Raw genomic sequence first — 135021 nt, forward strand, 5'->3', positions numbered from 1 at the left:
TTCCCCCTCCTTCCCAGACTTTATCTGAAGGATGCGTGCACACTTTAGAAACACCCGGCTACACTCACCTGTCAGCCATTCCCCATCTGACACTTAAGTGCCGACCGCATTCAGCACTTTCTCACCTGTCATGCTCAGGGACGACTCTGTCAGACAATCCTTACAACCCCCTTACCTCAGCCCCTTTGAAGTACTCTGGAGGGGCGTTACAACGTTCGACATTATGATAAAAGATCGCCTGAAAACTGTTTTCTATACAGGCTCAAGCCTGCCTTCGTAGACTCTGACACCCCTCTGCCGTCCCAGTCGGACTGCAGAAGCACACGTTCTTTTGACGAACCCAGTAACGAGTCCGTTCAACCTATGGTTGGATTTTCTCCATCCAACGAGTCACCACCACAGTTAGCGGGTTCCTCAGGCATGTCATCATAATTCCCATTCACAGGTTTTGCAGACATTTCAGGTACTAGAGACATGGACGCCCCATCCTTCGTTTTGCGCTGCAACATACCACCTGACCTTGTCAACAACATGTCGATTATGGTGTTAGATAATCGTGTGATTGTACTGCTCACCGACAGCACAGACCTGACTCTCACCGAGGAACTCAACGTCAAGATAGTGCACAGCTTGTCCCTCCCACAAGAGTGCGACCCATCATGTGTTGGAGCTTTCATTTCTTCGGATGGCTCAGTATGCATTCGGGGAAGGCACGCTCATATGCCACCTCCTCTCCCATACTGCTACTCCGGAGTTGGCCAATGCATCATTCCCCTCCACTAGTTTTCGGATTACAAGTTGGACCCACACACACACACTTCCATACTTCGTATTTCCTTTTCACCCACGTTTCTGCATGTTTCTAAAGTATTTGTGCGTGGTTTCACGCATTTTTGCGTATTTTTACGTATTTGTGCGTAATTTTACATATCTGTGCCTATTTTTGAGTATCTGTACGTGTTTCTGCGTGTCTTTGCGTATTTTTTTACACATCTTTATGCGTCTTCTCGCTTATCCAGATCCTCTCACAACCATCAACACCTATTTTGCCCATTTCTATGTCATTCCCAATTCCTTTGCACTACAAAGGATCCTTTCTCCACCTTTCTGCAGCAACTCAGAAAAGTATCCCTTTCCCTGGCTAAAACACAGTCCCACATCCTGTTTCTCAAATGCTGCCTGAACCATGGAATCCTTCCAAACGACCTAACTATAAAGATTCCTTTCTCTGGATTCCACCCCACCTTTCACAATGACCTATACGTTCTCAGTTTGCGCCAATTCCTGGCCTTCAAAAACCTGGTACTGCAAAAACATAGCTCCGTGGCAAAGGTATCCCAGAAGCACCTCTGCTCCCTCCGCAAGATACTATTATTCTGCAATCCCTACTCCATACATCACAACTCTGAAATGGAATCCCTTGCTCTCAAGCACCTGGAGTAGCATTCAAGACAATACCCCTATAAATTATCCAATCTGCTGACATCCTACTGCCACCTCAGGGCACCACTATCCAACCCCTACCATACCCACACTGTACCTCTTCATCCAAACCTCAAAGCAGCTAAACGCTGCCTAGCTGAACTTTTCAACTCGACACATCCCCAAAACTAACTAGCAATCCTCCACCAAATTCAAAGCCAAAACATTCCTATAACACTATTGTTAACTTTTCCACCAAAACCCTCAGCTCCACAGAAGTTTCAGTCCTATCCAAAGGCCTCACTTTAGCCCACACCCAAATTTAACCATGCTGGACTTGTCAAAGACCTTCTCCCATTCTCCTGAGCCCTGTAATGGAAGCATTTATTTGCCGCCAATCACTCCAACAAAAGTCACCTTAATTCCAACATTCTTCCAGTTTGTACCACTAGCCAAGGATGACGTCTACCGATGTTAAAGTAACGTCTGGCATGCCACAGGGGAGTGTTATGGGACCATTGCTTTTCACAATATATATGAATGACTTAGTAGATAGTGTCAGAAGTTCCATGCGGCTTTTCGTTGATGATGCTGTAGTATACAGAGAAGTTGCAGCATTAGAAAATTGTAGCGAAATGCAGGAAGATCTGCAGGGGATAGGCACTTGGTGCAGGGAGTGGCAACTGACCCTTAACATAGACAAATGTAATGTATTGCGAATACATAGAAAGAAGGATCCTTTATTGTATGATTATATGATAGCGGAACAAACACTGGTAGCAGTTACTTCTGTAAAATATCTGGGATTTTGCGTGCAGAACGATTTGAAGTGGAATAATCATATAAAATTAATTGTTGGTAAGGCTGGTACCAGGTTGAGATTCATTGGGAGAGTCCTTAGAAAATGTAGTCCATCAACAAAGGAGGTGGCTTACAAAACACTCATTCGACCTATACTTGAGTATTCCTCATCAGTGTGGGATCCGTACCAGATCGGGTTGACGGAGGAGATAGAGAAGATCCAAAGAAGAGTGACGCGTTTCGTCACAGGGTTATTTGGTAACTGTGATAGCGTTACGGATATGTTTAGCAAACTCAAGTGGCAGACTCTGCAAGAGAGGCGCTCTGCATCGCGGTGTAGCTTGCTTGCCGGGTTTCGAGAGGGTGCGTTTCTGGATGAGGTATCGAATATATTGCTTCCCCCTACTTATACCTCCCAAGGAGATCACGAATGTAAAATTAGAGAGATTAGAGCATGCACGGAGGCTTTCAGACAGTCGTTCTTCCCGCGAACCATACGCAACTGGAACAGGAAAGGGAGGTAATGACAGTGGCACGTAAAGTGCCCTCCGCCACACACCGTTGGGTGGTTCGCGGAGTATAAATGTAGATATAGATGTATATGTAGATGTAGATGTAGATGATCCTCCACCACCCCTCCCCCTTCCCGCCTAACCACCCACTGGTCACTTTCCAGGGATTCCTTACCTCCAACTGAGCCTCATTATTCTTCCCCAGGTCCCTTCCTCAGAACGCCAACCTTTCAGTAGAAGAGAGAACAGCTGTACACAATCTCAAAACAAATCCTGACCTAATCGTCCTACCTGCAGACAAAGATTCCACCACTGTTATTATGAATCACAGTGATTACCTGGCATAAGGCCTACGCCAATTATCTGACTCCTCTACCTATAAACTCTGCAGAGTAATCCCATCTCTGAAGTCCAAAACAAACTGCAATCCCTGCTAAAAGCCTCAGGCCCTTCCCCGAACACTTCCCCTGAATCCATTTCCCTTCTTACCTCTGACACCATATGCACCCACCTTCTACATGCTCCCCAAAATCCACAAACCCAAAAATCCTGTATGCCTCATTGTGGCTTGTTATTGTGCCCGCACTGAAAGAATTTTGGCATTCATTGACCAACACCACCAACCAATTGCCCATAATCTAGCCTCCCATGTCAAAAACACCAACCAGTTCCCTCACTGTCTCTCCACCATCCCCACCCCTTTGACCCCCTTGATCCCTACTCATCACTGTTGATGTCCCCTCCATATACATCAGCATCCCTCATGCCTATGGTATTACCACTATTGAACACTACCTTTTCCGATGTCCTTCAGACTACAAACCTACTACCTCATTCCTCATACACCTTACTAACTTTATCCTAATCCACAACTACTTCTAATTTGAAGGTAAGGTATATAAACAAATTCACAGCACAGCCCTGGACACCCACATGGCACCCTCCTATGCCAACCTTTTTATCATCCATATAGAGAAGACCTTTGTAGCCACCCACGATGCTGGTCCAGGTTAATTGATGATTTCTTCATGATCTAGACCCAGGCCCAAGACAAACTATCTTTGTTCCTACACCTTCTCTCCCACCCACTTCACATGGTGCTCCTCAGCCCAGCTTACCACCTTCCTAGATGTTGACCTCCTAATCTCTGATGGCTCCATCTGCATCTCTGACCACATTAAAGCCACCAACCATCAACAGCCCCTGCATTTTCACAGCTGTCATCCCTTCCACACCAAAAAAATCCCTTCCATATAGCCTGGCAATCTGGGGATAGTGTATCTCCAGTGGCAAAAACTACCTTGCTCAGTATGCTGACACTATCCTCCAGACCTAGTCCACAAACAGATCTCCTGTGCCATTTCCCCTCACAACCTCAATCCTCCCACCACCCATAAAACCAGCCACAAAGGAGTGTCCTCTTTGTCATCCAGTACCACCCTGGACTAGAACAACTGAACCACATCCTTCACCAGGGCTTTGGTTACCTATCATTGTGAACTGAAATGAGGGACATCCTATCTGAGATATTTCCCACCCCCTCCTAAAGTGGAATTCCATCGCCCACCCTACCTCCACAACATCCTAGTCCATCCCCATGGAACACCCAATCCCAACCCCCTGCCACAAGGATCATATGCCAGTGGAAGACCCAGGTGCAAAACCTACGCAATCCACCCACCCAGCACTTCCTGTTCCAGTCCTGTCACAGGTTTATCCTACCCCATCAGAGATGGGCCACCTGTGAAACCAGCCATGTCATTTACCAGCTCTGCTGCAATCATTGCACAACTTTTTATATTGGTATGACTACCAACCACCTGTCCACCAGGATGAACAGTCACTGGCAAACTGTGGCTAAGAGCAAAGTGGACCACCCTGTGGCACAGAACACTGCTCAACACAACACACTTGATTTCAATGGCTGCTTCACTTCAACCACCAGCTTTTCTGAACAGCACAGATGGGAGCTATCCTTTCTCTACCACATTCTCTGCTCCCGCAATTATCCTGGCCTCAACCTACAGTAACATACTGTCCCCCTCAGCTTCCACCCCCTCTGTCCTATCAAGGCTTCCGCATTCTCATCTCCCACCCTGTTTATTTCCAGCCCTCTGCCAATGCATCTGCCCATTTGCTCCTTTTTTGTTTCTTTTTTCCCCACCTCCCTACCCCACAACCTCCTGACACTGCGCCTGTCAGTAGTTTAGGCCCTACACACTTCACCAGACAGCATTCATCTCTCTCCTCACCTGTACACTACCATCCCTTCCCCTTCCCACCCTCTCCAGACTGCTGCTTGCATCCCACACAATGTTGCATTCTGGCCCAAGAAGCTGGAGTTGGTGGTCATGTGTACATGAGGGTGCTTGCTTGATTGACTGTGTGTGTGTTTGTGTGTGTGTGTGTGTGTGTGTGTGTGTGTGTGTGTGTGTGTGTGTGTGTAGTTTCTAGTTGTTCTAGTTGAACTGATATAATAACCAATAGTATAATATCTGTTTTTGTTCCTTGACATCATGAAAAATACAAATCATATATTAGAGCTAGAATTAAAAGAATCCCAGTAAAAGTACCGCCAAAAATAAACTCTATCATTTAGAATCATTATTTCCTTCATGTGACTAATTGGAAGGAAGGGTTTGAAAAAATGATGCTACTAAGCTGAAAATAACCTATAACCAAGATCAAAGTAAACTTATTCTTAGTAAAACAGAACAAGAAATAAAGATGCAACAAAATTTCACCAACACCAAATACTGGATAAATTCAAAGATAGGAGTGGTCATTAGTATTTCAGAAATAAGGTAAGAAAGTGCAGGAAACAGTTGGATAAATGAGATATTGAAAGAAAATTGAAAGAAAACGAAAAAAGATGAAACAGATAGAACAAAATGCGAAACTGATATGATGAGGAAACTAAAGAAATGTGAACAGGATGTGACTCGGGCAGAAAGAAGAAAAGGAGGTAGGGAATGGGGGGTGAAAGTAGATAACTAAACACACTAAACAGTGACTAAATGTTTATTCTTGATGAAGTACTCATGCTGAAAACTGAGAGGTACTGATACTAGGAGGAAGAATCCTTGTCATACAACTGGTGGAGTTATTTCTAGGTCATGAATATCGTACTGTGAAGAATCTTCATTGAAAGGCTATTATATACTTCTGATATAGGATCTCTGCATTAGTCCACCTCTACTTAATGATGGTTTAACTGACATACTCCAGCACAGAAAGCTGATAAGCCATTACAAGTGTCCTGCACATGAGTTGTATTACAGATATATCTTCCATCTGTAAAATTAATGTTCCAATGAATGTACTGATGTTGCACTGGCAGTCATGCATTTTCTCCCACATTCCATATATCAGTGAGTTAAGTGGAAAAGTGTTTGTAGAAATGTGTATTTTCTTTGTGTGCCAACTTTTTCACCAAAGACACAACTGTGGTAAGAAAACTAAACATAAACACAAGAATATGCATTTATTTCAAATAAAATATAACAAAGCTCTTGGAGTATACATATAATTTTCTCTTGAGATGTTTGTTCCTCAATTGCAGGAATTTTACACATTTTTCATACAGAACTTTTAAGTGTTTACCTGGTCCCTTTGAGTGTTTATTTGGAATACATCAGGTACTCTTCTGTAATTGTGTTCTGGTGATGAGTCGTAGGAATCGTGGAGAGGAATGTGAGTTACATCTTTGGAAGGTTCCAGTGGCCTTTGAGGAACCTGTGGTGAGAAAGAGTTATCAATAGTAAAATCAGCACTAGAACACTAGCAACTTCAATTGACCTTATATTCTTCAGCACAAATAACACCAGCTAAAATAGTTGCATACGCCAGACTTCTGATGAGCATGCTTGAAATTAACATTAATCTAGATCCTTTGGGCTGAGTCTCCTTTATTATGAAGTGAAGGAAAGTTAAGAGAGGAAACAGGATTATAAAGAAAGCAGAAGAGCCAAATAAAAGAGCACCTAATTCGTACTGCTGAATCGTCACAGCAGCCTCCTCAGAATCTGCAGTATATCAACAGAAAACTGACCAAGTCATACAACAGTACCACTACGGATATCCTCATTCAAAAACAATATTTCCCTAATTTCATAATATATTTACGTAAAAAAATGCTATATGTTTTATAAGTTTCAGGAGTTTGCAAATGTATATTTCTGAGAAATTTCTTAAGTTGCGTATATTGCGCGTAACACGTTTCATAGTCAGTCAGAATTTGTAATTTACTCTTACCATAAATAACTAACATATTGTGTCACATTTGTTGTTTCATTTAACAAGGGTCTATTTGGTCTTTTTTTAAATTAATGATTTTGTTGAATTGTTGGTAGCTGCAACCACAAATGTGTTTCAAATAAAAAAGAAAAGTCTACACCAAGTGTTTTTGTTGTTGTAATAGACATCTCAAGTTGTTTGTTAATCAATCAGTTTTATAAGGCCACTGGTAATACTTATAGCATATTAAACCCATAAACTGAAATAAAATCAGCTAACTTAGTTTAGAGATGTTTGTTTACTATTCTGTAAAATACTGCACCAGAATGCAGCCCCATGTGTATGCTGTTCTCAAGCACGAGATGAGTTAGTTGCTGTTTGTGAGCAGCTGGAAGTTGCTCTGATCACTGTCAAGTGAGCTGAAGCTGCTGCAAATGGGTATGTTGGAAGGACACCTGAATGTCATATACCAGAGATACCAAACATACTCCCTAGCTACTCCCTAGTACTATCCTCTTCTGTGAATCCTGTCTCCTCTGTCACTACTCATCCACTTGACTGTGCATGGCATGTCAGAGGTAGGGCTAGGCATCATGTGCAGGGCAGACAGGGGCCAGGGAAAACTCAGATTGTTCTATCAATCCCCCTCACTAACAAGTTTGAGGTACTGTCTGCCACTGAAACTGAAAGTGAGCCAGTGAGACTCACTCCACCTGTTGCGTAATGTGCTGTGTCCAGCATCAAAAGGTGGCAGATGCAAAACAGTAGGGGTCTATTAACTGCCAGCAGTTCAAAAGTATAGTGAATAATGGTACCCCTTAGAGAGATGGCAGAAAGGGATGGGAAGGAACCAAAGAGATAGATTACCACAGAGAGACAACACTGCAACCAGAGTGAAGAAAACTGCACAACCCTCCACGACATTTTCGGAAGTAGGAACAAAGGGGCACAATATGTAACAGTGTGTAAGGATATTATGAAACCTACAGTACAATAATGAATATGTATATTCAAGTAAAGTTAAACACATGATGTTTTTTCTGTGCTGGTGTATAACACAAATGTACAAAACTATTAACAGATATTTTTAAACAATACACACTTGAAATAAATGTACACATAGTTTTATTGATTTTATGCATGAATTTGTATTCTATACTAACATTAGACCTGATTTTGAAAAGGAATTTGGCAGTTGCTATCTTACAAATTTGCACACATAACCATCTCACTTTAGAAACAACTCCAGAATGATAAGTGACTAAAATGAAGAAGCCACAATCGCTTTTTGCTGGCATTCTGCTGAAATCAGAAATCCATTACATCATGTCCCTCATTCCCCTTTGGGAGGATTCATCACATTTTGTTATTTCTGTATTATAATTTTCACATTATGACAGTATGCCATTTTGAGACAACACCACATTGAAAATTAATCACAAACATGTCACGCTAGGTATGATCTGTTATAATTAAATGTCAGTTAAAGACACATCAACTGTAAAAGTGCTTTTGAACTTTTAAGATGAACACAAAAAATAATGTTTGAAATTGTATGTGATCACTGGGCTTGTGTAGTTAGACACATGCAGTTACAAAGTGGAAGTAAATACATTCACAATTGTAACACATTCTGGGACTTTCTTATTCATGTTTCTGATGTATGTTCTGCAATATTCAGTTATATTTATGTATAAGAGCATTCTATGTCAGGAATAAGAGACTTCAGTCTGATTAAAAATCTAAAGATAAAATTGCTGCAAGTGAAACACCCAAAAATGACATTTATATTCTTTCTTGCACAAATATTTGAACTTTTTTTTCTGAATATGTCACAATTTCTGAGGGTGTGGTCAGTCAGGAATTATGAGTACAGCTAAAATTCCTGCAAATGAAATGAGCAGCAAATATGTTGATAGTATTGCTTGTGACAGATATTTAGCTACAATTGAATCTTTAAAACACTTTCATAAATTTGGCCACTGAGGCAAAGATTTCAGTACATAGTGAGTGACAAACTACATGCAAACAATCTCCAATTTCAGCTGAAAGCCAGTTACACACTGTGGTACTTCCTCATTTCAGTCACTCCTTCACAGTGACTTCCAAAAACATGGTGGAAAATAGCACAGCATGGCACTGCAGGGAGCACAAAATAAAGAGCCACAGTCTCTCTATGTATGCTCTACCTGTTTGGAAGGAAACTATGTGCACTCAGACTCATTCAATTTGTTGAAGAGTCTATTCTGGCAGTCATTGAGGGAACTTTGTGCAAACAGCTGCAGACTATGGTGCATGTTGTAACACATGATGCCTGCAGCTGGGCTTTGAGGTCATCTTGCATCATTCCAGCAACTGCCACAGAAGCTTACAATGTGTTGTATTGTCCCCAGAAAAGATCATAGCTCTCTGTTTCTGAGTCAAGTAAGAAGGTTGTGAAGGTTCTGTGACAAACTAGGCTGTGAATTCCCAGAATTGAGCCACAGGATTGACAACTGTACTGGCCCCCAAAATGGGCCAGTCTCTCACTACACATCAGAGGACACTACCCAGGCAGCAGACTGTGCGTGGGGTTCACACACAAAGATCTTTTAGATTAAGTGGCTCTCCATCCATTCCAGGTAATGGTAGCTGTAGAATACTCAAAAGATTTGGTGCAAGTTTCAAAGAAATACACCTCACAGATAAGAGTAATAAAATCACAGGCAAAAATAATAAAGTCCTAGCACTTAACTGGTAAAGTATAGGCAGAAAAATGCCAGTATTTAAGCACCCATAAAAAGCAGTGAAGTGCACATAATACTAGGTACATAAATCTCCTTAAAACCCAAAATTGACAGCAATGAGATTTTTGCAGAAAATTCGAGCAGTTAATGGGAGGATAAGTTAAAGGGAAATAGAGGTGCTGTATTTGTCATAGTGTACAAGAAACTTGAATCTAACAAGGTAGAAATTGAACCTGCAAGCAAGACTGTTTGGGCAAGACTCAGTATCAGTAGAGGTGATAAAATTATAATTGGATCCTTCTACTGACTGCCAGACTCATCACCTGATGTACCCAAAAACTTCAAGAGAGAACCTCGGATCAATAGTATGTAAGTTCCCCAAACGTACTGTAATCATTGAAGAAAATTTTAATCGATTAACAGTCAACTGAATTATTACAGTTTTGTTAAACATTACTAAATACCTTATCTGAAAACTAAATATAACAGATAGTTCAGAACCCCACTCATGATGGAAACATATTTGATCTGATGACACAAATAGACTAAACCTATTTGAGGGTGGTTAAAGTGACAATGAGGTTATTCTAGCAACAATGATTGCCAAAGTACAAAAGGCATCTAAAACAAATAGAAAGACTTACATATTCAATAAACTAGATACAGAGACAGTAGAGTCATATCTCAGTGATAATCTTGAAACTTTCAGCTCAGGAGAGGGGCTTGTAGAGGAACTATGGCTCGGATTTAAAAGAATAGTTTACTATCCACAGGATAGGTATGTACCCAGTGGATCAGTTGATGCTGGGAGGTATCCTCTATTGTATACAGTTACTGTAAAGGAACTTCTAAAGAAACACAGACTTCTCTGTATTAAGTGTATAACAAAGCACAGGGCTATAAGTAGACAGATGCTGAATGAAATACATTTGGTGCTAAGAAGGCAATGCATGAGGCCTTCAGCGTGTGATGTTCGCCTGCTTCATTTCTCATTGTTAGTCCTCGGTGTTGACGTACTGTGTTCCTATACTGGCTGAAAAATAGGGGAGGGGGGGGGGGGAGTGGAAGTTTGACAATGACTACGTAAATGATGTAGCTGACAGTTGGACAGATGCATTTCACAGTTCTTTACTTTCACTGTTCACAACCCCCCACCCCAATATTACACAGTTATATGGCCAGTGCACTATTGTTTAACTTTCAACAAGTCTCATTAATAGTTTGCAGACAAACATCCACATGCTGCTACAATAGTTTACTGTTGACCATCTATGAGCAGTAAAAGCCTAACCACACATTTCAGAGTCTTTCAAATAAACTGAACAGACACTGTCATTGTTTTAACACATGTCTTATTGGTGTAACACTTATTTCACAGTTAAGTTGATGTGTTATATTTAGATTAAAGTTCAGTCTTGATCACGTTATGTCTGTTTTAATGAGTAACCGGTTTCGGTTTTTTCTATAAAACCATCATCAGACCCATTGGCTCCCTTGGGTTGGCAGGAGCTCCACCTGCCAACCCAAGGGAGCCAATGGGTCTGATGATGGTTTTATAGAAAAAACTGAAACCGGTTACTCATTAAAACAGACATAACGTGATCAAGACTGAACTTTAATCTAAATATAACAATTAATTGATCACTGTATTCCAAAAATGTTTACCAAAATTGTGCAAAGTTGATGTGTTGTTTTTGTTCCAACCAACACAGGTTTCTTGCCTGAAACTCTGCTGTGGACTGACTGTCTCAGAACCAAAAATTGGGCACTTATATATCCTCACAATAATAGGCACTGAAACTACACATTGTTTAAAGTTTAATTTACAGAAATTACAATTAAAACATTACTCGTTCAGTTAACCAAATACATCGAAAAATTGCATCTTTTTAACTGTTTCTGCTACTACAAGAGTTAAGCTAAATTACTTGTTTAAATGATAAAAATAACATCTATCATTATTGAAACAATACTTTTGACAAAACTGTTAATCACTTTGGAACTACGTAAGGGCTGCCTTTGCTAACATGTTTTTGAATAGAGCCAAATAGATCCTTTAAGAATACTATTAGTTATTCCTCCAAATGTTTATAATTAGTACAGGATTTATATTTGTTTATATGTCAACAATAGATTTAAGTTACGAAAAATTACTGATTTCACCTTATAACAAAAGATAGTAACTAGGAATAGTCAAAATAAATAAGAAAATCAATTACATACATAAAACTAAGCACAGAATTAGACCTGGTGTTATACTTTTTAAAACCGAGGGCCAACATTTCTCTTTTCTGAAAATGCAGATTATACTCACAAATGTTAATGGTAATTAGTTAAAAGAGAAAAACTTAATTTTAAGGAGGCAGATGGCAAAAAAAAAGAGAGGAAGTAAAAATATCTCAGCTTGCTTTGTCACAAGTGACAACCCTAGTAGAATATTATTGAAGGATATTTTACAAAACCCAAAGAAATTCTTGTTCTACATAAGGACTGTTAATGGCACCAAAGCCAGACACTCATGGACATGACAGGAACTGAAACCAAGGATAGCAAAGAAAAAAGCAAAAATGTTTAATTCCAATTTCAAATCTTCCTTCAAAAAGAAAAACTCAGAAGTAATGACTCAGTTTCATCTTGTACCACTGCAAATATGAGTGAAATAAATATTAGTGTCAGTGGCATTGAGAAACAGTTGAAGTCATTAAAATTGAACAAAACTTCAGGGCATGATGGAATCTCTATCATATTCTGTCCTGAATTAGTGGCTGAGTTAGCACCTCTTTTAAACATAATATACCAAAGATACCTCATACAAAAAACTGTGTCTGAGGGATTGAAGAAAGCACAGATCACACCCATTAACAAGAAGGGTAGTAGAAGTGACCCAAAAAATTACTGTCCAGTATCCTTGATATCCATTTGTTGAGGTCAAATTAATGAGGTACCTTCAACAGAAAGACCATGCCAAACAGCAGAGATCCCTAAACATTGATATGTGAAGCCCAACTTATGAAACCCACAGGAGACAGACATAGCACATGAGGGTCAGCAGATACAGAGAATAAATTTTGTTTGAAATTCTTGGGCGTACATATGGACAACACTACTTCACAATATTTCTTTTCAGTCATGACATTTATGCTTCACAAATCTTCTCAATATTGAACAAATGAAACATACCATCATCATAAAACAAGAATGAAATGTGACTACACTGTGACCTGAAAAATTAGTCTCTAGTGAAAAAGGTTTAAAATACACAAGCACAAAAATCCTCAATGCACTTCCAAGTAACATTAAGTGTCTATGAGGTAATAACGTACTATTTAAAAGTAAAGTAAAGGAGTTCTTGTTTGAAAAACCTTTCTATTGTCTAGAAGAATTCTAAAGCTGAGATAGCTAAGATTATTTACTATGTATTATTGTGTATTCTTGATTCAACATATCTTGCTGCTTCAGTTAGATTAACTGGTGAACTATAAGTCAAGAAGATGGTCATTTTTACTCTGTAAAACTTGTTTCAATAGGATCTGAAAAACACATCTTAACCTCTGTTTGTGAGTGTAATTAGAACTTACTGATTGTGTTACTGTATTATTATTTTCAGTTTGCATTCTTAATCTTTGTTTATTGTCCTGATGGAAATAAATGTAATAATGAATTAAATGTTTTGATTCATTCCACATACAAACATTAGCATGCAAAAATGGATCTATGGAATACATATTGCAATAAATAAATAAATAAATATCCATGGATAGGCCTAGATGCAAGACCTGTCCCATACATCCTCCAGCCACCACCTACTCCAGTCCAGTCACAAGCATTGCCTGTCCCACCAAAGGCAGGGCTACTTGTGAAAGCAGTCATGTGATCTACAAGATAAGCTGCAACCACTGTGCTGCATTCTAAGTGGGCTTGACAACCAATAAGCTGTCTGTCTGCGTGAATGGTCACTGACAACCTGTGGCCAAGAAACAACGGGACCACCCTGTTGCTGAGCACACTGCCCAACATGACAGTCTTCATTTCAGTGACTGCTTCACAGCCTGTGCCATCTGGATCCTTCCCACCAACACCAGCTTTTCTGAATTGCAGAAGTGGGAACTCTCCCTGCAATATATCCTACATTCCCATAACACTCCTCTCCTCAATATTCATTAGTCATTGTTCTTTACCCACCTATTCCCTTCCCTGTTCCCATTCCAGCACTACACAGCCCTCTATTCCACCAAAGCACTAGTCTTTACTTCTGTCTTTTTCTGCTGCCTTCTCCCCATCCTTGTCCACCATCTGTCTGTCTGTCTGTCTTGAACTCAACATTTCCACTCTATGGTGAGTAGCAGTTTATCCTTTTCATAATACTGTCATTACAAATACTAAGGTGTAACAATCTGTAGGAATATGAGACATAATAATCATGTTCAGTGCTAGAATACTAGGGAAATGTGATCATTCCATAAAGGAGATTGTATACAAAACACTCATGCAAGTCTTCCAGAATATTGCTAAAGTATGTTGGACCCACACCAGGTAGGACTAACAAAGGATACTGAATGTACACAGAGAAGGGCAGTACAAGTTGTCCCATGTATGTTTGAACCATGGGAGACTGTCACCAAAATTTTGAAAGAATTCAATTGGCAGGTGTTTGAAGACAGATGCAAACAAACCTGTGGAAACCCACTTAGAAGTTTCCTTTGAGTGATGAATCTAGGAAGACACTACAACCCCCTACATATTGCTCCTGTAGGGGTCATGGAGAAAAGATTCAACTAATTACAGTGAACAAAGAGCCACTTACACAATTATTCTGCCTGGGCTCAATACGTGAGTGGAATAGGAAAAGTCCTAAAATTGGTATAATGGGACATGCCATCTGCCATGCACTTCACAACGGTTTGCAGAATACAGATGCTGATGCAGTAATGGAGTCAATTCAAATCATAGTTTCATAGCCTGATTTAACTTTTTATGTGGTTGCCTTAAATAATTCCTCAGAAGTTCTGGGATCAGTATTTTTTCTTCTATTTCTTTTTTGACTTCTGGGTTTTGTAAGCCATGTTTTGTTGTTTTTTGCAGTAGGATGACTTAAAAACAATTTTGGATGTGACACATGTTGTTCTCCTTTTGATGTTTCCCACATCATAACACATAATCCTATTATTCTGAGTAAACTAACATCATCATCTGTATAGATCTGTTTTGGTTTTTTCCAAGTGGTTCATTTACATAAACCATGTGAAGGCAGATTCAACACTTTTCATCTGCTTATCCTCCCTCAGTTGAAGGCTTTCCTTTTAATACTGAGTAATACTGCAAGGCACTATCTTCATGATTTCTTCTGTATTATGTAGAGTCAGTTTTTTCATTCTAGCAACTGTTCTGACTTAGCATCACTCAAACATTCATTCTAACTAAACTGCGAGTTTCATTCTTTATAAGAGCAGCACTGAAATAATCTGTCTTTATTCATTAAAACTGTGTACTAGAAAGACAAAGACCAAGCTTTGAGTCCTACTGTGGTAGTAAATTCTAATTAGTCAGGAAACTTATGCTTATGAAAAGGGTAGACTGGTACTCACCATACAGCAGAAATGTTAAGTCACAGACAGATTCAACAAAAAGACTGTCAAACAAGTTAGCTTTCAGCCAAAAGACCTTCTTCTGAATTAGACAACATAAACACACACACACAAATACATATCACACACATATGAACACTGTCTCTGGCAGCCAAGGTCAGTGTCAATATTCCAACCTGGATTTTCCATTATTTGAAACTTATGGTTACTAGGATAGATTACGCAGGTGGTTGATGGGAAATGGGAAGGATACACAAAGGAGAAAAAGGTGAAATGGTCGCTCACAAATTTGTTAAAGCTGTGAAACACAGAAACAATTTCTCAAACAGAGGAAATGCAGTCAGTAAAAATTTTTGATTCAGAATTCTTGGCTAGTAATTACATGCAGGAAGAAAAATATTAGTACTGAAAACAGATAAATATAAAAATACACACACTATCTCAAAATACACACACCTTTCCTTTTGTATTTTACACATGTCTATCAGCAGTACTCATATTTCAGCTCCCAAAGATAAGTACTGTACAGAAATCCAGTCTCTACAAAATTTCTAGTTTTCACAAGTGAATTCTTTTCCTTCTCATAAAATTGTAATCATTGTTAGCAAAATTGTCACTGATCTGCAAATGCTGTACACCTCAGTCTGGTAATTGTGATGATGATCACCTGCTTTATCTCTTTGTTGATTGTCCTCAGTTTTGACGTACTGGCTGAAAAAATTGGGGGTGGAAGTGCAACTACTGTACACTGTAAATGATGTATCCGACAGATGCACATCTGCTTTTGATAAGTCTCATTAATAGTTTGCAGGCAAACATCCACATACTGCTACAATAGATTACTGTTGAACATCTACGAGCAGTAAAAAACATAACCACAAAGTTCATAGTTCTTGAAGAATAGAAAGATATGTATGGAGCAGACACTGTCAGTGTTTTAACACACTGCCTATTTGTGTAACACTTATTTGACTGTTAAGTTGATGCATTGTTGTCATTCTAACCAAAACAGGTTCCTTGTCTGAAACTCTGCTGTGAAGTGACTGTCTCGGGATCAAAAATTGGGCCCTTATAAATCCTTGCAATAACAGGTACAGAGGGAATTTAAGTTACAAAACAATTACTGATTTCACCCTATAATGAAAAGATACTAACTAGGAATATTTGAAATAAATTAGAAAATCAGTTACATACATAAAACTAAGCACAAATTTAGATCTGGTGTTATATTCTTTAAAACCTCCCCCCATGAACCATGGATCTTGCCATTGGTGGGGAGGCTTGCGTGCCTCAATGATACAGATAGCCGTACCGTAGGTGCAACCACAACAGAGGGGTATCTGTTGAGAGGCCAAACAAACGTGTGGTTCCTGAAGAGGGGCAGCAGCCTTTTCAGTAGTTGCAGGGGCAACAGTCTGGATGATTGACTGATCTGGCCTTGTAGCACTAACCAAAATGGCCTTGCTATTCTGGTACTGCGAATGGCTGAAAGCAAGGGGAAACAACAGCCGTAATTTTTCCCAAGGGCATGCAGCTTTACTGTATGATTAAATGATGAAGCCGTCTTGGTTAAAATATTCCAGAGGTAAAATAGTCCCCCATTCGGTTCTCCGGGCGGGGACTACTCAAGAGGATGTCATTATCAGGAGAAAGTTCTACGCATCGGAGTGTGGAATGTCAGATCCCTTAATCGGGCAGGTAGGTTAGAAAATTTAAAAAGGGAAATGGATAGGTTAAAGTTAGATATAGTGGGAATTAGTGAAGTTCAGTGGCAGGAGGAACAAGACTTCTGGTCAGGTGAATACAGGGTTATAAATACAAAATCAAATAGGGGTACTGCAGGACTAGGTTTAATAATGAATAAAAAAGTAGGCGTATGGGTAAGCTACTACAAACAGCATAGTGAACGCATTATTGTGGCCAAGATAGACACGAAGCCCACGCCTACTACTGTAGTACAAGTTTATATGCCAACTAGCTCTGCAAATGATGAAGAAATTGATGAAATGTATGATGAGATAAAAGAAATTATTCAGGTAGTGAAGGGATACGAAAATTTAATAGCCATGGGTGACTGTAATTCAGGAGTAGGAAAAGGGAGAGAAGGAAACATAGTAGGTGAATATGGATTGGGGCTAAGAAATGAAAGAGGAAGCTGCCTGGTAGAATTTTGCGCAGAGCATAACTTAATCATAGCTAACACTTGGTATAAGAATCATGAAAGAAGGTTGTGTACATGGACGAACCCTGGAGATACTAAAAGGTATCAGATAGATTATATAATGGTAAGACAGAGATTTAGGAACCAGGTTTTAAACTGTAAGACATTTCCGGGGGCAGATGTGGACTCTGACCACAATCTATTGGTTATGAACTGTAGATTAAAACTGAAGAAACTGCAAAAAGGTGGGAATTTAAGGAGATGGGACCTGGATAAACTGAAAGAAAGAAAGGTTGTACAGAGTTTCAGAGAGAGCATAAGGGAACAATTGACAGGAATGGGGGAAAGAAATACAGTAGAAGAAGAATGGGTAGCTTTGAGGACAAATGTAATGGCTTATCTCACCAGGGGTAAGATAGATAGTGCCTACAGGAAAATTAAAGAGACCTTTGGAGAAAGGAGAACCACTTGCATGAATATCAAGAGCTTTGATGGAAACCCAGTTCTAAGCAAAGAAGGAAAAGCAGAAAAGTGGAAGGAGTATACAGAGGGTCTATACAAGGGTGATGTACTTGAGGACAATAGTATGGAAATGGAAGAGGATGTAGATGAAGATGAAATGGGAGATCTGATACTGTGTGAAGGGTTTGACAGAGCACTGAAAGACCTGAGTCGAAACAAGGCCACTGGAGTAGATAACATTCCATTAGAACTACTGACAGCCTTGGGAGAGCCAGTCCTGACAAAACTCTACCATCTGGTGAGCAAGATGTATGAGACATGCAAAATACCCTCAGACTTCACGAAGAATATAATAATTCTAATCCCAATGAAAGCAGGTGTTGATAGATGTGAAAATTAATGAACTATCAGTTTAATAAGTCACGGCTGCAAAATACTAACACAAATTCTTTACAGATAAATGGAAAAACTGATAGAAGCCGACCTCAGGGAAGATCAGTTTGGATTCCATAGAAATGTTGGAACACGTGAGGCAAAACTGATCTTACGACTTATCTTAGAAGAAAGATTAAGGAAAGACAAACCTATATTTCTAGCATTTGTAGACTTAGAGAAAGCTTTTGACAATGTGGAATACTCTCTTTCAAATTTTGAAGGTGACAGGGGTAAAATACAGGGAGCGAAAGGCTATTTACAATTTGTACAGAAACCAGATGGCAGTTATAAGAGTCAAGGGGTATGAAAGGGAAGCAGTGGTTGGGAAGGGAGTGAGGCAGGGTTGTAGCCTATCCCCAATGTTATTCAATCTGTATATTGAGCAAGCAATAAAGGAAACAAAAGAAAAATTCAGAGTAGGTATTAAAATCCATGGAGAAGAAATAAAAACTTTGAGGTTCGCCGATGACATTGTAATTCTGTCAGAGATAGCAAAGGACTTAGAAGAGGAGCTGAACAGAATGGACAGTATCTTGAAAGGAGGGTATAAGATGAACATCAACAAAAGCAAAATGAGGATAATGGAATGTAGTTGAATTAAGTCTGGTGATGCTGAGGGAATTAGATTAGGAAATGAAACACTTAAAGTAGTGAAGGAGTTTTGCTATTTGGGGAGCAAAATAACTGATGATGGTTGAAGTAGAGAGGATATTAAATGTAGACTGGCAATGGCAAGGAAAGCGTTTCTGAAGAAAAAAAAATTTGTTAACATCAAGTATTTGAATGGAGTGTAGCCTTTTATGGAAGTGAAACATGGACGATAAATGGTTTAGACAAGAAGAGAACAGAAGCTTTAGAAATGTGGTGCTACAGAAGAATGCTGATGGGTAGATCACATAACTAACTAATGAGGAGGTATTGAATAGAATTGGGGAGAAGAGGAGCTTGTGGCACAACTTGACTAGAAGAAGTGATTGGTTGGTAGGACACATTCTGAGACATCGAGGGATCACCAATTTAGTATTGGAGGGCAGCGTTGAGGGTAAAAATCATAGAGGGAGATCAAGAGATGAATACACTAAGCAGATTCAGAAAGATGTAGGCTGCAGTAGGTACTGGGAGATGAAGAAGCTTGCACAGGATAGAGTAGCATGGAGAGCTGCATCAAACCAATCTCAGGACTGAAGACCACAACAACAACAACATTCTTTAAAATGAAGGGCCAACATTTCTCGTTCATGATAATTCAGATTAGACTCATGTATGTTAATGGTAATTAATTCAAAAATGAAAAAATGAATTTTAAGGGGGCAGATGGCAAAACAAGAGGGGAAGTAAAATTATCCCAGCTTGTTCTGTCACATAATATAAACCGTACAATTCTAGCATCATACAACATGCGTAATTGTTCCTAAGGTTAGGTCTCTCTTAAATGACGTGTCATTTGTACTGGGTGTTTAGAAAGAAATATTCTAATACTTTGAGAGGTGTTAGTACTCACTGAAACAATAAAAATAAGTCCAATAAACAAGGGTCCATAAATGTGTACTTTCTGAGATAAACACATTGATCCGTGTGTGGCTCGTGTTCATGCCATTTATTGTTGGTCATCTTCTTTTACGGTACTGCCACCTTGTTTTCTTATTCCATTTACTGGTGTCACTAACTTCTGCCTTACTTGCCTGTGAGTAGCAGGAGCAGCGTTTATCAATAAGGGCACTGTTGTACCATCTCTGGAGCGACCGATAGAATTTCCGGGTCGTCGTGTGTCTGGAACTCAATTGGAAATGAACCAGGAGTGCAGTCGGGCACAGAGCAGCATCAGGGATGGATCAGCAGTGAGGTGCTGACAGACAGTACCTGCCAACCACTTGGGACTCACATGCACTGTCCAATGGAAGGACACTGGAGTGGGAACGACTGTTGGTTGGTCATATGGTTGGTCGTCTCATTGGCTAATGTGTATTTGGTCTTTTGACCATTTCCATGTGTGAGGCAGTTGGTTGGTTGGGGCAGAGCAGCAAGGAAGTCTCCATGGTGCATAGTCAGACCGGAGCCACTGGTGGCGTGCACGGGCAGTTGGAGTTGTGAGGCACTTCTTGCGAGGGTTACGAAATTCGTTGGCCACCAATCCTGAACACTAAAGTTGAGTGCTCACTTAACCTACCATCAAGCCTCAACTGCTATCATATCTCTTCGTTTGACCCTGGTTGTCACTTTCTGGCAGATTCCCACGAGCGACAACGTGTGTGGATTGAAGTCGGCTATAATTGCAGCCGTCTTCCTGTGTGGTGTTTAACTTAATTTAATTCATTCTTTCATTAATGAAGTGTACCAGCAGTATCTTCTGCCTTGTGGCCGTTGACATTCTGGTGAACTGCCCTGGTCATTGATGTAGTTTTTGGCAGTGTATTTTCCTTGTCGTGTTGATGCTGTCCAGTACGGCACGTAGTTCGACAGCTGAGGTGTTGTTGGTCGTATTGGGCATTTATCCTGACTTGGCTGGATTGGGCACCAGTATCCAGAATGTTGTGCTATTGACATCCTGTTGTAATTTTGCTGGTTGGGTGGAATGGAACTGATCTTGTTGGTTGGTTTGTCGGCTGGCTTTCGGTTAGGTTGCCTTCCGATTAAGAGGTTGTCGGTCTGATTGCCTGTCTCTCCTAAACATGCATTAGTGTTATCTTCCCAGGCCGATCCTTGGAACATTCTGAGAACTGCTCCTTGTGTTTTACATAGTGATTTCCTTTTAGTCTTAAGTACTCTGTGTGGCCTTCAGCCGAGTTTCATCCTTTCAAAGTTAAAACTGAAAATTCCTTGTGCCTAGGCCTTAAGCCATAAATTGGTTTCAAGTTGGTATGTTGCCTTCAGCCGCATTTTCAGCCTTTTCAAATCAAAAGTTGAACAATTTTGTCTAGGTCTTAAGCCATAAGAAATATTTTCTAGTTTTTATGTGACCTTCAGCTGAGTTTTCCAGCTTAAGTTAAAAATTAGAAATTTCTTTGTCTGGGCTTTAAGCCATGAGATTGTTTGGTTTTCATATGTGGCCATCACCCAAGAGTTATGTGAAGCATTTTAGGATAAAGCCTTTAGCCTATTTTAGTTTAAATTTAGAAGCTTTTCCCTTTAGGCCTTAAGCCGTAAAATTGTTTTCTGCATGGTGTGTGGCCTTCGGCTGAGTTTTAATCTCTCTTCAATTAAAAATTTAAAATCCTCGTCTTGCCCTTAAGTCATAAGATGGTTATTCTTTAGTATGAGGCCTTCAGCCGAGTTTTACATAAAATATCTTCAGTCTTTTCAAACTGAAAGCTCTTCCTCCTTGGCCTTAAGCCATTAAATTAGTTTGTTGATATGCGGCCTTCAGCCTAGTTTTCAGCCTATTTAGATTAAACACTGAAAATCTTTGTCTCGGCCTTAAGCTGTAACACTGTTCTTGATTAATGTGAGGTCTTCAGCCGAGTTCTATGGGAAAAATTTAAGCTAAGGCTTTCAGCCTGTTTATATTGAAAATAAAAAAAAGAATTTTCTAAAGAAATGAAACCTCCAGAAGAACTCAATTCCTTGTTCAGCCCTTGTGTCTTGGATTTTTGATGTGGCCTTCAGCCAATCTAAATTAAATCAAAGGAGGGCTTTCATTAAAACCTTGAGTGTTTTTGATTCTTGCTTCTGTGATTGTGTGTTTTAAGAAATAAAGTTTATGTGTTGAGTACAACTGACAGTAAATTATTTTGGCCATTTTCCACAGATAGAACCTCATCTGCTCTGTCCCGCTAGTGCAGGGATTTCACAGGTGTTTATAGGAGGAGCTGTGTGATGCTTGGTTATGGATATTAGCACAGTCACTGCATTGGTGCTCCATCACATGTGTCACCAAGGTATTATGTCATCTTTCTCACAGTACTCTACCTACTGTTAAGTGGTCTGTAGTCAGTTGTGTGGTTTGAGTCATGTTGTAAGCTATGTTAGTTTCCATCGTGTTTGTGTGCCTGATTGTAAAGTACTGTCAACCCGGGGTATGTATCACAGTGTTTTACCTTCTTCCAAAAGTGGATTCACTTATGTGTTTACTGTTGTATGTACAAATGGTGTAATACATTTACATTTTTTCTCTTCCACCATTTGTTAGTAATGGAAGCCTACTACTTGACAAGTGAAATGGCGAATATGATATTCTACTTTTGTTTAGCAAGTAGATGTAGCCCACAAGCCCATGTCCTCTATGGTGAAAAATATCCATGGCACAGAGTCCCCTCTGATAAGCTGTTCAGCAGACTTTTCCAGCATCTGAGGAACACAGGTACTTTGCACTTCGGAAGACTGGCAGTGGAGGGCCACACACAGTCCACATGGCTAAAATCGGTGAGCACATTCTACATTTTGTAGAAGAAACCACTGGGACCAGTGCGCAATGATTAGCAGCAGTAGAAGGCATGTCTCACTCTGTTATCTGGGGGTATTTCATGAACAGTGGCTGTATCCATATAATCTACAGTGTGTTCAGACCCTAAGGCCACAGTATCATCATGGCAGAAGGCAGTTCTGTCAATGGCTGTTGCAGAAGTGTGCCGCGGATCCACTGTTAACAATCAAGATTTTATTTTCCAATGAGGCAGGGTTCACAAGAGATGGCATTGTGAATTTCCATAACCAGCATGTATGGGCCGATGTAATTCACCAAGCAGTTCAGGACAGAAGATATCAACACCAATTCTCAATCAACATAGGGACAGGCGTACTTGGCAATAGATTAATAGGGCCATATGTGCTACCACAAAGGTTAACTGGGGTGCATCAACTGGACTTTCTCATTAATCTATTGCCTATCTTACTGGATGGTATACCATTGTGGCAATAAATACAAATGTTCTTCATGCATGATGACACACCAGCACACTTTCACCACAATGTGCACAATCTTCTGACATAGACATTTCAGGACCACTGGATTGTTTGGGGAGGAAGGGGGGGGGGGGGTGTGCACCCACATCTTGGTCTGCTCATTCCCCAGACCTCAACCCCCAAGACATTTCATTATGGGGACACTTCAAGGAACTAACTATGCCTCATCAATCAACAATGGGCTGACACTTCAATGTATGCCAGCAGGTACAACATCAACCAGATATACTTCAAAGGGTACGTCATTCCTTATGCCAGATGGCAGAGGGGTGCACTGTCATGAACATACGCCACGTTGAACATCTCCTGTAAACATGTTTTTCGCAGAAAGTGTGCATTCCCAGACACAGGTTCATTGCACTTATATCACAAAGTTTGAATTCATGGACTCATATTTACTGGACTTATTTTTCTTGTTTTGATGAGTATTACCACCTCTCAAAGTATTCAACACCTTTTTTTTAACACCCTGTATGATACAGGAACAGTAAAGGGTGTAGTATGAATTCCTAGGAGTACACCTGCTAGCGTCTCCTTCCAGTTGGAATATACACTTTCACCTGTTTGTTGTATAACTACCTTCCATTTTCTATGTTTGATATAGAATGAGAACCAGCTTAGAAACTTTTTCCATGGAAACCGTAAGCAGCCATTAAGTGAAAGAGTTATGGTTTACCATTCAGATGCTTAGATATAGTCACAGACATACTGGGCATGCACAGCTTTTTATCAAGGTATTTACTTATTTCAGTGATCAGTTTGTTAATAGACCATTCCTATATCCATAACTATTATTCAGGATAATGTTATGAGTTTTGCTACACCCTTCTACTGTTGTGAAATGAGCACAAAGAATAATTGTGTAAAGAATTTTATGCTAACACCTCTAAATATGCGATAATTGTTGTGGTGTTGCTTGATTAGTTTTCCTAGTTATGAGACACATACTATACCAGAAGTATTGTTTCATACTAGGAAAAGAATAGATTGATACTCACCATAAAGGTGACCCTCTGAGTTGCAGACAGGCACAAAAAAGACTGTTATAAACTATAGCTTTTGACCAAAGTTTTCTTCAGGAAAGGAAACACATATAGACATTCACACAAGCAAGCACAGCTCATGCAGACATCACTGCTACCACCAGCAGCTCCAACCGGAATGCGACTGTCACATGAATAGCATCAGCATTCTCATCTGACTTCAAACTTTAACCAATGAGAAGGACTCCTTATTACCATGAAAACATCATGTTGTGCATTATGCCAGAGATAGTGAGAAAAGAAGGCCAACAGGTATGGTCCCAGTTGAAATGTAATTATTGTGCATGGAAGAGCTTCATTCCATACAAAAAGCACTCTGTCATCAGGCCACGAGTGGCCTACTGTGACCATCTGACCACTGTGTCATCCTCGGTGGAGGATGCGAATAGGAGGGGCGTGGGGTCAGCACACTGCTCTCCCGGTCGTTATGATGGTATTCTTGACCGAAGCTGCTACTATTCGGTCGAGTAGCTCCTCAATTGGCATCACGAGGCTGAGTGCACCCTGAAAATTGGCAACAGTGCATGGCGGCCCAGATGGTCAGTCATCCAAGTGCCAACCACGCCCGACATTGCTTAACTTTGATGATCTCACGGGAACCGGTGTATCCACTGCGGCAAGGCCATTGCCCCTTCATTCCATATAAGAGAGAATAATGTTTTTGCTTTGTGGTATGTGAGAAACCTCTGCATCCCCTTAGGTAAAACAATGTTTGAAGCACTCAGAACATCTGATCAGTATATTTCCACTGTGACTAATGTGGGCATGATGAAGTGCAGTTATAGAGATTGGCATGTGAACTTGTCTACCAGTAGGTCTAAAGAAACACACAGTCAGCAGTGCCACTGATAGAGACATATTGATCAGTGTCACTAAATGCAACATAATAAATAGTACTTTTTGTAATACATAAATCATGAGTTCCGTTGTCATTTAGATGATCCTATTTCTCAGCTACATGACTGCACCTGTAAAACTAGATGTTGTGGGTTTTCCTGTAGGGGTGCTCACCAAAATTGCAAATGCTATTTAACAGTTATTCTGAAGTGACAGACACCTAATCAAATAACTGTTGCGACTTGCCGATCTTTCAAAGTGCCACCGCGCAATTACGTGCATCCTCTACATGCGGCGCTGTCTGCCAGCCATGCAGCAGCAGCGCCACCTAAGCGGCCAGCCAGCCAGCGGCCGCTAGACTCGGACTCAGTTGTGATTTGACTGTTTAAGTGTACACACGTCTTACTCTGTTTACTTGATCTGTGACTTCCATGTATTGCGTCTTCCTTGAAATATATTTGTTCAACTTGAAGTTATAACAATTGGCGACGAGGTAGTGATCTTTCCTTTCCATCGTTGACCCACATGTTTCCATGGCTTTTTTAAAGCAACTATTGCAAGGTCTCATAGAACAGCAAACGCTTCTCACAAATGTGATTCATGATTTCGTCACGGCATCAAATCGTTGTCTCTACCTCCTTTTCCTCCTTACGACGAGATGGCGGAAGACTGGTCTGATTACGAAAAACGTCTTCGGCAGCGCTTCTTGGCATTTCATGTCATGGACGAACAAACACGTAAGTCTCTGTTCCTTTCATGGATTTCACCTCAAATGTATCAGTTGTTGTCACAATTGGCTCCTTTGAAAGATCCTGCATCTTTGTCCTTTGCTGAAATGTGCTCACTTCTGTACATCTATTTTCAAAAGCAAACACATATGGTAGCCTCTTGTGTTGCCTTTTATCATTGTCAAAAACAACTGAATCAATCCTATCATGCTTGGACTGCTGAACTTCATGGCTTCAGTAGAAAATGTCATTTTTCACAAAGAATCCTACGCTGTTTCCATGGTACGGGATGCTATTATCTGATCGGCACCCAACAGAGAAGTTTGGCAATGTGCCCTTCAGTTGGCAAATCCGACTCTGGATGAAGTCCTATCCACTGCTCAGTCTTTTCAAAGTTCTCGCGCCACTGGAGCACAAATAGAGGCATGGGGCGACGTCAGGGAAATACAACCTCTGTGCGATGTTGACGAAGCATGTGGCATGTCCCCACTGGCCAACATGGCCGCAGTACACTCCCAAGCGCAGCCTCGGCCTAACCGTAAACAAACCTCTAAGAAACTGCAGCGAAACCCACGGCAACTTCCTTCATGTCCACGGTGTTTTAAGAAACATTCACGAGAAGATTGTCCACAATGTTGGGCCGTGTGTCACAAATACAAAAGAAAAGGCCCATGTGTCATCCGTTTGCAAATCCGACCACATACATGATGTTCATGAACATGACACTGATTCTGATTCTGTGTTGTCTGGCGATTGTAATTCTTCCCTTTCAGGGAAGTTATTCCTCACTGTCCAAATACTCAGTCAAGATGTTCGCATGCAGGTGGATACTGGTTCTGCTGCCACTACTATCAATTCTCAGACGTACCTTCAGTTGGGTTCTTCAATCCTGTCACCTGTCACTAGGGAATTACGGACTTACAATAAACAGAAGATTTCTCTCTTGAGACAATTTGATGCTGAGGTATCTTACAAATCTGTCATTCGCACTGTTCCCATATTTGTGGTCAACCACAGTAATGCGGAGAATCTTTTTGGTTTCGCTGCCTTTCACGTTTTTGGGTTCTCCGTAGATGACTCTGTCAATATCGTCTCTGATGCTATTCATTATGCTCAATTGGATTCCTTGTTGACAACATTTTCATCCCTTTTTTCTCCTGGGTTAGGCCGTGCAAACGACTTTGAAGCTCATATCACGCTCAAACCCACTCTCGGCCTAAGTTTTTTCGGGCTCGGTCCATTCCTGTGGCCCTTCGTGATCAGGTCAAACGGGAGCTGGATCATCTCACTGCTTTAGGGGTCTTGCTTCCTGTCACTTCCAGTGAGTGGTCTTCTCCTGTCGTTGTCGTTGCTAAGCCAAATGGTGATATTCATCTCTGTGGCGATTTCAAAGCCACTGTAAATGCTCAATGCCTTATCGACACTTACCCTATGCCTTGACCTGAAGAATTGTTCACTGAACTTGCTGGAGGCCAGCATTTTTCTAAACTTGACCTGTCAGAAGCTTATTATCAACTTCCTCTTGACGCTGCTTCCCGGCAGTTTCTGGTCCTTAACACGCCTTTCGGCCTCTATCAATACCAATGATTGCCATTTGGGGTTGCCAGCACCCCTGCTCTCTTTCAGCAATTCTTGGAACAATTATTGCTCACTGTCCCTGGGTGTATAAATTACCAGGATGACATTGTTGTCACTGGCTCCACCACTGACGAACATCTTCAAAATTTCCACACACTTTTTCATGTCTTACAGACTGCTAGTCTTAAGTGTAATCTTAAGAAATCAAAATTTTTTCAGGCGTCTATCACGTACTTGGGGTTTCAACTCTCTCGGAATGGTATTCGTCAGCTTCAGCAAACTGTTGCTGCGATCGATGCCCTTCCTCGCCCTACATCTGTTAAGGAACTGCAGGCCTTCTTGGGGAAAATAGCATACTATCACAAGTTTTTACCGTCTGCTGCTTCAGTGGCTCAGCCATTGCATCGCCTGTTGCATAAAACGGTGCCTTTTCACTGGTCCGCATCATGCGATGCAGCTTTCCAGAAATTGAAGACTATGCTGAAACAGGCCCTGTGCCTGGCTACTTATCAACCTGGCCAACATCTTGTTCTTGCCACGGACGCCTCTCAAAATGGGGTCAGTGCAGTCCTTGCACACCATTTTTCTGACGGTTCTGAACAACCCATTGCTTATGCCTACAAAATGCTCATGGATGCCCAACAAAGGTATTCTCAATTCAAAAAAGAAGCTTTGCCCATTACTTATGCTCTTCATAAGTTTGGTGTTTTTCTCTATGGATCCAAATTTCATCTTGTCACGGATCAAAAACCACTTGTTTCCTTGTTTCATCCATCAATGTCACTTCTTGACAAGGCTGCACACCGCCTCCAGTGTTGGGCTCTTTACTTGTCTCGTTTCAATTATGAGATCCATTTCTGGCCGACGGCTCAACATGCGAATGCTGATGCACCGTGTCACCTTCCCATGGGTCCTGATCTGGCATTCAATAGGGACGAACTTTTGTGTGTCCACCGGAATGTTGCCAAGCAGCGGGTTGTGGACAGGTTCCCCATCACTGGGGACCGGCTGGCGACTGCTACACGTTCTGACCCTACCCTCTCCCAGGTTTTAAGCTGTATTCAGAAGGGTTGGCCTGATCATCCGTCCACTAAAACTTCTGATCCGTTGTGGAACTACTACACTTTGCGTTACCGCCTCACGGCTAGGGATGGTGTTACTCTCCTTTCCACCAAAAATGCTTCACCACGTGTTGTGGTACCTGCGTCTTTGCGTGTTTCAGTCTTGCGCCTCCTTCACCAAGGGCACTAGGGTGTCTCTCACACAAAATCTCTGGCGTGTCATCATGTGTACTGGCCTGGCATCGACTCTGAAATCGCAAACATGGTCGCTGCCTGCGGCCCTTGCGCATCACAGGCCGCCGCCCCGAAGTCATCTTTGTCACAGTGGCCTTCGCCTGAGAAACCCTGGGAGCGTATTCATGCTGACTTTGTGGGACCTTTTTTAGGTACTTATTGGCTCCTCATTATTGAAGCCTACTCTAACTTTTCTTTCATTGTCCGTTGCATGTCGCCTACCACTGTGGCAACCACCAATGCTCTAGCTCGCATTTTCTCTTTGGAAGGCCTTCCCTCTACTCTTGTTACTGATAATGGTCCGCAATTTGCCTCTTCTAATTTTGCGGATTTTTGTGCCCATCATGGCGTCATGCATATCAGGGCCCCTCCGTTCCATCCACAGTCAAACGGTGAGGCTGAACGACTGGTCCGCACATTTAAGGCTCAGATGAGGAAACTCCTGACTTCTTCTGCTGCTGATGATGTGCTTCTCCAATTTCTGACTTCTTACTGCTTCACCCCCATGGGCGACCACAGCCCGGCTGAGCTCTTACCGTATTTACTCGAATCTAAGCGGTACTTTTTTTCAGTTTTTGTAATCCAAAAAACAGCCTGCGGCTTAGAATCGAGTGCAAAGTAAGCGGAAGTTCTGAAAAATTTGGTAGGTGCCGCCACAACTAACTTGCAGGCACAAAGATAAATACTGGTGCCCCCCAGTTTCAACCACTGCATTTTCATACATTATCCAATGAAGTAAATACAAATTCCGTATTGTTCATCTTTGAGTGTTGCAGCATTTCAATGTACTATGAAAGTCCGACTGGCAAGACTGTTTGGGATGTTTGTTAATATGGCTAACTCTACGGTCTGAATTTTTTCCTACCTGTGAGAAGAGATGGTTGCTAATAGGAACTTTTATAAATTGTGAATCACATGCAGTATTCTCTTCACCATAAGAATAATTCGAATATAAACATTTTGCCATGTATTTGTATCGTGTTTGTTGCTATCTCATTTAAATCCTGTCTGCCAAATAAACTACGAAACTAGAGTGAGACAACAGCAAACGTGGAAAAATATACATATCATGCAATGTTTATATTCGTATTATTCGTATGCCTAATAGTGATACAGTCAGAAATGAAGCACGGCAATTGACTACATTTTTAAATCTAAGATGACTCTGAATTTCTGTGCAGAATGTAATGTACTAAAGAGGCGTTTGCAAAGATTTTCAAACGGAGAAAAATTTTCGCTAAACTCTCTTTCAGAACATCATCTATCATATGCAGTCTATTATTTGGTTCTTGTCAGTCTCTTGCCATTGTTTTGCTAATGAGACAATTCCTCTCTCTTTTTTTTTATTAAAATTGTAAGCGGCGGCGCCGCGCACAAAAGCACGCCATTCCACGAGCGGCGACAGGCCATAAACACTCATTATCAGAATGCGACAAACAATGCATGACACAGTACAATAATGCATTTTCAGTTAAGTGTGACGTAAACACCTATAACAAAGAGAATGGCACTTATCTGATCAAAGAAAAATAAGCAATGAATTCAAACTAGACGAAGCACGTGAAAAAGGAAGTGTACCCATATAAATACAGACAGAGCACCTGACGCATAGCAATGGCTACCTGGTAAAGCTTAACTTCTAATTCTAAGCTTACGACTCGAACCAAACTACTGTAGCTGTATCGTCATTCATTCGACCTAAATTGTGTCTCATATTGTAATGGACCAACTGTGTTTCGATTTGGAGGTGTGGCCTAGAAATTTTCTCTCCCCTTGAATTTCGAGTCTCAAATTTCAGGTGCGGCTTAGATTTGGGAAATTTTTTTTCCTCGATTTCGAGTCTCAGTTTTCGGGTGCGGCTTAGATTCAAGTAAATACGGTACATGGCCGACAGCCCCGCACGCTACTTCATCTTCTGCAGCCTTCCATCTCATGGCCGCGGGCACCTTCGCTTGGCTGGTTCACCGCCGATGATCTTGTATGGGTACAGGGATACGGCAGGTGGCCAAAATGGAGTCCTGGCCACATCTTACGGCACTGTGGACAATGCCTGTATGAAATCCAGAGGGACACGGGCGTTGCGGTACGTCATTTGGACCAGCTTCGGCCTCGTGTACCGGCAATGCCTGTTCTGGACGCCACTACACCACCTTTAGCTCTACCTGACACTCGGGATACTGGACTCTCTCATTTCTCACAATGCAGTCCTCTCACCATCACATTGGTGCCAGCACAAGAACTGACTCCACCAGGAGAGGTGCCCATGCAGGAACCAGATGACCATCATCTGTCGGAGCAACTCTACTCGCCTCCTTCTCCTACGGACATGGACACATCGCCCATGTCTCCTGTTATAACAACCAGACTTGCCGCAACGGGCAGATTGGCGCACGGCGCTGCAGCAAATTCGACCTCCACGTCTCCTGTCATCTCAACCCATTATCATCGGGGATACTTCCATCTGTACGGGAAGCGTCCTCCTTGAGACTTTACGGCCAGTCAAACAACACCTATGGACGTTAGCAATCTACAGGCCACCTCCATCAAGACCTGTGCAAAAACTTCAAAGTGGGGAAAAGTGTTGTGACTTGACAATCTTTCAAAGTGCCGCCATGCAGTTACACGTGTCCTCTACATGTGGTGCTGTCTGCCAGCCATGCAGCAGCAGTGCCACCTAAGCAGCCAGCCAGCCAGCGGCCGTTAGACTCAGACTCAGTTATGATTTGACTGTTCAGGTGTACACACAGTTTACTCTGTTTGCTTGATCTGTGACTTTCATGTATTGCGTCTTCCTTGAAATATATTTGTTCAACTTGAAGTTATAACAATAACACCAGCCAATTAATCCTAGTTGGCACCGAGTATTTCCTTAAATGTTTGACAATGGTTTGGGGGAACCAAGTACATATGTTCTGTCCACCTGTACAGTTTGTTCATCATTTACAAAGTTGATGATTTTAATGCACTTTCTAAACAGTGTACTACCATATCATAGTCCATATAAACCTTTTTAATTATTTTAGTTCATGCAGGCTGATAGTATTGAAGCTTGCATCAAGTGCTCAGTCAGCAATAGACAGAGAGAGATAAAAAAAGTTAAGTGATGTGTTGGGGTCAGTGACTCATTTAAGGACTTTTTAATTGTTAAGATGGTATTATTATTATTTCTTTCCTTTCTCAGATGTTAAGTCTGGTTAAAAATGGAAAGTGACATGGACCTTGATCATGTGTGACTTCCTTTTAACTGTACGGTATATGTTACATTGCATTTAGGAACTTTCTTGTAATTGAACATGTATCAATAATTACAGATTTCTGTAGTTGTATTATACGTTTGGATGTAGCTGTATTGCATTGATGTACTGGTGGATATTGTGTGGTATGACTCCTGTAGTTGATGGTATAATTGGTATAATGTCAACTTTATCCTGAAGTCACATGTCCTTGACTTCCTCAGCCAGTTGGATGTATTTTTCAATTTTTTCTCCTGCTATCTTCTGAATATTTGTTGTATTAGGTATGGATATTTTGATTAGTTGTGTTAATTTCTTCTTTTTATTGGTAAGTATGATGTCAGATCTGTTATGTGGTGTTGTTTTATCTGTTATAATGGTTCTGTTCCAGTACAATTTGTATTCATCATTCTCCAGTACATTTTGTGGTGCATACTTGTATGGGGGAACGTGTTTATTAGTTTATGTTGTATGGCAAGTTGTTGATGTATTATTTTTGCTACATTGTCATGTCTTCTGGTGTATTCTGTACTTGCTAGTATTGTACATCCGCTTGTGATCTGATCTACTGTTTCTATTTGTTGTTTGCAAAGTTTGGATTTATCTGTTGTGGAATTGGGATCTTTAATAATATGCTTCCAGTAATATCTGGTGTTTATTCTTTGATCCTGTATTGCAATCATGAATCCTTCCATCTCACTGTGTATATTGCCTTTTCTTAGCCATGTGTTGGATGTGTCTTGATCGATGTGTGGCTGTGTTAGATGATACAGGTGCTTGCCATGTAGTGTTTTCTTTTTCCAATTTACTTTCTTCGTATCTGTTGATGTTATGTGATCTAAAAGTCTGTAGAAGTGGTTATGAAGTTGCAGTGGTGTAGCCAATGTATTTATATGAGTGATTGCTTTGTGTATTTTGCTAGTTTCTGCTCGTTCTATAAAGAATTTTCTTAAATTGCCTACCTGTCCATAATGTAGGTTTTTTATGTCGATGAATCCCCTTCCTCCTTCCTTCCTGCTTAATGTGAATCTTTCTGTTGCTGAATGTATGTGATGTATTCTATATTTGTGGCATTGTGATCGTGTAAGTGTATTGAGTGCTTCTAGGTCTGTGTTACTCCATTTCACTACTCCAAATGAGTAGGTCAATATTGGTATAGCATAAGTATTTATAGCTTTTGTCTTGTTTCTTGCTGTCAATTCTGTTTTCAGTATTTTTGCTAGTCTTTGTCTATATTTTTCTTTTAGTTCTTCTTTGATATTTGTATTATCTATTCCTATTTTTTGTCTGTATCCTAGATATTTATAGGCATCTGTTTTTTTCCATCACTTCTATGTAGTCGCTGTGGTTATCCAATATGTAATCTTCTTGTTTAGTGTGTTTTCCCTTTGTGGTGTCACCGCCAGACACCACATTTGCTAGGTGGTAGCCTTTAAATCGGCTGCGGTCCGGTAGTATACGTCGGACCCGCGTGTCGCCACTATCAGTGATTGCAGACCGAGCGCCGCCACACGGCAGGTCTAGAGAGACTTCCTAGCACTCGCCCCAGTTGTACAGCCGACTTTGCTAGCGATGGTTCACTGACAAATTACGCTCTCATTTGCCGAGACGATAGTTAGCATAGCCTTCAGCTACGTCATTTGCTACGACCTAGCAAGGCGCCATTATCAATTGCTATTTATCTTGTGATGCATGTACTGTCAGACCGATGTTCACCAATTATGGATTAAAGTTAAGGATTTCAGAAGCAACATACTTTTTGTAATAGACTCAACTCCTTTAACTGTTCCAGACCTCACGCCAGCCTGCGTGAGCTTAAACGCGTGCCTTTCGGCTACCCGTCACAGTGGATTGGCTGTCTTGCCAGTCCACAACACCCTTGACTATGCTATTTTTCTTACATTTGTCTGTTCCAAAAGCCATAATTATATCATTGCTGAATACTTCTGTTATCTTTAGTAATTGGTTGAGTTGTTGATTTGTTGCTGCCAGTAGTTTTAGATCATCCATGTATAGCAAATGTGTGATTTTGTGTTGGTATGTTCCAGTAATATTACATCCATAATTTATCTAAAAATAAAGATGCTGTAACTTACCAAACGAAAGTGTTGGTATGTTGGTTATTGTCTCCTATCAACATACCAACACTTTCGTTTGGTAAGTTACAGCATCTTTATTTTTAGATGTATTTTTCCCACGTGGAATGTTTCCCTCTATTATGTACATCCATAATTTGTATTATTTAGCATGTTGAATAGAGGGTTCAGAACAAGGCAGAACCAGAAAGGACTTAATGAGTCTCCTTGGTATATTCCATGCTTAATCTGTATTGGCTGTGATGTGATATTATTTGAATTTGTTTGAATATTAAGTAATTTGTCATTACTACTGTTTAGGAACTGTATCAATTTAGGATCTCCTTTGTATATTTCCAATATTTGTAGTAACCATGAGTGGGATACACTATCAAAAGCTTTTTGGTAATCAATGTATGCTTAGTGTAGTGACCTTTGTTTAGTTTTAGCTTGATATGTCACCTCTGCATCTATTATCAGTTGCTCTTTACATCCTCATGCTCCTTTGCTGCAGCCTTTTTGTTCTTCATTTATAATTTTGTTCTGTGTTGTATGTGTCATTAATTTCTGTGTAATGACTGAAGTTAATATTTTGTATATTGTTGGTAGGCATGTTATGGGGCGATATTTTGCTGGGTTTCCTGTGTCTGCTTGATCTTTAGGTTTCAGATAAGTTATTCCTTGTGTAAGTGATCAGGGACTGTGTATGGGTCTGCAATGTAACTGTTAAATAATTTAATGATTGAATATAATAGAGGGAAACATTCCACATGGGGAAAATATATCTAAAAACACAGATGATGTGACTTACCGAACGAAAGTGCTGGCAGGTCGATAGACACACAAACAAATACAAACATACACGCAAAATTCAAGCTTTCGCAACAAACTGTTGCCTCATCAGGAAAGAGGGAAGGAGAGGGAAAGACGAAAGGATGTGGGTTTTAAGGGAGAGGGTAAGGAGTCATTCCAATCCCGGGAGCGGAAAGACTTACCTTAGGGGGAAAAAAGGACAGGTATACACTCGCACACACACACACATATCCATCCGCACATACACAGACACAAGCAGACATTTGTAAAGGCAAAGAGTTTGGGTAGAGGTATACCTGTCCTTTTTTCCCCCTAAGGTAAGTCTTTCCGCTCCCGGGATTGGAATGACTCCTTACCCTCTCCCTTAAAACCCACATCCTTTTGTCTTTCCCTCTCCTTCCCTCTTTCCTGATGAGGCAACAGTTTGTTGTGAAAGCTTGAATTTTGTGTGTATGTTTGTGTTTGTTTGTGTGTCTATCGACCTGCCAGCACTTTCGTTCGGTAAGTCACATCATCTGTGTTTTTAGATATATGTTAAATAATTTAGTTAGATGTGAATGTGTTGAGGTGAACTTCTTTAGCCAGAAATTTGCTATTTTATCTTTTCCAGGGGCTTTCCACTTGTGCGTAGAATTAATTGCGCAGGTGACTTCATGTTGCAATATTATCACTTCATGCATTTGTGGTATCATCTTATATGTGTCTGTTTCTGCTTGTATCCACCATGCATGTCTGTTATGTTGTACCGGGTTTGACCATATGTTGCTCCAGAAGTGTTGCATGTCTGTTGTGTTTGGTGGATTGTCTATTTTAATGTTTGTGTTATCTATTGTCTGGTAAAATTTCTTTTGGTTTGTAGTGAATGTTTGGTTTTGTTTCCTTCTATTTTCACTTTTTTGTATCTTCTAAGTCATTTGGCCTATGCTTGTAATTTCTGCTTCTTTTCATCTAATTGCTCTATCGCTTCTTGTTGTGAGATTTTACCTAACCTTTTTCGTTTTTTGTCTGATATTTCATTTCTTATAAATTGTGTTAGTTGTCCAATGTCTTTTCTCAGTTTTTCTATTCTGATCTGTAGCCTGTGTTGCCATGCTTGTTTTGTGGGTTTCTTCTGCATGTTGGTTGGTTCTGATCTCTGCCTAATGCGTATATTTAGTGTAGTGAGTGCTCCTATACAAACCAGTAGTTGTAACACTTCCATAGTTGTATTTTCATTTATTTTGTCGTGTATGATTGTGTTGATAGTTGTTATTGTTATTTCACATGTGGCTCTGCCTTGAATTGTGTATGTTTTACTAGTAGCACGACTGGAGTAGGTGGTTGTGGGGGGATGCATGGGGCAGGTTTTGCAGCGGGGTCGGTTACAGGGGTAGGAACCGCTGGGTACAGAAGGTGGTCTGGGAATATTGTAGGATTTGACAAGGATGTTACGGAGGTTAGAGGGGCGATGAAGGCAACTCTGGGTGATGTGGGAGAATATTGTCAAGAGATGATCTCATTTCAGGGCTTGACTTGAGAAAGTCATATCCCTGGTGGAGGAATTTGTTGATGTATTCGAGGCCAGGATAATATTGGGTGACAAGGGGGATGCTTCTGTGTGGTCTGGGGGTAGGAACATAGTTGTTGGATGGGGAGGAATGTATTGCTCAAGAGATCTGTTTGTGGAGTAGGTCTGTAGGATAGTTGTGGGAGAGGAAAGCACTGGTCACGTTATTGGTGTAATTGTTGAGGGATTCGTCACTGGAGCAGATATGTTTGTCATGAATACCTTGGCTGTAGGGAAGGGATTGTTTGATGTGGAATGGATGGTAGCTATCAAAGCGAAGGTACTGTTGTTTGTTTGTGGGTTTGATGCAGACAGAGGTGTGTATGTGAGCTTCAACAAGATGAAGGTCAACATCCAGGAAGGTGGCTTGGGTTTTGGAGAAGCACCAGATGAAATTCAGATTCGAAAAGGAGTTGAGTTTATGGAGGAAATTAATCAGTGTTTCTTCACCATGAGTCCAGACCACAAAGATGTCATCTACAAACCTATACCAGGCCAGGGGAAGCAACTGTTGGGTCTTCAGGAAAGCCTCCTCCACACGGCCCCTTAGGAGGTTGGCATAGGACGGAGCCATCCTGGTTCCCATGGCCATTCCCCTGATTTGTTTGTAGGTTTGGCTTCCAAAAGTGAAGTAATTATGGGTGAGGATGAAGTTGGTGAGTGTGATAAGGAACGAGGGTTTCGGAAGATCTTCAGGTGGGTGTTGGAAGAGGTAGTGTTCAAGGGCAGAGAGACCATGGGTATGTGGGATGTTTGTGTAAAGGAATGTAGCATCTATGGTGACAAGATAGGTTTCAGGTAGGAGGGGAGTGGGAATGCATTTGAGGTGTTCTAGGAAGTGGTTTGTGTCTTTGATGTAGGATGTGAGTCTACAGGTGATAGGCTGGAGGTGTTGGTCCACCAGAGCTGAGATACATTCTGTTGGGGCTTTGAAGCCTGCCACAATTGGACAGCCAGGATGGTTCTCTTTGTGGATTTTGGGTAATAGGTAGAATGTAGGGGTACATGGGAACCTCCCATTTACTCTTCAGTCTTCTCCTTTTTCCCTCTCCTCTTTAGCCATTCACGCTTCTTTTCATCCTACATAGTTGTGTTTATCTTTATACTACATACCTACTTACTCATGTATGCATCCTCTTTGGTTTGAAGTTGGCACAGTACTTAACATTAGAATATCTTTGGCTTCCCTCTGACAACTATGCCTTCATCCCTGCTACCCTCCCTGTTTACCTTCCCCTGTTGCTTCATAACCTGGGTTGTGAGTAACTGAATCCACTTTCCCTTCTTCCCTTTTTTCCCCCTCTCTCCTCCCTGATGAAGGAACAAAGTTCTGAAAGCTAGGAATGTAAATTTTCTGTTCTGTTTTGTGAATCTATCAGCTGTACTGAGCTGAGGTAAGTACCGGCCAGCCCCTCTATCTCTTTGTTACAATTTTATATAATATAATACAGTTGGATACATGAATAAAAAATCTACTCACCATGTTGTAGTAAAAGAAAATACATGTAGAAGTTAAGGAATGTTGAAGCTTTCAGAATCAGTGGCTCCTTCCCTAGGCAGAAGGGTTGACAGGGAAGGAAGAAAGATAAAGGGAAAAGACCGGTGATGTTAGGAAATGGGGAGAATATGAAAAAGTCATCCAGCACCTCAGGTCAGGGGAGACCTACTGGACAGGCCAATAAGAAAGGAAATTAGCCTTTCCTCCCCATTTTCTAAACTCACCAGTCCTTTTCCTTCATCCCCATTCCTTTCCCTTCAGTCCTTCTGTTAGGAAGAAGGAGCCTCTGACTTAGAAAGCTTAACCATTTTCTTAACTTACGTGTTTTCTACCTCTGCCACTTTCTGAGTACAATTTTTATTTATCCATCCTTTTACATTATAACTTGGAAACTATCAGAAACAGAGTATATTGTTATATTGTAAATCATTTAGCTGCTCTCAAGACTTTTTCCTTTGTTCTTTTTTGTGGATTTGACTTGGTGTGTATCAGAATGATGACAGACCATGGGGAGGTGCAACGTATCATCAGGTATGCAGAATTAAAATCTGTAATAACAGTACTGCAGAATAATCAATACAGCATAGGGGGGCACCACTGGAAAAAAAAGTACACTGAGGTGGTTCAAAAACTTCAGAGACAGGCAGTGTCAAAGACCTTCCTCAAAGTGGACATCCTCCCATATCTCAAGAACTTGTTGACAGAGCACAAGCTGCATTTCTTCATAGCCCCCAGAAGTTAATTCATCATATATCATGCAAATTGCAGGAAGCAATATCAACTGTCCATAAAATGTTACACAAGTGGTTCAACCTTTTTGCTTACAAAGTGAAAATGGCCTAAGCATTGCTGCAAGGTGATTATCCTCTGCAGTATGTGCTTTCAAGTTCCCTGTTGTCTCCATAGATGCTGACTACTTGAGAAAGTGCTTGTTTCAGATGAAGCTATGTTCCACATTTCTGTATGTGTGAATTGGACTTGGGTGTCCAAAATCCCACATAACACACATGAGCATATCCAAAGTAGCCCAAAGCTCAATATTTGATGTGTCCTAATGCACGGTAGGCTGACAGGCCCATTTCCTTCACAGAGGAAACCATAACTGGAAATGTTTACATGGGTATACTCAAGCTGTTTCTGCTAGCATGGATTGAAGAGCTGCAGCTGTCCATCATCTTCCAGCACTATGGTGCATCCCAACATATGAGTCTCAACATCCATACATGGGGGTCAGACAGTAGCAGCCAGCTGAGACACAAGCACCAACAAGGAAGTAACCAATTTTGTTACTTTTACGAATTCCTAACCAGGACTGAATTGTACGGTTTCATCCCTTTGCTTTGGTAGTTAAGTTTCTTGAATTTCTACATGTTAATTTAATATTTAATATACATAGTTTTCACAATTTTGTCTGTGTCAGAAAGTAAAATATTACAAATTCCTAATCAGGAGTGAATTGTTTAGTTTCACCTGAGTGCATTGTTAGTTCAGTTTCTGAAACTCTATGTGTTAATTTAATTTATTAGAAACAGTTCTTATGTTTTCATTAGTGTCTACAGTAGAGTTCCATAGTGCATGCCAATAGTCCTTTGTTTGTCTATGTAGAGCATGGATGGGGCTGTGATTGCTGTGTATAGATGACAGCCAAGTTGGTGACACTTTTCTCTCAACTCCAGGCTGTGATGGCTTTGGTTACACAGCTTGAAGCTGCAGTGGATAGGCATCACTGTTATGGGCCGGCCGTGGGGATCTGACGGATGTCCAGCATATCTGAGTCTGCTGATGAGTCTGCACTGGTGGCCAACCCAGTTACAGCTCCCATTGAGGTTGACCTCTCACTTGTGATTGAGTGTGAGGTTGCCTCAGGGTATGGCAGGCAGCAAAAGGCTTCCCAGGGGACCAAACATAAGTTCTTCCCAGTTAGTCTGACAAAGAGGTTCCAGGTGCTGTCTATGGCAGAAACTGTCCCTCAGCCAAATGCAGTCACTTGTTGTGGAGCCTGTAAGATCCAGGCAATCACAGAGGATGGGAGTATTGGCAGCTGAGAGCTTCAATGTTAGGCTCACTACAGGGCCCCTTAGGGGCACGGCTGCTGAGGATGGCATACCAGGTGGAGTCAGGGTGCAAAAAACTGCAGGTGATGGCTCACATTGGTAACAATGATGTTTGTCACTCTGGACTGGAAGAGATTCTCTCTAGTTTCAAGCAGCTATCAGAAGCGGTAAAGGCTGCAAGTCTTGCTTGCAAGATGAAAGCAGAACTCACCATTTGCAGCATAGTCAATGGGACCAATCATAGACCTCTGGTTTAAAGCCAAGTGGAGTGTCCAAATCAGGGGATCTGATGGTTCTGTGACTGTATAGGCTGCAGATTCCTCGACATAGTTTGGTAAGGTTTTGAGTTCTGCTAAACAGGTCAGGAGTCCGTTACATAGAGGGGTTGGCTACATGAGTTGCAGCGACTGTGTGGCAAGGACTGGGTGGTTTTTTTAGGTTACAGGTTCTTTAATCTTCAGGGGGAAAAATACATAGCACTGCCAAAGGGCCTATAAAATTCATGGCACTACCTACCTTTTGGAACTAATAGTTCTTTCCACATGGAGGAGAGAGGGATAGGTTACATTACCCAACCTATCCTTCTCCTTCTCTATTAGTTCCAAAAGCTAGGATAGTGGTGTGTGTTTTTATGTGAGTGTATCAACAGTATTGATATTGTGCTGCTTGACAACTCCTACTGTGTAGAATAATTTCTGAATGTGAATCAGCGTGATTTCATGTGTGGGTTTTTAGGAGAGAGAGAGAGAGAGAGAGAGAGAGAGAGAGAGAGAGAGAGAGAGAGAGATTAAACACAGTTAAGTGCAAATCATTGCATACATGTACACACACACACACACACACACACACACACACACACACATGTGAGAAATCACATCAATATGTGTCAGAAAGGTAATGCGACTGACTTTTAGCCACCAGAGTTTTTATTTTTTCAAACAAAAATGTCATAACCTTCAAAGTAGTTTACTTTGGTAGCTATACATCATTGGAGTCATTTGTTCCCAATCTTCGTAGCAGAGCTGAAAGGCTTCAACTGGTCCCAAAGAGATCCCAAATGACATTCTCCTAAGACGTTTCTCAATTTCACGCAAAGAGAAAAGTTGCAAGGATTTGGATCAAGTGAGTAGGGGAGCTACAGAGTAACAGGAATGCCTTTTGAGGTAAAACATTTCGTGATGGAGGTGGCCATGTGACATGGGTCATTGTCATGGGACAGCATCCACTTGTCTACATTGTAACTCAATTCACCCTTTTCCTGAGCCTTCCAAGAACATCTGTGTAAAACACTTGGTTGATAGTTTGTCTTGGAGAAACAATTTCACAGGAGCGCAAACACATTCAATGTTTTCAACAGTTTTTGAAACTGCAGGTGTCCCTCACTGAGATTCATCTTCAACAGGTTCTTGGTCTTCAAAAAATTATTTGTGAAAGTGAAAAACTTGTGCTCTTGATAAGGGATGTTCCCCACAGGCCTGTTTTGCTTTTCAAAGATCACACTCATGGATTAACCAAGTTGCTCTAATACCACAACTTCACTGATGGCACACTCAAAAATCACATGATGGCTGTATGGAGCTGAAACTTGGACTGAGAATCTGGAAGGGTTGAACACACTGGTCTACACAAGTAGAACAGCACAGCATTGCTACATTGCTCGCAGTGTTGCCAATCTCATAAGTTTTCTCACAGGCCTCATAATTGCCATATTTTCCACAGAGAAGATGTACTGTAATTACTGTAAAACTGATTCATTCCATATCATAAGAAGAGGTGACAAATATGATCCACATAGAATAGGGATGAAAACTGGGCAGCAGCTCTGTTACACAATGTTATAGTTTTCTTGAGTGAATTCTGCTTTTGATACAGAAGATATTGATTACTGAAAACGTGGGTACTGTAACATATACATTTTGGGAATTATGTAACTAATTTAATTGATGTAGAAAGACAGTGTTTCTTGTATTTATGATAATATTGGCATGTGTGTACACTGAATTATGCTGTGAAGCTTTAGTTTAACAACAAAAAGTCATGCATATAGCTATAGCTATAATTTTAAATTTTAAAAGAGTGACTCTCTCCCTCCCTCCCTCTCCCTCTCTCCCTCTCCCTCTCTCCCTCCTTCCCTCTCCATCACCCTCCCTCTTTCTTTCTGTCTGTTTGTCGGTCTGTCTCTCTCTCTCTCTCTCTCTCTCTCTCATATACAATCTGCAGAAGTCATTTTGAGAATACTTGCTAACTTTGGCTCCTTCTATTAATTACTAAGTAACAAATGCTCATAGTATCACCATACATCAATATACTAATGTTTGTTGTGAGACAATACTAAGGACTTCAAAAGCATTTGTATTTGCCCTATTGATTATAAATAATATGGTTTTATTTCTCATCTTTCTTTAACATATAAGTCAATATGTTCAGAAGCAGGGCACTTATTGTGAGCTGCTCTGTGAACTTGTATTCCACAGTGTGGTAATCTAATAGGATTCCCTGCCACCCAGAACCCTCTATTTGTGCATTATGGCTGCAGTGACATACCTCTACATTTCTGCTGACACAGAACAGCTCAACAGGAACATTGGAAGCTCTCCACTCGCCCACTTGCCCAGGGGGCCTGTTATGTTGTGGCAGTGGTGGCTGTGGTGCTGGCAGTGGAGGAGCCAGTGGAGGAGCTGAAGGTGCATAAGCATGTGGTACAAATGGCAGATCCTCCGCTCGCATCACTGACATTACTCCAACTTGAGTTGTCCGCACATGGTATGGGAACATCTTGTTGGCGTGTGATGGTAGGGTAGTAATCTGAAAACAAAATTTTGTTATTTCAGTAACTTAAGTATTATGTAAAACATTCAGATCAGAAGAATATGAGGGAAAATTTCTAAAACATTTAAATCAATTTGTAGTAGTTATACACTGAGGAGACAGAAGTCACGGGATAATGATATGCACATATACAGATGGCAATTGTATCACTGTCATTAGTATTCAGGTGATTCATTTGAAAAGGTTTCTGAAGTGATTATGACTGCATGACAGGAATTAACAGACTTCAGTGGTAGCTGGAGCCAAATGCACTTGATATTCCATTTCGGGAATTGTTAGGAAATGCAGTATTCAAAGTGTCAAGAGCGTGCTGAGAATTCCAGATTGCAGGCATTAACTCTCACTACTGACAACAGAGACTGAGAGCAGCGGCATTTGTGTAGAGTCGCCTGTCCTAACAGACAAGTGACACTGCATGAAATAACTGCAGAAATCATTGTGTGACATACGATGAATGAGTCCCTGTCATGTTGTGTTCCTCCACTATGCTGGGCAAAAAGAGGTCCGACACTATATTAGGAGGTATCCCATTATTTTTTCACCTCAGTGTAAATGAAACTAGAGTGGCAGTTGTTTAATGTGACCTGTACAAAGATTAACTTGTAAGCATCTGTACTTTCACTGATTATTTGTCGATACATGCATACATATAGGAAATATATATATTTTGGATTGTGAACAACATGACCTTCCTATCTCACCTATAGTTTTTGTTGTTGTGCAGTAAATGTGGGCATAATGCTCTATCTGCACAAAAGAACAGAAACTCCTGAAGTTGCATGCCATGAATATTTTAGTTGCATTATGATATCAGGTATGTTACAGGCAATTTCATGTACCCAATTATAAATAAATTATGTACAGTCTACTATTTACATGAAAACCACACAATATTTCATTAGGAAATTCAGAATCACTCACAAAATGATAGCAGAAAGTGGGGATATGAGTTTACTATTTTTTAAATTGTTGCTTCTGAGACTGTTCATAAAACTTATTGCATGTTTAATAAAATTTGAGAATGTAGCAGTAATTTGATAAAAATGAAACACTGACCAAGAAGAGAACGTGTCCTAAGAGGGCAACAAAGTGTAGAACACCGCAGACAATACTCTCTCGTACCCATTTATCGATGAGACTGTTTGCTGCCAGAATGAATACAGGGCCAGAGACAAACCTATTGGCATAAAATTTGCAGTAAGAGCTGGTAATGTCAATCTATAACATATTTTTTAGCTACCAAAATGTAGTAATTTAACTGGCTTATTTTTGGTCAAATAAGCCTAAAAACACCAACTATAGTGTTCCAACATCACTAATTAAATACAGATCTGATATTATAAAAAGAAGAATCTGAACTGATTAGCTTCATACAAGAATTAACATGAAACACGTAATCATTGTATTGCAATTTACTGTAAAAACATTATCTATCTGTCTTTAATTTTCTACTTACCACAAAGTTCCAATCATATTAAGTGGATAATAGAATGTAACTTTTGCAGGATTATATTTGACTGTGAAAACAATGGAGTAGACAAACATTCCCCAAGCACAAATGCGTAACATGATGAGTCCATACCCTGCAGGGGATTCGTACAAGTACAAGACTTTTCCTGGATCGAAGAACTGAAACAAGCAATTACAAACTGTGAAATATAGTGTAAGATTGGTGGGTACTTAATTAAATTACTTCCTTGACCTTTCATCTGAGAAAATTGATTTTATAAAAAGCAAAAGTCTTCATGAAAGTTCAAGGTTGTGCTTTTTGTCTCAAGCACTGAAAATATTGAAGAAATTATTTTGATTGATATGTTTATCATGTTTTGTTGATCACATTGTAAAGAAGAACCTTTGAGAATGAAGAATGAAATAAGGCTAATACAAAAAGGAAGATGTGGTTGTGAGAAACAAATTCTGTATCAGTTGTGTTTACATTTTATGTTACACCTTTAATAATTCTTACAAAGAGATAGAGGGGCTGGCCAGTACTTACCTCAGCTCAGTACAGCTGATAGATTCACAAAACAGAACAGAAAATTTACATTCCTAGCTTTTGGAACTTTGTTCCTTCATCAGGGAGGAGAGAGGGGAAAAAAGGGAAGAAGGGAAAGTGGATTCAGTTACTCACAATCCAGGTTATGAAGCAACAGGGAAAGGTAAACAGGGAGGGTAGCAAGGATGGAGGCATGGTTGTCAGAGGGAAGCCAAAGATATTCTAATGTTAAGTACTGTGCCAGCTTCAAACCAAAGAGGATGCATACAGAAGTAAAGAGTTATATAGTATAAAGATAAACACAACTATGTAGGATGAAAAGATGTGTGAATGAGAGGGAAAAAGGAGAAGACTGAAGAGTAAATGGGAATGAGGTTGGTTAACGTAGGTTCAGTCCAGGGAGATGGCGGGATGAAAGGATGTGTTGAAGTGCAAGTTCCCATCTCCGCAGTTCCGAGGGACTGGTGTTGGGTGGGAGAAGCTAAATGGCACGTATGTTGTAGCAGGTTCCTAGGTCCCTAGAATTATGCTGGACGGCATGCTCTGCTACTGGGTATTGGACATCTCCTAGGCGGACAGTTCGTCTGTGCCTGTTCATGTGCTCAGCTAGTTTAGTTGTCGTCATACCGATGTACAAGGCTGTGCAGTGCAGGCATGTCAGCTGATAAATGACATGTGTTGTTTCACATGTGGTCCTGCCTTGAATTGTGTATGTTTTACTAGTAGCAGGACTGGAGTAGGTGGTTGTGGGGGGATGCATGGGGCAGGTTTTGCAGCAGGGTCGGTTACAGGGGTAGGAACCGCTGGGTACAGAAGGTGGTCTGGGAATATTGTAGAGTTTGACAAGGATGTTATGGAGGTTAGGGGGGCAACGAAAGGCAACTCTGGGTGGTGTGGGGAGAATATTGTCAAGGGATGATCTCATTTCAGGGCTTGACTTTAGAAAGTCATATCCCTGGCGGAGTAATTTGTTGATGTATTCGAGGCCAGGATAATATTGGGTGACAAGGGGGATGCTTCTATGTGGTCTGGGGGTAGGAACATTGTTGTTGGATGGGGAGGAATGTATTGCTCAGGAGATCTGTTTGTGGACAAGGTCTGCAGGATAGTTGCAGGAGAGGAAAGCACTGGTCACGTAATTGGTGTAATTGTTGAGGGATTCGTCACTGGAGCAGATACATTTGCCATGAATACCTAGGCTGTAGGGAAGGGAGCATTTGATGTGGAATGGATGGCAGCTATCAAAGCGAAGGTACTGTTGTTTGTTTGTGGGTTTGATGTGGACAGAGGTGTGGATGTGAGCTTCAACAAGATGAAGGTCAACATCCAGGAAGGTGGCTTGGGTTTTGGAGAAGCACCAGGTGAAATTCAGATTCGAAAACGAGTTGAGGTTATGGAGGAAATTAAGGAGTGTTTCTTCACCATGAGTCCAGAACACAAAGATGTCATCTATAAACCTACACCAGGCCAAGGGAAGTAGCTGTTGGGTCGTCAGGAAAGCCTCCTCCATGCGGCCTATGTGTCAGAGTGAAATGCAGTTGGCATCCCTGTGCTGTAATGCTGGAAGTTTCATTGTTGTACATATTAAGTGGATAACAGAAAGCACCTTTTGCAGGATTATATTTTACAGTGAAAACAATGGAGTAGACAAACATTCCTCAGGCATAAATGCATAACATGATGAGTCCATACCCTGCAGGGGATTCATACAAGTACAAGACTTTTCCTTGGTCAAAGAATTGAAACAAGCAATTATTATATCCATATAGCAGAGATGCTGAGTTGTGTATCGCAACTCAGCATCTCTCCTACATGGTGAGTAGCAACTTTCCTTCTCAATATTGTTACATTCCATCCTGGATTTTCTGTTGTCTTCTGTTATTTGATTGTTGTATGTCTGTTAGTTATTGTTCAGTGCTGTATTGAGTAGAGCGTTGTGACACATAGTTTGTGAATTTTGAGATGATAGAGTTAGAGGAGCAGAGTGCCCGCATTAAATTTTGCATGAAACTCAAGGAAAGCTTCACAGAGACACATGGTGTAGGAAGCCTATGGTGATGAATACTTAAACCATAGTCAGTGTTATGAATGGTTTGCACTGTTTAAAAACGGACGGACAGAAGACCCTCATTCAGAATGCACTTCGACGTCTACTGACACCACTCGTGTCAGGAACATCAATGAAATTGTGCATGCCAATTGAAGACTGACTTCCGAGAGACTGAAGAAGAGTGTAACATTTCATTTAGATCATGTTATGAAATCTTGACACAGCATCTTGGAATGCATCGTGTTGTCCCCAAGTTCATCCCACAGCTCATGAGTAAAGACCAGAAAGATCTTTTCCTCACAATCTGTGAAGATCTGTAGTATCATGCAAATGAGAACAAGGTGTTCTTTAAGAGAATCATTACTGGTTATGAGACATGGGTCTATGATTATTATGTTGATACTATGGTTCAATCTTCAGAATGAGTTGAGAAAGGTTCTCCAAGACTAAAAAAAGTTCATCCAGTCAGGTCATTTATTTATTTATTTATTTAATTTATTTATTTCTTACTGCGTTGATCCAGCTGTGACAAAGTCAAAAGGATATAGAGTGTGTCAGTAAACAATGAATACAAAGGTAGTAGTAAAGCACTCAATCAGACAAAAGTAATACTTCATGTTTGCTATACACATATGTGGTAAGAGTGACAGATTACACCAAACATTACACATAGAAAATGAAAACAAATTAAACACCGGTGAAAATGACTATAAGTGTTACATGGGTATGGTACCTACATCATCGCTCAAACTTTTAAGCTATGGTGTATCACACTCAAAATATCTGGTCCACAGACCTAGGTGGTTTTATCATTATGGCTAAAATACTCTTCTAAATGGTAAAATGACCTTTCCAGTAGAAATTGCTTCAGATGCTCCTTAGAGGAGGAATGGTTATCAAATTTGCTTTTAATATCTGGAGGGAGAGCATTAAAAACTTCTGCACCAGAGACCCGACACCCATTTACACCATGGTCAGGTTTTTACATTCATTGTGGAAATCATGCTTTCTCCTGGTGTCATATCCATGGTATTCACTATTTCTTTTATGAAACTCAGTATTTTTGCTGATGAACCCCATAAGACAAAATACATACTGGGAAGTGACAGTAACAATTTTTAGTTTCCAGAAAACGTTTCTACAACTGCATCTGGAGTCTACACCACTCATTATTCTTATAACACATTTCTGAGCCAAGAGTATTTTCTTTGTTAGTGTTTGGTTTCCCCAAAATATACCATATGTTATAAGAGAATGGAAATATCCATAGTATGCTACTTTCATTGTGTGTATGTTTCTGCTTTCGGAGAGAATGCGTAGGGCAAAAATCAATGAGCTGAGTCTCTTCTGAAGATTTATTATATGATGAGACCAGTTTACTCTGGAGTCAATTAAAAAGCCTAAAATCTTTGTTGATTCAACTCTTTCTATTGACTCTGTACCACATTTCACAGCTAATTCCTCCTCTGTTTTAGTAGTTGCAGTGAACTGAATATAATTATATAAGAAGTCTTCAAAGGTTGTCAGCCAAGTAGCATCATCGTCTCATAGCAACGTTTCAATAGAATGCGTCTCCATCATCTTCAGGCGAAGTGTCGGGATATCGTCGGTCGCGGGCTTATATCTCTGCTGGACTGCTCTCTGCTTCCCATGGCTGGCCAATCACGCACCCAAAGAATTGCCCAACGCGCCTGGATCGGCCAGTGGTAGGGGGGGACGCGTGCGCAGGTTTCGAGTGCCGGCGTCCGTCTCTGTCTGCTCTGTCCGCGGTCCTTGGTGGAACGGAACGTTCTTCTCTGATTTTCCTGATTGCAGGTTCCCAGGCTGTGCTGAGATGGTAGCCACTGTCGCAGTGGATTAGGTTGTCGTGTAACCATATTTCTATGGACTCTTTGATTACTGAGTCCCAAAATCTGTTTGTACTGCATATTTTCTTTGTGTCTTTGAAATCAAAGGTGTGCTTCTCATCAATACTATGTTCCGCCACAGCAGATTTGTTGGTCTGACCCAAGCGTACATGTCTAATGTGTTCATTGCGGTGCTGTGAGATGTAAAGCTGCATCTGTCCTATATATTGCACCCCACATTCGCATCCGATCTTGTACACATCTTCATCCATTCTCTCTTCTCTCTTCTTGTGGTCAGTCTTCAGAGCTCTCCTTATTTGTGTCTCACTGTATCCATTTTTTCTTGAAGATGAAGACGAAGCAATGGGCTGTGCATTCTTGCCATACGCGGGTCCTCTGACGTCCAAGATCACGAGAATTCTCAAGAAACATAAAGTGAAGACCGTTTTCTGTGCAGCAGGAAAAATCAAAGAACTTCTCGATTCAACCAAGGATACACTAGGTCTGACTGCACCAGGTGTGTACAAGATCAGATACGAATGTGGGATGCAATATATAGGACAGATGCAGCTTTGCATCTCACAGTGCCGCAGTGAACACATTAGGCATGTATGCTTGGGTCAGACCAACAAATCTGCTGTGGTGGAACATAGTATTGACGAGAAGCACACCTTTAATTTTGAGGACACAAAGAAGATATGCAGTACAAATGGATTTTGGGACTCAGTAATGAAAGAGTCCATAGAAATATGGTTACAAGACAACCTAATGAACTGCAACAGTGGCTACCATCTCACCACAGCCTGGGAGCCTGCAATCAGGAACATCAGAGAAGAAGGTTACGTTCCACCATGGGCCATGGACAGAGCAGACAGAGACGGACGCCGGAACTCGAACCCCGCACACGCGTCGCCCCCACCACCAGTCAATCCAGGCACATCAGGCGATTCCGTGGGCATGTGATTGGTCAGCTGCGGGAAGCAGAGAGCGGTCCAGCAGAGATATAAGCCCACAAATGAGGTTGCTACGAGACGACGATGCTACTCGGCTGACAACCCATGAAGACTTCATATATGAAATTCTCTGAGAAAGCCTGCACTTGCATATGAATATAATTAGTCTTATTAAAGTTCAACGAGAGTCAATTGAAGCTAAACCATTTCACTAAATCAGTAAGAATATTCTTAATGGATCCTTGAAGATCTTCACATGTATGACCATTAATCACAATGTTGGTGTCTTCTGCAAAATTGGTATAAAAGCACTGTAACATTGCACATTCAGGTAGGTCATTTATAAATAAGAGGAATAGTAGAGGACCAAGAAGGGATCCTTGGAACACTCCACATTCAATGGTTCTCCATTCAGATGAAACCAGGTCACTATGGTTCTCATCGTTACTATCTAATACTAATTTCTGCTTCCTATCTTTGAGGTTGAGGCCAGGAGGGTCACGGGAACACCTTCGTTAGTCACTGTCCTCACGCATCCAGCCCCCTCTCTGTTCCCATTCCAGTACTACACAACCATCATTTCACTGCCATACCCAGTCTTTTAATTTCTTTTTATTTCTCTCCTTTCTGCTACTTACCCCCTCCCCCCTCCACACCTTCTCTCCTGCCCTCCGTCTAAGCTGCAACACTTCAATGTCCACCACTCCCACCATACTATCCCTCCCCCTCCCCGCCCCAGCCTCCTCCTTATCACCACCCAGTCGTCACTCCCATCATGCGCTGGTGCTGCTGCTCACAGTGTGGTTTCAGTTCTCTGAGAGTGAAGACATTTGTGCAAGTTGCATTTGCGTGTGTGTGTGTGTGTGTGTGTGTGTGTGTGTGTGTGTGTGTGTGTGTGTGTGTGTGTGTGTCTACTGCTGACAAAGGCCTTAATGGCTGAAAGCTATAATTCTGTGAATCTTTTTGTTGTGCCTATCATGACTCAGCATCTCCGCTATAAGCTGAGTAGCAACTTTCCTTCTCTGGCATTGTTAAAAAATCTTTCAGATGTAGTGGGTGTACTACTTTCCGTCTGCTTGCTGTTCCATCTGCAGTCTGCTTGGCTGTTGTGTTTTCTTCTGTTGGTGGAATTTCTTTTGCTTCTTTTTCTTCTGCAGGTGACATTATGCCTAAAAAATTCTTGGTGTGTTTGTTGAGTATGGCTTCTTGGTGACGATCAAGTGCTGAAGTTATTTTTGGAGTTTGCAAAATTTTTGCTTCATTCACCACCGTCCTTATGGGTTTGAACCATTTCATAATTTGAGGCTGTTTTACAATTTGATTGTTCATTTCTGGCCTACTGGGTTTAAACCACTTCATAATTTGCAACTGATTGGGGGCTTTACTGTTTGCTGCTCTCCAAAAAGGTTTATAATATGCCTTAGATTGCTAATTGCCCTGGTTTCTTCATTGTCAGGCAAGATACTAGTAAATATTTTATCAGCAAGAACCTCTTTTCCTGATGCATTTAAATGAAGGCCATGAGCTGTATATAACTTTCGCTCTAAAATGTTTGTGTCTACAACATCAACATTCTGGAAATGAGTACATATTTCAATGAAACTCTTGTTAGCGACACTAATTTTGCGGTTTACACATGATCAACTCAGTAAGTCATGACGCTGTGGGACATTCACAAAGAGAACATTTGTATGAGTTAAATTATTTAGACAATTTCTCAGTCCTGTGATAGCCTTGTATGATTTGTTTCTATAAACTTCATTAGCTCCTCTGAGCAAAACAACAAAGGCATCCTTAGTCAAGTTGGTTACTTCATTAGATTTTGTTAGGTTTGTTAGTTCTCATAATGGGGCCCCAGGCTCACGAATCCAGATGCCATGAAGTATTTTTCCATTAACACTGTGGAAAATCCCCAGGCATGACTATCCCCTAAAACACAGATCTTCTCGCGTTTTACAATTTTCGCACTTGAGGGATCAATTAGCAATGATGTGTTTACTTTATGCACTTCATTCAATTCAAATGTCAAAGCTATGCTGATAGTTTTCTTTGACTTCGAAGGATTAGTTGATCACAAATTCACGTCACAGGGGCAAACAGTTAATCAGTGGCACTATCAGGACATATTGAGATGCCTGGAGAAAATGTGAGAAGGAAACAGCTGGAAAAGTGGCGAGACAATTTTGTGGCTCTCGCATCATGATAATGCAGATGCACATTCATCCCTGTTGGTGAGTGACTATTGCACAAAAAAACAAAATCACTGTGCTGCCTCATCCTCTGTGGACTTTTTTTTTTTACTTCTGAAGTTGGAAACCTCATTGACAGGATGAAGATTTGTAACAACAGACAAGATAAAAGAAAATTTGCAGATGGTGCTTCACATGACCTGGCAAGAGGCGTACTGAGACTGCTTCTGAAAGTGGAAACGGCACTGGGAGTGGTGTATCAACTGTGGAGGAGAGTGTTTCAAAGTAGACCATGCACAACAAGTAAAAGATAAATGCAGAAAAATTTTGTGGACAAAGTTGCAGAATTTTTTGAACACACCTTGTATATGATTAAAGTGACAATTAGCAGAGCATAACAGCTACCTACATACTGTGAGCATAGAAGCCTCTTCACATTGGACATTTCCAACTTTTCATAAAGCCAACAAGTGTTTACAAGTTCTTCAGTATAGATAAAATCATATATTTGAAAAAGGAGAGACTAAAAAGATACACTTTTGAATTTTTAAACATTGTCAGTTTCTTTCTTTGCATCTTCTATTTGCTTTTATAAGAACATTACGCCAAAATACAGAACTCTACTCAGAATCCTAGACAAGGGGCCATGTCTACATGCCAATTACTTCAGTTCCTTATATTCCATTGTGTGTATTAGGTTCATATTTCAATGGGTGCTATAGTGCTAGTTATAGTTGATGAGGAATTTGTCCATAAAAATCTTTGATCACTTGCCCATTAATGTGCAGAATCTAAGAGATAATGAAATAAACACAGATCGAAATCATATATGCTCGATAACTGGTAACCCCTTCTGCTCCACAGAAGAATTCTGAATATCAAAGAAAGTGATAAACATGGAAAGGGAGTAGGAAACAGAATGAAACTTCATGACTCGAGAGGGTACTTCACGTTATTCAAATGAGTGTGTATTCAAGTCGAGTTTGTGAAGAATTTGGCAATACAGGCCCACCGATCAGTACGATGCTGCACCTCCTCTAGCCCAGATGCATGCATCGACTCAGCTGGGAAGGGTATCATAAGGCCCAAGGCAAACCGGTCCACAACTTCTCAATATCCCGCATACTGGCACTCGGACAGAGTTAACCTCTGAGGTGGTGCCACATGTCTCCTATCAGGGAGAGATCGGGGGATCTCAGCAGTCACAGGAATACCTCAGCATCATGCAGGTATGAAACTTCCTGGCAGATTAAAACTGTGTGCCCGAGTCTCGGTCGGGCACACAGTTTTAATCTGCCAGGAAGTTTCATATCAGCACACACTCCGCTGCAGAATGAAAATCTCATTCTGGATCTTGCAGGTAGTTTACAGGGACATGTGCCACGTGTGGATGAGCGGTGTTCTGTGAAAAATTGCACCACAATACTGTTACATGAGAGGTAACACTTGGGGGTGCAGGATGTTCCTGGCATGTTTTCGGGCCATCTGAGTTTCCTCAGTCACTACCAGCCTCAACCAGAATTCGTACCCTATTCCTCCCACGCTGTTTTAATCTGCCAGGAAGTTTCATATCAGTGCACACTCCCCTGCAGAGTGAAAATCTCATTCTGGAAACATCCCCCAGGCTGTGGCTAAACCATGTCTCCGGAATATCATTTCTTTCAGGAGTGCTAGTTCTGCAAGGTTCGCAGGAGAGCTTCTGTAAAGTTTGGAACGTTGGCAGAAGCAAAGCTGTGAGGACGGGGCGTGAGTCGTACTTGGGTAGCTCACATGGTAGAGCATTTGCCCACGAAAGGTGATGGTCCCGAGTTCAAGTCCCAGTCCAGCACACAGTTTTAATCTGCCAGGAAGTTTCATATCAGTGCACACTCTGCTGCAGAGTGAAAATCTCATTCTTGACTGCAGCTGCTGAATTTCTCCATAAAGTGTACACTCTCCTAGACCAAGGTATGAAGAAAGCTGCCATATTCTTAGATCTTTCCAAAGCTTTCAACTCAGTCAACCATGGGTTGCTCATTAAGAAATTGAAGGCTTACAACATCGAGGACTCATCTACACAATTACTGACCACATACTTGACAAATAGCAAACAGTGTACTAAACTTCCATGTAAAATAGGTAACAAGGTAATAGATTTCCAATCTTCTGGAGATACAGTAATCCAGGGGGCACCAAAGGGATTGATCCTTGGTCTCTTTCTCTTCTTCGTTTATGTCAGTGACTTGATACAACCTTTCAACTCACATCTTGTAACCTATGCTGATGACAGCTCCCTCTTATTTTATGAAAAAGAGTTGTAGACATTACACTCAGTTGCAGCTAACAGTTTGATGGAAGTAACCACCTATTTTCTAGATCAGGGTCTGAACACCAACATCAGTAAAAGTCAGCTACTAACATTTAAAACAACTTGTTCTCATTAAGCTGAAATAAACAATATTTGTGGTATTACATCAGCAGAAACAGATAACATTAAATTTCTTGGTGTCCACTTGGACAAAAATCTCTGTTAGGTAAACCACATTACTTCTGTGTGAGAGAAAATCAGCAGTAGCCTGTATCTTATGAGCCAGTTGGCAAAAATAGTGCCAATCCAAATTGTTCTCTATGGAACAGTTTAATTAGCATTGGTGGCCGAAGACTTCCGGCATAAGAAGTCAGCCTCATTCTGCAAACGGCCTTGTCAAAGAGGGCAGAGGAGCGGATAGAGTTTCAGGGCACTCTCTTGTCCTAGGGGTGGGAAATTGCCCCTAAAGGCGGAAGAATCAGCAATGATCAATGACATGAGGATGCAGAAGGCAATGGAAACCACTGCATTAAAGACACGTAACGTGTATCCACAGGACATGTGGCCTGTAATTGAAGAAGTGTCATGATGATCTCTCCATTGGGAAAAGATTCCGGAATAGTCCCCCATTCAGATCTCTGGGAGGGGACTGCCAAGGGGGAGATTACCATGAGAAAAAGATTGAATAATCAACGAAAGGATAACGTTCTATGAGTCAGGGCGTGGAATGTCAGAAGCTTGAACGTGGTAGGGTAACTAGAAAATCTGAAAATGGAAATGCAAAGGCTCAATCTAGATATAGTAGGGGTCAGTGAAGTGAAATGGAAGGAAGACAAGGATTTCTGGTCAGATGAGTATCGGGTAATATCAACAGCAGCAGAAAATGGTATAACTGGTGTAGGATTCGTTATGAATAGGAAGGTAGGGCAGAGGGTGTGTTACTGTGAACAGTTCAGTGACCGAGTTGTTCTAATCAGAATCGACAGCAGACCAACACCGACAATGATAGTTCAGGTATACATGCCGACGTCGCAAGCTGAAGATGAACAGATAGAGAAAGTGTATGAGGATATTGAAAGGGTAATGCAGTATGTAAAGGGGGACGAAAATCTAATAGTCATGGGCGACTGGAATGCAGTTGTAGGGGAAGGAGCAGAAGAAAAGGTTACAGGAGAATATGGGCTTGGGACGAGGAATGAAAGAGGAGAAAGACTAATTGAGTTCTGTAACAAGTTTCAGCTAGTAATAGCGAATACCATGTTCAAGAATCACAAGAGGAGGACGTATACTTGGAAAAGGCCGGGAGATACGGGAAGATTTCAATTAGATTACATCATGGTCAGACAGAGATTCCGAAATCAGATACTGGATTGTAAGGTGTACCCAGGAGCAGATATAGACTCAGATCACAATATAGTAGTGATGAAGAGTAGGCTGAAGTTCAAGACATTAGTCAGGAAGAATCAATACGCAAAGAAGTGGAATACGGAAGGACTAAGGAATGACGAGATACGTTTGAAGTTCTCTAACGCTATAGATACAGCAATAAGGAATAGCGCAGTAGGCAGTACAGTTGAAGAGGAATGGACATCTCTAAAAAGGCCCATCACAGAAGTTGGGAAGGAAAACATAGGTACAAAGAAGGTAGCTGCGAAGAAAAATGAAATGAAATGTCGTGCGACGAGGGCCTCCCGTTGGATTGACCGTTCGCCTGGTGCAAGTCTTTCGATTTGACACCACTTCGGCGACTTGCACGTTGATGGGGATGAAATGATGATGATTAGGACAACACAACACCCAGTCCCTGAGCGGAGAAAATCTCCGCCCCAACGGGAATCGAACCCGGGCCCTTTGGATTGACAGTCTGTCGCACTGACCACTCAGCTACCGGGGGCGGACAGCTGCGAAGAAACCATGGGTAACAGAAGAAATACTTCAGTTGATTGATGAAAGGAGGAAGTTCAAACACGTTCCGGGAAAATCAGGAATACAGAAATACAAGTCGCTGAGGAATGAAATAAATAGGAAGTGCAGAGAAGCTAAGTTGAAAAGGCTGCAGGAAAAATGTGAAGACATCGAAAAAGATATGATTGTCGGAAGGACAGACTCAGCATACAGGAAAGTCAAAACAACCTTTGGTGACATTAAAAGCAATGGTGGTAACATTAAGAGTGCAATGGGAATTCCACTGTTAAATGCAGAGGAGACAGCAGATAGGTGGAAAGAATACATTGAAAGCCTCTATGAGGGTGAAGATTTGTCTGATGTAATATAAGAAGAAACAGCAGTCGATTTAGAAGAGAAAGGGGATCCAGTATTAGAATTGGAATTTAAAAGAGCTTTGGAGCATTTACGGTCAAATAAGGCAGAAGGGATAGATAACATTCCATCAGAATTTCTAAAATCATTGGGGGAAGTGGCAACAAAACGACTATTCACGTTGGTGTGTAGAATATATGGGTCTGGCGACATACCATCTGACTTTCAGAAAAGCATCATCCACACAATTCCAAAGATGGCAAGAGCTTACAAGTGCGAGAATTATCGCACAATCAGCTTAACAGCTCATGCATCGAAGCTGCTTACAAGAATAATATACAGAAGAATGGAAAAGAAAATTGAGAATGCGCTAGGTGATGATCAGTTTGGCTTTAGGAAAAGTAAAGGGACGAGAGAGGCAATTCTGACATTACGGCTAATAATGGAAGCAAGGCTAAAGAAAAATCAAGACACTTTCATAGGATTTGTCGACCTGGAAAAAGTGTTTGACAATATAAAATGGTGCAAGCTGTTTGAGATTCTGAAAAAGTAGGGGTAAGCTATAGGGAGAGACGGGTCATATACAATATGTACAACAACCAAGAGGGAATAATAAGAGTGGATGATCAAGAACGAAGTGCTCGTATTAAGAAGGGTGTAAGACAAAGTGCTCGTATTAAGAAGGGTGTAAGACAAGGCTGTAGCCTTTCGTCCCTACTCTTCGATCTGTACATCGAGGAAGCAATGATGGAAATAAAAGAAAGGTTCAGGAGTGGAATTAAAACACAAGGTGAAAGGATATCAATGATACGATTTGCTGATGACATTGCTATCCTGAGTGAAAGTGAAGAAGAATTAAATGATCTGCTGAATGGAATGAACAGTCTAATGAGTACACAGTATGGTTTGAGAGTAAATCGGAGAAAGACGAAGGTAATGAGAAGTAGTAGAAATGAGAACAGCGAGAAACTTAAAAGCAGACTCGCTATGGCCAAGAGAAGTCTACTAATATCAAATACCGGCCTTAATTTGAGGAAGAAATTTCTGAGGATGTACGTCTGGAGTACAGCATTGTATGGTAGTGAAACATGGACTGTGAGAAAACCAGAACAGAAGAGAATCGAAGCATTTGAGATGTGGTGCTATAGACGAATGTTGAAAATTAGGTGGACTGATAAGGTGAGGAATGAGGAGGTTCTACGCAGAGTCGGAGAGGAAAGGAATATGTGGAAAACACTGATAACGAGAAGGGACAGGATGATAGGACATCTGCTAAGACATGAGGGAATGACTTCCATGGTACTAGAGGGAGCTGTGGAGGGCAAAAACTGTAGAGGAAGACAGAGATTGGAATACGTCAAGCAAATAATTGAGGACGTAGGTTGCAAGTGCTACTCTGAGATGAAGAGGTTAGCACAGGAACGGAATTCGTGGCGGGCCGCATCAAACCAGTCAGTAGACTGATGACCCAAAAAAAATGGAACAGTTTATCCATTTCTGGATTCTGGTATTGAACTGTGGGGTTGTGCAACAGACATACACCAGAATGGAATATTACTGTTACAGAAAAGAGCCATTAGGTTAATGCATTGACTAAAGTCCACAGACTCCAGTCGTGAATCTTTTATAAATATCTAACAGTATATTCCTTGTATTTGTATAAACTTGTTACATTAATTCTGAATAGTCAAAACAAACTAAATAAGTGCAGTGATATACATAATTATGATACTAGAAATAAGAAAACTACTTTAGGCAGAGGACAAAATTAAACATAGCTGACATTAGTCTTTATATTAATGGGTAGATATGGTTCAACAAGCTGCCACAAGCTTTGAAAACTTGTGAACCAAAACTGTTCCAAAGGAAGTTAAAAGCCTTCTAAGTAAATAAATGTTTATATTCACTCAGTGAATTCTAATCTGCTCGTCCTCTCTTCAAACATGTAGTATAATTAGAATACTAAGACAAATGTATGAACCATTACTGTATGTAAGTGATATCTATAGTAATCTACTCAACTTATGTATGAATATAATAGAGGGAAACATTCCACGTGGGAAACATATATCTAAAAACAAAGATGATGTAACTTACCAAACGAAAGTGTTTGCAAGTTGATAGACACACAGACAAACACAAACACACATACAAAATTCAAGCTTTTGCAATCAACGGTTGCTTCATCAGGAAAGAGAGAAGGAGAGGGAAAGACGAAAGGATGTGGGTTTTAAGGGAGAGAGTAAGGAGTCATTCCAATCCCGGGAGCGGAAAGACTTACCTTAGGGGGAAAAAAGGACAGGTATCCACTCGCACACACACACACACACACACACACACACACACACACACACACACACACACACACACACACACACATCCATCCGCACATATACAGACACAAGCAGACATTTGTAAAGGCAAAGAGTTTGGGCAGAGATGGCAGTCGAGGCGGAAGTACAGAGGCAAAGATGTTGTAGAATGACAGGTGAGGTATGAGCGGCGGCAACTTGAAATTAGTGGAGGTTGAGGCCAGGTGGTTAACGGAAAGAGAGGATATACTGAAGGGAAAGTTCCCATCTCCAGAATTCTGACAGGTTGGTGTTAGTGGGAAGTATCCAGATAACCCGGATGGTGTAACACTGTGCCAAGATGTGCTGGCCGTGCACCAAGGCATGTTTAGCCACAGGGTGATCCTCATTACCAACAAACACTGTCTGCCTTTGTCCATTCATGTGAATGGACAGTTTGTTGTTGGTCATTCCCACATAGAAAGCTTCACAGTGTAGGCAGGTCAGTTGGTAAATCACGTGGGTGCTTTCACACATGGCTCTGCCTTTGATCGTATGCACCTTCCGGGTTACAGGACTGGAGTAGGTGGTGGTGGGAGGGTGCATGGGACAGGTTTTAGACTGGGGGCAGTTGCAACGGTAGGAGTCAGAGGGTAGGGAAGGTGGTTTGGGGATTTCATAGGGATGAACCAAGAGGTTACGAAGGTTAGGTGGACGGCAGAAAGACACTCTTGGTGGAGTGGGGAGGATTTCATGAAGGATCGATCTCATTTCAGGGCAGGATTTGAGGAAGTCGTATCCCTGCTGGAGAGCCACATTCAGAGTCTGATCCAGTCCCGGAAAGTATCCTGTCACAAGTGGGGCACTTTTGGTGTTCTACTGTGGGAGGTTTCGCATCCCGCAACTACCCTCCCGACCTGGTACAGAAGCAAATTACCAGAGCCACTTCCTCATCCCGTCAAACCCAGAACCTTATGTATTTTCAGATAATGCCCAGAAATTATTGAGAAGCATCTTTTCAGATCAGAATATGAGTCTATTACTGTTCAGTACCTCTCTGTGTGTTGGGTAGCAATATATCCTAATCCTTGTTGTTGTCACATCAGTATACCCTTCTGGGAGACATCATTTTACCATTTTTCTTCACTTGGAATTTCTTTAACAGAGGCAGCTCACCGATTTCAGGTACAGGTCTTCTGACCTGTAGCACCCTGGATATGCCATTATTTATTTTTAGTTATTTTTGTTATGCTGAGCAATACTTAATGTGCTTCAGTAACAAAGTACAATAGTACGCTGCTTGCCTTGTGATGTCACAAATTATGTAACACCAAAAGTGTGAGAGGGAGTACAGTAAATCTCCCCCCCCCCCCCCCCCCCCCCCCCCCCCCCCCCCCCCCCAGGCCAGGCCAAGTTGTCATGTGGATAAAAGTCAGTACATTATAAAGGGTTTGTCATAACTAAAATATTTCATGTCAGTTTCATGTCAATGGTGTGTTGGAGTGAAATACAGTTGGCATCCCTGTACACATCTGTGTTAATGTGTAACTGACAGAAGTTTCATTGTCATATGTCTGTTAGAAATTGTTCAGTGCTGTATTGGGCAGAGCAATGTGTTGCAAAGTTTGGTAATTTCAAGATGGCAGCAATGTGTCTACACTAAATTTTGTGTGATACTCAAGAAAATCTTTACAGAGACATGTAAAATGATCCATGAAGCCTACAGTGATGAATGTTTAAGACATACTTGGTGCTACAAATGGTTTACCTGGTTTAAAAATGGCTGGAGAGAAGTTAAAGATGACCCTTGTACAGGATGCCCTTTGTCATCTATTGATGATGCTTATGCCAGGGATGTCAGTGAAATTGTGTGTGCCAATCAAAGACTGATTGTCTGAGAGATTGCAAAAGAATGTGTAACATTTCAATTGGATCAAGTCCTGAAATCCTGAAACAGCATCTTGGAATACATCACGTTGCTGCCACTTTCATCGCATGAGTCAAGACCAGAAAGACCTTCACCTTGCAAAATCTGTGAAGAGCTTTTGGATTATGCAAATGAGAAGGAGATGGTCCTTAAGAGAATCATAACTGGTGAGGAGATGTGGGTCTATAGTTATGATGTTGAGAGCAAGGTTAAATCTTCACAATCGGTCAGGAAAATTTCTCCAAGACAAAAAAAAACTCATCAGGTCAGATGAAATGTCAAAGCCATGTTGATTGTTTTCTTTGACTTTGAAGGATTAGTTGATCATGAATTCAAGCCACAGGTGCAAGTAGTTAATTGATGGTACTGTCAGGATATGTTGCAATGCCTGCAAGAAAATGTAAGAAGGAAATGGCCTGAAATATGGCGAAAAATTCATGGCTCTTGCATCATGATAATCCACTCGCACATTCATCCCTGTTGGCCATTTGCACAAGGTGCTTTATATTTCCAAATATTTTAGTTATGACAAATCTTTTATAATGTGATGATTTTTATCTGTTTGGCAACTTGGCATAATGTCCAGCATAAAATGAACACATTTCATAACAAAAAGATTTTTTAAGGCTCAGAGATCACAGAAAAGTCTGTTAAACTAGTTGTTTTAATTAAAGAAATATTTATGTGATGTTGGTTGTTGAATGTTTTTAGCATGCTCGTATTTTGATTCTGGTGACGTAAAGTTATTGTGTCATTTAATTCTGTAATCATCATGGTTTCTTAACGTCAAATGTAGTCTGCTTGGGACTTTGCATGATATTATGATGTTCTTTTCAACCCAGGGCTTACAAGCATTTAACCTACAGGTACTACAATTGTAATAAGATCTGTAAGATTATCTTTCAGAATACATTATACTCTTTCCTTTATTCAAAATATTGTGTATGTTTTTCCAGTTTGTGTTTCAAAAATAATTCATAAATTTATGTTTTCATTTGTGATCTTCAGTGTTTCCAACTTATTATGATTATCAATGTTACAGGCTGTGGTGTTAAGCATCAGCATTTGGACATAGTGATCTGAAGACTTCATTTTGTGTTGTTGATGTGCGTATAAGAATGTTATGAATAGCAGTGCTGTCAATTACTGTAACCTCGGTTGCATATTGAATTGGGGGAGTGAAGTATACCCAACACATGGAGGCACAAAAATAAGTACTTAATACTCATACATAAAAAGAAAAAATTAAGACAGACTAATATAAATAAAGTGTGTTAAATATTTACCAGTAATTTGTAAACAAAAAGCACAATTGAGGCAACAACATAAACACTCATGAAGATTGTCAGTTTTACAGCTCCAGGGAGTCTCAGTCTTGCACGAGTGATTGTGAACCCTTTCGCAATGAGTAGAAGGAGGAGGAGGAACACCACTTCACTAGCTATCTCCAGCATCTGACCTGTTTTTATGGAAAAGAAAAAAATACAATATTAGACTTTAAGATTTATTAATTTTCAGTTTTGTAATCACTTTGAAGTAGATATTATATAAGTGCATGTTGGCACATAACCTAGCTATTTCTTAGCAGTTCCACTCATTTTGCCATTTTATGCAAAAAGAAAAAAAAATAAAGAATTTCTGGAGCTATTTTTTAAGCTTGGAAAGGTTATAGGAATTAATATTTTTATTTCTGGAGGGTTATAGAAATCAATTACTTAAATTTGAGCATGACAGCAAATGTAGACATGTAGATACAGATGAGTATTAAAATGTAACATGATGAATTACAGGTGGATAACAGGATCGTTCAGACTGTTTTTGAATGAAGGTCTGGAGAAACAGTTCAAAAAGGGGAGGGGGGGCCAGTGGAAAGGATTATAGCAGCAGGAATGAGATGGAGACACACATGGCTGTTAGTGTCAGTGTCAAAACGTGAATTCAAGCAGTAAACAGTCACAAACCTCACATGGTAGAATGTGAGAAAGAGACAAGGGAGAGATCAAAGTCCAATGCCCAGATGAGGGAGGGTTGGCATGGAAAATTTATTAAAGGGAAGAGCAGTGCAGGGAAGCGTTATCCGACTTACAGAAAGGGTGCTCACAGGCGGAGTAGTTGTAGTTTCATCCAGGGAGATTGTGAGAACTCTTGTAGTTCAGATGGGTTTGTTCACTGTTGCTCCATTGCTGTAGTATTTAAAAGAGAATAGGGAAGTGGCCAGGGGTAATTTAAGATATAAGTTCTTGGTATCAGCATTCATTTTCAGTTTGCTTGCATATTTAGCAACTGTTTACCATCAAAGTAACTGATATGTGTCACAGTGGGAGGAGAACTGAAATGGATGTGATGTATTGCATAAAATTGCCAGATGTTCACAGCCGCTGCCATATTTCTTCTGCTGAGACTCTTCTAGTCATATTCATACAAGAACAGTACACTGAGCCTTTGCATTTAAACTTGCATCAGATCATGTATAGTGTACTCTCAAGTTTCTGAGCAGGTGTTACACGAGTACGCATGCATTTACTGTAAAATGGTAGGTTATTTCATGTGCCCTCCTTGCTAAGTTCAGCTTTTGGTGTCAGATTGTTTACGCTTGTCCATTGAACTAGTAAAAAAACACCATTTGTATAGAGAAAAAGAGTTGCTTATTGGCATGATACCATGTGGAATCCAAGAGATAACCACCATCCTAAGCCATAAGGTCTTCTGACAGTCAAATTTCTACTGATCTCTTTTCCACCTTCTTCCTCTTTTTCTTCTTTACTGTCTAGAATAGGCTGACAAACTGTCCTGTCTTCACTGAAGCCATCTGTTCCTTAGTCAACCTATAGCTCTGTTTCCTATTGGTTTATAATGTATTACTTGTTTAATTAATCTGTCTTCCCCATTCTTTTGATATGTTGTGTCCATTATATGCATCTTTGCTTTCTTTCAGTTAGACAGTACATACTAAGTTGTTGTTGTTGTGGTCTTCAGTCCTGAGACTGGTTTGATGCAGCTCTCCATACTACTCTATCCTGTGCAAGCTTCTTCATCTCCCAGTACCTACTACAACCTATATCCTTCTGAATCTGCTTGGTGTATTCATCTCTTGGTCTCCCTCTATGATTTTTACCCTCCACACTGCCCTCCAATACTAAACTGGTGATCCCCTGATGCCTCAGAACATGTCCTACCAACCGATCCCTTCTTCTAGTCAAGTTGTGCCACAAACTCCTCTTCTCCCCAATCCTATTCAATACCTCCTCATTAATTATGTGATCCAGCCATCTAATCTTCAGCAATCTTCTGTAGCACCACATTTCGAAAGCTTCTATTCTCTTCTTGTCTAAACTATTTATTGTCCATGTTTCACTTCCATACATGGCTACAATCCATACAAATACTTTCAGAAACGACTTCCTGACACTTAAATCTATACTCGATGTTAACAAATTTCTCTTGTTCAGAAACACTTTCCTTCCCATTGCCAGTCTATTCTCTCTACTTCGACCATCATCAGTTATTTTGCTCCCCAAATAGCAAAACTCCTTTACTACTTTAAGTGTCTCATTTCCTAATCTAATACCCTCAGCATCATCCGACTTAATTCGACTACATTCCATTATCCTCGTTTTGCTTTTGTTGATGTTCATCTTATATCCTCCTTTCAAGACACTATCCATTCCATTCAACTGCTCTTCCAAGTCCTTTGCTGTCTCTGACAGAACTACAATGTCATCGGCGAACCTCAAAGTTTTTATTTCTTCTCCATGAATTTTAATACCTGCTCCGAATTTTGCTTTTGTTTCTTTCAATGCTTGCTCAATATACAGATTGAATAACATCGGGGAGAGGCTACAACCCTGTCTCACTCCCTTCCCAACCGCTGCTTCCCTTTCATGCCCCTCAACTCTTATAACTGCCATTCGGTACAAATTGTAAATAGCCATTCGCTCCCTATATTTTACCCCTGCCACCTTCAGAATTTGAAAGAGAGTATTCCAGTCAACGTTGTCAAAAGCCTTCTCCAAGTCTACAAATGCTAGAAACGTAGGTTTGCCTTTCCTTAATCCAGCTTCTAAGATAAGTCGTAGGGTCAGTATTGCCTCACATGTTCCAATATTTCTACAGAATCCAAACTGATCTTCCCGAAGGTCGGCTTCTACCAGTTTTTCCATTCGACTGTAAGGAATCCGCATTAGTATTTTGCAGCTGTGACTTATTAAACTGATAGTTCAGTTATTTTCACATCTGTCAACACCTGCTTTCTTTGGGTTTAGAATTATTATATTCTTCTTGAAGTCTGAGGGTATTTCGCCTGTCTCATACATCTTGCTCACCAGATGGTAGAGTTTTGTCAGGACTGGCTCTCCCAAGGCCGTCAGTAGTTCTAATGTAATGTTGCCTACTCCCAGGGCCTTGTTTCGACTCAGGTCTTTCAGTGCTCTGTGAAGCTCTTCACGCAGTATCATATCTCCCATTTTATCTTCATCTACATCCTCTTCCATTTCCATAATATTGCCCTCAAGTACATCGCCCTTGTATAGACCCTCTATATACTCCTTCCATCTTTCTGCTTTCCCTTCTTCCCTACTAAGTTCTTCACTCTTAATGCTGTTTGTAACAATATTATGAGAACGAAGGCTGCTACTCACCATATAGTGGAGATACTGAGTCGCAGATAGGCACAACAAAAATATTTTCACACTTAATGCTTTCAGCCAATGACCTTAGTCAACAATAGACACACACACACACACACACACACACACACACACACACACACACACACACATGCAAACACAACTCACTCACACAAAACTGCAGCCTCAGACAGCTGAAACCACGCTGTGAGCAGCAGCACCAGTGCATGATGGCAGTGGTGACTGGGTGGGGGAAAGGAGGAGGTTGGGGTGGGGAGGGGGAGGGATAGTGTGGTATCAATAGTTCCGATGCCAAAGTGTAGGTTGTCACTACGAGAGCAGAAGATCTTTGCCAACCACGGCGCCCTCTAGCCAACGCTATGCAGCTCTACGAGCACCGCTCCACTTTTGCCCAATTCATGAAGAGCAGAGAGCCGAGAACCATCACTTTAGCTTAGCTTGCTATTGAGACTTTCTTATCTGGACTTTGGCTGCACACCTACGTGCTCATCTGTATAAAGTTACATATACATTTGTATATATTTATGCACCAGTCAAAACCTCTTTTACTCAACGTGCAGTACCAACATGCTTTACCTCATCTGCTCCTACTCACTTCCTTTCATTCGGCCTCTTTGTCAGTTTTCAGGAGCAGACCCATGTGCTGCCTTGCAGGCAGGATACAAAATTATTGGCAATGAGAAACGGCGAAAATCGGAATAAATTTTTTTATCCTCTATGGTTTTTTTTTTTTGCTTGGTACTGGTTTATTTTTTTGTGATAGCCCAGTGTGACTGCATGTTTTAGTTCTTCCCCCCTTTGGCTATAAGACATTTTGTGTGAATGATGGCTTTGCCACAGGAACAGGCTACTTGTATGGTTTCAGGCCCAGCAAATGACGCAGCTGCTTGCATCTGTAAATGGACTGGTCACACTACAAACTGCAGCTACTGTGACACCTCCGACGCCACCGCCTGTACCACCGATGACACCTCCAGCGCCGTCATTTTGTGCCTTCAATCTGGACGTTGAATGCCGGCCAGAATACATCACCCAGCTCAAGGCACACTTCACAGTATACAACATACCAGGTACAGAGCAGCTTGCCTTTTTCATTGCAAATGTGGGTATTGTGTTATACTGTGTGCTCATAAAATTGTTTCCCACCACCTGCCCAGAAACTAAAACTTACAACAAAGTGATTGCTGCAGTGAACTCCCACTTCCATGACTGTAAATGTGGTAGCTGCATGCTACAAATTCTTCGTCTCCAGAGTGGTCTTACTCAGTCAAATAAATCATGGTCAACGGACCTTCAGGAACTAACATCTGATTCTGACTTTAATTGCTCATGTGGATGCTCATAAGTGGGTATCATGATTAGAGACACTATTGTCCAGAATGTGGCAGACCACCGCATCCGTGAGCAAATCTTGAGATTTAAAAACCTGTCTTTGCAGGAAGTAGTGGACTTGCTAGACAGACAAGATACATTAGATATGGCGACTTCTGCATTCGACGTAACCACAGGTGAGTGTACTGTTAGCGTGGCACAACATGTGCCCTCCCCACCTGCCCCGGCACAGCTAGCCACGCCAAACCACTCATGCACAAGTAAACAAGTTTCAAGCCAGGCATCCACTAAGAAACTGAAATCATGTCCAAACTGTTTTTGTGCCCACCCACAGGACAGTTTCCCATCCCCACAGTGTTATTTTTGTAATAAGAAAGGACATGTGCAAGCTCTGTGTAATAAGAGAAACTCTAATTCATAACCTGTCTCCCATTTGCGTGACTCATGTGGATTTCACCACGATGGAACCGCCATAATCACGATTCACATCAGCCTATGGACATTAATGCCATTTATTCACAGCCTTCTGCTTCCCGTGCTTCTACAGCTCGTCATGTGAATAAACAAGTTTTGCCAGACACTTCCTCTCACATTCAGCATGATGTGAGGAAATTTTTTGTGACTTTGGACACTTGTGGACATTCTGTTTACATGCAGCTGGACACTGGTGCATCAGTTTCTTTACTGAACAGATAAACATGTGACTTGCTTGGTTCGCCCCCTGCTTCATCGTTCACATTCCACACTGACTGCATTTACTGGACAGGAAATCTCAGTGCTCAGCGTGTGTGGTTTGCAAGTCATGTATAGTGCAATGACACATACAGTGTCTTTTCATGTGTTCCACTGTAGTCATGCTACAAATATTTCTGGCATGGACGCATTTGAACTTTCTGGCCTCGGAATTCAGGACAATGTACTGTGCATCAGCGCTAGTGACCATGCAGACAGTGTTGCTGCACTACACGATGATTTTGCTGAACTCTTTTCTGATGGTCTTGCTTGTGCCATGGACTTTGCAGCACATATAGTTAAAGACAATGCCATGCCTATTTTCCAGCATGCACACACTGTGCGACGCCGTAGCTGCTGAACTTACGCATTTGCAAGACAGTGAGGTCATTGAACCTGTTTCTGCTTTGCAATGGGCTTCACCTATAGTGTGTGTGAAAAAGCCAAATGGTCATCTCCATATTTGTGCTGACTTTAAATCTACAGTAAATCCCACACTGTGGTCGCTATGTTTCCCTCACCGCATCCTGAAGACATTTTTGATAAGCTTGGTGTGGGAAAATTATTTTCCACGACTGACTTGCAGGACGCATACTTTCAAAGTCCACTTGACGAACAGTCACAGCACTATTTTGTGATCAAGACCCACCTTGGAATGTTCAGATTTTGCCACCTTCTGTTCGGTTGTGCTTCAGCTCCTGCTACTTTTCAGTCTTACTTGCAGCAGTTGTGTGCCACTTTCACTTGTTGTTCCAATTATCTGGACAATATTGTCATATCATATCAGGGCGCACCCCTGATGAACATTTGCAGAATTTGAGTGCCTTATTTACTGTACTTTTGCAGGCAGGACTCAAGTGTAACAGAGACAAGTGCAATTTTTTTCAAACTGAGATTCCGTATTTAGGACATGTGATTAACAGACAGGGTATCTACCCCTCACCGTCATGTCTCCATGCGATTAGAGACTTGCCAGCACCCAGGAACTTGAAAGAACTTCAGTCTGTGTTGGGAAAAATTACATATTATGATCAGATTATACCAAATGCAGCACAGATTGCAGTGACTTTGGATCGCATTAGACATAAAAACTTTCCTTTCATTTGGTCTTAGAAATGTGATTCTGCTTTCCACAAGGTCAAATCTGCTTTGTTGAGTGATTGCTGTTCGATTCCTTTCGATCCCTCTATAACCAGGTGTTGGCTGTCATGGCATCTTCTCAAGGCATGGGAGTGGTTTTCTTGTACCACATTAATTCTGTCGATCGCCCGATCGCTTTTGTGTCTAAGTTTCTCAGTTCTGCCCAACAAAACTATTCTCAAATCGAGAAAGAAGCTTTAGCTATTATATATGAAGTGACAAAATTTCATGACTTTTTGTATGGTCACAAGTTCTATTTGGTCACCAAGCATAAGCCTTTGACATCGATGTTTCACCCGTCAAAGCCAGTTCCAGCCCGTACTGCACACAAGTTGCAACATTGGTCTTTGTTTTTGTCTAACTACAATTACGAAATTTTGTTTCAGCCTATGGCCCAGCATGGCAATGCCGATGCTCTGTCTCATCTGACTATCGGTCCTGACTAAGTGTTTGATTCTTCCGAATTGTCATGCATGTTTGTTGATTCGCAAGATAAGGAATTATCTGATGGTTTTAAAGTGGAGTTTTGTCGTATTGCTTCCACAACAGCTGCTGATGCTTCTTTGCAGATTCTTTTGCAATATATCTGTATTCAATGGCCTTTGTCTGCTACACAGATTCGTGATCCCCTTGTTCGACATTCCTTTGCGCAACATCACAGATTGTCTGTACACCATGGTGTTATTTTCTTACGAATTGACAATGATCAGTCTCATGTGGTTGTACATTGCTCATTGCAGTCAGAAATCCTCTGATTACTGCATGCTGGTCATTGGGGTATAGTGTGGACGAAGCAATTAGCGCGTCGTTACTGCACTTGGAGCTTGCTAATTGTCTGTCTTGTGTGGAGCACCAATCTGCTCCACACCAGCGCTTCTTTGCATGACCGACTCCTACTGCGCCTTGGCAGCGCATTCATATTGATTTTGCAGGTCCTTTCTGGGACACCTGCTGGTTGATAGTTATTGATGCATACAGCAACTTTCCTTTTGTTGTGCTTCTGTCTTCTACTACATCTGCCAGTACTATAAGGGCTTTGTCATCTATTTTTTGCATTGACAGCCTTTCTGAAGTTATTGTCTCCGACAATGACACTGAATTTGTATCCTCCAAGTTTGAAGTGTTCTGTGCTGTAATGGCATTCGCCATCTCATCTCAGCCCCGTTCCACCCCCCACTCAAATGGCGAGCATGCGCTAGGGACTTTTCTTGCTTCCTATTGCTCTCAGCTGTGCGGCACCTGTTCCTCAATTGAACTGCTACATGGCCACGCCCATTGGTCACTCTTGCAGCTATTGCACTGGCTGCTGTGCTCTCCCACTGCTTCACCTCGTTCTGGCTTGGTGCACCATGCTTTGGTGTTCTATCATGTTTTCTCTGGTAGGCATCACTGGGAGCAGGGGTGCATTCTTTGCCGGCTTGGCTGTACCTTATTTTTAATTTCTGGTCCCTCCAGCACTGTCAAGAGACACTGGAATCAGATCCATTTGTGCCGCACTCAGTTTTCTGCCACTGGCTCTTTTCTGGCAGAATTGGGGGCCTCGCAGATTCTGCCGCCTCAGTCCATGGCTCCACCGACAGCGCCTCCACCACGGGCGCTCCTGCCACCGCCACCGGTCCAGTCTCCTGCTCTGGTCGGGTGCCTCCTGCCACCACCACAGCCCCACCCACGGCTGCCGCAGCTGCTGTGTTCCTCCGCGATGCCAGAACTGATTGACACTGAGGTTGCCGTCATGCTGCCGCCGCTGCTGCTGGCGCCCATGGAGGTTGTTCCTCCGCCTCCTCATCCGAGCAGACCCAGTGGAGGTGCGTGTCCTGGGCAGGTTTTCAACGGGGCGTTTTCCTCACCCCCTCACGAGCAATTGGGGGGTGGCAGTTCCGCTGTTCCCCCCTTCAGTTGCGCCACCCCTGGGTCCTTCCACCCACCGTCAGAAGCCCTACTCAATGACGGTGCACCATTTCAGGGGGGAGGGATGTGGTATCGATAGTTCTGATGCCACAGTTTAGGTTGGCACTGCGAGAGTGGAAGATCTTCACTGACCACAGCACCCTCTAGCCAACGCTGTGCAGCTCTATGAGTGCCACTCCACTTTCGCCCAGTTCATGAAGACCAGACAGCCGAGAACCATCACTTTAGCTTAGCTTGCTATTGAGCCTTTCTTATCTGGACTTTGGCTGCACATCTATGTGCTCATCTGTATAAAGTTACATATACATTTATATATATTCATGCACCAGTCAAAACCTCTTTTTACTTAACTTGCAGTACCGATGTGCTTTACCTCACCTGCTCCGACTCACTTCCTTTCATTCGGCCTCTTTGTCAGTTTTCAGGAACAGACCCATGCACCGCCTTCTAGGCGGGATACAAGAAATAGTATGGTGGGGATGGTGGACCGGAAGTGCTGCAGGTTGGGCGGCGGGCAGGGGAAAGGTGGGGAGGGGGGTCGGGGAAGTAGTGGAAAAGGAGGCACATAGAGAGAAATAAATTTAAAAAATTAAATAAATTTAAAAAAAACCACGTGTGGTGGTGGAATGATGGCTGTGTAGTGCTGGAATGGGAGCAGAGAAGGGGCTGGATGGGTGAGGACAGCAACTAACGAAGATTGAGGCACAACTCAGAAAAGCTGGTGTTGGTGGGAAGGATCCATATGGCACAGGCTGTGAAGCAGTCACTGAAATGAAGGATACCATAATTGGCAGCAAGTTCAGCAACAGGGAGGTCCACCTGTTTCTGGGCCACAGTCTGCTGGTGGCCATTCATGCGGACAGACAGCTTGTTGGTTGTCATGCCTACATAGAATCCAGCAAAGTGGTTGCAGCTTAGCTTGTACACCACATGACTGGTTTCACAGGTAGCCCTGCCTTTGATGGGATAGGTGATGTTAGTGACTTGACTGGAGTATGTGGTGGTGGGAAGATGTATGGGGCACGTCTTGCATCTGGGTCTATTAGAGGGGTATGAGCCACGAGGTAAGGGATTGGGAGCACCAACCTCCGTTAGTCGCTGTCCTCACCCATCCAGCCCCTTCCCTGCTCCCATTCCAGCACTATGCAGCCATCATTCCACCACCACACCCAGTCTGTTTTGCTATTTTTTTATTTATTTTATTTATTTCTCTCTATTTCTCCCTATGTGTCTCTGTTTCCACTACTTCCCTCCCCCCCTCTGCACCTCTCTCCTGCCCGCCGCTCAACCTGCAGCACTTCACTGTCTGTCATCCCCACCATACTATCCCTCTCCCTCCATACCCCAGCCTCCTCCTTTCCCCCACCCAGTCACCACTCTCATCATGCACTGGTGCTGCTGCTCACAGTGTGTTTTCAGTTGCCTGAGACTACTGTCGTGTGTTTGAGTTGTGTTGCGTGAGTGTGTATGTGCACATAAATCTGTCTGTTAGTGACAAAAGCCATTGGCTGAAAGTATGAAAATCTCTTTGTTGTGCCTATCTGCGACTCAGCATCTCCACTATATGCTGCGTAGCAACTTTCCTTCTCATAATATTGTTACATTTCATCCTGGATTTTCCATTGTTTAATATTGTTTGTATTTGATATAAGAGGGTACATCCTGATGCTTTAGTGATGAAGTATTGGAAATAGGATACGTGCAACAGATTTACTGCCTTATTATAATTCACAAATGACCTGAAGAAATGCACTGTTCTACAACAGCAGATTTGCTGACTTAAAACAGGCAGGTATGCTGATGGCACTCCAGAATACGTTCATAAATGGTGCATGCTGTGTACCCTGTATAAGACTTCCCACATTCATACAGGACACTGTAAAGTTCTGCCTCGTGTAGAGCTAATTCACATTTTATCAATCCAAAAGGCAACAAAGTTTTAACCGGACGATGAAGGATCACTTTAGCCTGGTGTTTCCTCAGTACTCTGCATATTCTAGTGGACTGTGAGGCAAGTAAGCTGTCATCTCGAATGCTGATTCTCTACTTTTTTCTGCATCTGCAGCACCCTCTGTAGGTGATATTATGTATATCCATTTTCACAACTACAATTTGGAGATTTTTATAATTTTGTCCTCAGGAACCCTGCATCTGAGATGGTACATCTTCAGCGGGGGGGAGGGGGGGGGGGGTCAACTAATTGAAAATACTAATTATCTGTGCCAAGCTGTGGCAATTTGTACTCTATGGAATGCATACTATTTGGAAGTTTCTTATTTGTGACAATGCTTAGTGTTAACTAAAATCTGCTTTATTATTTTGTGCTCCTTTCATCATTACTGTTATCCTTCATTCTTTTTGCTACCAAAAATTGTCAGTTGGCTTAAATAGAGATCTAGGATATTAGACAGAAAAATAAATTATTGGACTGTACAACTGAAAACATGGACTTAACTGAGCGTAGTAATAAAAGTAAATAACACTAGTAAAAGTTATGAGAACATATAATTTATGAAGATATTAAATAGCATACATTACCTATGGTTTTCATTCCTGGACAGTTTATACCATGTAAACCATATTGCGCATATGCACACATTAGGAATGTTATCCCAAACAATTGGAGGACCACTGATGCATAAAACAGTTTGTACGTAGAATGGTACAATTTTCGGGATTTCAGTCGCACTGTAAACAAATGAGTAGAAATGTGAGTAAGCTCTGCCCACATCAATTAAACCATCTACTCATTCTATAAATAATTATTACATTATCATATGAATTAATTCTAGATTGTGCATTTTATTTTTACATCTTATATGAGTCTGCCGACGACAGTTGACGGTACTAATATATTCCAAAAAGTCACGCGCGTAAACGGAATTCTTTGGGGGTCATTACTGGAGTGCTATTGATTACAGAGATAAGGAATCAATAGTTTTGGATAGCCCTTTCCCTAGTGACCTTTAACATAGCTATCAGAAGAACGGGTATCCTGTAGCAACCCTACAGCACCTGGTCATAACTTAAACATTACACACTTCTTCCAGCCGAGGCAAATTGAGTAAACTGGCTGGTTCTTTTGCACTAGATATGGTCTAGAATGGACCTTAGGAAGCTTATAAAAGCATTATTTGTTCATGGAAAGTTCCTGAGAAAAGCCCAAAAAACCACGATTTTTGAATACAGAATGTACTAATACTGACGATGGCTACTTCCATAATTCCCATTAATGGCAGAGAATCAAGCTTTTTACTCTGTATTCTTAAGATGATGTTCTCCAGTAACATAAGCTTTTTACAGCAATATATATTACAGAGATCCACATGTTCAAAATTACTGCACTCATGCAGAAAACCACAAAATCCAGTTTGTAGCCATTTTTGCACCATGAGCTGCAATTATCTAAGCAACTCACCACAGCAATTGGATGAAATTTTAATTATATGGTTTTTAAAAGTTTATTTAGAAAAACCATTTTCACATTTCTGAAAATAAGTATTCACTATCAAGATAAATCTGATTTTTGAGTACCAAACGTCCAATTGGGGGTATGACCACTCCTATAATTTCCATTCATGGCAAACCATTGGCATTTTTACCATTTGTTTTGAAAATGACGTTCTCATGGAATCTTGAAATTTTTTCACTGTCACTGTCTATAGCCGAGATCCAGAGGTTCAATTTCTTCACCAATAAAACTTTAAACTGAGGTGAAACAAGTCTTGGGACAGTGATACCTGCATACACAGATAGCAGTAGTATCACATACACAAGGTATAAAAGGGCAGTGCACTGCCTGCAAGATGTGTATTGACAGACTTTGAATGTGGAATGGTAGCTGGAGGTAGGCACATGCAACACTCCATTATAGAAATCATTAGGAATTTCAATACTCCAGGATCCACAGTGTCAAGAGTGTTCCAAGAATACCAAATTTCACACATTACCTCTTACTGTAGACAATGCAGTGGCCAATGGCCTTCACTTAATAGCTGAGAACAGCTGCATTTGAGTAGAGTTGTCAGGGGCTACAGACAAGCAACTACATGAAATAACTGCAGAAAACTATGTGGGATGTATAATGAATGTATCTGTTAGGATAGTGTTGTGAAATTTGGTGTTAATGAGCAATGGCAGGAGACGACCAATGTGAGCGCCTTTGCTAACAGCACAACATTGCCTGAAGTGTCTCTCTTGGGCTTGAGACCATATCGGTTGGACCCTAGACAACTAGAAAATCATGGCCTGGTCAGATGAGTCCCTATTTTAGTTGGTAAGAGCTGATGGTATTGTTCGAGTGTGGTACAGGCCCCATGAAGCCATGGACCCAACTTGTCAAGAAAGCACTATGGAAGCTGGTGGTGGCTCCATAATGGTATGGGCTGTGTTTACCTGGGATGGACTGGTTCCTCTGGTCCATCTGAGCTAATCATTGAGTGGAAATGGCTATGTTCAGCTTGTTGGAGACAGTTTGAAGCCATTCATGGGCTTCATGTTCCAAAACAATGATGGAATATTTATGAATGACAATGCATCATGTCACCAGGTTACAACTATTTGTGACTGAAACTTCCTGGCAGATTAAAACTGTGTGCCGGACTGAGACTCGAATCAGGACATTTGCCTTTCATGGGCAAGTGTTCTACCACTGAGCTACCCAAGCATGACTCACACCCCATCCTCACAGCTTTACTTCTGCCAGTACCTCGTCTCCTACTTTCCAAACTTCACAGAAGCCCTCCAGTAAACCTTACAGAACTAGCACACCTGGAAGAAAGGATATTGCAGAGACATGGCTTAGCCACAGCCTCCAGGCTGGTTTTGCAAGGTTCACAGGAGAGCTTCTGTGAAATTTGGAAAGTAGGAGATGAGGTACTGGTGGAAGTAAAGCTGTGAGGACAGGGCATGAGTCATGCTCGAGTAGCTCAGTGGTAGAGCACTTGCCCGCGAAAGGCAAAGGTCCCGAGTTCGAGTCTCAGTCCGGCACACAGTTTTAATCTGCCAGGAAGTTTCATATCAGCGCACACTCTGTTGCAGAGTGAAAATCTCATTCTATTTGTGACTGGTTTGAAGAACATTCTGGACAATTTGAGTAAATGATTTGGCCACCCAGATTGGCAGACATGAATCCCAATGAACATTTATGATCCGTAATCAAGAGGTCACATGCACAAAATTCTGTACCAGCAATACTTTTGTTATTATGGATGGCTACAGAGCCAGCACAGTTCAGTATTTCTGCAGTATTTCTTCCAACAACTTGTTTAGGCCAAGCCTCATCAAGTTGCTGCCCTGCAAAAGGCAAAAGGAAGTCTGACACAATATTAGGAGGTATCCTATGACTTCACACAATCCCATGACTTCACACAATTAATTTAAAGTATATAAATGGGTTGAAGTATACAAATAAACTTTCAAAACTTTAATGACCCATATAATCAATCCTATATAAGCAGCACACACTGATGTAGCAGTAAAAAGAAGGGAAACAACTGAAAAATGTTCATGGAACAGTAAACACGAATATGTTCCTCTTTAGAAGAATGTGACAGAAAAGTGAGGAATCAGTTGCTTCAACCCTCATTCCATTCCTCACTAAAAATTTTGGCTTATGAACAGATTTGCACTTTGTAGTGTTGAAGGAGAGTGGGAATATATTCCTCTCTAAAAGAATGTGTCAGAAAAAATGCGGCACCAGCTGCCTCAATCCTCATTCCACTACTTAACAATAATTTTGGCATTTGAACACATTTGCACTTTTTTGCGTTGAAAGAGAGTAGCATAGAGACACTGATAGTGGGAGAGGGAGGAGACAGTGCCAGTGGAACAAAAAAGAAGAGACAGAAGACAGAGATGGTAGGAGAGAGAAAGTGGCAGTGAAAGAGAAAGAGAGATGGGTGAAAAAAGTAGTGGGAACTGAAGACAGCTGAGATATTGATGGTCGGTGAGAGACAATGGCAGTAAAAGAGAAAGAGAGGTGGGTGAAGATAGAAGCAGTGGTAGTGGAAGCAAAAGTCTGCAGGGACATAGGAAGTGCAAAAGAGAGGTGAGTGGAAATTGTACACTGGCTTGTGGCATTTGGACTGCAGTAGCCACCGGAAAGATCGCGGGAGGCGCACATCAGCACGGCGTGTCACGGACGGTAGTTGCCGCAAGTAGAGTCCCATCCACCAGAGGGCACACGAGAATTCGGACATGACCTCTGCCAGCGTAACAACAACAACAACTCAGGCAGCACGGGCCGTGCCCAGTCAGTTAACATCGGGCATGCCTAGGACACAGTCCCGGTCTACGCTAAGTGAAGTGCGACGTAAACATGAACAGTGTTACTATACAATTGGCAACGAGTAGGGTCGTTCTTTCGCGTGTTGCGTCATTGTTCTGGTTTCGCAGCTTCTCCACGGCATGGAGGATTTAGTACGGGTTTTGGTTGAGCAGCAGACGGAGCTGATGGCCACCATGAAACAAGTGCTCCGGCGTTGCTCTCCACGCCGTCTGCTCCAGCGCCGTTCCCTCCTCCCTTTCCCCCGTATGGCGAGACGGCGGAGGATGGGGACGCATATGAACATCGCCTTCGGCAGCATTTCCAGGCGTTTCATGTTGTCAATGCGGAGGTATGTCGTGCTCTCTTCTTGTCTTGGATATCTCCCTCGCTGTATCAAGTTTTGCGGCAGCTAGCGCCGTTGCAGGAACCCTCATCCTTGTCTTTTGACGCATTGTGTTCATTGCTGTCTTCATATTATCGCTGCTGCATGCATGTTGTGGCGGCTAGGGTTGAGTTCTATCAATGCAAGAAACAGCCCCATCAGTCTTACCGGGCGTGGGCCGCTACCCTGCACGGTCTTAGTCGCAAGTGTCATTTTGTCACAGAGCAGTCGCGAGAGTCGTATGCCCACGTTATGGTATGCGACGTCATTGTTCGTTCGGCCCCTGATAGGGAGGTCTGGCAATGGGCCCTGCAGTTAGAAGACCCTTCCCTCGAGGAAGTCCTGTCCATTGCTCAATCGTATGAAGTCTCTCACGCCGCAGGTCAACAGCTGGAAGCGTGGTGCGACATCGCGGCGGTTCAGGGCAACACGTCCGCGTCCACTGTGTCCGGGGTGGACGATGTGCGAGCGGTACAATCCGGCCGTTACGGCCGCTCCCGCACGGCACATAAACAAAATTCCGGCCGTCGGCCCCCATTGCTGTCCTGTGCGTCGTGCTATATACATCATGATCAGTGAGAGTGCCCCCAGCGTTGGGCCGTTTGTCGCAAATGTAATAAAAAAGGTCACATTGCTAAAGTTTGCCACCCAGCCTCACAAGAATCGAAGGAAACAGGTACAGAGGACATGGACGTTGACATTCAGGAAGTTTCATCGGGCCAAGCTCCTGATACATCGGCACACAAACTCTTTATCGAGGTGTCGGTTCTGTCGTGCCGGTTACAACTGCAAGTAGATACGGGCACGGAAGTTTCATTGTTGAATGCACAAACTTATTCCAACCTTGGATCGCCCCCATTGGCGCCAGTTTACCGGTGTCTACGCGGTTATGGTAAACAGTTCATTTCCCTACTGGGTCAATTCACTACTGACGTGACTTACAAATCAGTCACTCAGCCTATTACTTTTATTGTTGTCAGTGATGCGAGCTCCGCTAACCTTTTTGGCCCGGATGCCTTTCAAGCTTTCGGTTTTTCTATCGCTGACACCATACAGTTGGTCTCCGAAGACGTTCCCTATCAATCATTGGAATCTTTGATCTCAGACTTTCCTGATATCTTTGAGGAGGGCCTGGGGCGTGTTTCAGATTTTGAAGCTCACTTAACGTTGTAGGCATCAGCTCGCCCGCGTTTTCTACACACGAGGCATATCCCCTTGGCTCTCCGCCCTCAGGTAAAGGAAGAGCTAGACCGGCTGACAGCCCTGGGGGTCGTTCTTCCCATTTCTTCTAGTGAGTGGGCTTCGCCCCTCGTTATTGTAAGGAAGCCCTCGGGAAAATTACGTCTTTGTGGCGATTCCAAGGCTACCATTAATTCCCAGTTGGTGGTGGACACCTATCCTTTGCCTCGTGCTGATGAATTGTTCTCTGCCATGGCGGGAGGCCAATATTTTTCGAAAATCGATCTTTCAGAGGCTTATCATCAGATACCACTTGATGAGGACTCCAAACGGCTTTTGGTCGTCAACACCCCATTTGGCCTTTACCAATACCAGCAGTTGGCCTTCAGAATATCCAGTGCCCCGGCGATATTCCAGCGTTATCTTGAGCACGTCACGTCGACAATCCCTCATTGTATTAATTACCTGGATGACATAATTGTCACAGGCCCGCAGCACAAAGGAACACTTGCACCACCTTCGCACCCTCTTTCTCAAATTCACGTCTGTGGGCTTGCGTTGCAACCTGCATACGTCAAACTTCTTCCAACCGTCCATTGAGTATGTGGGCTACACCATCTCTCGGCACGGCGTCCAGCCACTAGGAAGTTTGGTCCAAGGTATCGTCGACCTTCCTCGGCCCGCTTCGCTGAAAGAGTTACAAGCTTTTTTAGGCAAGATAGCCTATTACCACCAGTTCATTCCCAGGGCTTCCACCATAGCCCACCCCCTGTACTGCCTTCTGCACAAGGGTGTTCCTTTTGATTGGTCGCCTGCATGCGAGCGAGCATTCACCTCGTTGAAGGGCCTCCTCACGTCAGCGCCTTGTTTGGCTACTTTTGACCCCCATAAGACGTTGGTCCTGGCTACTGATGCTTCACAGTATGGGGTGGGGGCGGTCCTGGCCCATCGCAATGCAGATGGTTCCAAGCAACCACTGGCGTTTGCATCTAAAACTCTTAGTCCCGCGCAGTCCCATTACTCCCAGGTGGAAAAAGAGGCTTTGGCCATTGTCTACGCTGTTACCAAGTTTCACCCTTTCTTGTATGGCACGAAGTTTCAGTTAATCATTGACCATAAGCCGTTAATATCGTTATTTGGCCCCGCCTCTCAGATTCCGGATAGGGCGGCCCATAGACTACAGCGCTGGGCCTTGTTCCTCTCTCAGTACCATTATGACATTCATTTTCACCCTACCGGGCAGCATGCCAATGCCAACGCTCTTTCCCGTCTTCCGGTCGGCCCGGATCCTACGTTCGATGGAGAGGAGATTATGTGTTTTCAATTGGATGTGGCGTCCCGCCAAGCGGTTGATGGCTTCCCGATCACTAGTTCTTGAGTCGCCAAGGAAACAGCAGCTGACCCGGTTCTTCGACAAGTAGTTCGGCTCATTCAGCAGGGGTGATCATCCCGCCCTTCAGGCCAGGCCTAGGACCCTCTTCGTAATTATTTTATTCTACAAGACCACCTCTCGGTCTTGGACGGAGTTCTCCTTCTGGCTACCGATGATACAGCTCCTCGCGTGGTTGTTCCTGCAAGTTTACGAAGGGAGGTCCTCACGTTATTACATGCGGGGCACGGGTTTTTCCCATACTAAAACCTTGGCTTGCAGACATGTGTACTGGCCCGGTATTGACAGAGAAATTCAGCACTTGATGGCCGCTTGTTCCCAGTGTGCGAGCCAACAGGCATCTCCCAGGGCAGCATTCTCTTCATGGCCACCGGCAACCCACGCATGGGAATGTGTTCACATCGATTTTGCGGGCCCGTTTCTCAATAGCTTCTGGCTCATTGTCATTGACGCTTATTCCCAATTCCCATATGTGGTTCGCTGCTCCTCAACCACTTCAGAAGTTGCAATCCAGGCACTAGCAAAAATCTTTTCTGTGGAAGGTCTGCCAATCACCCTGGTCTCAGACAATGGACCGCAGTTTATTTCGCAGACCTTCCAGGATTTTTGTAGGCGCTTTGGTATTCGGCACGTTTGCTGTTCCCCCCTCCCATCCACAATCGAATGGGGAAGCTGAGTGCATGGTGCGCACATTTAAGATGCAGATGAAAAAGTATGTGCACGAATTTCCTGCGGAGGAGGCATTGATGTTTTTCCTGAAGGCATACCGGACCACACCAATGGGAGACCGCAGCCCTGCAGAGCTCCTCCATGGGCGCTAACCTAGGACTCTGCTGCACCTCCTCCAGCCTGGTCCTCGCCAGTCTCCGCAAAACGGAGTACCTGGCTTTCCACTGGGTATGTCAGTCTGGGCACGTGGGTTTGGTCGCAATCCACGTTGGATACCGGCGGTGGTCCTACGCCGAAATGGCTGCCGGCTCTATACCTTGCAGGCAGGGGACCGCGTGGTACGTTGTCACCAAAATCAGCTACGTCCACGTTTCGGCACCCACCCTCCGACCTCTCGGACACCGGCTTCCCCATTGCCGGCACCCGTGTTGGTTTCCCAGGGGACGTTACCGCCTCTTCCCGCTGTGACCCCGCCGCACTGCGATGGTTCTCAGCCTTGGCAGCCTCCAGTAGCTCCAGCACCGGCATCGCCATCGTTCGAGATGCCCCGGCGAGAGCCGGCCTCCCTCGCAGGCCCAGTTTCTCAGGAGGCTGGTTCACCTGTGGTTGTCCCTTCCCCATCGTCCCCACCACTGGGTCTTGCCCCTCACGAGGTGGAACAGGATCCGGAGTTCGACAGCTTGTCGCCCGTTCTGTCCCGGGCTCTGGTGGTGGGTCGACGGGCGCCTCTTCGTGTTGGTCACTTCCAGCTGTATTCGAAGGTTCCGGCTCGAGGGTTGGCAGATCCCCTCGACTCTGGCCTTCCCATGGGTGTGGAGGTCATAGCTCCTGCCCGACACTCCACTTTCCGACGCAGTGGATCACAGTGGCTTCACCCCCCCAAGGAGGAGGAGTGCAGTAGCCACTGGAAAGATCGCGGGAGGCACACATCGGCACGGCGCGTCACAGACGGTAGTTGCCGCAAGTAGAGTCCCATCCACCAGAGGGCACATGAGAATTCAGACGTGACCTCTGCCAGCGTAACAACAACAACAACTCAGGCATCACAGGCCATGCCCAGTCAGTTAACATCGGGCATGTCTAGGACACAGTCCCGGTCTATGTTAAGTGAAGTGCGACGTATACGTGAACAGTGTTACTACATGGACCACTCCTCGCAGACCAGTTAACTTTAACGTGTAGTTGGGGGGCAGGGGGTGGAGGGGGGGGGGGGGGTTGGAGGAGTGGGGAGGGGGGAGGGGACAGTGGGGGGGGGGGGGCTTCTGGACCAAACTTTTAAACACATGGGTTGTTGTTGTTGTGTTCTTCAGTCCAGAGACTGGTTTGATGCAGCTCTCCATGCTACTCTATCCTGTGCAAGCTTCTTCATCTCCCAGTACCTACTGCAACCTACATCCGTCTGAATCTGTTTAGTGTATTCATCTGTTGGTCTCCCTCTACTATTTTTACCCTCCATGCTGCCCTCCAATACTAAATTGGTGATCTGTTGATGCCTCAGAATATGTCCTACCAACCGATCCCTTCTTCTAGTCAAGTTGTGCCACAAATTTCTCTTCTCTCCAATTCTATTCCATACCTTCTCATTGGTTATGTGATCTACCCATCTAATCTTCAGCATTCTTCTGTCGCACCACATTTCATAAGCTTCTATTCTCTTCTTGTCTAAACTATTTATCGTCAACGTTTCACTTCCATACATAGCTATACTCCATACAAATACTTTCAGAAATGACTTCCTGACACTTAAATCTATACTCAATGTCAACAATTTTATCTTCTTCAGAAACTTTCCTTGCCATTGCCAGTCTACATTTTATATCCTCTCTACTTCGACCATCATCAGTTATTTTCTCCCCAAATAGCGAAACTCATTTACTACTTTAAGTGTCTCATTTCCTAATCTAATTCCCACAGCATCACCCAATTTCATTCAACTACATTCCATTATCCTCGTTTTGCTTTTGTTGATGTTCATCTTATATCCTCCTTTCAAGACACTATCCATTCTGTTCAGCTGCTCTTCCAGGCCTTTTGCTGTCTCTGACAGAATTACAATGTCATCGGCGAACCTCAAAGTTTTTATTTCTTCTCCATGGATTTTAATTCCTACTCCAAATTTTTCTTTTGTTTCCTTCACTGCTTGCTCAATATACAGATTGAATGACATCATGGATAGACTACAACCCTGTCTCAATCCCTTCCCAACCACTGCCTCCTTTCATTCCCCTCAACTCTTATAACTGCCATCTGGTTTCTGTACAAATTGTAAACAGCCTTTCGCTCCCTCTACCTTACCCATGCCACCTTCAGAACTTGAAAGAGAGTATTCCAGTCAACATTGTCAAAAGCTTTCTGTAAATCTACAAGTGCTAGAAACATAGGTTTGCCTTTCCTTAATCTATTTTCTAAGATAAGTCATAAGGTCGGTATTGCCTCACGTGTCCCAACATTTCTACGGAATCCAAACTGATCTTCCCCAAGGTTGGCTTCTACCAGTTTTTCCATTCTTCTGTAAAGAATTCGTGTTAGTATTTTGCAGCCGTGGCTTATTAAATTGATAGTTTGGTAATTTTCACATCTGTCAACACCTGCTTTCTTTGGGATTGGAATTATTATATTCTTCTCGAAGTCTAAGGGTATTTCGCCTGTCTCATACATTTTGCTTACTAGATGGTGGAGTTTTGTTAGGCCTGGCTCTCCCAAGGCTGTCAGTAGTTCTAATGGAATATTGTCTACTCCTGGAGCCTTGTTTCAACTTAGGTCTTTCAGTGATCTGTCAAACTCTTCATGCAGTATCATATCTCCTATTTCATCTTCATCTACATACTCTTCCATTTCTATAATATTGTCCTCAAGCACATTGCCCTTGTATAGACCCTCTATATACTCCTTCCACCTTTCTGCTTTCCCTTCTGTGCTTAGAACTGGGTTTCCATCTGAGCCCCTGATATTCATGCAAGTGGCTCTCTTTTCTCCAAAGGTCTCCTTAACTGTCCTATAGGCAGTATCTATCTTACCTCTAGTGATAGGCACCTCTACATCCTTACATTTGTCCTCTAGCCAACCCTGCTAAGCCATTTTGCACTTCCTGTCGATCTCATTTTTGAGACATTTGTATTCCTTTTTGCTTGCTTCATTTACTGCATTTTTATATTTTCTCCTTTCATCAATTAAATTCAATATCTCTTCTGTCACAAAAGGATTTCTATTAGCCCTTGTCTTTTTACCTACTTGATTCTCTGCTACCTTTACTATTTCATCTCTCAAAGCTAGCCACTCTTCCTCTACTATATTTCTTTCCCCCATTCTTGTCAATCGTTCCCTAATGCTCTCCCTGAAGCTCTCTACAACTTCTGGTTGTTTCAGTTTATCCAGATCCCATCTCCTAAAATTCCCACCTTTTTGCAGTTTCTTCAGTTTTAATCTACAGTTCATAACCAATAGATTGTGGTCAGAGTCCACATCTGCCCCTGGAAATGTCTTACAATTTAAAACCTGGTTCCTGATTCGCTGTCTTACCACTATATAATCTATCTGAGACCTTCCAGTATCTCCAGGCTTATTTCATGTAGACAACCTTCTTTTATGATTCTTGAACCAAGTGTTAGCTATGATCAAGTTATGCTCTGTGCAGAATTCTACCAGGCAGCTTCTTATTTAATTTCTTACTTCCATTCCGTATTCACCTATTACATTTCCTTCTGTTCCTTTTCCTACTATCGAGTTCCAGTCACGCATGACTATTAAATTTTTGTCTCCCTTCACTGTCTGAATAATTTCTTTTATCTCATAATACATTTCATCAATCTCTTCATCAACTGCTGAGCTAGTTGGCATACAAACTTGTACTACTGTGGTAGATGTGCGCTTCGAGTCTATCTTGGCCACAATAATGCATTCACTATGCTGTTTGTAGTAGCTTACCCGCATTCCTATTTTACTATTCATTATTAAACCTACTCCTGCATTACCCTTATTTGATTTTGTATTTATAACCCTGTATTCACCTGACCAAAAGTCTTGTTCCTCCTGCCACCGAACTTCTCTATTTCCTTCTATACCTAACTTTAACCTATCCATTTCCCTTTTTAAATTTTTTAACCTACATGCCGGATTAAGGGATCTGACATTCCACGTTCCGACTCGTAGAAGGCCAGTTTTCTTTCTTCTGATAACAACCTCCTCCTGAGTAGTCCCCGCCTGGAGATCCGAATGGGGGACTATTTTACCTCCATAATATTTTACCCAAGAGGAGACCATCATCATTTAACCATACAGTAAAGCTGCATGCCCTCGGGATAAATTACGGCCGTAGTTTCCCCTCGCTTTCAGCCATTTGCAGTACCAGCACAGAAAGGCGTTTTGGTTAGTGTTACAAGGCCAGATCAGTCAATCATCCAGACTGTTGCCCTTGCAACTACTGAAAAGGCTGCTGCCCCTCTTCAGCAACCACACGTTTGTCTGGCCTCTCAACCTGGCCTCCGTTGTGGTTATACATACGGTGTGGCTATCTGTAATGCTGAGGTACGCAAGCCTCCCCACTATTGGCAAGGTCCACAGTTCATGGCGAAGGAACACGTGGGTACAGCAGAAAAATAAGTTGGACCTGCAAAGTTTTTGAGTTGCTGCAGTATGGTGGAGACAGTAAGAAGGAAAGGAGGACAAAAGGAGACATTATAAGCGAGGAGAGCGTGGCAGTGGGATGTACTGTAACTCAGTGGGAGAAACAGGAGACAGTGGAAGTGAGACATACATGTACAGGCTGAGGTAGTGAGAGGGAGATGCTGAGCATGAATGTTTAACTATAAAGAGGGCCTGGGTAAAGGGATTTAGAATGCCCTGTGTTGAAAGAGAGTGAATATCCAGAATTAAGTTTGGAAAGTAGGAGATGAGGTACTAGTGGAAGTAAAGCTGTGAGGATGGGTCGTGATTCATACTTTGGTAGTTCAGTCAGCAGAGCACTTTCCTGTGAAGGTAAAGAACCTCAGTTCAAGTCTTAGTCTAGTATATAGTTTTAAGGTGCCAGGAAGTTTCAGTGTGAATATATTTGCATGCCAAAATTTTTGGTGAGGAAAGCAGAAGCTGGTTCCCAACATTTTTGTGACATTTTTTAAAGAATGTGACAGGAGCATTTTTGTGCTAGTAAATATCTTGATATACAATCTCTTCAAAATATGGAGTGCGTCCAGTTGTGAAGTGAAGAAATACATGCCATAGCAAAGAAAAGTATTCCTTTGAAACTGTTTAACACAAAAAAATTTATCCTTACTGTCAAATAGTATGATAATGTTGTCTGAGAAGTCCTGAAGGTTGGGCTCAGCCACCTGATTAGAAATTTTTTCTGCGAAGTAGTTGTCACTATTTCTTCACACCTATGTACTTACTTGACAGTATAATGTAACTGGATAGGTTAAAAAATCTAGTCACCAAGGGGCAGCAGGAGAACACACATATAAAATAAAGGTTTTACTAATGTAAGCTTTTATCCATCCCATTGTCAAAAATTGATTATTTTTGTTGTTATGTAATTACTTGATACTTATCTATGGTAAACAATTATCTATGTAATGGAAGGATGGAAATTTCATTCAGTATGTACATTATTTCCACCATAATAACATACATTTGCAGATGAGGAAAAGACCATCTGAAGTACACTAAAGCACCAAAGAAACTGGTATAGCCATGTATATTCAAATGCATAGATCTGTAAACAGGCAGAATACGGCACTGCAGTCAGCAATGCCTATATAAGACAACAAGTGTCTGGCGTAGTTGATAGATTGGTTACTGCTGCTCTAATGGCAGGTTATCAAGATTTAAGCGAGTTTAAATGTGATATTATGGTCACCATATGAGTAATTGGACACAGCATCTCTGACATAGCGATGAATTGGGGATTTTCCCGTACGACCATTTCACGAGTGTACCATGAATATCAGTAATCTAGTAAAACATCAGATCCAGGACATTCCTGCTGCCAGAAAAAGATCCTGCAAGAACAGGACCAATGATGACTGAAGAGAATCATCCAATGTGGCAGAAGTACAAACCCTTCCACAAATTGCTGCAGATTTGGATGCTGGACCATCAACAAGTGTCAGTGTTCAAACCATTCAATGAAACATCATCAATATGGGCTTTCAGAGTTGAAGGCCCACACTTGATGACTGCAGGACACTAAGCTTTACACCTCACCTTGGCCTGTCAACATCAACATTGGACTGTTGATGACTGGAAACATGTTGCCTGATCGGATGAGTCTCGTTTCAAATTGTATTGAGTGGATGGACATGCACAGGTATGGAGAAAACCTCATGAATCCATGGACCCTGGATGTCAGCAGGGGACTGTTCAGCTGGTGGATGCTCTGTAATGGTCTGGGGTGGGTGCAGTTGGAGTGCTATGGGACCCCTGGTATGTCTAGATACGACTCTGACAGGTGACATGCACATAAGCATCCTGTCTGATCACTTGCACCATTCATGTCCATTGTGCATTCTGACTGACTTGGGCAATTGGAGGTAGGCACTGCATTTATTCCATACACAGGCGCACTCTCGGGGAAAATCGCCCGCACTCTGAAGAAACACCGGGTCGGAACTGTGTTTTGTCCTCCAAATAAAACTCGAGCACTGGTGGGGAGCGCCAAAGATGACCTCGGTTTGAGGAAGGCCGGCGAGTACCAGATTCTGTGTCAATGTGGCAAGTCGTATATTGGTCAGACGATGCGTACCGCCAAGGATCAATGCCGTGAACACCAGAGGCACACTCGACTGATGTATCTGAGCAAGTCGGCGGTCGCTGAACATTGTTTGTCGGAAAATCACGCCGTGGAGTATGACCACACGAGGATTCTGGTACAGACGTCGAGATACTGGGACAGCGTTGTTAGAGAGGCCATCGAAATTTGCACCAATGACGACCTCATAAACCGTGACTGTGGCTATAATCTTAGCAAGGCTTGGGAACCAGCGATTGGGTTAATCGAGAGTAAATCGAGCAAATGTATAGTTGTGACGACCATGGCGGACAGAGCCATCACACCGACGTCATCTCAGACGCCGTCGCAATCTGTTCCACCGCGCGACCGTGGCGTGGGGCGCGGACGGCGGAGGGAGCGCGCCGCGGGCGGCGGGTATTTAAATCGGCCGCCGCCGCGACCGAACCCAGTTCCCTCTGAGCAGCCATAGCGTACGGATCTCCGTGCCGGTACGTTCACAGGAGCTCAGTCCGTCAGTTCACCTGATGATGGCGACATGTATGATCGCCGAAATATTGTGCCCGTTGGACACTATAGACCGGCAGCATACCCGTGGATATTTTGATTAATAATAACAGTGTTAATAAAGTGGCACAGGTATCTGAAATTGAACAGCATGAATATCAAATTTCTCATTTATGTTTTATCAAAAGTTTTGGGATACTACGTTTAATTATGGTGATGTAGGAACTAATCACAAACCAGAATGTGAAAGTAATGAGACTTTTGATGTAGTATGTACTAATGATTTCTTATCTTGGTCAGAAAAAAAATGCTATTGATGTATGTAAATCAGGTGATGACTATAATGGGTCTGAATTAGGTGGTATTTTTTTATGTAGATGTGAATGAGAGCTGTGAAATAATGGAGACTGGTAAGTCTGAGACTAGTAACTTATTGCGAATGAATGTAGGTGAGGTAAGTGACTTTGATGAAGATGAGACTTGTGTTGCTAATGATGTCATTGATGAAGTAAGTTTGGAAGAATATGATGAGAATAGTAATGATGATGATGATGATGATGATGAGCATCAAGTATTTGTGAAGTGTAAGAATAATGAAGTTTCAGAGTTATTTGTGAATGATGTTGACAATACAGATAAGGTGAGTGATTTATGTGATGGTGTAAGTGAGAGTTAAAGTATACCAGTCCAGTCAAAGCAGTTTTTGATTAATGTCATGCAGAATAATGATCCAGACTGTAAAGGTGAGTTATCTGTAAGCCTAGAGAATAAAGGTGAACATTTTTTGAAGTCTGTTTGAGACTAGATTGATGATAACATAGATAAATATGCATTCTAGAATAAGTTAGGTGTGGTTAGTCAAAATTTGTATCCAGATTGGTGGAATAAAGTGAAGGAAGGTCTAAGTAGGAAGAGTAACTTTGACAGTAATATATTTTGTGTTCCTTCTGTAATAAGTGATGTTAGTTGTGCTATGGCTTCCATTCATTGTGTTCAATCTGTACCTGACAACTTGAGTAACCAAAGTAGTGCTGTGATACCAGTAAAGTTGATAAAAATCCCTAAAAGTAGTGTGAATGTAGCATTTGATGAAATTGAAAGTGATATTTTACATCAATTGTCTAATAACAGACATGTTGATCCAGATCTTGGGTGTCCTTATATTAAGATTTTGATTGAACAATGGGAAAGTAACCGATTGACAGAGGTAGCCTGATTTGTGGTGTATCAGAAAAATTTAGAGACAATATCCAGTATAGTAAGAATTGTGTGGAAATGTCCATTGTAGGTGTAAAGATAAGAGGAGCTACTGGTAATCAAAACAAGTATGTAAAATGTCAAGTACTGTTAACATTTATTATAGAGGACAAGACAGTTGAACATGGATGCATAATGCCACCCAGTCTAGAAGAAAATATACACAATGTACGTAGATTCATAAGAGTATATAATTGTGTTTTGATTGTCATGAATTTAGTATGTAAGGTGATGTGATTTCTAGAGTTCTGCATTATCTATTGACTCAAGTTAAATGTATTTGCAGATTCATAAGATCATACAATTGTGTTTTGTGTATCAGGAATGCAGTATGTAAGATGATGTGATTTCTAAAGTTTTGTGTTATCTATTGACTGGGTTAAAATCTATGATACACTATATAATTATGTTTTGTAATAGATTTGTGCTTATAATTTGATACATACATGCCATGAGACTAAATGAGTAAATCCTTTTACCATTTTCAATGGGACAATAGGAATAGTATCTTAGTATATCTGCATATATCACCTTATTAGGTTTTTCTCATTGCATTTCACTCAGTTCATTAAAGTTTCATATGTGAACACTTTTTAATCTCAACTGCCATAAATCATACATAACTGCTTTCATAATATAAACAGGGAGAGCATATGCTGTGTCATGTGAAGAAGGTATTGAACAGCATATTTAGTACACAAAACAAGGTTTCAGCAGTTGATGTGAATGCTAGACAGGAAGTTACCCATCCATTGGAGTGTGTGATCAGAACTCTAAGGAAGAAATTGAAAAATGTGGGAAGATCCACTCCCACACTGTTGTAGGGCTGTACCCTGCTGGACCAGTCAACTTACAAGAGATCATAGGTGCTGGTTAACGTACTCAAGCATCTGTTAACTACACCAGTGCTGTGACTGAAATCTCTAAATTGTTAGTCAAGACTGCCAAAGACAGTGTTATTTCACATAAATGTATGTGTTTTCAAGTAGGGGGATTGACATCTCAATAGATTATGTAACTTGAAAATAGTATGTATTTTTTTTATCAACTGTAAATGAATGTTCTAGGTCTAATATGTATGTAGGTTAGTTTGTATGGGCACATAGCAAATAGTGCGGAAGACATTTAGTAGTGCAGACAATATAACAAGATGTAAACATGTCTGCTTTCATACACTGATTTTGGTCCTCAGGCTACTGGATTATGTCATCATTCAAAGGTAATTATGACTCTGTTTACTTGTATTTATCCTGAGTACTGCAATATTGTATCTGATTAGAACTTGGGTTGTGGGCAAACTCATGCTTAACTCTGTTTTGGGTACCCTTGGTCATTATGACTCTGTGTGTGTGTGTGTGTGTGTGTGTGTGTGTGTGTGTGTGTGTGTTCAAGGAGAGTGTACAACTATTGACTGAGGCTATATGCTTCTTATAATTACTCTTTACATATGATTGAACTTATTGATATGATTATGAACTTTATTCATTTTGTTGTGTCGAAACATTTTTTGCTGGTTTGCACCAGGTGTCATTTGGATCAAGGGGCTGGTCCACACATTGTAAGCTTAGACCCTAATATTTTTTCATTATTTTGTCCTTTCCTGAGTCAACATCTCCTTAAATACTCTGGTTATGTGGCTAACTGACTTTGTGCTATATTCCTACTCATAATTGAGTATATTCTTCTGGTCTGTGCCCATCGTTGTGAGTTTTTCGAGCTGCCTCACTTGTTGTACAGTTAGGCTCTGAAATTTTTTCTCTTCGCTATTGAAGATTTTGAGGGTGTGATTCTGTAGATGTAAACTTGCAATTTGTAATTCTAGTAATATACCTTGTCTCTGTATTTATTTCTACAGTTTAGTGTTGCAATGTTGTTGTAAGATTACATGGTCATACAGAGGGTGTAACAGAAGAAGAAGAAGAAGAAAATGGTATTGACCTATGACAGTGACTTAGTGGGGCCCACAGAGGAATCAATGGATCAGATTAATTGATGGCATCCTCATGACCTGGATCAATGGCAAGGATAGCCTTTACCCTCTCTCCTCCAGAACCTCAACACCTACTTTACATTAGTTGCTTCTTCTCAATAAAACAAGCTAACTTTCTCTCTGATGACTGCATAAGAACCTCCATCCACATAAAACATACCAGTTATCAATAACACTTCCATTTTGATAATCACTTATTTTATATGAAAAGCTCCCCCTCCTTGGCACTTGTGAGCACCATGTCTGCTGTGGGAAACTGGAATTTGGCAAATATGCTGGTAACTTTGTTAGACAATCTGCAGATAGACAATATATTGACCCAGTAGTTTTCAAGAAACTATTTCCCACACCATTTCTAAGAAACAAATGCAATTTTTTTGCAATTTTAACTGTGATAAATTGATTCTGCAGAGTTCAACAACTGGGGAACAATCAAGAATGGCGTGCTGCAAGGTTCGGTCTTGGGTCCTTTGCTGTTCTTAATATATATTAATGTCTTGCCATTCTATATTCATGAAGATGCAAAGCTGGTACTTTTTGCTGATGATACAAGTATAGCTATCACACCCGACAGACAAGAATTAACTGGTGAAATTGTAAACGATGTTTTTCAGAAAATCATTAAGTGGTTCTCTGCAAATGGGCTCTCATTAAACTTTGACAAAACACGGTATATACAGTTCCACACAGTAAATGGAATGACCCCATTAATAAATGTAGACTTCGATCAGAAATCGGTAGCTAAGGTAGAATATTCAAAATTTCTAGGTGTATGCATTGATGAAGGGTTGAACTGGAAAAAACACACTGAGGATCTGCTGAAAAGTTTGAGTTCAACTAGTTATGCTATTAGGGTCATTGCAAATTTTGGCAGTATACATCTGAGTAAATTAGCTTACCACGGCTATTTTCATTCTCTGCTTTCGTATGGCATCATATTCTGGGGTAACTCATCATTGAGTAAAAGAGTGTTCATTGCAAAAAAGTGTGTAATCAGAATAATTGCTGGAGCTCATTCAAGATCATCCTGCAGACACTTATGTAAAGAGCTAGAAATCTTCACTGTAGCCTCACAATATATATATTCTCTTATGAAATTTGTTATTAACAAACCGAACGAATTCAAAAGTAATAGCAGTGTACATGGCTACAACACTAGGAGAAAGGATGATCTTCACTATTCAAGGTTAAATCTAACTTTGGCTCGGAAGGGGGTAAATTATGCTGCCACAAAAGTCTTTGGTCTCTTACCTAATAGCATCAAAAGTCTGACAGATAGCCATATAGCATTTAAAAGGAAATCACAGGAATTTCTTAATGGCAACTCCTTCTACTCATTAGATGAATTTTTGGATATAGTAAGTGGGTAATTTCCAAAAAAAAAAAAAAAAAAAAAGAGAGAGAGAGAGAGAATTGAGTGTCATGTAATATTTTGTCTAATGTAACATCTTGTATAGACACCTTTTATTAACCTGACACGTTCCACATCATTACGAAGTGTTGTATTCATGATCTATGGAACAAGTACTAATCTAATCTAATCTTCATCTTCAACATGCCAGTGTAGAAGATGTCACAAATTCATCTAAGTAAAAAATCATTGCAATTTATATGTTCATTTACATATAAAGAGTGAAGATTAATAAAACTAACAAACTGCAAGAACGGATTCCTGACTGGAAATGGAAGAGGAAAGGTCTTATGAATATGTGTCCAGAAATTCATCATTGCCACAGTAGGTGGTGCTGATGATTGAAAGTTCCTCTAACCACATGCCGTGTGTTCTTTGTGTGACTGACACAGTGTTCAGCCAAACAGATGGAAATGGTTGAGGAAAAGCACAGCTATACTAAAAAAAAGTATGCTCACAGACACCAATTACATCACACAACATTTCAAGCACTTTTTTGGTGTTTGCATGGTCATGGGTGCTTTCAGACAGACACGTTTGCAGGAAGGTGGCAGCCTGTGTGCACACCTGATCTGGAGGATCAGGTTCTGCCTCTCAACCATTTCCCACCTACTTGGCCATACACAAACACCATTTCAGCACTTTTCCCAATGTGAAAACTGAACCATTCTGCTACTTACGGCATGCTGCACAATCACACAGCCTACAACACACAAGGAACACAAGCACACGGTCAGAGGAACCTTCATTTGTCAGCGCCATCTACCATGGCAATGATGCAGTTCCAGACACATGTTCACAGGACCTTTTCCCTCCATTTCCAGTCATGAATATGTCCCTGCAATTTATCAGTTTTATTAATGTTCATCCTGTATAAGCTGACTTTCAAATTTCTCTTTGTGTGAGTTTGTGTGTGCAAGATATATCTGATTCAAAATGTTAGAGTCCACCATTCTACAATTCACATCATTTGCACATTATTTTAATTGCTTATTTCAGTACTCATGAGTATCATCATATATTGCATGTTTCTCAAGATTTGTGAGTGCCATGATAATGTGTTGCTATACTGTCAATTGTAAACTTGCACTATTTAGAAATTTTTGACCGTAGTATACTCATTCAAAACCAGTTGTTCTCTAATTTAATTACATATTTACAGGAAAAGATGTATGTTTCTGAGAATTTATGGATGCTCGCATGCATATAATTATGAGAACTTTCATAAGTTATGAGTGTTATGCAAAAATCTATTTAATAGAAAATTAGTGTTTTTGATATACTGTTACTATAAATAAATAACATAATGTGTCACATTAGTTTTCTATTTTAACAGGAGCATAGACTGTATTGTCAGTATTTATTACATCTTTTTTCAAATTTGTTAATGACCATAGCCTGAAGCATGTTTCACAGAAACAGTATGACTTGTTCCAAGTTTCTCTGTTGTCATTACAGATATGCCGTTTTGACTGTAAATCACTTCAGTTCGAAATGGCTACTGGAAATATTTGAAGTGCACCAGACCCACAAATTAAAAGAGAATAAGCATGCTTGGTCTAAATTTATTTATTTTCTGTTCTCCAAATTAATGCACAAAACACCATCCAGCTCCAATTTGCATGCTGTTCTTAGGAGTAGGACAAGCTAGCTGCTGTCCATAATCAGCTTGAAGTCACATTGACTGCTTTCAATGGATTATCTGTAGGAAGTGACAGTGATTGTCGTATTAATGGCAGGTCTAGTTGACATGTAAAGGGGAGTCAGAGACCACAGAGAACTCATCATATTTCAACCAACACATTTGACATGCTGTCTTCTGAGACTCACTTCACCTCTTGCATACCTGTTGTGTCCTGTATAAAGGGGAGATGAACACAAAAGAGTGAGCACCTACTAATCATCAGCAGTTTAAGTGGAGTTGAGAACTATAAGATCCTCCCAAATGGGTCAGATGTACAGTCAGCTACCCAGGTAGACTATGTGACTCTCCATCAAGTACACATAACAAGATCTGTAGGAGACCCAGAAATATCAGTGCAAGATCCAAAGAAATACCCCCGCAGGTGAGAGTATTAAAATTCTAGTAGTCAACTATGGAAGCATTCACAACAAAGTGCCAGAGTTTGAAGAGTTCCTAGAAAGCTGTGAAGCTCACCTAATACTGTGTACAGCAAGCTGGTTTAACCCCAAAGTCATCAGCAGTGAGATCTTTTGGGAAAATTTAAGCATTATTGAAAGGACAGGCTAATGAGAAATAGAGATGGTATATTTGTTGCAGTAGAGAAGATACTCAAGTCCACAGAGATAGAAATTGAAGCTGCATGTGCGAGTGTTTGGGCGAGACTCAGTATCAGGGATAGGCATAAACTTATAACTGTATCCTTTTATCAATCATCAGAGATTGAGTGTCATGGTGGTGAACTGCTGCTATCCATAATTCATATCTAGTCACACAAAAAGATACAAGTGAATTAAATGCAGAAAAAGACAAAGTGAATATTTTCAGACAAAGAAAGCAAAATAGCCATGAGATCTTCAAACAAGGGTACAAGCAACAGACATATATCTCTACTGACAGGCATGGAAGAGGAGTTACAGTAATTATGAAAAATAATCACCCAGACCTTAATGTAACAGGCATTATCAAGCCAGGCATGCCACTACACAAAGTTTTGAAAAGCTTCAATAACTTACTGACAAATGATAACAGTTGCATTGCTATTGGAGGCACAAACGATGTTTATTGCAGCAAAATTTCATATGCAATGAGACTCCTGAAGGAAACAATCAAAAGAATGCCTCAAATGCATTTCTACATTGTCAGTATTCCATGGAGGCATTACCTGATAGAAAACTCATGGTAAACATTGGAATAGTGATGGCAAACAGGATACTTAAGAAAATCTGTTGAGGTTGCCTGAATGTGACATTTATAGAGATAAACATTGAGAACCAGGAGCACTTTACAGGATGTCATCTCAGAGAATCAGGTGTACTGCCGGTGGTCCATGTCTTCCAACACGATATTTTGACATCATAACTTGGCGTCTTTATCAGGAGTTCCCTGAGACTGGTTGACGAGCTGACCTAGTCCCATATTTATGCCTGGGCGGTGTGTGGCGCTCCCTATGCTGTCCGCACCCACTGTGGCCATTTCTGGTGGTGGTATCAGTCTCTAGATGCTCCATCTTCAGTCTGTGCCTGTTGCAGGTCTCTTCTGAAGTAGCAGACATCCCAAGGCATTCCCTATTGGGTCCATCTCCTCCCGGAATGAACTACAGACGTCCAAGTGCATAAGTAACAGAACAGAATGGCATACACGATACCAAGCAGCAGCAAGCTCCTTGGAGGATAGCCATCATAATATGCAGCCGGATGCCACAGGAAGCGCACCTCACAGGCGCATACTGGGTTCAGAGGGCAGTCTCAGGGAACACGTGATGAAGACTCCGAGTTACGACGTTGAAATATCGTGTTGGGAAGACGCAGACCACCGGCAGTACACCCGATTCAATGAGATGACAACAAATCACCATGAAAGTCTTAGAAACTATACTTTACAGAATGCTGTCCCCACATAAACGCAAGAAAAAAATTATGACTGCCAAAATATTTAAATTCTTTAACAAGTCATTTGTAGGGCAAGGGGATTCCAATCCCAGTTCTACCAAAACAAGAGTCATCTGCAACAGTAGAATCACCATTATCAGTGGCTGTCATTACCAGAAACAGCAGCAAAACAACAACAATAACAAGCAGCAGCACCAGAATCACCACCATCAGTAGATCTGTCATCAGCTGCAGCAACAGCATCTAGTCCAGGAAAAGCAATTAGACGAGCCTCAACCAGAAGAAGAGTGACATGACCATCACACTTGAAGGATTTTTTTCTGCCAAGCAGTCTGAAGGAGTCACCAAAGTGAGCAACTCACCAAATCTAGATGTCAATCCCTTAACTTTGCTGTACCAAAATGTGCAAGGATTAGGCAGCCAAATGTGAAACTGTAATGTTGAGGAGATTTCTGTGTTGGGTATTAATGAGAACTCGATATGAGACACACAGATTTGTGCAGAAAAAATACTCTACTTTGACCTGATAAGCAGCTTTTGCAGAGAAACTTATAAATGTGGAGGTGTATGTACCTACATGTTAAATCTAAAGAGGTAAAACTTAGCAAGGTGCAGTGTGCATTAAAAATGAATATTGCATATGTGAATTGACAAACTGTCAAACTATTATTGCTTGCATCTGCAGGTCCCCATCAGGTGACTTTACCTTATTCTTAGATCATATAGATTATCTTTCAAATGAATTGACAAGTAGATCAGAATGCATAATAGTGCTTGGTGACTTTACCATTAATTTTAACAAAAGTAACGGGGAAAAAGCTGAAATTATTAAATCTGTTTAGCTCATATAGCATGTAGCCAATGGTGCAGGAAATTGCCAGATATGGAGATGAGTCTGCAACAACATTTGAACAAATATTTACCAACAACAAGACTGTGAGTATAATAATGATGTAACAGATATTCACTTTTCTGACAACATGGCTTTAAAAATGATGATACAGAGTGGGAACAATAAGGACTATACAGTCACTGAAAAATATCTACAGACAATACTTACTAATGATAACAACATAAGAGCTTTTAATAGTGTGCCAAAAAGGGTGCACTGGGACAGAGAACAAACTGATGATGCAGACAAGAAGTATGAAACATTTTTCACTGATTATAATTATTGATATGATATGGCATTCTCATTCAGATTAATTCAAGTCAAATAGAAGTCAAACACATGGGTAACACAAGGATTTTAATCCCTTGTGTCAGTGATCATTGTTAGAAACTTAAGCACACATGCCAAAATGAACACAACAGCAAAAACATACTACAGAAAATACCAATGGGTCTGTAGAAAAATTTTACAAGCAGTAAAAAGGCTAAGCAATGATTCATATATCAAAAGAGGAAGCAATAAATCAAAATTGATTTGGAAGGCTATAAACAATAACATAAAAATGGAAAACTAAAACCAATTACTTCAAAATCAAAAGTGAGGGTAAAGTGATAGAAGATGCTGAACAAATTGCCAATATATTCAATAAACATTTTGTAAAGATAGCACTAGATCTAATTAAAAGTACATGCAGTTCAAATGCTAAGAATATAAAAGTACCTACTTGTGGAAAGAATGTTTCTGTACCCAGTAATAGAATCTGAGGTTAGAAATGTTATTAATAAATTAAAAAATAAAATGTCTATTGGTGTTGATAGAATTTGGGACAAGATAATCAAACATAGGTCAACCAGTATAGATTCTCAGTTAGCTGATGTTTACACTTCTTTCAGGACAGGGTTATTTCCATTAAAACTACAGTTATCCATAATAACAACACTCTACAAAAAGTACAGTATAGCTGACATAAATAATTATAGACCATTCTCATTACTGACAGATTTTTCTATGTCCTGCAAACATGGTGATATTTGCCAACAACATGAGCATTTTTATAAAAGGATTCACAGATGACGACCTACAGCAGTATGTCTCTTAAGACAATAAATGAGGCAGGAAAATGATTTAAGGATATTGTGTTGGTCATAAATAAGGAAAAAATGGTACAGATGGATTTCAGTAATATTGGGAGTAATGCTAGAAGCAGCATAAAACCTGAGTTAGGTAACAAAGTTATTGCACAAGCTCTATCCACTGAATATCTAGGCACATGGGTGGATGGGAGAAACATCTAGAATTTTTGAATAAAAAACTTAGTAAATACTGTTATACGCTATGCATGCTTTGTAAATACTGCAGCACTGAATCACTGTTGTGTGCCTATTATGTTTATTTACACAACTTGCTTAGATATGGTGTGATTTTATGGGGAAATACAGGTATGGCAAAACAAACTTTCAAACTGTGGAAAAAGGTTGTCAGAATAATTAAAGTAGTTCATTACAGAGAGCAATGCAGGGAAACATCTAAGGAACTTAAAATACTGTCACTTCCTAGCTTATACATTTATGACATTTATGAGTGTATGTGTCCATGTGCTTTCTGAAAATTCACCATGAATTTTAACACTGAACAATCAGGTTCATGGCTACAAAACAGAAAGCAGAGATGACATTCACAGAGACACTGACAAAAAAGCCCTTTGCCAAAAAACTGTACATTATTGACCAAAAATACTTTTCAGTACATTGCCTGCTACAATGAAGAAAATTGAAGAATTTCGTAAATTCAAAGTAGAGCAAAAACAATTTTTATATGGATAGTTTTTATAACATTGAAGAATATCTGAATACAAAAAGGTAAAATTATTTACATATACTGATGTAACATGATTTTATTTCTATGTAAGAATGTAAAAAACTTAAATATTGTTATTGTTGTGGTCTTCAGTTCAGAGGCTGGTCTGACGCAGCTCTCAATGCAATAAAGCTGCATGCCATTGGGAAAAATTACGGCTGAAGTTTCCCCTTGCTTTCAGCTGTTCACAGTACCAGCACAGCAAGGCCATTTTGGTTAGTGTTACAAGGCCAGATCAGTCAATCATCCATACTGTTTCCCCTGCAACTACTGAAAAAGCTGCTGCCTCTCTTCAGGAACCACACATTTGCCTGGCCTCTCAACAGATAACCCTCCATTGCAGTTGCACCTACCATACGGCTATCTGTATTGCTGAAGCATGCAAGCCTCCCCACCAACAGCAAGGTCCATGGTTCATGGGAGGGGAGGGGGGAACTGAATAAAGACATTGAATTGAATTTAACTGAATCACCTCCAGAGAAAGCATCTGCTCGTACATAAGTTCCCCAATCATACTGTAATCGCTGAAGGAGATTTTAAGCATGCAACTGTCAATCAGGATAATTACAGTTTTGTTTGTGATGGGTGTAAAAAGACATCCAGTGAAACATTACTAAATGCCTTCTTTGAAAATAATCTAGAACGGATTGTTCAGAATTCCATTCATGATGGAAAAATATTCAATAAACAGACTTCACCTTTTTGAGGAAGTCCATATTGAAATTGGTATCAGTGACTATGAGCCAGTTGCTACAATAATGATTACCAAACAACTAAAACAAGCAGAAAGATTTATGTGTTTTGTAAACTAGATAGAGAAGGAGTAGTACTATATCTCAAGGAACAACCTGAAACTTTCAGCTCAGGAGAGGAGCATTTAGAAGAACTACGGCTTTTGTTTAAAAGAATAGTTGACCATGCACTGAACAGTAAAATAGTCCATGTTGTTATTCATTGTAAAGAAACTTTTAAAGAAAGAGGGACTACTGCATAATAGGTGTAAAACAAAGCATAGGGTTATAGACAGAGAGATGTTGAAGGAAACATGTTTGATTGTTGAGAGAGCAATGAGTGAAACCTACAGTGACTACTACAGCAGAATATTGTTGATAGATCTTTGACAAAACCCAAAAACAATGTGGTCATGTGTAAAGGCTGTTAGTGGCATTCCAAGATAGCATCCACTCACTCACAGATGAAACAGGAACTAAAATTGTGGGTAGCAAAGAAAAAGTAGAAATGTGTAACTCCATTTTCAAATGTACCATTACAAATGAAAACATGGGAGAATTGAGCAAATTTAATTCTTGTATGACTCAAAAGATGAGTGAAATAGATATTATTGTCAGTGGCATTGAGAAACAGCTAAAATTAATAAAACAGAATGCAACTCCATTGCCTGATGGAATCCCTGACAGATACTTTACTTAGCTTGCAGTGGAGTTAGCCCTTCGTTTAACTATAATCTACTGCAGATCCCTCTGACAAAAGACTGCCCAGTAGCTGGAAGAAAGCACAGGCCACACCCGTCTACAAGAAGGATAGCAAAAGTGATCCGCACAACTACCATGTAATATCTTGAGATCAGTTTGTTGTAGAATCTTACAACATATTCTGAGCTCAAACATAATGTGGTATTTCAAAAGAATGACCTCCTTGATGTCAGCCAGTATGAATTTCAAAAACATGAATCGTGTGAAACCTGACTTGCACATTTCTCACATGACATCCTTAAAGCCATGGATCAAGGAAGTCAGACAATATTTTTCGATTACCATGAAGCACTTGACTCTGGCCCACTTACTTTGTATCAAAAGTATGATCAAATAGTATATTGAGCAAAACTTGTGACTGGACTCAGGATTTTTTGGTAGGGAGAATGCAGCAAGTTATCATGCACAGAGAATCCTTGTCAGATGTAGAACCGATTTTGAGTGTGCCCCAGGGCGATGTGTTGTGACACTTGCTGTTCATGTTGTATATTCATGACCTGGCAGACAATATTAATAGTAACCTCAGACTTTTTGCAGATGATGCAGTTATCTGTTATGAAATGCTGCCTGAAAGAAGCTGCACAAATATTCAGGCCAATCCTGATAAGATTTGAAAGTGGTGAAAAAGTTTAGCAACTTGCTTTAAATGTTCAGAAGTGTAAAACTGTGCACTTTAAAAAAATGAAAAAACATAGTATCCTATAATTATAATATCACTGAGTTACAGTTGGGATCAGTCAGCACATATAAGCATTTGGGAGTAACAATTTGTTTGTAAGGAAATGAAATGGAATGCTCGTTTAGTCTCAGTCATAGATAAAACTGGAGGCAAATTGTGGTTCTTTAGTAGAATGCTAGGGTAATGCAATCAATTTACAAAGGAGGCCACATACAAAAAGACTGTGGGATGTCGCTGAAGTATTTGGGAACCATATTAAGTAGGACTAACAGGGTGGGTGGTGAGAGAGTGGGAGGGTGGCTGGGTGGATGGGTGGGTGAGAAAGGGACAGGGGGTAATGGTGTACTCAACACATGAAGAGGGTCATAACTGTAAAGCTATTGTGGTTGTTTGTTTCTATTGGCCATCCTGCAGTTATCAGAAGGTGAATGGATGCTGCTCCTCATTTCTGTTTATTGTGTCCATCCTGGAATTTAAATTACCAAAATAATGAATTGTTTATGTAAAAGTAATACCCACCTGAACATACAGTTACGGCAACCACAAGCATGATATAGATGCAGAAGTATCCAATGAGCTGGGGCATTACATCTGAAATAGAACTTATCTCTTTAAGTATTGAAAGGTCCAATAACAACATTTAACATACTGCTTTAAAATTATTGAATTTCAATTTGTAGATCTTGTCATGAAAGATGTAAAATGTGCAAGAATAAAGACATAATACACTATGGAAGCCAAAATGTGACTAGAGATACACACCTAGGTGACAATAAAGAAAAATCATGGAACACTGTGTTTTGGTGTAGATATACAACCGAAGTGCAGGATGAATACAACTAATGAAATCTGAAAGAAAGTACCCATCTTTTGTATTGATTCCTGCATCAGCATAACATCTTTCACAGAAGTGAAATGGAAACAAGATAAGGATTTCTGGCCCACTGAATACAGGGTAGTATCAACAACACCATAAAACAATATAAAGGAAGTTGGATGAACTGGAAGGTAGAGAACAGAGTTAATTATTATGGACAGTTCAATTATAAGATTATTCTCATGAGAATCAACAGCAACTCAGTGACAACAGTAATAGTTCATATATAGATAGATGCTGACATCACCAGCACAAGATGAATAGAGTGAGTGCGTGAGGGCACTGAATGGGTAATTCTGTATGTGAGGAGATATGAAAATTTAACAGTTATAGGGGTTTGAAATGTCATGGAACTGGAAGTTATAGACAATAGATTTACAAGAGTACACAAACTTAGTAAAACTTAGAGTTCTGCAACAAATTTCAGTTAGTAATGGCAAATGCACTTTCAAGAATTACAAAAGAAGGAAATATACTTTGGAAAACCCTGGAAATATGGGAAGAAAACAGTTCGATTACATCACAGTAAGACAAAGATTTTGAAATCTGATATTGCAGTATAAGTTGTATGCAGCTCTAGATATATACTCGGATCACAATTTAGTAAGAATGAAGAGGAGACTGTATTTTAAGGAAGTTGTCAAGAACAATCAGTGTGTAAGGAAGTGTAATACTAAAGTGCTAAGAAATAATTATGTGCATTAGAAGTTCTCTAAGGTGAAATTCACATCCCTAAAAAAACAGTCATAGAACTGAATCGATAAATATAACCAAAAAATGCTAACTGCACAGAAACCTCAGGTTACAGTGGAAATATCAGGACTTCAATTTATTGATGAAAGAAAGAAAGAACAAAATGTGAATGAAATTAAAAGAATGCAGGAACATAAGTCACGTAGGAATAAAATCAATAGGAAAAACAGGGAATCTAGAGGGAAATGTCTCAAGGAAAATATGAAGTTGCCAAACAGGGAATAGTCATTTCAAGGACATGCAGCATATAAAAAATCCAAAATAACTTTGGGTGGAATTAAAAGTAAGGGTATCAACATTAACAGCACAAAAGGAATTACACTGTTAACTACAGAGGAGAGAGTGGTATAGGTGGAAAGAGTACTACATTAAGAGCCCCTACTAAGAGGGGGAACTGTCCACTGATATGACAGCAGAAGAAATTGATGTCACTTTGCAAGACAGGGAATTCAGTAATATATTCAGAGTCTGACAAAGCTTTGGAAGACTTGTGAACAAACCAGGCAGAAGAGAAAGATTACATTGCTTAGGACTTCTAAAATCAATGGAGTAAGTAGCAACTATATGATTATTCTAATTAATGTGTAGAAAATATGGGAGTGGAGTCATACCGTAAGACTTTGGGAAGAAAATCATTCCCACAATCCTGAAAATCACAAAGTCAGATAAATGTGTGAACTATTTCCCAGTCTGCACATGTATCTACTTGATAACTCTGCAATTCACACCTTAATGTTTGGCGGAGGTCCATAGAACCACCTTCGTCTTCATAGCTCATGGTTCAAAGTCACTGACATGAATAATACACAGAAGACTGGGGAAAAAATTGAGGATATGTTAGATGACAGCCAGTCTGGCATTAGAAGAGGTAAAGGTACCTTAAAGGTAGTTATAATGGGTTTAATAATGGAAGCAACACATAAGAAAAATCAACATCTTTTTAGGATATTTTGACCCATAAAAGAAGCAATGATGAAAACTGAAAATGAAAGAATATTTCAGGAGTGTGATTAAAATTCAGGTTGTAAGGACATTAGTGATAAGATTCACTGATTACATTCTGTGTAAGTGAGGAAGAATTGCAGGACCTGTTGAATGGAATGAACAGTCTAATGAGCATGGAATACGGACTGAGAACAAATGAAAGTAATAAGAAAAGCCAAAATGACATTAGTGATCAACTTAACATCAAAGTTGGGGACACATAGTAGATGAAGTCAAGGAATCCTGCTACTTCAGAAGCAAAGTAATGCACGATGGAAAAAGGAAAGAGCCTATGAGAAGCAAACTAGCACAGGAAGAAATGGTACTTATTGCTAAAAGAAGACCACTAGTATCAAAACTAGAAATTAACTTGGGGAAGAAATTTCTGAGAAAGCATTGTATGGGGGTGAATCACAGATGGTGAGAAATCTGGAAAATAATAGAATTGAGATGTGTTACAGAAGGATACTGAAAATTAAGTGATCTGATAAGATAGAAAATGAGGAGAATGTCAAGGAGAGGAATGTGTTGAATACTCTGAATACAAGTAGGGACAGGATGAGTGGATATGAATTAACACATCAGATAATAACTTTGTGGTAGTTGGGGAAGCCACAGAGGGCAAAAACTGCAACAGAAGACAGATATTGGAATATAACTTAAGTTGGCTGTAGGTTCTACTCTGAGATGAAGAGGTCAACAAAAACAAGGTGTTTGTGGCAAGCTGTATCGCACCAGTTAAAAGAACTACAAACTACGTTTTTCAGATTATAAAAGTTAGTTAAATATTACTGTTTTATTTATATTTCCAGTCATTGTCATTTCTGCAAGTTGATGTACTACTTACAAAATTCATCTGCGGAAAAATGCATATGCCAGAAATCTCCATCAGGCCCATTTGTCATCAAAAATTTGTACTTCAGGTTTAGGCCCTAGAATTAAATAATGTTAACTAAGTTGTTGCTGGACTGACAGAAGTAAAGTGTTAGAGCAAAAATATTTTATTAAATTTTACGAATGTAACTGACTTATGTTTGATAATGTGTAGAACTCCGTCCTTTTAAATTAAGCAATGTATAACATACATACACTAATCAGCCAGAACATTATCCTACTATCAATACAAACCCATCCAGATGATAGCAGTGTTACCTAATGAGGAATGACTGCGTGTCAGATAACACACAGTGCATGTAGTATCAGTGAGCATGCTGCCTGTGTGTAGAATGGGGAAGGTGTGCAGTCTATCTGAATTTGACAGAGGGCAGATTGTGATGATTTGGAGGCTCGGCACGAGTATTTAATAAACTGCACACCTTTCAAGTGTTCAGTGTGTATTGTGGTGAGTGTCTTCAGCACGTGGTGAGTGTCTTCAACATGTGGTGAAACAATGGTGAAATCATGTACAGACATTGTGGAGTTGGGCAGTCACACCTCATTACAGATGTAAGACATCATAGGCTGGGCAGATTGGTAAAACAGGACAGGTGGCAAACTGTGGAAGAATTAACATCAGACTTTAATGCTGGGCAGAGTACACGGGCCAGAATGCAGAGTGGACTGAACACTCCTAAAGATGAGCCCTGAACATGTGCAAATGTTAACACAATGACTTTGGCATCTATGACTGAAATGGGCAGGTCCCGATCAGCACTGGATGTAGGCACAGTGGCAGAGCATTGCAAGGTCTGACAAAAGCGAGAGTGAATCAGACACCTTCCAGGGGAACAGCTTCTTGGCACCTGTACTGTGGGATGGAGAGAAGCTGGTGGTGGCTCCATTATGCTCTGGGGGACACTGACGTGGGCATCCATGGATACAGTGGAACTTGTGCAAGGCACCTTGACAGCCAAGGACTATCATGCACTGGTTGCAGACCACATACATCCCTTCATGATGATCACATTTCCCAATGGCATTGGCATTTTTCAACAAGACAATGCTCATGTCACGAGGCCAGGAGTGTGATGGAGTGGTTTGAGGAACACAGTGATGGGTTCCAATTGATGTGCTGGTCCCCAACTCACTAGATCCTATCACTTGCATCTTTGTCCCACATTGTGCGCGGGGTTGGCGTGGTTAAATCGGATATGGCAGGTTAATCTGAAGGTGTGGCCAGATGCCCTTCCTACCGCCACTTCGTACCCCCTGGGACAGAATCAGAGTACCCCATCCATCTGCGCCCAGTGTAAATCATGGAAAAGTGCAGATGTGAGTCGTGTAACTGCGGCGGGATGTGGGGACCAGCCTGTTATTCACATAGAGGGATGTGGAAAACCACCTAAAAATCACATCCCAGCTGGCTGGCACACTGGCCCTTGTAGTTAATCCTGTGGGCGGATTCAATCCGGGGCTGGCGCACCTACCCGGGTCCAGGAAGCAGCGCATTAGTGCTCTCGGCTAACCTGGCATCCCCCAACTCACTAGATCTGGGATGTGATTGAACATTGCACCAGAGCTACATCTACATCTACATCTACATTTATACTCCGCAAGCCACCCAACGGTGTGTGGCAGAGGGCACTTTACGTGCCACTGTCATTACATCCCTTTCCTGTTCCAGTCGCGTATGGTTCGCGGGAAGAACGACTGTCTGAAAGCCTCCGTGCGTGCTCGAATCTCTCTAATTTTACATTCGTGATCTCCTCGGGAGGTATAAGTAGGGGGAAGCAATATATTCGATACCTCATCCAGAAACGCACCCTCTTGGAACCTGGCGAGCAAGCTACACCGCGATGCAGAGCGCCTCTCTTGCAGAGTCTGCCACTTGAGTTTATTAAACATCTCCGTAACGCTATCCCGGTTACCAAATAACCCTGTGACGAAACGCGCCGCTCTTCTTTGGATCTTCTCTATCTCCTCCGTCAGACCGATCTCTTCACCCTCTCCCAGAATTTATAGGAATTAGGTGAGCTGTGTGTATAGATGTGGTGCCAACTGCCTCCAGTGACCTACTAAGGCCTCACTGCTCCCATGCCATGACATGTCACTGCTGTTATCCATGCCAAAGGTGGACATACTGGCTTCTGTGTAGATGGTCATAATGTACTAGCTGATCAGGGTATTAACCAGTTCATTGCTCCATAGGAGTTATGGCATAAGGGATAAATGTGCAACATTATAAAATCATACTTGAAAAATAGAGAAAGGGTATGTGAAGATACAGTATTCTGACAATACTGCTAAAAGTGTGTACTCAGTTTTTAAACTAGTAAAGTGCGTTCTACCACAGGGATCAGTCATGGGACCATTCCTGTTCATACTGTACGTACACCACACTTCTTTAATTATATATTTCAGGTCACACAAATAGCATCATGTCAATGTAGATACACCACAGACAAGGTACTCATCTGCAGACTAATCAACCAACACTTATCGTATTGTATCCTAATATGAGGATTTGGTAGAAACTAAGGAAGAAATAAATTAGAAGCATAGCTAATTTGCCTACCAGATAACCCTGGAAAAAAAAAAAAAAAACATTCGAAGAACTAAATATATTTGTACTGTTTCTGTACTATATAAATTTGAAACAATCATGCATGTAAAAATAAACTGAGCTGCTTTGCTGAATTGGAACATACATATTCTATACTGCTGTAGAAGGACAAGATGTTGTTTATTGTTGTTACCAAATATCTCAAAGCATTCTTGACCAAATTACTTAAATTTGTTAAAAACACTCTAATAATTTTTTGGACAAACATAGGTTACACATTGTTCCTCTACCATGTGGTGCCCTGCTTGTCACTATTGAGGCCACCTCCTTTTACACTAACATCCCTAATGTCGAAGGCCTTACAGCTATTGAACACTACCTTTCCCAATGCCCAATGGATTCCAAACCCACAACTTCCTTCCTAGTTGCCATGACCAATCATATCCTCACCCACAATTACTTCTCCTTTGAAGGCATTACCCACAAACAAATCTGTGGTGCAGCTATGAGCATCCACAAGGCACCACGCTATGCAACCTATTCATGGACCATCTAGAGGAATCCTTCCTAAACAACCAGAATCCCAAACCCCTCACCTGGTTCAGATTCATCGATGACATCTCTGTGATCTGGATCAATGGTGAGGACACCGTAGCCACATTCCATCAGAACCTCAACACCTTCTCCCCCACACGCTTCACCTGATTCTACTCAATCCAACAAGCACCTTACTTGATGTTGATCTCCATCTCAAAGCTGGCTGTGTTAGTACCTCTGTCCATATCATACTTACCATCCACCAGAAATACCTCCACTTTGACAGCTGCCATTCATTCCACACCATGAAGTCCCATCCATACAGCCTAGTCACCAATGGCCACTGCATCTGTAGTGATGAGAAGTCCCTCTTGAAATATACCAAGTATCTCATTGAGGCCTTTATAGACCATAAACAGATGTACAAAAACAGATGTCCCATGCCTTATTGCTACAGTCACCCATCACCTCCCAAAGTCCCACTGTCCAGCCACAGAGGAGCACTCCCCTTGTGAATCAGTACCACACAGGACTGGAGCAACTGAATTACATTCTCCACCAGGGTTTCGACTATCTCTTATCGTACCCTGAAATAAGAAATGTCCTGCCCACTATCTTTCCCACTATCCTTCCCACCCATCCCACAATGATATTCCACTGTCCACCAAACCTACACAGTCTGCTTATCCATCTCTACACACCCCTTACACACCCCTTACCTCATGGCCCATATCCCCGTAATAGACCTAGACGCAAGACCTGTCCCAAACATCCTCCTCCATGACTTACTCCAGTCAGGTCACAAGCGTCACCTATCCCATCAAAGGCAGGGCTACTTGTGAAAGCAGTCATGTGATCTATAAGCTAAGCTGCAACCACTGTGCTGCATTCTGTGTGGGCTTGACAACCAATACAAGCTGTCTGTCCGTAAGAATGGTCACCAACAAACTGTGGCCAAGGAACAACAGGACCACCCTGTTTCTGAGCGTGCTGTTCTACTCAATGTTCTTCATTTCAATGTCAGTTTCACAGCCACTGCCATATGGATCCTCCCTTTCCATCAACACTAGCTCTTCTGAAGTGCACAGGTGAGAACTCTCCCTGCAATATACCATACATTCCCGTATCCCTTCTGGTGTCAACCTTTGTCAGCCATTGTCCTCACCCATCTAGTCCCTTCCCTGTTCCCATTCCAGCACTACACAGCCCTCTATTCCACCAATGCACCCAGTCTTTTTACTTCTCTCCCATTCCACGACCCCCTCTCTCCCTCGCCTTCCATCTAACATCTCGACTGCACCTAGATGTCCTACCCTCTCTCCACCTTATCCCTGCGTGTTCCCACTAGCAGAACTTTACCATCCCCCACCATTTCCCCAATATTCCTCCCCCCAGCCTCCTCCATTTTCCTACCTGGTTGCTTCTCTCATCATGTGTTGCTGCTCATGGTGTGGCCTCAGCTGCTGGAGACTGTAGTCATTTGTGTGTGAGTTGTGTTTTCATGAGTGTGTGTATGTATGTTGTCTATTTTCAACAAAGACCTTATTGGCTGAAAGCTCACTTTCCAATAGTCTCTTCTTTTTGTGCCTATCTGCGACTCAGCATCTCCGCTACCTGGTGAGTAGCAACAATACTTTCCATAATGTTGTTACACTCCATTCTGGATTCTCCATTGTTTATATACATATACATACAGACACACACTGAAGAGCCAAAGAAATTGGTACACCTGCCTAATATTGTGTAGGGCCTACATGGGCACGTATAAGTTCCGCAACACAATGTGGCATGGACTCAACTAATGTCTGAAGTAGTGCTGGAGGGAACTGACACCATGAATCTTGCAGGGCTGTCTATAAATCTGTAAGAGTACAAGGGGGTGGAGATCTCTTCTGAACAGCACATTGCAAGGCATTCCAGATATGCCTAATAATGTTCATGTCTGGGGATTCTGGTGGACAGCGGAAGAGTTTAAACTCAGAAGAGTGTTCCTGGAGCCACTCTGTAGCAATTCTGGATGTGTGGGGTGCCACATTGTCCGGCTGCAATTTCCCAAGTCCATCAGAATGCAAAATGGACATTAATGGATGCAGGTGATCAGACAGGATGCTTATGGACATGTCACCTGTCAGAATTGTATCTAGACATATCAGGGGTCCCATATCACTCTGACTGCATACACCCCACACCATTACAGAGCCTCCACTAGCTTGAACAGTCCCCTGCTGACATGCAGGGTCCATGGATTCATGAGGTTGTCTCCATACCCATACACTTCCATCCACTCATTACAATTTGAAACGAGACTCGTCTGACCAAGCAACATGTTTCCAGTCATCAAGAGTACACCAGTGGACTTTCTGCTCTGAAAGTCCATATCAATGATGTTCTATTGAATGGTTCACATGCTGATACTTATCGATGGCCCAGCATTGAAATCTGCAGCAATTTGCAGAAAGGTTGCAGTTCTGTCACTCTTCAGTCATCATTGGTCCCATTCTTGCAGGATATTTTTCTGAGTGCTGCAGTGTTAGAGATTTGATGTTTTACTAGATTTCTGATACATACAGAACATTTGTGAAAGGTCGTACAGGAAAATCCCCACTTCATCACTACCTCAGTGTTGCTGTGCTCCATCCCTCATGCGCTGACTATAAAACTACATTCACACTCACTTAAATCTTGATAACCTCCCACTGTAGCAGCAGTAACCAATCTAACAACTGCACCACATCCTTGTTGTCTTATACAGGCGCTGCCGACCACAGTGCTGTATTCTACCTGTTTACATATTTCTGTATTTGAATATACATGCCTATACTGGTTTCTTTGGTGTTTCAGTGTGTGTGTGTGTGTGTGTGTGTGTGTGCATGCGTGTGTGTGTGTGTGTGTGTGTGTGTGTGTGTGTGTGTGTAACACTTGTTAGCAAAAATATTAAAGTTCTTGACCAGTTTACTTCAAAATCATACAAAAGGCTCTAATAAACATTCAAATATAGGATCCATGAGCTTTAAGTTTATTAATTCTTTAATAATCATGCTATTTGCAACATATTTTGCAGACAGTATTCACATATACTACTGAATGCACATGCAACAACAAATTATTGTATAACACACAGTTCAGGAGGTATGATGTCATAAACACTGAAAGCGAGGAAAACTGCTGCTTCATGGATGACATTTTAATTTATTACTTCTTTACTTCTCACTCATTTCACAACATATTTTGCAGACAGTGTCCAAATATACCACTGGAAGTACATGCAAAAGTATATCATTTTCTTATGCATAGTTCAGGTAATATGATGTTATAAATTTTGATCTGCATGAGAACAGAATGGCAACGCAAAATTTGCTAGAGTTGCAGGTAAAATATGTGTACAAACAGGTGTGAAACATGTGTGATATGAGCACATGTGAGCACACCATTGGTAAAAAGTTATTTCTATATCCCTGGATTGATTTCAGTCATACATGGTACACATGTTACTTATTATTATTGTAAAGAAATACTGTGTGGGTAAGAACCAGCATCCTGGAGAGGGGTGGGAGGGCGCGCGGGGGGGGGGGGGGGGGGGGGGGTGGAGTGTGAGATGGAAGGAATGTGAGGGAGGAGCTGATGGGCAGACAAAGGGAAGGGGGAATGGACAAAGAAGGGAAGAGGTGGGGATGGACAGAGAGAGCAGGAGGAGGAGACAGATGGAGAAGTGAAAGAGCAGGAGATGGACAGAGAGAGGGGGAAGGAAGAGTTATGGGGAGGAGGATGTTGCAGTTGTTGTGCTCTTCAGTCCAGAGACTGGTTTGATGCAGCTCTCCATGCTACTCTATCCTGTGCAAACTTCTTCATTTCCCAGTACGAACTGCAACCTCCATCCTTCTGAATCTGCTTAGCGTAGTCATTTCTTGGTCTCCCTCTGCAGTTTTTACCCTCCATGCTGCCCTCCAATACTAAATTGGTGATCCCTTGATGCCTCAGAACATATTCTACAAACCAATACCTTCTTCTATTCAAGTTGTGCCCCAAAATTCTCTTCTCCTCAGTTCCATTCAGTACGTCCTCATTAGTTATGTGATCTACCCATCTAATCTTCAGCATTCTTCTGTAGCACCACATTTTGAAAGCTTCTATTCTCTTCTTGACTAAACTTTTTAACATCCATGTTTCACTTCCATATGTGGCTACACTCCATACAAATACTTTCAGAAACGACTTCCTGACACTTAAATCTATACTCGATGTTAACAAATTTCTCTTCTTCAGAAACACTTTCCTTGCCATTGCCAGTCTACATTTTATATCCTCTCTACTTAGACCATCATCATTTATTTTGCTCCTCAAATAGCAAAACTCATGTACTACTTTAAGTGTCTCATTTCCTAATCTAATTCCCTCAGCATCACCCAATTTTCTTCGACTACATGCTATTATCTTCGTTTTGCTTTTGTTGATGTTCATCTGATAGTCTCCTTTCAGGACTCTGTCCATTCCGTTCAGCTACTCTTCCAGGTCATTTGCTGTATCTGATAGAATTACAATGTCATTGGCAAACCTCAAAGTTTTTATTTCTTCTCCATGGATTTTAATTCCTACTCCAAATGTTTGTTTTGATTCCTTCACTGCTTGCTCAATATACAGATTGAATGACATCAGGGATAGACTACAACCCTGTCTCACTTCCTTCCCAACCACTGCTTCCTTTCATTCCCCTGAACTCTTATAACTGCCATCTGGTTTTTGTACAAATTGTAAACAGCCTTTAGCTCCCTGTATCTTACCACTGCCACCTTTAGAATTTCAAAGAGCGTATTCCAGTCAATGTTGTCAAAAGCTTTCTCAAAGTTGAAAAATGCTAGAAATGTAGGTATGCCTTTCCTTAATCTAACTTCTAAGCTAAGTAATAGGGTCAGTATTGCCTCACATGTTCCATCATTTCTACGGAATCCAAACTGATCTTCCCCTCGGCGAACAGCCCGTATCAGTTGTATATGGTATGGCTTTTATACTAATTAATGCCTCAATACATGCCACACAGTTGTTTGGGGAAGTCCAAGTTCTCTACTCACTCTGCAGGTTGATTTCATTGGGCTGTGTTCAAAGCTCAGTAAAATGTGCCCCACATGCTCCCCCATTATACACAGTCAGCCTGGACTTTTCATTTACAGAGAGAACCAGTTTCATCAAATTGTTTATTCCAATGAGGGTCTTCCTCATTGGAGTTTCACTGTTAAATTATGCCAAAATGTGCTCTGCACCACAGTTGCAGACTCACTTTCACTGAATTCATCAGTATGGTATTGCAGACAGACCACTTAATCTGATTAAGTCATACCTAAATAACAGGCAACAGTCAGTGTATGTGAACAATGAAAGGTCAGATCTAATGAAAATTAAGAGAGGAATTCTACAGGGCTCTGTTCTTGGACCCTTCCTCTTTATTATCTATGTTAATGACTTCTCAAACTATACAGCCCGCAAAAATGTTTTATATGCTGGTGACATGACTATGATCTCCACAGGTGAGAGTATGCAAGAGCTGGTAAACAAGAACAATGAACTTTTTTAAAAATGTAGGGTGTGGTGTATTGCTAATGAGTTATGTGTAAACAACACAAAAACAGAGGAAATTTATTTTAATCTGAAGGTACGAAAAGCAGAGAATCACAGTGTCAAACTATTGGGACTAAAAATAGACCAAAGGCTCTCATGGGATGCCCATATGAACTATCTGACAGGCAAACTTGCACGCATAATATTCCTGCTGTATAAAGTAAGATATTCTGTCAGTAAAAGTTTATTGATGCTTTGCTACTATGTATTCTTTTAGTCACAGCTACAATATGGGATTCTGTTATGGGGTAATTCACCAGGCACAAACTGTGTATTCAAATGGCAAAAAAAGCAATTAGATGTTTACAAGGATTGGGTCCAAGAGAAAGCTGTAAGGAGCACATCAGTATATTAAACATAATGGCACTCCCAAGTCTCTATATGTATAACTGCTTAATATACATAAAAGAAAATATACAACAATTTACACAGAGAAAGAATTTACTTTTGCACAGCACTCGGATCAACTGTATGCTTGATATACAGTATTCTAGGCTGTCACTGACACACAACAGTCACAAACACCTAAGTCTAAAGTTATATAATAAACTGCCACAATCCGTCAAAACTCTCACCCACTTTAAATTTATGGAGGTATTAGACACATTGCTCAAAAATAAAGCATATTACTCAATTGAAGAATACCTTGGAAGTAATTTGAAAGGAATGTATAAGCAATGAAATAATGTAACTATCAGTAACTAAATGTGTAAAACCGTATAATTAATTCTTGAACATAAATTGTATAATGATTATTGCTGAAATTGTCTGATTAGTAAGAAGTTAATGTATTTATATGTATTTATGTATATGTAAAATGATGATGTGAGTAAAATGTACAAATTACTAACTACTAAAAAGATGTATGTATATGTATGCATAATGTATAATGTAAAATGTATTTTGACGAAGCCAATTGCATGGTAAACATGCTGAACAGCTAATAAATAAACATATGAACATATGAAAAAATTTCATGTCGCATAGTAGCTATCTTTTTTAGAAATGTCACGGTGTATGTTACAGGCAGTGTGGTGTTGGAGCACTCTAGTGGTAGTATTCAAAACTTTACAATATCCACTTTGAAATATACTTGACACATTTCTAGTACAATATAGCACGCAGGAAATACACTCAATTGAAATTGTGTCCACCTTGCTGAATCACCAATAGTGCACTAACAGCATTACTTGGCCACATAACAGTGATGTAAGGAGTTATAGAAGGGTTAGACAAGACCAAAAAATTGCTTCCTTGTCACATTTGTGAATGCTGCATTAATTGTTTTCCTTCCTAAATTAATTTATTCAGATTTAAATGAAAAAGTCATGATATTGTACCTTCTACCATTACTAGTTATTTTGGTTACTGTTCCACTCACAAATAATGCAAGGGAAAAATGATTTTCTATATGCCTCCATAGGAGCCTTAATTTCTCTTATCTTTGTGGTCCTTGTGCAAAATATACATTGGGGCAGTTGGCTGTTCTGCAGTAAACTTCAAATGCAAGTTATCTAAATTTTCTCAGTAGTGAATCATCGAAATAATGTCATCCTCCATCCACGGATTCCCACTGGAGACAGCAAAGCATCTCCATAATACTCACGTGCTGTTCGAACCTACCAGTAACAAACCTAGCAGCCAGCCTCTAAACTATTTCAATGTCTTCCTTTAATCCAACCTGTGGGGATCCCAAACACTTGGGCACTAATCAAGAATGGTTTGCACTAGTGTTTTATACATAATCTCCTTTACAGATGAACTACACTTTCCTAAAATTCTCCCAATACATCAAAGTTGAAAATTTGTGTTCCCTATTACATTTTTCTTCTTCTTTCATGCGATCAGGCCCAGAGGACCGCGTGCCACCACAGTTAGAGCTCTCCATCCATCTCTGTCTTCTGCTATCTGTCTCCAGTTTTCCGTGACTCCCAGCTGCAACAGGTCTTCTCTCACTCCATCGATCCACCTCTTTCTTGGTCTTCCCACTGGTCTGCTGCCTGACGGGATCCAGTCCATTGTGATTTTGGGCCATCTTGTTGGCTCCATTTTAACTACATGTCCAGCCCATTGCAGTCTTTTGCTTCTCATCACTCCCACGATGTTAGGCTCCTTGTACAGCTCTTCTAATTCAGTGTTATGGCGTCTTCTCCATTCTCCAGTAGTCTGCTCTCCTGACTGGTCCAAATATTTTCCTGAGGACTTTCCTTTCAAATGTCAGCAGTCGCTTAAGGTCTTGTTTTCGAGTGCTCCAGGTTTGAGAACCGTAAAGTACTACTGGCATTATTAATGTCTTATACAACCGTAGCTTTAGTTGTTGCGAGACACTTCTACATTTTAATATAGGGTCTAGAGAGTGACAGTATCTGTTTCCCGCCTGCAGTCGTGCTTTTATCTCTGCTTCAGTTGATGTTACTTCTGTAAAAAATGATACGAGGTATTTGAACTCTTTCACATGTTTATACCTGGTGTTGTTCACAATTAAATCTTGAGAGTTCTGGATCTTTCTTCCTATGCTCATATATTCTGTCTTTTCAGAGCTAATTTATAGACCGATCCTAGCTGCCAATAACTCTGAGATCTGGATACTTCTCTTCAGATCTTCTTGTGTGCGTGCTAATAGTGCAATGTCGTCTGCATAGGCCAGATATGTAATGTGTTCATTACCAATTTGAATGCCCTCGATGTTTTCTTTGTTGAAATCCCACATTACCTTCTCGAGTGCCAGGTTGAAGAGGACAGGTGATAGCCCATCTCCTTGGCGTAATCCTGTTACAACTAGGAAGCTTTCTGTCATTTGACTGCCTACCTTAACCTTAAGTTTTGTGTCATTTAGGCATACCTCTACCAGTTTGACAAACTTCTTTGGTATACCAAACTCTGTCATAGTTCTAATCAGGCTAGGTCTATGTATACTGTCGTAAGCCTTCTTGAAGTCTACAAACAGGAGATGTATCTCTCGTCTGTATTCATACATTTTTTCACAGACCTGTTTTAGGACAAAAATCTGGTCTGTGGTTGATCACCCTGCCTGGAAACCTCCTTGGTATTCTCCAATTATGTCTGTTGCTATAGGTTTTATTCGTTCTAATAGGCAGTTGGAGAAGATCTTATAACAGGTGTTGAGTAGCGCTATGCCCCTGTAGTTGTCACATACGGATTTGTCTTTCTTTTTATATATGGGGCATATCACAGCTACCTTCCATTCCTCTGGTATTTCATGTTTTACCCAAATTTGCTCGATTAGCTTGTGGATTTTGAAACAGAGGATTTCGTCTCCAGCCTTGAGAAGTTCAGCAGGAATACCATCCTCACCTGGACTTTTACCATTCTTAAGGTTTTCAATCCGGTTCCTTATCTCTTCAATGGTGGGTGGAGGATATTCTGGGTCTACTGTTACTGGTTCATCAAACTCAAGCAGTTCGGTTGGTTCATCAGAGTTTAGTAATTCTCTGAAGTATTCCATCCATCTTCTTCCAATTTTTTGATCTTCTGTTAACATTCTTCCATTGGCATCTTTTATAAATCTGTGTTGATGGTATGTCCCTCCTTTAAAACTTTTCACTTTTCTATAAAGTTCTTTATACCTATTTCCATAAAAGTCTTGTTCAGCTTCCTCCATGATACTTTTAACATATTTTCTCTTTGCTTTCCTCAATGTGGCTTGGGTCTGCCATCATGTTTCTTCAAACTTCGATTTTTCTTCTTCTTGCATATTGCTTTGTATCCACAGTAGTTTGGCCCGTTGTCTCTCCCTGATAGCTCCCTCACACTCCTCATTGAACCACACTCTTTTTCCCCTAGTTCACTTTGGGATTACTTCTTGGGCTGTTTCTTTAATGGTCTCTGCAATCGCCTTCCAGTTCTGATCTACCACAGTATCTCCTTCCTCTTCATTCAAAGCCTCAAAACGGTTTGTTAATGCTATCTTGAAAGTTCTTCTTATATTATCTTCAGTCTGACTCTCATGGTCATATCGAGTGACTCTTTGCATTCTTTTGTGCTTCCTGGTTCTCCATATTGTTTTCATCCTTCCTCTGACAAGGAAGTGGTCTGATCCACATTCCGCACCTCTTGCCGTTCTAACATTTTGTATCCACTTCTTTATTCTCTTCTCTACAATTAGGTGGTCAATTTGGTTCACTGTTTTCCCATCTGGAGACACCCAGGTTCCTTTATATATTCTCTTCCTGTCGAAATCAGTACTACTTATAAACAAGCCTTTTGCAGTCGCAAAGCTAACCAGCCTAGTGCCGTTATCACTGCTCACATCATGTAAACTGTGATTTCCGATGGTCCCCATGAAGGCTGCTTCTTTCCCTATTTTCGCATTAAAATCTCCAAGGATAATTTTGTAATGTTCACTTGGTACATTGTCTAAAACCATTTCTAAGTCCTCGTAGAAAATATCTTTTTTGATGACATCGCTTTCTTCGGTTGGGGCATGACAATTTATATATGTGAGTTTGTGTTTTCCCGTGTCTATGGTTAGGATTGAGATTCTGGGTTTGATTGATTTAAAATCTATGAGAGTGGTACAGAGTGATTTCTTCACTGCAAAACCAGTTCCTATTGAGTGGTTTGTTTCTGAGGCTCCATGGAATATGACATAGTTTTCCATTTCTGTAGCTCCGGTTTCTGTCCACCTTGTTTCTTGCAGGGCCAATAGATCAATTTGATACTTATCTGCCTCCCTTACTACACATTTTGCTGCCCCAGGTTGGTATAGGCTTCTGACATTCCAGGTCCCTAGTTGTATTTCCTTCCGTAGTCCTTGTTCTTACTTAGGTCGTTTTACAGAGATCAGTCCTATCCGAGGCTCTTCTGTGATGCTAGTACCGGTGATTATTTTTTCCAGGATGGGTTGGTAGCACGTCGCCAACCCCCAACCTGGAGGACCAGGATTTTTCATTCGGGGTTTTCTCCCGTAGAAAGATTGGCTTCTCCACGCCTATAGAGGTCTTTCTGCCAGGGAATGACAGGAAAAGGAAATGGTGAGGACAGGTTTAGGATAGGAAAGGGGAGCGATAGATCGTTGTGGGACACACTTTGTCTGGCTCCTCCCCTTTGGCCTGTCCGGCATGGGTGACCCTGCTGGTAGCTACACTACCGCCGGCATAGCCCTCCGGATCCGGAGCACGCAAACCTCCTCGCCCGCACGGACAGTGCTACGTTAAGGCAGTGTCCCCTGAGGAGGTTCCCTATTACATGGTATAGCCATGTTCCCTATTACATGCTTGTACCATTTCATATTGCTTTACAACGTTACACCTAGATATGTAATCAATGTGACTGTCAAGCAGCAAACTACTAATGCTGTATTCGAACATTATGGTATTGTTTTTCCTACTCATCTGCATTAACTTACACTTTTTCCATTTAGAGCAAGCTACCATTTATCACACCCACTCAAAATTTTCTCTAAGTCGTCTTATATCCTATTACAGTCAGTTAATAACAACACCTTTCCACACACCACAGCTTCATCAGCAAACATCCACAAATTGCTGCCTACCATGTCTGTAAGGTCTTTTACATACGTAGAGAATAAGAGCAGCCCTGTCACACTTACTTGGGGCACTCCTTGTGATATCCTTGTCTCTGATGAATGCTCGCCATCAGGGACAACACGCTGGGTTCTATTGCTTAAGAAGTCAGAAGAGTCAACATTCTTCTTTATAAGTGTTAAGTTTCAGTTTTAATGTTATTTTTTGTCTTGGCAAATACAGTTCAGAGTAGTGCTAAATAAAAATTATAAATGGTAATTGACGTTTAAGGCCAGTCTGCTTAATCATTAACAACTTCATTTCAGTTCCAGTTCAACTGCTTGTAGCACAATTGCCTGCCTCAGCAGAATTCCATCAGGCAAGTGGGAGGTAACAGTTCTTCATATAACATGAGTCAAACTGATTGGTGTTTCTGTATGGTAATGTAAGTAGGATTATTATTTATAAATGACTTTCTTGTTGACTATTTATGAAAACCAGAGAATTAATACTGCTGTGATAATAGTACATTCCACTGGCAACAAATGTAAGTAATCTCTTTCCCAGTGTGGAATATATCTAATTCTCACTTCCAGCAAGTGACTTAAGATAAATTTAAACAAAACAATTTACTTCTAGTATTCCTGTATAACAATTACAATCACATCATGTCTACTCTTTCAAACACTATGCTGAAAGCTGTGTTACCTTCACTGATTTGCAGTTACTGATGGCCAGGAACCACCACCGTGGTCGCGAACTGATAAAAAGATTTTTCTTCTGACATACATAGATTTTCTTTCGGTCAGAAAGAGTGCGCAGCCTGCATCCTGAGTTGGTATATTTTTCTGTTAGATTCACCACTTGATTGAGGCTCACATTCAGATAAGACTCCCGCTCCTCACATGTCTGCTCCTCAACATGAAAAATGGTTAACACATTGTTAAAAATTCCAAATTGAATAAGTTGTTAATAGCAAAAAGATTTCAAATTGACCTGAAAATAAATCATAATTCTGTGGCTTAGCCATGTAATAAATTGCTTCTATTGAAAGTGCATCGTTTTTACTTTGTGTACAATATGTTTGCAAATATTCAGTATAGCAATTAAAGAACATGTCTTACAATAGGTATTCAGTTTTTCAGTGCATGAACAATCTAAGTCAATGAAGTGTTAAATACAATATGTGCTGTTAAATTCAAATGACACACATTTATTTCATTTAAACAGTGCAAAATTTGAAGTGGAATAACCATATGAATTGGGTAAATTTCCAATTAATATCAACATTTTGTTTTATTTACTTACATCCTTATGACCAGGTTCCAAAACATTTCCATTAGTAGAGCTTTTTTTTTATTGGTTAACTTAGTATATATGCAGTACATTTTTAGGAGAAGGAAATAAAATCTCTATTTTTGTACAAATATTTGGTGAATTTGAACCATATTAATCATAACAAATGTGAAAAATATTGATCACTAAGGGCAAAATAAAGACATCTGTTTTTTCTGGTATTAAAGTCCACAGTAGTAAAATTAATATTACCTTGTCTTGCCTGTATACTGACGGCCACTGGTCAGGTGTATCATAATAGAGTAAAAGATTTTGCACTGCATATTCCTGCAAAAAATGGATGTCAGCTTTCTATATGTCTGTTAAGACAGTTTATTCCAACACAGTAGCATTGCTCAGAGAGCGTATATGGTGATGAAATACCAGTTGTTTATAGTATACATAGGAATGATTATGAAAGTTTCTTTCAATGATTTTCTGTAAATTTATATAAGATGTTCATAAATAAATACTAGACCTTACCTTATCATATTCTATGGTATACTGAAAAACCCCTTTGTCAGAAAGGAAGCAAAATCTTGAGACAAAAGCCCATTTCTGTAAAGAAATGTGCAGTATTTTGATACAACACTAGGCAAGACAGAATTAACACACATACATCCCACAACAAACCTCTGATGTGATGAGGATTCCTTCTTCATATTTACTCCAGACATACTTTGTTTTCAAGAGGAGAATTGTAAAGAAAACAGAAATGAAAATACTGATCATTTTCACCTACGTATATCTCCCACATGTTGTGCCTCTGGTATTTGACACTCTCCTTCTCACAGTGATCAATACAAGTCTCCATAGCAACCATAGTTTAAGGTCACAACAAACACTGTGGTACATGCAACTTGTTCTCATAGTAGTGTTCAGACCAATATATCCATAAAAATAGCTATTCACATCTGTTTCTCTAGTTATGATTTAAACTTCATATTTATTAATATAATCAAAGCTTCGTTGAAGCCAGTTCCAGATCATAAAACTACTGTGTTACAAGAAGAACTGCTGCTCTACATATTTGATGTCAAGGTAGAACTAAACATGCTCTATGAATAATTGTGCAAGGGTGTTATGTAATAATATGTTACTTCTATTAGAATAAAATACTTAAAATTTTAGTTTACATTCTCATGATAAAACTGAAGTTGCACATATCATTCTCATTGTCTACTACAATCTGTATTCCTTACTGGTTTTGTCCATGTGGGAATATAGACGAAATCAGCTGGTTAATGATTTTCTAAACATAGTTCAAATTTCAGAATACCATCAGTACTTATGAATTTTTTTCTATTTCTTTAAGTATTGAAAATCTTTTACTACCAAGTAGGAAATGTTTTTTATCTCTACAGGGTGTATCAAAAAGGATGGCACAAACTTAAATGGCTGAAAGTACACGATAATAGAAGCACAAATGTCAAGTAAACATGGGCTCTAAGATGCATAACTTAAGAGCTATGAGATATTCTTGATTTTCAATATTGAGAAACAAATCTCTCCTACTGCAGTCTCTTTGGTTTCCATATTTTGGGAAGTGGTAGTATGGATCAAATCAAGAAAAAAATGTTCAAAAACATGTGCTCTAAAATGCATACCTTAAAGGTTATGAGCACTTGTTCATTAGAAGAGTTGTGTTCCAAAGTACAGCTGCTCATAGCTGTTAAGGTATGCATTTTAGAGCACATGTCTACTGGACATTTTTTTCTAGTTTTGGTCCATACTACCACTTCCCAAAATATGGAAAGCAAAGAGCTTTCAGTAGAAGAGATATTGAAAATCAAGAATATCTCATAGTTCTTAAGGTGTGTGTTTTAGAGTCCATGTTTACTTGACATTTGTGCTTCTATTATCGTGTACTTTCAGCTGTGTAAATTTGTGCCATCCTTTTTGATACACCCTGTATAAAACCTTCTTATAGTCATACTCCAACGTTCTTGATTTTTAAATTAAGTCAGAATCTTATTTTTTTTGTGTAGACAGATGTGCACTCTAGATCATATGAAGGTCATGTATAGTGATAGCAAGATCTGACAAGCCCCAATGCATGATTTAAGTGATTTACCCATCTATTTTTCATGTGAATAAGGCACCAACAACAGTTCCTTGTTTAAAGATGATCTTAAATTTGAAATTGTTTGTCAAGCCACAATAATTAATGCTTTAGTCTTCATAATCACTGAAATAAAAAATTATCTGTTCTACAAGACATAAATATTTCTTCTCAGTGTGTACATTTGGTTTCATTGTTGCTCAGCTAAAATTAACTGTCAGTACACTTTTTCCCTGGTGATTTAGTGTTGTGAGAAGAACGACACATAATCTTTCTTTATATCTCCAAGAAGGCTGAGTTTCTCATCCATGAGACACAGAAGCTGTATGTGCTTGATGCCATGTTCCAGGATTTTAGAAGGTTTTCATTACAACTCTGCCCTGTTGCTTAGTGAATGTAATTAAAGGTTGTGGAATATCAGACCAACCTTCTGACTGAAATGAGGACTTCCTAGCTAATAGGACATGCTATGCTACTCTCGGTGATGGGAAATTGGCAGTAATATAATTAAATATTGTTCATCTGATGTTTCTAACATATTTATATAATGATGCATCTATTCAAACATATTTTCATATTGACATTTTTCCCTGACAGGCTTAAAGTATGCTGATGTCTTGATGCTTTTCGAAGATGGAGATGATAAGAAAGAGGCATTGACTTATCTTGTTATTGGTAGAATATTCAATAATTTTGAAAAAAAAAAATCATGTGGATCTGTAGCAAAACAACATACTCATGCCAAGCAATCTGTATTTCAAAAAGGACTCTCAAATGATGAATAAGCTATATCTATGTTAACAAATGGTATAACAGAATTGATAAATCATAAATTGTAACAAATGATTTTACGGTTGCAGTGTAAGAAGTTACATTGTGCTTTTCAAAGATTACACAAGTATGGTAATATAAAACAGCTCCAGACTTTTTGTTGAAAAGGCACCTAAGTATATATTTGAAAATATCAACAGTTTGTCCAAGACAAAAGGATTCTGTTAAATTGGGACACATCTAAGTCAATGTCTACATGACTACTCTGCAACTCACATTTGAATTTTGGCAGAAGGTTCATCATCCATGTTAAAACTATTTCTCTACCGTTCCACTTTCGAATGGCATGCGAGAGAAACTAACACTTAAATCTTTCTGTGAGAGCTCAGGTTTCTCTTATTTTATCATGATGATCATTTCTCCCTTTGTAGGTGGGTGTCAACAACATACTTTCGCATTTGAATGAGAAAGTTGATGACTGAATATTTGTGAAAAGGTACCACTTCAACAAAAACACCTTCATTTTAATGCTTGCCACTCCAAATCATGTATCACATCTGTGACACCCACTCCCCTATTTCAGGATAATACAAAATGAGCTGCCCTTCTCTGAACTTTTTCTGTGTCCTCTGTTAATCCTATCAGGTAAGAATCCCATACTGCGCAGCAATACTCCAGAAGGGGATGGACAAGTGTATTGTAGGTAGTCTCCTTAGTGGATCTGTTGCATCTTCTAAGTGTTCTGTTCCCCACAATATTATCTGTGTGATCACTCCAGTATAAGTAGTTCATAAATGTAATCCCTAGGTATTTAACTGAATTCACAGTCTTTCAATTTGTGTGATTGTGTAATCAAAATTTAATGAATTCCTTTTAGTACTCACCTGGATGACATCACAGTTTTTATTGCTTTTCAAACCATAGAGGTATTTCATCTAAATCACTTGATTTTGATCTTTTGATGACTTTACCAGATGGTAAACGACAGCATCATTTGCAGACAATACCAGAGGAATGCCAGTTGTCACCTCTGTTTTACTTGATGACTTCCAATTAATTACTATGAACTGTGACCTTCCCGAGATGCCATCACAATTCAGTACTTACACTACAATATTTGTTACAGAACCTATGGCTATAATCTATTGAAACAACTGAAGCAATACATAGTCTTCAGTTTTTGGGGCTTTAGCTAGATTGGCTCCTGAATTGGAAAACCCACATACTAGAATTAATGAAGCATTACAATTCAGATACATTTGTAGTAAGCATTATTACAGTTATACACAATTTAAAAATGAATAAATTAATTTGTTTTGCAGATTGCATTCATTAGTGAGTTATAAGATAATTTTTTAGAAATTTACAGGCATACATTTTTCAGAATAAGGAAGTATGTAGGTTGGAACTTTAATAGTGGCAACACTGCTGTGGGGACACTATGCAATGGAATCTACTATTGTCACTGATAGCACACGTTGTTGACATACCTACCTTACCTCTGAGCAAATGGACTCGCCTGTCCCATGTCACTGGCGTGCACACAATCGAGGGAAACACAGTCACTTGTGAGCGAGCGGTCTAACGTAACGGTGTCACTATATTTTTTAAACAGGAACAATGGAGTTGGATCAAGATTGAATGTGCCAGGGGTCGTACAGCACGACAGTGTCATCAAGGTCTTCAAGAGGCATGCAAGGAATCGGCATTGCTGCACAGAACAGTGGCATGTTGGGGAAAAGCCTTCAACGACGGCCGGCAAACTGTGGCATCAGGCAGGTTGTCCTAGCATCTCTGAAGAAGAAGTACATTCTGTTGACACATTAGTGGACAGTGATCGATGCCATATGGTTCGTGAGCTCGCCCAAGAAACCATATTAGTGTATACTGCTGTGCTTCACATCCTGAAGGAACACCTGGGCATGCGAAAAATTGCATCACAATGGGTTCCGCATGACTTGATGGAAATGCAGAAATGGATGCATTATGACGCTGCTCAGATGCACTTGGAGCACTATGAGCATGAAGGAGAGGCTTTCTTATGCTGTATCGTAACACTGAAGGAGACATGGGACACATCATAAGAGCCAAAACTGAAATGCCAATCCAATGAATGGCGTCATTATGGGTCGCTGTGAAAGTCAAAAGTGCGTCAGAGCCCCTGTACGGTGAAAGTTATGGTTATTCTTGTGTACGACTGCGATGGTGTTATCCTAACGCATTACGTTCCTCCATGGCAGACCGTCAATGCACAGTATTACTGTTCATTTTTTGGAGCGTCACATGTGACCAGCTTTGTGAAGGAAGTGGCGACACTTTCTGCGCAACCCACCCATCATTTTGCACGAGAATGCATGGGCGCATACAGTGCAAGCTGTGGCTGCTCTGTTCAGTTGATGGGACTGGGAAGTACTGTACCATCCACAATACTCACCAGACTTAAGCCCTTGTGGCTTTGATTTGATTTCAAAGATGAAGGAACCACTTTGTGCCATTTACTTCAGAACTGTTCCGGAGATTTGATAGACAGTAGACCACTCCATTCGCACCATCAACAGAACAGGTTCTGCTAACAGTATACTATGCCTTCCACACCGCTGGCAATGGGTTCTACACAATGCTGGTGACTACTTTGAAGGACAGTAACAGTTGTAAACATGTAACTCTTTTGTACTGGTTGTGAATAAATAGTTGTCACTATTTAAGTTCCAACCCTCATACGTTGTAAGAATTCTCTATGCTGTTTGTTGTAGAACAACACTACCAAAAAAAATAAAATAAAATAAATGAAACTAAAATTCTAAAAAAAGGTATTTTGACAAAATGTTTCACTGTACATATATTCATTATTATCCCTTTTTGCTATCAATACCTTTTTCTCAAAAAATATGACAAAGGATGGCTATTGGCACTAGGACCAAAAACAACCTCTAGGGTAAAAATAAGCACAAAAACGAGACAGATATACAAATGTATTCAGCAGCTAATCAGAACTTATTTGATAGTTTTTTGGCAGCGCCAATGGCCTTGCCACAGTGAAAACATAGGGCCTCATAGAATCATCAAAGTTAAGTGCTGTCAGGCTCAGCTAGCACTTTGGTGTGTGACCATCTGACCTGTGCTGTTGGCAAGTGGGGTGCACTCAGCCCTTGTGAAGCAAAATGTGGAGCTACTGGCATGAGAAGTAGCAGCTCTGGTTACGAAAACTGACAACGGCCAGGAGAGCAGTGTGCTGCCTCCATGACCCTCCATATTCACATTCAGTGATGCTTCTTGGCTGAGGATGATGTGGCAGTCAGTCTGTAGAGTCTTCAGAGATCCGTTCAGGTGCAGTTTAGTTTTTTGAGAGTAAATGAAAACTTTTCTACTGGGAAACTCTGGCCACTCCTGCATACCTTGTTTGACTAGCATTCCTTGAATAAAGAATATCAAAGAGAATATCAAAAGCTTCTGGGTTTGAATCCCATTTCAGCACACCCTTTTCTTTGCCAGTTTCAAAACAGTGCACACTTTGTTGCATAGTAAGAGATTTATCAGAAATCAAATCCAAAGCAGTGGGTAAGCCATTTGGCTAGAATGGCATTTCTAACCAGAATGCTGGTCTAATAACTGATGTGAGGAAGCCTCCATGACATACAGAAACTAACACGGAGGTAGTTGCAGACTAAAACTGTGAAGAAAGGTCATAACATCGTTAGTGTCATCATGGACTTGAATAACAGGACTGGTTTGACGCAGTTCTCCATGATAGGCTATCCTGTGCACACTTCTTCAGCTCTGCATAAGTACTGCAACATATATCTATTTGAACCTGCTTATTGTATTCATGCCTTGGTCTCCCTCTACAATTTTTACCTCCCAAGCTTCTCTCCATTGCCAAATTGACAATTCCTTGATGCTTTAGAGTTTTTCCTGTCAAACAGTACCTTATTTTCGTCAAGTTATGCTACAGATTTATTTTCTCCCGAATTTGATTCAGTACCCCATCAACTGTTACTTGATGTAACCTATCTAATTTTCCAGGATGTTATGAGAAGGATAGATTCCTACTAATGACATAGAGGAGGTGTTGAGTTACAGACAGGCACAATTAAAGGACTGTTAAACATTTAAGCTTTCAGCCAAATGGGCTGTTCAGAAATAGAAAAAAAAACACACTTGTGGCCACACTGTCTAGCCACAGTGGCCAAAAGCTTAAATGTTTAGCCGTCTTTTCACTGTGCCTGTAGTGACTCAGTGTCTACTCTGTGTGGTGAGTATCAGTCTATGCTTTTCATAATACTGTTGTTGTTCCGTCCTGGACTTTCCTTTGTTCTATCTCATTCCCAAAATTCTTATTTGGCATCACATTGAAAGAAAACTTTTACTCTGTCTATTGTCAAATGTGTCACTACCGCACAAGGCCATATTTCAAGCAAATACCTTCATAAAAAGACTTCATAAAATTTTAATACACATTAGATGTCAAAACTCATCTTCTTCAGAAATGCTTTTCTTGGTATTGCAGTCTGTATTTAGCATACTCCACATTTTGACCATTATCAGTTATTTTCCTACTCAAATAGCATAACTCGACTACCACTTTCGATTACATCTTCATGTACTGCCACTGTATGCATCACAGTTGAAAAAACATTTAGTGGCTGCCACTGTTTTTTGGACCTTCTAAAAAAAGTATGGTGATGATGTTCTCAATGTGATCACCAAGAGTCGCAGAATCATGATGGATTGTCACACCAAAACTGCTGGCATGCAAATACAATCACTAAATACAGATTATATTATTATTATTATTATTATTATTATCTATAAGATATAACAGCTGTTGTTCCAAAATCTGCCAGAAGATGGATGTACGGTGTAGTGTTTCGAGATTTCTGCGTAAATACTAGAACCGCTCGGCCTTCTACCATCTCAAACGCACGATATTTTAGGTGTGAGAGTGGGATGCTAGAATCCTACCTACTGTGCATCACATGTTTGTGTGTGCAGGTGTGAAATCTGTCGTGAGCAGAAGGTAGACGGGGCACACAAATGGCAGCAACAAGTACTTGTCGGGTGATCCATAGAAGTTCTAATGAAAGTATATGGAAGAACCGTGGAACTTCTGGGTTATTCTGTCCTAATTGTATCAGTGACCATTGCTATAAATTACAAGAACAATTGAGATTCTGAAGCCTAAAAAAAAAACTCTTATCTTGGGCTTGCTGGAGGCAAGACATATTTTACGATTTGTTTGTAATAGATTTATGGTTGCTAAGCCAACTCTTTGCTAAATGTACTTAATCTGTTTCTAATGTGAGACGATACAAGTGACTTACAAGAAGTCTAATGTTTATGTGCAAAGTGTGAATTTTGTTCTTCATGAAGCTCAAATATGACAATAGTTGTTGAAAAGTATTTTTCGAATACCTAATTATTTCGCAAGTAGAGAGTCTTTAAGGTTCCTGTAAGTAGCATCATTCTTCGGAGAAGAAGTTTATAGAGATTCCAGAAGCCGGCTGTCCAGAGAAGAAGATCGGCTGTGTACACCAAGTAAGTCGAGTTGTGTAAGAGAAGTGGGAAGTTTGCACATACACTTCACACACTCTTAGTCATCAAAAATGTTAGAACACAGTGACTGGTGTGAAAGGACAGAAGAAAACAGGAATTTTGAGATAAAAATGAGATAAGAAGATATCATGTGTTGCCGTAGCAACAGAGCATAATGAGACAAAAGAATCATTCCAAGAAATTGAATCAAGCCCGAAGTATCAGATGGAGAAAATTTGTGAATGTAAAAAAGGAGAAGACATTAGAAAGTCAAAACGTTAAAAACCGGAGAGAAGATCTCGACATATTAGACTAAGAAGAGATACACCTAGAATGATACGACTAAGAAGATCTGGGGCAGGAAGTATACAGCTCTCGCACGCATCGCGGGGATGCAGACATGGAAACCAGCCTAGATCCGACATCGCCAGCACCAGCTGCTATTCACTGGTGCTGACATGCTGTCACATGCGCTCACCTACATTGTGAGAAGTCTACGCTGGGTGAGCACAAAACAAAACTTTAGTACCTTACCAAGAAGTGATACAAACTATTGAGTGAACTTTATTAGTATAGTTATTATACTTAAAGATAATTTTTAAATGCTCACAAGGTCTAAAGCTTGCAAAAATATGGATAACGAACAGCAAGTTGGGGAAACTTCAGAACCAGTCATGGCTATGAAAATTAGTAAAGAAGGGCCAGACTGGTCTGAGTAGGTAAATGTGATCAAAACTCTGTTAAATAAAGCCTTAAATGCTCAGAGTCTGCAGTTAAATGCTAAATTAGAGGCACAGAGTATAACTTTAAATGCTAAATTAGATGACCAGAGTACAACTTTAAATGCCAAATTAGATGCTCAGAGTGGAACTTTAAAAGCTAAATTGGATGTTCAGAATGAAACTTTAGGATTGTTAAGTGCCAAGGTAGATTCACAAAGTAAAGAATTTAGTAATCTATGTGAAGGCATGGGAGATTTGAAGACTGAATTCGACACTTTAAACACTAAAGTACAGAATTTTAAGATAGATTTAAAGCATGAATTGACTAGGTCCCTCCACATTCATGTAAATAAAATGTTCACTGACCTTAGTAGTAAACAGAATGATAATTACGAGGAGTTATCAAAAAAGTTAGAATGTGAGATTGAGGACAGATGCAATAATGTAGAATCAGAAATCAATGAAAAATTAGGATCTTCCAAAAATGTGTGTGTATCATTAAATTTAATTCTGGAAAGCAGGTTTCGATAACCAGCTTGTAATTAGTAATGAGGATAACGCGATGTGATCTGGATCCATGGCCGGGGCCCACGTCATGGAGATACATTAGGAGGCCTTGTTCCATATAAGTATTTTAACTTTACCCACAAAGGAATGGTTACTAATTGAAGAACCGAGTTTAGATACCAATAACCCACAACCTATAATAGCAGGGACAGTGGAAACTGCATTGGTTAACATATTTATAGGTTCAGAGAGTGAGGTATCACTCATCTCCAATGCATTCTTAAATTCATTACAGACTCAACAGCACTTACCACTATTGCCAGTAAGGGCATAGACCAGGAAGTAGTATAGTCGGGATAATAGGTACGAAGAGTAAAATCGTAAAATACGAAACTCAAATAAACTGTCATATTGGAGGTATATTATTTCAGCAAACACTATTAATAGTAGAAAATATTAATAGAGATGTATTATTTGGTTTAGCTTGGTTATTAGAACTTAAAGTCATCTTAAACTCTAACGAGAGTCTTCTTTGTTCTGGTAAAAGGGACAGTAAATATTGGACACCGTTTGTGACAGGTAACTGCAGTGGGAAACAAACAACTGAGTGTAAGTGTCTGCGATTAACAGCAAAATAGTCACCAAAGATTGATAATGTAAATCAAGTAACACATCGAACTGACATACAAGACAAAGTTAACGAGTCCCTAATATTAACCAATCAATAAAAGCGAGATTTATATAAAATTTTAATGGAGTATGAAGTAGTATTTTCTGATCGTCCAGGTAATATCAGCAACTACATTTGTAAATTTAAAATCACAGATGACACTCCATTCTTCTGTAAGCCGTACCCAATACCGGTTAGTTTGAAGGAAGAAATTAAGGATGAAATCAATAAAATGATTGATAATAATATTATAGAACGAAGTTCTAGCATCGTTGGTTGTGGTAAAGAAAGCTACAGATGGAGTAGGATTAGTATCAGACGCTCGTACACTGAATTGGTATATAGAGACAGAGCGAGACCAACCAATTAATATTGACGAATTGTTATACAAATTTGAAAGGCAAGATTCTTTAGAACTGTGGACCCGACCACGCGATATTGGCAAATAAAATTACACCCAGAACCCAAAAAGTGTACAGTATTTTTGTTTGATAGTAAATCATATCATTTCAATGTGATGCCATTCGGACTTAATATCTCTATGTCCATATTCATACGTGCGTTAAATGAGGCACTAGGGAGAGAGTTATTGAAGGTTTTGATAATATATGTAGATGATATCCTGATAATATCAGCTTCTTGGGAAAAACATTGTTCAACTTCGTGCAAAACTTTGATAAAATTTAAAGAAAAATGTATTATGGTGAAACTGTCTAAATCGTATTTTGCACGCCAAGAACTTAGGTCATATTATAGGGGTACAAGGAATTAGACTGGACCCTGAATGCCTCAAAGCTATCAAAGAATGTCCACAGCCCAGAAATGTAAGACAGTTAAAAGGATTTATAGAGATGGCCGGATACTATTGTCGGTACATATGAGGGCAAGAACTAGATGACCCGAGAATTTTACATTTATTAAGGAAGAGAGTGCCATGGGCTTGGGATCAAGGTGCCAATGATGAGTTTGAAAATGTCAAAAGTGGGCTTGTTGAATCACCGATTTTACATCATCCAGTTATGGGCGAACCATTTGAAATTTTGACATATGCATCAGATTACAGTATTGCTGCAGAGCTTTTCCAAGGAGAGTGGGATCTGAATAATGTAGAACACTGAACCATTGCTTTTGCTAGTCGTAGTCTAAATAAGCATGAATTAAATAACATGGCTACCGAAAAAGAACTATTAGTGATTGTGTGCAGTATTCAAAAATTTCAAGCACTAGTATGGGGATCAGAAATCGACATTTATACAGACCATCAAGCTTTATCCTTTCTAATGAGCAGTCATTTACTGCATAGTAGGTTAATGTGATGGATGCTTTTCCTACAAGAATACGATATTTAAGGTACAGTACGAAAAAGGTTCCGAGAATATTGCGTCTGATGCTTTGTCAAGGTTACCCACAGGGGCGATTCTAGAAGTCAGTCAAGGGGGGTTGCGGGAGGGGAGGGTTTGGGGGAATGGAATATGGCTTAACAAAAGGAGAGTTTGGGTCCTCTACCAACAAATTGGTAAAATTCAGTGTTGCTTAAAGTAGTTTTTGGTAACTGTTTTGGAATTCAGGGTAAAAAATGTGTATTAATAATGCCCATTTTAAGTTAAATGATATTTTTTGGTTCAGGTAGTAAGCTATTTGCCACTTTTATTCTTTTGTTAAAATGTGTTTGGAATACATTGTAACCAATATTGCTATGTAATTATATAAAAAAATGATTGAATTTGTTGGAGTAATATATTCACTGATTTATGAAGTCATTTTATCCAGAGTAATATGATACTCCATGGGTAGGAGGGGGGGGGGGGGGCATAGAGCCCATAGACCCACCTCCTCCTCCTCCGCCTCCCCCCCCCCCCCCTTGACCACGCTCCTGGTTACCCGTAGGAATGGAAGGATTGAAACGCACGGAAGGACCCAGCATTATTTTTGTCATTAATTTCATATTAGCAGAATATCCGAGTAAAGAAAATGGTGCAAAGAATAACTGAAAATATCCATCATGATCCTTACTTTACAGAAATGTTTGCTATACGTATCCCGAATTTCTTACCTCCTAATCAAGTAGGAAAATGGAAAATTATAGGTCATAATTTGTTTTGGAGAGATAGCGTAATATTGCAATGTTGGCACTTATGCATTCCGAAGGTAATGGAAGACATACTTGTGTGGTATGTTCATACAGAATATGGATACTTCGGAATCAAAAAGTGTATGACCCCTATTTTATTTTAAGAAGTTAGGGTATTAGATAGCACCTTCGATTAGAACTTGTGAAATCTGTCAGAAGGTGAAAGAGAATAATACTCATGTGAAGTGCAAAATGTACCCTATTCCCAAGTCATTACACAACCTCACAGCAGCAGATTTTTTTGGGACCAATTCCACAAGGAAAAGGAGGAGTATCATACATTTTAGTCATCATAGAGTGCTGGTTGAAATATGTTAAACTATATCCAATCAAAAGAGCCAATACGCAGAAAGTTATACACTGTTTACAACAATGCTTTCTGGAAGTAGGTAAACCAAAACGGTTTCTAACGGATGATGACACGCAATTTGTAACAAATTTAAAGAATTTCTAGTGTGGGAAGGTATTTTTCAAGTGTTAATATCCAACTATAACCTGTCATCAAACCCGTGTGAATGAGTAAGGAAAGAAATTGGAAAACTATGCCGTACCTACTGCCATGAAAAACATACTTTATGGGCAATGAAAATTAAAGGCTTTGAACCTATTCTAAATGAATTACCACATTTATCGACCAGGTTAACACCTTTAAAAGTTATAGATACACCTTTCATAGGAGAACCTCTAATTAAATATTTTAATTGGCCCGAACAACCGAGTGTCAATTATGAAATGAATCAGGAAATAGTTTTTAAAAATTTAATTGAAAAAGCACAACAAAGATTAAGTAAGCATAATGAAAAGGCTATAGAATCGCAATACCAAGTCGATGACCTGGTTCTCATAAAACAACATCTTCATAGCTCGATGCTAAAGAAGGAGACTCCTTAAAATTTTCCAGAATATGAATGACCATATCAGGTACAAACAGTGATCCACTCTAAGACCTTATTTTTAGTAGCTCCTTCAACTGGATCAGAGAAAGGGAAGTACAATGTAAAAGAAGTAAAGCTGTTTATCCTCAGGGACGTTAACATTCTGAGTTAATGGACGGAGTGACGACCATTGGATCCCAAGTTGTTTTCAGTGTTTCTTCCAAAATAGCTCCCCTGCACCAAATTCCTTTAAAATCTTAAACTATTCTGTCATCTGTTCCTAAAATCTTAAACTATCCTGTAATCTTATATCTTAGAAAACCGGATATGACAGACAAATAAAAAACAGTCCTACAAAATCACAGGTAAAAAGTGATATTTAGATAAAGTGAACTGAATGGAATATTATGTTTGTTGAAAATATAATATTGTGTGATTAGTTGAACAACTAATATACCGTAGTATATAGATTTTTCTATTTTGTATAGAATATTTTATACCTTTTGTGAGATGTGATATAAATGGGAGGGTTTGTATTAAGTTTGAAAGGGGTGGGTGCTGTAGATAAAAGCATGGTTTACAAGAGCAAGTAAACTATGGCTAACACAAAACACGCATCACACTTTTCAGACAACCCTTGCAAACAAGTGTGCCTGATTCTTCACCATTTGCTGTTTCCATAGGGCTACTAAGATTTCCTTCGGGGACCACAAGGCTGAAGATGGGAATGCCCCCTCTGTTGGAGACGACTGAACACCAAACCTCCTCCGTCGTCTCACTCAAGTACTTGAGGCGTAGGGATCCTGGGGAAGGGGAGTGGTAAGGGCTTCCTGTCTTTGGGGCTATCTACTTTCTATTCTTAGGTCTTAGCAACCATATCTATTTTTTTCCTTTCTCACTTCTCATTTGAGGACCTATCTATTTTTTCCCTCTTTCCATATTCACAAACTTCTATCGCTGAAGTCCTTCCTCGTTTCCGTGGTTTCTAATAACCTACATCTTATCTTTAGATACGAAGGCCGAAGAATCAGACTACATGAAGACACATCCACATACACACAAGAATACCCTTATACACAAACATTGAAATTACAGACTAGAAACCTGATGCAATGTGAGAACTGCCAGGTGTTGTAGGGAAAAGTTGTGGGTATATAAGAAAATATGCACACATGCACATACATCTGTATATATAAAGACTATGACGATTCTACATCATACTTATACATAAGTATATAAAAACTAGGGCAATTCTACATCGAGTATACATAAGGAGGAAGCATGAGCAAAGAAAAAGAATGCAAACAAGAGTGGAATTGATTGTGATAGTCTTTTAAGAAAAGTCATTATAATAAATACTCTGAAAATTGATGAATAGTAGGATAGCAGGACTTGAATTATAGGTAGACATAGTATCTACTATGAGTATAGAAGTTGAGGAGGACTCTAGGGATTAAATGATATATTAAGAACTGAATCCGAAGTGTAGAGTAGATTTGTAGCTTTACCAGAAAATACTTAATTGTAGTATACATAGAAATGTGTACTAGGGTAATGAACTGTGAGGCCTACTCAGAAAGGGTAAAGGGGGACGTACCTGGCATTTACTAACTGTAAAGGACAGGCGTATCAACGTAGAGGTAGGATGACGTGTGCCCTAAAAAATAGGAATGTTTTATAAAGGGGCATACCTACCAGAACGGAAAGAGGAAGTACTCTCATAAGGTCTAACCACAAGCAAGGTATAGATACTGATCCTAGGGGAAAGGGACAGTATCGTGACAAAATTCACAAAATTTTGTAGGGATTATTCTAGAAAGTTTGAATTCTATTCACAACGAGCATTAATGTGTTTCATGGAAGTTTACGAGTGTCTAGAGAACAATTTCATTTTGACCGGAGTTCCTCCAAACTATAAAGAATAGTAAAATAGTACATACTAAGGAAAGGTAGTACAATAGATGAGAACAGAAAGTAGATTACCCATGTGTCACAAATACCTGGAGTTTACAATTGGGGCCCTCATAATTCCTAAATATTAGAAAAGTTGAGTAAAACCTTGCACATATGCTCATATCTAAACAAAGTAGAGTAAGAAAACAGTCGAAAGAATGTAAGCAGAAGCCTGGTTAAG

At 40.7% G+C, this 135021-nt stretch overlaps 1 protein-coding gene across 4 annotated transcripts; it reads right to left on the minus strand.

Annotated features, from left to right (window-relative positions):
• Positions 1 to 6252: 6252 nt before the first annotated feature.
• Positions 6253 to 120403, minus strand: LOC126418810 (transmembrane protein 145-like). 4 transcript variants are annotated; one of them, XM_050085749.1, is made up of 13 exons: positions 120251 to 120403; positions 120101 to 120175; positions 119831 to 119905; positions 118991 to 119191; positions 107443 to 107535; positions 104055 to 104139; positions 101113 to 101184; positions 72864 to 73013; positions 61854 to 62026; positions 44225 to 44397; positions 43825 to 43945; positions 42484 to 42744; positions 6253 to 6470 (listed from the first exon to the last, which is right to left on the minus strand). In XM_050085749.1, the coding sequence occupies exons 1-13, from the start codon at positions 120347 to 120349 to the stop codon at positions 6327 to 6329; spliced, it is 1722 nt and encodes a 573-aa protein (XP_049941706.1). In that variant the 5' UTR covers positions 120350 to 120403; the 3' UTR covers positions 6253 to 6326. The 4 variants fall into 4 exon arrangements, with proteins under 4 accessions (XP_049941706.1, XP_049941705.1, XP_049941708.1 ...); XM_050085748.1 differs by having other exon boundaries at positions 118991 to 119197; XM_050085751.1 differs by lacking the exon at positions 107443 to 107535.
• Positions 120404 to 135021: the final 14618 nt, after the last annotated feature.

This window comes from Schistocerca serialis, chromosome 9 (genome assembly GCF_023864345.2).
Source record: "Schistocerca serialis cubense isolate TAMUIC-IGC-003099 chromosome 9, iqSchSeri2.2, whole genome shotgun sequence".
Classification (NCBI taxonomy): domain Eukaryota; kingdom Metazoa; phylum Arthropoda; class Insecta; order Orthoptera; family Acrididae; genus Schistocerca; species Schistocerca serialis.

What these genes read in the sequence shown, in the direction of transcription:
- LOC126418810 (XM_050085748.1), bottom strand. Translation starts at nt 120,349, where the DNA reads ATGATCAGTATTTTCATTTCTGTTTTCTTTACAATTCTCCTCTTGAAA. An exon ending in CAGTATACAGGCAAGACAAG is followed by an intron (nt 119,198 to 119,830) that starts GTAATATTAATT and finishes TTTCATGTTGAG; the next exon opens with GAGCAGACATGTGAGGAGCG. An exon ending in TTTTTCCGCAGATGAATTTT is followed by an intron (nt 101,185 to 104,054) that starts GTAAGTAGTACA and finishes GTTCTATTTCAG; the next exon opens with ATGTAATGCCCCAGCTCATT.